Source organism: Coregonus clupeaformis, chromosome 14 (assembly GCF_020615455.1).
Source record: "Coregonus clupeaformis isolate EN_2021a chromosome 14, ASM2061545v1, whole genome shotgun sequence".
In the NCBI taxonomy this organism is placed as follows: Eukaryota; Metazoa; Chordata; class Actinopteri; order Salmoniformes; family Salmonidae; genus Coregonus; species Coregonus clupeaformis.
Window position 1 is genome coordinate 397932 of NC_059205.1, and position 141762 is coordinate 539693.

A 141762-nucleotide genomic window follows, 5' to 3' on the forward strand; every position below is an offset into this window, starting at 1 on the left:
GTTCTTATCTAGTTCTCTCCCTCCTAGTTCTCTCACTTCTTCTCTCTCTAGTTCTCTTCTCTCTAGTTTCTCTCTCTAGTTCTCTCCTCTCCTAGTCCTAGTCTCTCTCTCTCTAGTTCTCTAAGTTTCTCTCTCTAGTTCTCTCTTCTCTCTATTTCTCTCCTCTCTCTAGTTCTCTCCAGTTTTCTCCTCTCTCTAGTTCTCTCCTCTCTCTAGTTCTCTCCTCTCTCTAGTTCGCTCTAGTTCTCTCCCTCTCTCTAGTTCTCTCCTCTCTAGTTCTCTCTAGTTTCTCTCCCCTCTCTAATTCTCTTTAGTTTTCTCCTCTCTCTAGTTCTCTCACCTCTCTCTCTAGTTCGATCTAGTTCTCTACTCTCTCTAGTTCTCTCACTCTCTGGATTCTCTCTAGTTTTCTTCCCCCTCTCGAATTCTCTTTAGTTCTCTTACGTCTCTCTGGTTCTCTCACTCTCTCTCTGGTTCTCTACTCTCTCTAGTTCTCTCTCTAGTTCTCTCCCTCTCTCTAGTTCTCTCACCTCTCTCTAGTTCTCTCACTCTCTCTTTCTCTCTGCTTTTCTCTAGTTCTCTCTCCTCTCTCTGGTTCTCTCTCTCTCTAATTGTCTCTCCTCTCTAGTTCTCTCCTCTCTCTAGTTATCTCTCTAGTTCTCTCCTCTCTCTAGCTCTCTCTCTCTCTATTCTCTCCTCTCTCTAATTATCTCTCCTCTCTGTAGTTCTCTCTCTAGTTCTCTCCTCTCTCCTGTTCTCTCACTGGTTCTCTCTAGTTCTCTCCTCTCTGTAGTTCTCTCTGTTCTCTCCCTCTCTAGCTCTCTCACTGGTTCTCTCTCTGGTTCTCTCCTCTCTCTGCTCTCTCCTGTTTCTCTCTCTAGTTCTCTCCTCTCTCTACTTCTCTCTAGTTCTCTCCTCTCTAGTTCTCTCTCCTCTCTCTTGTTCTCTCTCTATTTTCTCTCCTCTCCTAGTTCTCTCACTAGTTATCTATCTAGTTATCTCCTCTCTCTAGTTCTCTCCAGTTTCTCTCCTCTCTCTCTAGTCTCTCTCCTCTCTCTAGTTCTCTCTCCTCTCTCTAGTTCGCTCTGGTTCTCTCTCTCTCTCTGGTTCTCTCCTCTCTAGTTCTCTCTAGTTCTTCTCTGTCTAGTTTCTCTCACCTCTCTCTATTCTCTCTCTCTAGTTCTCTCTGCTTATCTCTGGTTCATGTTTCTCTCTGGTTCTCTCTCTTAATGCTCTCTGGTTCTTTTGCCTACTTCTCTAGTTTTCTCCTCTCTCTAGTTTCGCTCCTCTCACTCTAGTTCTCTGTCTGGTTCTCCTCTCTCTAGTTCTCTCACTAGTTATCTCGCTTAGTTCTCTCCCTCTCTAGCTCTCTCCTAGTTCTCTCTCTAGTTCTCTCTCTCTCTAGCTCTCCACTAGTTTTATCTCTAGTTCTCTCCTCTCTCTACTTCTCTCTAGTTCTCTCCTCTCTAGTTCTCTCTCCTCTCCCTAGTTCTCTCACTAGTTCTCTCTCTGGGTCTCGCCTCTCTCTACTTCTCTCTAGTTCTCTCCTCTGTAGTTTCTCTCTCTAATTCTCTCCTCTCCCTAGTTCTCTCTCCTGGTTCTCTCCTCTCTCTGTTCTCTCAGTTTCTCTCCTCTCTCTAGTTCTCTCCTCTCTCTGGTTTCTCTACCCCCTTGTCTAGTTCTCTCCTCTCTCTAGTTCTCTCCTGAGTTCTCTCTAGTTTTCTCCCCCTCTCTAGTTCTCTCTATCTCTCTCTAGTTCTCTCACCTCTCTCTTTTCTCCTCTCTCTAGTTCTCTCTCTAGTTCTCTCCTCTCTCTGCTTTTCTCTGGTTCTCACTAATCTCTACTGGTTCTCTCTCTCTCTAATTGCCCGCTCTTTCTATATCTTTTTCTCTCTTCCCTCTCTCTAGTTTATCTCTCTGGTTCTCTCCTCTCTCTAGTTTCTCTCTTCCTCTCTCTGGTTTCTCTCCTCTCTCTAATTTCCTCTCTTAGTTCTTCCTCTCTAGTTTCTCTCCTCTCTCCTGTTCTCTCACTGTTCTCTCTAGTTATCTCCTCTCTCTAGTTCTCTCCTATTCTCTCTCTAGTTCTCTCTCTCTCTGTTCTCTCCTAGTTCTCTCTCTGTTCTCTCTCTCTAGTTCTCTATCTAGTTCTCTCCTCTCTCTAGCCTCTCTCTGGTTTTCTCTCTAGTTTCTCTCCTCTCTCTACTTCTCTCTAGTTTCTCTCCTCTCTAGTTCTCTCTCTGTTTTCTCTCCTCCCCTAGTCCTCTCTCTGGTTCTGTCTCTCTTTTCTCTCCTCTCCCTAGTTCTCTCCTAGTTCTCTCTCTAGTTCTCTCCTCTCCCTAGTTCTCTCCTCCTTCTCTCTCTGTTCTCTCCTCTCTCTAGTTCTCTCTCTAGTTCTCTCCTCTCCCTAGTTCTCTCTCTGGTTCTCTCCTCTCTCTAGTTCTCTCAGTGTTCTCTCTCTCTAGTTCTCTCCTCTCTCTAGTTCTCTCTCCTCTCTCTCTCAGGTTCGCTCTAGTTCTCTCCACTCTCTAGTTCTCTCCTCTCTAGTTTCTCTCTGGTTTCTCCCTCTCTCTAATTCTCTTCAGTTCTTCCTCTCTCTCTCTCTGGTTTTCTCTCATCTCTCTAGTGGTCTGCCTCTCTCTGGTTTCTCTCTACTTCTCTCCTCTCTCTAGTTCTCTCCTCTCTCTTCTCTCCCACTCTCTCTAGTTCTCTCCTCTCTCTAGTTCCTCTCTACTTCTCTCCTCTCTCTAGTTCTCTCCTCTCTCTAGTTCTCTCACTCTCTCTAGTTCTCCCTCTCTCTAGTTTCTCTCTAGTTTCTCTCTCTCTCTAGTTCTCTCCCCTCTCTAGTTCTCCTTTATCCTTCCCACTCATCTCCCTAGTCTCTCTCTCTCTAGTTGTCTCTCCTCTCTAGTTCTCTCCCTCTCTATTTCTCTCTAGCTCTCCTCTCTCTAGTTCTCTCTCTCTCTCTAGTTTCTCTCCTCTCTCTAATTATTCTCTCCTCTCTGTAGTTCTCTCTCTCGTTCTCTCCTCTCTCCTGTTCTCTCTCTAGTTCTCTCTAGTTCTCTCCTCTTTGCTTCAGTTCTCTCTCTATTTCTCTCCTCTCTCTAGTCTCTCTCTCTAGTTATCTCTCTAGTTCTCTCCTCTCTCTAGTTCTCTCTCCTCTCTCTAGTTCTCTCCTCTCTCTACTTATCTCTCCTCTCTGTGTTCTCTCTCTGGTTCTCTCTCTCTCTGTTCTCTCACTAGTTCTCTCTAGTTTCTCTCCTCTTTGTAGTTCTCTATCTATTTCTCTCCTCTCTCTAGTCTCTCTCACTAGTTCTCTCTCTAGTTCTCTCCTCTCTCTAGCTCTCTCACTAGTTCTCTCTCTAGTTTCTCTCCTCTCTCTACTTCTCTCTAGTTCTCTCCTCTCTAGTTCCCCCTCTCTCTAGTTTTCTCTATTCTCCTCTCCCTAGTTCTCTGCTAGTTATCTCTCTAGTTATCTCCTCTCTCTAGTTCTCTCCGTTTCTCTCCTCTCCTCGGTCTCTCTCCTCTCTCTAGTTCTCTCTCTCCTCTCTCTAGTTCGCTCTAGTTCTCTCCTCTCTCTAGTTCTCTCCTCTCTAGTTCTCTCTAGTTCTCTCCCCTGTCTAGTTCTCCTTGTCTCTCTCTCTGGTTCTCTCCTCTCTAGTTTCTCCCTCTATCTATCTAGTTTCTCCTCTCTCTAGTTCTCTCTATTTCTCTCTAGTTCTCTTCTCTCTATTCCTCTTTTCCTCCTCTAGTTCTCTCTCTCTCTATTCTCTCCTCCTATTTCTCTCCTCTCTCTGTTTCTCTCAGTTCTCTCCTCTCTCTAGTTCTCTCTCCTCTCTCTAGTTCTCTCCTCTCTCTAATTATCTCTCCTCCTCTAGTTCTCTCTCTAGTTCTCCTCTCTCCTGTTCTCTCACTGGTTCTCTCTATTCTCCTCCTTGTAGTTTCTCTATCTATTTCTCTCCTCTCTCTAGCTCTCTCACTAGTTCTCTCTCTAGTTCTCTCCTCTCTCTAGCTCTCTCACATTCTCTCTCTAGTTCTCTCCTCTCTCTACTTCTCTTAGTTCTCTCCTCTCTAGTTCTCTCTCCTCTCTCTGGTTTCTCTCTCTATTTCTCTCTCTCTGTTCTCTTCTAGTTTATCTCTCTAGTCTGGTCTCATCTCTATTCTCTCTAGTTCTCTCTTCTCTATTCTCTTCTAGGCTCTGGTTCTCCTCTCTCTAGTTCTCTCACTCTCTGGTTCTCTCTAGTTTTCTCCCCCTCTCTAGTTCTCCTAGTTTCTCTCCTCTCTCTAGTTCTCTCCTCCCTCTTCTCTCCTCTCTCTAGTTCTCTCTAGTTCCCCTCTCTCTAGTTCTCTCCTCTCTCTATTCTCTCCTCTCTCTAGTTCTCTGCTCTCTCTAGTTCTCTCTCATTCTCTCTAGTTCTCTCTCTCTCTATTTGTCTCTCCTCTCTAGTTCCTCTCTCTCTCTCGTTATCTCTCTAGTTTCTCTCCTCTCTCTAGTTCTCTCTCCTCTCTCTAGTTCTCTCCTCTCTCTAAGTATTCTCTCCTCTCTGTAGTTTCTCTCTCTATCTCTCTCTCTCTCCTGTTTCTCTCACTAGTTCTCTCTAGTTTCTCTCCTCTTTGTAGTTCTCTATCTATTTCTCTCCTCTCTCTGGCTCTCTCACTGGTTTCTCTCTGTTCTCTCTCTCTCTAGCTCTCTCACTAGTTCTCTCTCTAGTTCTCTCCTCTCTCTCTACTTCTCTCTAGTTCTTTCCTCTCTGTTCTCTCTCCTCTCTCTTTTTCTCTCTCTATTTCTCTCCTCTCCCTAGTTCTCTCACTAGTTATATCTCTAGTTATCTCTCTCTCTCCTGGTTCTCTCCAGTTCTCTCCTCTCTCTGGGTCTCTCTCCTCTCTCTGGTTCTCTCTCCTCTCTCTAGTTCGCTGTAGTTTCTCTCTGGTTCTGTCTCCTCTCTCTAGTTCTCTCTCTCTCTAATTGTCCTCCTCTCTAGTTCTCTCTCTTTTCTCTCTCTCTACTTCTCTCCTCTTCTGTAGTTCTCTCCTCTCTCTAGTTCTCGCTCCTCTCCTCTAGTTCTCTGTCTAGTTCTCCTCTCTCTGGTTCTCTCTCTCACAGTTCTTGTCTAGTTTCTCTCCTCTCTCTAGTTCTCTTTGCTGTTTCTCTCTCTACTCTCACTAGTTCTCATCTAGTTCTCTCCTCTCTCTAGCTCTCCTCAGTTTTTGTCTCTAGTTCTCTCCTCTTCTACCTCTCTAGTTCTCTCCTCTCTCGTTTCTCTCTCCTCTCCCTAGTTCTCTCTCTGTTCTCTCTCTAGGTCTCTCCCTCTCTCTCTAGTTCTCTCCTCTCTATTCTCTCTCTAATTCTCTCCTCTCCTAGTTCTCTCTCTAGTTCTCTCCACTCTCTCTAGTTTCTCTCCAGTTCTCTCCTCTCTCTAGTTCTCTCTACTCTCTCTAGTTCTCTCCTCTCTCTAGTTCGCTCTAGTTCTCTCCTCTCTCTAGTTTCTCTCCTCTCTAGTTCTCTCTAGTTCTCTCCCCTCTAGTTCTCCTCTCTGATCTCTAGTTCTCTCTCTTCTCTCTGGTCTCTCTATTTCTAGTTCTCTCTCTAGTTCTCTCTTTTCTCTCCTCTCTCTAGTTTCTCTCTTTTCTATTCTCTCCCCTCCTCGTTCTCTCCTAGTTCTTCTCTCTAGTTTCTCCTTTCTCTCTAGCTCTCTTTCTCTCTAGTTCTCTCCTCTCTCTAGTTCTTCCTCTCTGGTTCTCTCTCTGTTCTCTCCTCTCTCTAGTTCTCTCTCTGGTTCTCTTCTGTTCTCTCTCTGTTCTCTCTCTCTCTAGCTCTCTACTAGTTCTCTCTCTCTCTAGCTCTCTCTGGTTTCTCTCTGGTTCTCTCCTCTCTCTACTTCTCTCTAGTTCTCTCCTCTCTAGTTCTCTCTCTGTTCTCTCCTCCCCTATTCTCTAGTTCTGTCTCTACTTTTCTCTCTCTCTCTGGTTCTTCTCTCTAGTTCTCTATCTAGTTCTCTCCTCTCCCTAGTTTCTCATTCTTCTCTCTCTGGTTCTCTCCTCTCTCTGTTTTCTCTAGTTCCTTCTCCTAGTTTCTCTCTAGTTTCTCTTCTAGTTTCTGTTTTTTTCTCCTCTACTCTAGTTCTCTCCTCTCTCTAGTTCTCCCTCTCTCTAGTTCTCTCTCTCTCTAGTTCTCTCCCCTCTCTAGTTCTCTTCCTCTCTTCTAGTTTCCTCCCAGTCTCTCTAGTTCTCTCTCTCTCTAGTTCTCTCTTCTCTCTCTCTCTAGTTCTCTCCTACTCTCCTGGTTTCTTCCTCTCTCTCGTTTCTCTCTGATCTCTCCCTCTCGCTCTGCACTACTACTCTCTCTAGTTCTCTCCTCTCTCTATGTCTCTCTCTCTGGTTCTCTTCTTTTCTCTCTCCTATTCTCTCTCATTCTCTCTAGTTTTCTCTCTCTGTTCTCTCTCTAGTTTCTCTCTGTCTCTCACTCTCTGGTTCTCTATTCTCTCCCTCTCTGCTCTCTCACCGTCTCTCTAGTCCCTCAGTTTCTCTACTCTCTATCTCCTTCCTTTCTCTCCCAGTCTCTCTCTCCTATTCTCTCCTCTTTCTCTCTCTGTTCTCTCTCCTCTGTTTTCTCTTCTCTCTTCTAGTTTCTTTCTCCCTGTCTCCCTCTCTATTCTCTCTGCTCTCTTGGTTCTCTCTAGTTTATCTCCTCTCTCTAGTTCTCTCTCCTCTCTCTAGTTTGTCTCGCTTCTCCTCTCTGTTCTCTCCTCTTCTCTCGTTCTCTCCTCTCTCTGGTTCCCTCTGTCTCTCTCCTCTCTCTACTTTCTCTTCTCACTCATCTCTCTGGTTCTTTCTCTCTCTCTATCTCTCTATTCCTCTCTAGTTCTCTCCTCTCTCTAGTTCTCTCTCTAGTTCTCTCCTCTCTCTGTTCTCTCTCTCCTCTCTGTTCTCTCCTCTCTCTAGTTTATCTTCTCTCTCTCTCTCTTCTGTTCTCTCTCTAGTTCTCTCTCTCTCCTATTCTCTCTCTAGTTCTCTCTGGTTCTCTCCTCTCTGTAGTTCTCTCTCTAGTTCTTCTCTCCTCTCTCTAGTTTCTCTCTGACTCTCTGCCCTCTCTTACTCCCTCTCTAGTTCTCTCACTCTCTCTCTTCTCCACTTTCTCTCTCTGGTTCTCTCCCTCTACTCTATTCTCTCCTCCCTAGTCCTCCTCTCTTGTTCTCTCTCTATTTCTCTCCTCTCCCTGTTCTCTCACTAGTTCTCTCTCTGGTTCTCTCCTCTCTCTGGTTTCTCTCACTTCTTCTCTCTCTAGTTCTCTTCCTCTCTCTGTTTCTCTCTAGGTCCCCTCTCCCTAGTTCTCTCTATTCTCTGTTCTCTCCGGTTTCTCCTCTCTCTGTTCTTTCTATTCTCTCTTCTCTCTAGTTTTCTCTCTCTCTAGTTCTATCTCTATTCTCCTCTCTCTAGTTCGCTCTAGTTCTCTCCTCTCTCTGGTTCTCTCTCTCTCTAGTTCTCTCTAGTTTTTCTCTCTCTCTAGTTCTCTTTAGTTTCTCCTCTCTCTAGTTCTCTCCCTCTCTCTGGGCCCTATTCTCTCTCTCTCTAGTTTCTTCTCTAGTTCTCTCTAGTTTTCTCCCCTCTCTAATTCTCTTTTTTAGTTCCTCTCTCTCTAGTTCTCTCACCTCTCTCTAGTTTTTCTTATTCTCCCTAGTTTTATATCTAGTTCTCTCCATTCTCTCTCTATTCTCTAGTTCTCTCTACTCTCTCTAGTTCTCTCTCTCTCTCTAGTTCTCTCTCCCTAGCTCCTCTCTAGTTCTTCTCTTTCTAGTTTTCTCTCTCTCTAGTTCTCTCCAGTTCTCTCCCTCTCTCTAATTATCTCTCTCTCTCTGAGTTCTCTCTCTTGTTCTCTCTCTAGTTCTCTCTCTTTCTCTCCTCTCTGTAGTTCTCTCTCTAGTTCTCTCCTCTCTCTAGCTCTCTCAATAGTTCTCTCTCTAGTTCTCTCCTCTCTCTGGCCTCTCTCACTAGTTCTCTCTCTAGTTCTCTCCTCTCTCTCTGCTTCTCTCTAGTTCTCTCCTCTCTAGTTCTCTCTCCTCTCTCTTATTCTCTCTCTCTTTCTCTCCTCTCCCTAGTTCTCTCACTAGTTATCTCTCTAGTTATCTCCTCTCTCTAGTTCTCTCCAGTTCTCTCCTTCTCTAGCTCTCTCCTCTCTCTGGTTCTCTCTCCTCTCTCTAGTTCGCTCTAGTTCTCTTCTTCAGTTCTCGTCTCTCTAGTTCTCTCTCCTCTAGTTCTCTCCCTCTCTCTAGTTCTCTCCTCTCTCTAGTTCTCTAGTTGTTTCTCTGTTCTGGTTCTCTCTCTGGTTCTCTCTCTCTCTAATTGTCCTCTCTGGTTCTCTCTCTTGTTCTCTCTCTCTTCCTCTCTCTGTTTCTCTTCTCTCTAGTTCTCGCTTCTCATAGTTCTCTGTCTAGTTCTCTCCTCTCTCTGGTTCTCTCACTAGTTATCTCGCTAGTTCTCTCCCCTCTCTAGCCTCTCACTAGTTCTCTATCTGGTTCTCTCCCCTCTCTAGCTCTCTCACTAGTTTTATCTCTAGTTCTCTCCTCTCTCTACTTCTCTCTAGTTCTCTCCTCTCTAGTTCTCTCTCACTCTCCTGTTCTCTCATGGTTTCTCTCTCTAGGTTTCGCCTCTCTCTACTTCTCTCTAGTTCTCTCCTCTCTAGTTCTCTCTCTATTTCTCTCCTCTCCCTAGTTCTCTCTCTAGTTCTCTCCTCTCTCTCGTTCTCTCCAGTTCTCTCCTCTCTCTAGTTCTCTCCTCTCTCTGGTTCTCTCACCTCTCTCTGGTTCGCTCTAGTTCTCTCCTCTCTCTAGTTCTCTCCATCTCTCTACCCACTCTCTCTAGTTCTCTCCTCTCTCTAGTTCGCTCTAGTTCTCTCTCTCTCTCTGCTTTTCTCTAGTTCTCACTCATCTCTCTAGTTCTCTCTCTCTCTAATTGTCTCTCCTCTCTAGTTCTCTCTCTTGTTCTCTCTCTAGTTCTCTCCTCTCTCTAGTTTCTCTCTAGTTCTCTCCTCTCTCTAGTTCTCTCTCCTCTCTCTGGTTCTCTCTCTCTCTAAGTATATCTCCTCTCTCTTGTTTCTCTCTCTAGTTCTCTCCTCTCTCCTATTCTCTCACTAGTCTTCTCTCTAGTTCTCTCTCTCTCTCTAGTTCTCTCTCTAGTTCTCTCTCTGTTTCTCTCCTCTCTCTGGTTCTCTCTCTAGTTCTCTCTCTAGTTCTCCCCTAGTTCTCTTCTCTAGTTCTCTATCTAGTTCTCTCCTCTCTCTAGCTCTCTCACTAGTTTTATCTCTAGTTCTCTCTCTCTCTCTACTTCTCTCTAGTTTCTCTCCTCTCTAGTTCTCTCTCTGTTCTCTCCTCCCCTAGTCCTCTCTCTAGTTCTGTCTCTATTTTCTCTCCTCTCCCTAGTTCTCTCATAGTTCTCTCTCTAGTTCTCTCTCTCCCAGTTCTCTACTTCTTCTCTCTCTAGTTCTCCCTCTCTCTAGTTCTCTCTCTAGTTCTCTCTCTCCTGCTCTCCTTTTCCCTTTCCCCTCTAGTTCTCTTTTTCTCCTCTCTCTAGTCTCCCCTCTCTAGTTCTCTCTCCTCTCTCTAGTTCGCTCTAGTTCTCTCTCTCTCTCTAGTTTCTCTCCTCTCTAGTTCTCTCTAGTTTTCTCCCCCCTCTCTAATTCTCTTTAGTTTTCTCCTCTCTCTAGTTCTCTCACCTCTCTCTAGGTTCTCTACTCTCTCTAGTTCTCTCCTCTCTACCTTAGTTTCTCCCCTCTCTCTAATCTCTTTTCCGTCTCTCTAGTTCTCTCCACCTCTCTCTAGTCTCCCTCTCTCTAGTTCTCTCTCTAGTCCCTCTCTCTAGTTCTCTCTCTCTAGTTCTCTCCTCTCTCTAGTTCTCTCTACATTTCTCTAGTTCTCACTCACTCTCTAGTTCTCTCTCTCTCAATGTCTCTCTCTCTGGTTCTCTCCTCTCTCTAGTTATCTCTCTAGTTCTCTCCTCTCTCTAGTTCTCTCTCCTCTCTCTAGTTCTCTCCTCTCTCTAATTATCTCTCCTCTCTGTAGTTCTCTCTCTAGTTCTCTCCTCTCTCTGTTCTCTCACTAGTTCTCTCTAGTTCTCTCCTCTCTGTGGTTCTCTATCTAGTTCTCTCCTCTCTCTAGCTCTCTCGCTGTTCTCTCTCTAGTTCCTCCTCTCTCTAGCTCTCTCACTAGTTCTCTCTCTAGTTCTCTCCTCTCTCTACTTCTCTCTAGTTCTCTCTCTCTCTAGTTCTCTCTCCCTCTCTTGTTCTCTCTCTATTTCTCTCCTCTCCCTAGTTCTCTCACTAGTTATCTCTCTAGTTATCTCCTCTCTCTAGTTCTCTCCCAGTTCTCTCCTCTCTCTAGGTCTCTCTCCTCTCTCTAGTTCTCTCTCTCCTCTCTCTAGTTCGCTCTAGTTCTCTCCTCTCTCTAGTTCTCTCCTCTCTAGTTCTCTCTAGTTCTCTCCTCTGCTCTAGTTCTCTCACCTCTCTCTAGTTCTCTCCTCTCTCTAGTTCTCTCTACTTAGTCTCTAGTTCTGTCTCTCTCTCTCTAGTTCTCTCTCTCTCTAATTGTCTCTCTCTCTCTAGTTCTCTTTCTTTTCTCTCTCTACTTCTCTCCTCTCTCTAGTTTTCTCCTCTCTCTAGTTCTCCTCCTCTCACTAGTTCTCTGCTGTTCTCTCCTCTCTAGTTCTCTCACTGGTTATCTCGCTAGTTCTCTCCCTCTCTGCTCTCTCACTAGTTTTCTCTATCTAGTTCTCTCCTCTCTCTAGCTCTCTCCCTGGGTCTCTCTCTAGTTCTCTCCTCTCTCTAGTTCTCTCTAGTTCTCTCCTCTCTAGTTCTCTCTCCTCTCTCTAGTTCTCTCACTAGTTCTCTCTCTAGTCTCGCCCTCTCTACTCTCTCTAGTTCTCTCCTCTCGCATAGTTTCTCTCTCTATTTCTCTCCTCTCTCCCTAGTTCTCTCTCTAGTTCTACTCCTCTCTCTAGTTCTCTCCAGTTCTCTCCTCTCTCTCGTTCTCTCCTCTCTCTAGTTTCTCTCACCTCTCTCTAGATTGATTTCGCTCTAGTTCTCTCCTCTCTCTAGTTTCTCTCCTTTCTCTTTATTCTCTTCTCTCTAGTTCTCTCTCTCTCTAGTTCTCTCTCTCTCTCTAGTTCTCTCTCTAGTTCTCTCCTCTCTCTGCTTTTCTCTGTTCTCACTCATTCTCTCTAGTTCTCTCTCTCTCTAATTGTCTCTCCTCTCTGGTTCTCTCTCTTGTTCTCTCTCTAGTCTCTCCTCTCTCTAGTTATCTCTCTAGTTCTCTCCTCTCTCTAGTTCTCTCCCTCCTCTCTCTAGTTCTCTCCTCTCTCTAATTATCTCTCCTCTCTGTAGTTCTCTCTCTAGTTCTCTCCTCTCTCCTGTTCTCTCCTAGTTCTCTCTAGTTTCTCCCTCTCTAGTTCTCTCTCTAGTTTCTCTCTCTAGTTTCTCTCCTCTCTCTAGTTCTCTCTCTAGTTCTCTCTCTAGTTCTCTCCCCCTCTAGTTCTCTATCTAGTTCTCTCCTCTCTCTAGCTCTCTCACTAGTTTTCTCTCTAGTTCTCTCCTCTCTCTCTCACTTCTCTCTCTAGTTCTCTCTCTCTCTAGTTCTCTCTCTTGTTCTCTCCTCCCTACCTCTCTCTAGTTCTGTCTCTATTTCTCTCCTCTCCCTAGTTCTCTCACATTCTCTCTCTAGTTCTCTCCTCCCTATTTCTCTCCCTAGTTCTCTCTCTAGTTCTCTCATCTCTCTCTAGTTCCCCCAGTCTCTCCTCTCTCTGGTTCTCTCCTCTCCACTCTCTCCTCTCTCTGACTCTAGTTCTCTCCTCTCTCTATTCTCTCCCTCAGTTCTCTCGTTCTCTCCCTTCTCTCTAGTTCTCTCCTCTCTCTGTTTTCTCTCTCTCTCTAGTTCTCTCTCTCCTCTCTAGTTCTCTCTCTCTCTAGTTCTCTCTCCTCTCTCTCGTTCCCCCATCTCTCAGTTCTCTCTCTCTCTAGTTCTCTCCCTCTCTAGTTCTCTCCTTTCTCTCTATTCCCTTTTCTCTCTAGTTCTCTCCTCTCTCTGGTTTTCTCTCTCTAGTTCTCTCTCTCTCTCTGGTTCTCTCTCTAGTTCTCTCTCTCTATCTTCCTCTCTCTCTACTCTCTCTATTTTCTCTCTCTCTAGTTTCTCTCCTCTAGTTTCTCTCTGTTCTCTCCCTCTCTGTCTCTCTCTAGTTCTCTCCCTCTCTCTAGTTCTCTCCCCTCTCTAGTTCTCTCTCTAGTTCTCTCTCTGTTCTCTCCCTCTCTTTCTCTCACTAGTCTCTCTCTAGTTCTCTCCTCTTTTATCCTCTCTCTCTAATTTCTCTCTCTAGCTCTCTCCCTAGTTCTCTCTCTAGTTCTCTCCTCTCTCTAGTTCTCTCTCCCTCTCTCTAGTTCTCTCCTCTCTCTCTTTTTCTCCTCTCCTCTCTCTAGTTCTCTCTCCTCTCTCTTGTTCTCTCTAGTTCTCTCTGCCTCTCTCTAGTTCTCTCCTCTCTGTAGTTCTCTCTCTAGTTCTCTCCTCTCTCTACCCCTCTAGTTCCTCTCTCTAGTTCTCTCCTCTCTCTAGTTCTCTCTCTGTTCTCTCTTCTCTCTAGTTCTCTCCTCTCTCTGTTCTCTCTGTTCTCTCCTCTCTAGTTCTATCTCTCTAGTTCTCTCTCTCTCTAGTTCTCTCCTCTCTAGTTCTCTCTCTAGTTTTCTCCTCTCGTTCTTCTCTAATTCTCTTTAGTTCTCTCCTCTCTCTAGTTCTCTCACTCTCTCTTGTTTCTCTCCTCTCTCTAGTTCTCTCTCTCTAGTTCTCTCCTCTCTATAGTTCTCTCCTCTCTCTAGTTATCTCTCTAGTTCTCTCCTCTCTCTAGTTCTCTCACCTCTCTCTAGTTCTCTCCTCTCTCTAGTTCTCTCTCTAGTTCTCTCCTCTCTCTAGTTCTCTCCTCTCTCTAGTTCTCTCTACTTTTCTCTCCTTCTCACTCATCTCTCTAGTTCTCTCTCTCTCTAATTGTCTCTCCTCTCTAGTTCTCTCCTCTCTCTAGTTATCTCTCTAGTTCTCTCCTCTCTCTAGTTCTCTCTCCTCTCTCTAGTTCTCTCCTCTCTCTAGTTATCTCTCTAGTTCTCTCCTCTCTCTAGTTCTCTCTCTAATTATCTCTCCTCTCTGTAGTTCTCTCTCTAGTTCTCTCCTCTCTCCTGTTCTCTCACTAGTTCTCTCTAGTTCTCTCCTCTCTGTAGTTCTCTATCTAGTTCTCTCTCTCTCTAGCTCTCTCTCTAGTTCTCTCTCTAGTTCTCTCCTCTCTCTAGCTCTCTCTAGTGTTCTCTCTCTAGTTCTCTCCTCTCTCTACTTCTCTCTAGTTCTCTCCTCTCTACTTCTCTCTCCTCTCTCTAGTTCTCTCTCTATTTCTCTCCTCTCCCTAGTCTTTCTTTTCTCTAATACTGTCTATTTGTCTGTGACTTATATAGTAAGATAGAAAAAAAAGCCATTTTGAAAATGACTGCCTCTCTGTCTCTAGTTCTCGCTTCTCTCTCTACTAAATTGGGAGTTAGTTATCAGTATATTTGGCCAGGCCATGTTGCAGAGAGTGGGGGAAGGGTGGGAAGTGGTCAGGGCAAAGGAACAAAGACCTGGGGAAGAGCTACTAAAAGCAGCAAGGGAGGGGGTTAGAAACCAAGAGCCCTGAATCATAAAAGACTTAGCTGTTACACTACATTTTAATTTAATTTTTTAATTTATTTAAATGTTTAATAGTTTAATTTCATTTAATTTAACATTTTAGTCTAAGATCATTCTTTAAAAAATATATTAATACATCTATTTCATGTTAACTATAACTAAAGTTTAAAAGTTTAAATACATCTAGAACTAAAGTTTAAATGTCACAAATAAGCAGTTTTTCATTTATTGATCACTTTTTTTCATATCAAAATGAAACCAAATGACACATTTTCACATAAGGTATAAGACTTTAAAATCAGCATGTTACGTTTTTTTTTTACGTAGGCTACGCAACATTTACTACTAAGTCTGTGCGTAATGACCTTTTGTGAATCCAGTCCCAGAGCATGTTTGTAGTGTGACGGGTTTCGGTGAGTGGGTAGGTGGGGTTTTGTGCGAGGACTTCTGTTACGTCTTTATGTTCTACCCTATCAAAGTCCTAGACGGGACATGGTATTCGCATATCACCCAGCATCCATTGAAATTCTCTAAGGCAGAGCTTAGAACATTAGAACACACAAGGTAGTCATTAAATAATACAATATTCTCCCGACCAGTTTTAAATGTATATACAATATTATGTGACAATCTTTGAAGGGTGGTTTTTGAACCTCTGAAGGCCTGTTTGAGCCCTGTTTAACACTATCCATGAACAAAAACATCAGGGGGGTTGTGCCCTATATATAAGGGCTTCTCCTAACTCACAATTGTGCTTGCTTCGGCAGCACATATACTAAAATTGGAACGATACAGAGAAGATTAGCATGGCCCCTGCGCAAGGATGACACGCAAATTCGTGAAGCGTTCCTTATTTTGCCCCTATATATATGTATTTCCCCCTATTATTACCCATAAAACATATATTTTTTATATCAAATCAAATTTTATTTTATTTGCCACATGCGCAGAATACAACAAGCGTAGACCTTACAGTGAAATGCTTACTTACAAGCCATTAACCAACAATATAGTTTTAAGAAAAATAAGTGTTAAGTAAAAATTAGATAAGTAAAAAATAAAACAGACTACAACTCTTTGTTTTGACTGAGGATGTCTGTGTGCATCTTTCCTTTATCTCTTTACTGCTGTCTCTCTCCTTTCTCTACTGCTGTCTCCTTACTCTACTAGGCTACTGTGTCCTTTCCAGTTGTCTTTTTGTGTATGGGTGGTCCTGGGGATCGAACCCACTACCTTGGCGTTACAAGCGCCATGCTCTACCAGCTGAGCTACAGAGGACCTCTCTCTAGTTCTCTCCTCTCTCTAGCTCTCTCACTAGTTCTCTCTCTCTAGCTCTCTCCTCTCTATAGTTCTCTCTCTAGTTCTCTCGCTAGTTCTCTCCTCTCTCTAGCTCTCTCACTAGTTTTATCTCTAGTTCTCTCCTCTCTCTACTTCTCTCTAGTTCTCTCCTCTCTAGTTCTCTCTCTATTTCTCTCCTCTCCCTAGTTCTCTCACTAGTTCTCTCACTAGTTCTCTCTCTAGTTCTCTCCTCTCTCTACTTCTCTCTAGTTCTCTCCTCTCTAGTTCTCTCTCTAGTTCTCACCTCTCCCTAGTTCTCTCTCTAGTTCTCTCCTCTCTCTAGTTCTCTCCAGTTATCTCCTCTCTCTAGTTCTCTCCTCTCTCTAGTTCTCTCTCCTCTCTCTAGTTCGCTCTAGTTCTCTCCTCTCTCTAGTTCTCTCCTCTCTAGTTCTCTCTAGTTTTCTCCCCCCTCTCTAATTCTCTTTAGTTCTTTCCTCTCTCTAGTTCTCTCACCTCTCTCTAGTTCTCTCATCTCTCTAGTTCTCTCTCTAGTTCTCTCCTCTCTCTACTTCTCTCTAGTTCTCTCTAGTTCTCTCTCTAGTTCTCTCCTCTCCCTAGTTCTCTCTCTAGTTCTCTCCTCTCTCTAGTTCTCTCTCCTCTCTCTAGTTCGCTCTAGTTCTCTCCTCTCTCTAGTTCTCTCCTCTCTAGTTCTCTCTAGTTTTCTCCCCCCTCTCTAATTCTCTTTAGTTCTTTCCTCTCTCTAGTTCTCTCACCTCTCTCTAGTTCTCTCATCTCTCTAGTTCTCTCTCTAGTTCTCTCCTCTCTAGTTCTCTCTCTATTTCTCTCCTCTCCCTACTTCTCTCACTAGTTATCTCTCTAGTTCTCTCCTCTCTCTAGTTCTCTCCTCTCTCTAGTTCTCTCCTCTCTAGTTCTCTCTAGTTCTCTCCTCTGTCTAGTTCTCTCACCTCTCTCTAGTTCTCTCATCTCTCTAGTTCTCTCTCTAGTTCTCTCCTCTCTCTAGTTCTCTCTCTAGTTCTCTCCTCTCTCTAGTTCTCTCCTCTCTCTAGTTCTCTCTACTTATCTCTAGTTCTCTCTCCTCTCTCTAGTTCTCTCTAGTTCTCTCTCATGTTCTCTCTCTAGTTCTCTCCTCTCTCTAGTTCTCTCCTCTCTCTAGTTCTGTCCAGTTCTCTCCTCTCTCTAGTTCTCTCTCTAGTTCTCTCTCTAGTTCTCTCCTCTCTCTAGTTCTCTAGTTCTCTCTCTAGTTCTCTCCTCTCTCTAGTTCTCTCTCTAGTTCTCTCCTCTCTAGTTCTCTCTCTAGTTCTCTCTCTAGTTCTCTCCTCTCTAGTTCTCTCTCCCATCTCTCTCCCCTCTCTAGTTCTCTCTCTAGTTCTCTCCTCTCTCTAGATCTCTCTCTAGTTCTCTCCTCTCTCTAGTTCTCTCTCCTCTCTATAGTTCGCTCTAGTTCTCTCCTCTCTCTAGTTCTATCCTCTCTAGTTCTCTCTAGTTTTCTTCCCTCTCTCTAGTTCTCTCTAGTTCTCTCCTCTCTCTAGTTCTCTCTAGTTCTCTCCTCTCTCTAGTTCTCTCTCCTTTCTCTAGTTATTTCCTCTCTCTAGTTTTCTCCCCTCTCTAGTTATTTCCTTTCTCTAGTTCTCTCTCCTCTCTCTAGTTCTCTCTCCTCTCTCTAGTTCTCTCTCCTTTCTTTAGTTCTCTATCCTCTCTCTTGTTCTCTCCTCTCTCTAGTTCTCTCTTCTCTCTAACACTGTGTTTCTACTTCCAGTGTGTCTTTCTTTTCTCTAATACTGTCTGTTTGTCTGTGACTTATATAGTAAGATAGAAAAAAAAGCCATTTTGAAAATGACTGCCTCTCTGTCTCTAGTTCTCGCTTCTCTCTCTACTAAATTGGGAGTTAGTTATAAGTATCTTTGGCCAGGCCATGTTGCAGAGAGTGGGGGAAGGGTGGGAAGTGGTCAGGGCAAGGGAACAAAGACCTGGGGAGGAGCAACTAAAAGCAGCAAGGGAGGGGGTTAGAAACCAAGAGCCCTGAATCATACACTACATTTTAATTTAATTTTTTTATTTATTTAAATTTTTAATAATTTAATTTAATTTAATTTAACATTTTAGTCTAAGATCATTCTTTAAAAAATATATTAATACATCTATTTCATGTTAACTATAACTAAAGTTTAAAAGTTTAAATACATCTAGAACTAAAGTTTAAATGTCACAAATAAGCAGTTTTTCATTTATTGATCACTTTTTTTCATATCAAAATGAAACCAAATGACACATTTTCACATAAGGTATAAGATTTTAAAATCAGCATGTTACGTTTTTTTTACGTAGGCTACGCAACATTTACCACTAAGTCTGTGCGTAATGACCTTTTGTGAATCCAGTCCCAGAGCATGTTTGTAGTGTGACGGGTTTCGGTGAGTGGGTAGGTGGGGTTTTGTGCGAGGACTTCTGTTACGTCTTTATGTTCTACCCTATCAAAGTCCTAGACGGGACATGGTATTCGCATATCACCCAGCATGAATTGAAACTCTCTAAGGCAGAGCTTAGAACATTAGAACACACAAGGTAGTCATTAAATAATACAATATTCTCCCGACCAGTTTTAAATGTATATAAAATATTATGAGACAATCTTTTAAGGGTGGTTTTTGAACCTCTGAAGGCCTGTTTGAGCCCTGTTTAACACTAACCATGAACAAAAACATCAGGGGGGTTTTTCCCTATATATAAGGGCCTCTCCTATATTTAAATTGTGCTTGCTTCGGCAGCACATATACTAAAATTGGAACGATACAGAGAAGATTAGCATGGCCCCTGCGCAAGGATGACACGCAAATTCGTGAAGCGTTCCTTATTTTGCCCCTGTATAAATATATATTTATTTCCCCCTAGTATTACCCATAAAACATATATTTTTTTATATCAAATCAAATTTTATTTTATTTGCCACATGCGCAGAATACAACAAGCGTAGACCTTACAGTGAAATGCTTACTTACAAGCCATTAACCAACAATATAGTTTTAAGAAAAATAAGTGTTAAGTAAAAATTAGATAAGTAAAAAATAAAACAGACTACAACTAATGGCCACAACCACACAACTACTGACAACAACTCTTTGTTTTGACTGAGGATGTCTGTGTGCATCTTTCCTTTATCTCTTTACTGCTGTCTCTCTCCTTTCTCTACTTCTGTCTCCTTTCTCTACTAGGCTACTGTGTCCTTTCCAGTTGTCTTTCTCTCTACTACTGTTTCTCTCTCTCTATTTCTCTCTCCTCTCTCTGGTTGGCTCTCCTCTCTACTACTATGTCTTTCTCTCTCTAGTTCTCTCCTCTCTCTAGTTCTCTCTCCTTTCTCTAGTTATTTCCTCTCTCTAGTTTTCTCCCCTCTCTAGTTCTTTCCCCTCTCTTGTTCTTTCCTTTATCTAGTTCTCTCTCCTCTCTCTAGTTCTCTCTCCTTTCTCTAGTTCTCTATCCTCTCTCTTGTTCTCTCCTCTCTCTAGTTCTCTCTTCTCTCTAACACTGTGTTTCTACTTCCAGTGTGTCTTTCTTTTCTCTAATACTGTCTGTTTGTCTGTGACTTATATAGTAAGATAGAAAAAAAAGCCATTTTGAAAATGACTGCCTCTCTGTCTGTAGTTTTAGCTTCTCTCTCTACTAAATTGGGAGTTAGTTATAAGTATCTTTGGCCGGGATTAGAATCAACGACCTTTCGGTTACTGGCACAACGCTCTTAACCACTAAGCAACCTGCCGCCCAGGTTGCTTAGTGGTTAAAATGTAGTGTAACAGCTAAGTCATAAAAGACTTAGCCGTTACACTACATTATAGTCTAAGATCATTCTTTAAAAAATATATTAATACATCTATTTCATGTTAACTATAACTAAAGTTTAAAAGTTTAAATACATCTAGAACTAAAGTTTAAATGTCACAAATAAGCAGTTTTTCATTTATTGATCACTTTTTTTCATATCAAAATGAAACCAAATGACACATTTTCACATAAGGTATAAGATTTTAAAATCAGCATGTAACGTTTTTTTTTTAACGTAGGCTACGCAACATTTACTACTAAGTCTGTGCGTAATGACCTTTTGTGAATCCAGTCACAGAGCATGTTTGTAGTGTGACGGGTTTCGGTGAGTGGGTAGGTGGGGTTTTGTACGAGGACTTCTGTTACGTCGTTATGTTCTACCCTATCAAAGTCCTAGACGGGACATGGTATTCGAATATCACCCAGCATGCATTGAAACTCTCTAAGGCAGAGCTTAGAACATTAGAACACACAAGGTAGTCATTAAATAATACAATATTCTCCCGACCAGTTTTAAATGTATATACAATATTATGAGACAATCTTTTAAGGGTGGTTTTTGAACCTCTGAAGGCCTGTTTGAGCCCTGTTTAACACTAACCATGAACAGAAACATCAGGGGGGTTGTTCCCTATATATTAGGTCCCCTACTATACTCATGTTGTGCTTGTTTCGGCAGCACATATACTAAAATTGGAACGATACAGAGAAGATTAGCATGGCCCCTGCGCAAGGATGACACGCAAATTCGTGAAGCGTTCCTTATTTTCCCCTGTATAAATATATATGTATTTCCCCCTAGTATTACCCATAAAACATATATTTTTTATATCAAATCAAATTTTATTTTATTTGCCACATGCGCAGAATACAACAAGTGTAGACCTTACAGTGAAATGCTTACTTACAAGCCATTAACCAACAATATAGTTTTAAGAAAAATAAGTGTTATGTAATAATTTGCCATTTAGCAGACGCTTTTATCCAAAGCGACTTACAGTCATGTGTGCATACATTTTTGTGTATGGGTGGTCCCGGGGATCGAACCCACTACCCTGGCGTTACGTGCTCTACCAGCTGAGCTACAGAGGACCAAGTACAAATTAGATAAGTAAAAAATAAAACAGACTACAACCACACAACTACTGACAACAACTCTGTTTTGACTGAGGATGTCTGTGTGCATCTTTCCTTTATCTCTTTACTGCTGTCTCTCTCCTTTCTCTACTGCTGTCTCCTTACTCTACTAGGCTACTGTGTCCTTTCCAGTTGTCAAATCAAATCAAATTTGATTGGTCACATGCGCCGAATACAACAGGTGCAGACATTACAGTGAAATGCTTAATTACAGCCCTTAACCCACAGTGCATTTATTTTAAACAAAAAAAGTAAAAATAAAACAACAACAAAAAAAGTGTTGAGAAAAAAAAGAGCAGAAGTAAAATAAAGTGACAGTAGGGAGGCTATATATACAAGGGGGTACCGTTGCACCGTTGCAGAGTCAATGTGCGGGGGCACCGGCTAGTTGAGGTAGTAGAGGTAATATGTACATAAAAGCAGGGGGTTAGAAACCAAGAGCCCTGAATCATGTTTTGTTGTTTGTTTTTTAGCAGACGCTCTTATCCAGAGCGACTTACAGGAGCAATTAGGGTTAAGTGCCTTGCTCAAGGGCACATCGACAGATTTTTCACCTAGTCGGCTCGGGATTAGAACCAACAACCTTTCGGTTACTGACACAACGCTCTTAACCACTAAGCAACCTGCCGCCCAGGTCGCTTAATGTTTAAAATGTAGTGTAACAGCTAAGTCAAAAAAGACTTAGCCGTTACACTACATTATAGTCTAAGATCATTCTTTAAAAAATATATTAATATATCTATTTCATGTTAACTATAACTAAAGTTTAAAAGTTTAAATACATCTAGAACTAAAGTTTAAATGTCACAAATAAGCAGTTTTTCATTTATTGATCACTTTTTTTCATATCAAAATGAAACCAAATGACATATTTTCACATAAGGTATAAGACTTTAAAATCAGCATGTAACGTTTTTTTTTTACGTAGGCTTCGGCAGCACATATACTAAAATTGGAACGATACAGAGAAGATTAGCATGGCCCCTGCGCAAGGATGACACGCAAATTCATGAAGCGTTCCTTATTTTGCCCCTATATAAATATATATGTATTTCCCCTTAGTATTACCCATAAAACATATTTTTTTTTATATCAAATCAAATTTTATTTTATTTGCCACATGCGCAGAATACAACAAGTGTAGACCTTACAGTGAAATGCTTACTTACAAGCCATTAACCAACAATATAGTTTTAAGAAAAATAAGTGTTAAGTAATAATATGCCATTTAGCAGACGCTTTTATCCAAAGCGACTTACAGTCATGTGTGCATACATTTTTGTGTATGGGTGGTCCCGGGGATCGAACCCACTACACTGGCATTTCAAGCGCCGTGCTCTACCAGCTGAGCTACAGAGGACCAAGTAAAAATTAGATAAGTAAAAAATAAAACAGACTACAACTACTGGCCACAACCACACAACTACTGACAACAACTCTTTGTTTTGACTGAGGATGTCTGTGTGCATCTTTCCTTTATCTCTTTACTGCTGTCTCTCTCCTTTCTCTACTGCTGTCTCCTTACTCTACTAGGCTACTGTGTCCTTTCCAGTTGTCTTTGTCTCTACTACTGTTTCTCTCTATCTATTTCTCTCTCCTCTCTCTGGTTAGCTCTCCTCTCTCTAGTTCTCTCTCTTCTCTAGATTACTATTTTTCTTTCTACATATATATATAATCTCTCTCCTCTCTTATAATATGTTTCTCTCTCTCTTTCTCTCTCTCTAGTTCTCTCTCCTATTTCTATGTTCTCTCCCTTTCTCTCTCTAGTTCTCTCCTCTCTCTCACTCTAATTCTCTCTCCTCTCTGGTTGGCTCTCCTCTCCACTACTATGTCTCTCTCTCTCTCTCTCTCTCTCTCTCTCTCTAGTTCTCTCTCTATATATTATTGTGTTTATCTCTATATATATAATCTCTCTCCTCTCTTATAATATGTTTCTCTCTCTTTCTCTCTCTCTTTCTCTCTCTCTAGTTCTCTCCTCTCTCTAGTTCTCTACTATCCCTAGTTCTCTCTCTAGTTCTCTCTCTAGCTCTCCTCTCTCTAGTTCTCTCTCCTCTCTCTAGTTCTTTCTCCTCTCTCTAGTTCGCTCTAGTTCTCTCCTCTCTCTAGTTCTCTCCTCTCTCTAGTTCTCTATCCTCTCTCTAGTTCTCTCTCCTTTCTCTAGTTCTCTATCCTCTCTCTTGTTCTCTCCTCTCTCTAGTTCTCTCTTCTCTCTAACACTGTGTTTCTACTTCCAGTGTGTCTTTCTTTTCTCTAATACTGTCTGTTTGTCTGTGACTTATATAGTAAGATAGAAAAAAAAGCTATTTTGAAAATGACTGCCTCTCTGTCTCTAGTTCTCGCTTCTCTCTCTACTAAATTGGGAGTTAGTTATAAGTATATTTGGCCAGGCCATGTTGCAGAGAGTGGGGGAAGGGTGGGAAGTGGTCAGGGCAAGGGAACAAAGACCTGGGGAGGAGCTACTAAAAGCAGCAAGTGAGGGGGTTAGAAACCAAGAGCCCTGAATCATAAAAGACTTAGCTGTTACACTACATTTTAATTTAATTTTTTAATTTATTTAAATTTGTAATAGTTTAATTTCATTTAATTTAACATTTTAGTCTAAGATCATTCTTTAAAAAATATATTAATACATATATTTCATGTTAACTATGACTAAAGTTTAAAAGTTTAAATACATCTAGAACTAAAGTTTAAATGTCACAAATAAGCAGTTTTTCATTTATTGATCACTTTTTTTCATATCAAAATGAAACCAAATGACACATTTTCACATGAGGTATAAGATTTTTTAAATCAGCATGTTACGTTTTTTTTTACGTAGGTTACGCAACATTTACTACTAAGTCTGTGCGTAATGACCTTTTGTGAATCCAGTCCCAGAGCATGTTTGTAGTGTGACGGGTTTCGGTGACTGGGTAGGTGGGGTTTTGTGCGAGGACTTCTGTTACGTCGTTATGTTCTACCCTATCAAAGTCCTAGACGGGACATGGTATTCGCATATCACCCAGCATGCATTGAAACTCTCTAAGGCAGAGCTTAGAACATTAGAACACACAAGGTAGTCATTAAATAATACAATATTCTCCCGACCAGTTTTAAAAGTATATACAATATTATGAGACAATCTTTTAAGGGTGGTTTTGAACCTCTGAAGGCCTGTTTGAGCCCTGTTTAACACTAACCATGAACAAAAACATAAGGGGGGTTGTGCCCTATATATAAGGGCCTCTTCTGTGCTTGCTTCGGCAGCACATATACTAAAATTGGAACGATACAGAGAAGATTAGCATGGCCCCTGCGCAAGGATGACACGCAAATTCGTGAAGCGTTCCTTATTTTGCCCCTATATAAATATATATATTTTTCCCCCTAGTATTACCCATAAAACATATATTTTTTATATCAAATTTTATTTTATTGCCACATGCGCAGAATACAACAAGTGTAGACCTTACAGTGAAATGCTTACTTACAAGCCATTAACCAACAATATAGTTTAAAGAAAAATAAGTGTTAAGTAAAAATTAGATAAGTACAAAATAAAACAGACTACAACTACTGGCCACAACCACACAACTACTGACAACAACTCTTTGTTTTGACTGAGGATGTCTGTGTGCATCTTTCCTTTATCTCTTTACTGCTGTCTCTCTCCTTTCTCTACTGCTGTCTCCTTACTCTACTAGGCTACTGTGTCCTTTCCAGTTGTCTTTCTCTCTACTACTGTTTCTCTCTCTCTATTTCTCTCTCCTCTCTCTGGTTGGCTCTCCTCTCTACTACTATGTCTTTCTCTCTCTAGTTCTCTCTACTCTCTACTCTCTAGTTCTCACTCTTCTCTCTAGTTCTCTCTCTCTATAACCTCCCGAGTGGCGCAGTGGTCTAAGGCACTGCATCGCAATGCTAGCTGTGCCACTAGAGATCCTGATTCGAATCCAGGCTCTGTCGTAGCTGTCCGTGACCGGGAGACCCATGGGGCGGCGCACAATTGGCCCAGGGTAGGGGAGGGAATGGCCGGCAGGGATATAGCTCAGTTGGTAGAGCATGGTGTTTGAAACTCCAGGGTTGTGGGTTTGATTCCCACGGGGGGCCAGTATGAAAAATAAAAACGGAGGATGTGAGTGTTCTCTTTACTGCGGTCTCTCTCCTTTCTCTACTGCTGTCTCCTTACTCTATTAGGCTACTGTGTCCTTTCCAGTTGTGTTTCTCTCTCCTCTCTCTGGTTGGCTCTTCTCTAGATTACTATTTTTCTTTCTATATATATATAATCTCTCTCCACTCTTATAATATGTTTCTCTTTTTCTTTCTCTCTCTCTTTCTCTCTCTAGTTCTCTCTCCTATTTCTATGTTCTCTCCCTTTCTCTCTCTAGTTCTCTCCTCTCTCTCTAGTTCTCTCTACTCTCTCTAGTTCTCTCTCTTCTCTCTAGTTCTCTCTCTATGTTATTATGTTTCTCAATATATATATATAATCTCTCTCCTCTCTTATAATATGTTTCTCTCTCTTCCTCTCTCTCTTTCTCTCTCTCTAGTTCTCTCTCCTATCTCTATGTTCTCTCCCTTTCTCTCTCTAGTTCTCTCTCTTCTACCTCTAGTTCTCTCTCTAGTTCTCTCCTCTCTCTAGTTATCTCCTCTCTATAGATCTCTCTCCTCTCTCTAGTTCTCTCCTCTCTCTAGTTCTCTCTCCTCTCTCTAGTTTTCTCTCCTCTCTCTAGTTCTCTCCTGTCTCTAGTTCTCTCTAGTTCTCTTTCATCTATCTAGTTCTCTCCTCTCTCTAGTTCTCTCTCCTCTCTCTAGTTCTCTCTCTCTCTCTAACTGTCTCTCCTCTCTAGTTCTCTCTCCTCTCTCTCTAGTTCTCTCCTCTCTCTAGTTCTCTCTAGTTCTCTCCTCTCTCTAGTTCTCTCTCTCTCTCTAATTGTCTCTCCTCTCTAGTTCTCTCTCCTCTCTCTCTCTAGTTCTCTCTAGTTATCTCCTCTCTCTAGTTCTCTCTCTCTCTCTCTCTCTCTCTCTAATTGTCTCTCCTCTCTAGTTCTCTCTCCTCTCTCTCTCTAGTTCTCTCTAGTTCTCTCCTCTCTCTAGTTCTCTCCTCTCTAGTGCCCTCTAGTTCTCTCCTCTCTCTAGTTCTCTCTAGTTCTCTCTCCTCTCTCTAGTTCGCTCTAGTTCTCTCCTCTCTCTAGTTCTCTCCTCTCTAGTTCTCTCTAGTTTTCTCCCCTCTAGTTCTCACTACTAGAGAGTCCTCTAGTAGTGAGACATTGTGACACACTAGGCAGTGTAGAGATGCTCAATTGACTGAAGTTCTCCTTACTGCCACTAGATGGGAGTGTTGCATCAATAATGTCAATGGAATTGTAAAACATGTTTTAGGGGTAATATGGGGGAAATTAATAACAAAAAGAAATTATGCGATATTGGGGGGCTGTTTTCCTCCCAATCATTTTTTTTAAATATATTTTTTCCTTAAAAGAGGGAGCAAGAGGTGCGAAAAATAAGGAACGCTTCACGAATTTGCGTTTCATCTGCAACAAAAATACTGTTTGTTCTCAGTAGTGGAAGAGTGGGAAAAGAGGGGATTTTGCCAAATAAGGAGAAATTGGGAGGGGGGAAATGAGCACCCCTTTAAATGTAAACAATGCATACCTATGTAGCCATGGGACCTATGTAGCCATGGGACCTATTCAGATTTAGGAAATGTTCTCCTTTCCAACTCATAAGCGCCTGAGCAACAGCTCAAACGGCAAAGCTGCACCCCCACTTTCAAAATAGGGGTGCAAACGTATGTTTTTGCACCCCCACTTTTTTAAAACCAGAAAATGATCATGGTCCATTGGATAATTTGTCATTTTCAATGATTAGTAATACTTTGAGCTAGTCTGTATTAAAACAGATATGTCCATTTTATATACGATACAATAATTAACAGATTGCATTTTTCACTCCCGTCCCCCGTCGCCTCAAGATGAATGGTTTTGACCACTAAAGTTTTTGCTTTGCTCGCGCACACACAGGTTTGGTTCAATGCCGTTAAAAAGCATTAGTTGCATCACTGATGTTTAAAATGAAAAGGCACCTGCAAAATAAATGTTTAAATCTATTTTGTTGTGTTGTTGTTTCATTTGCCTCATCGTTTCATGTCTGATGGTGTTGGTCCAGTGAATGGTTTCTGTTGGGACAAAAACAGCCTATAGCCTAACACATTTAAATAAAAAAAAACTATTCCTTGTGTTTCGATGTGCAGCATTACAAAACTTTCTAGCCTATTGTTTTATTGGTTTTTACTTTCCTAAAATAATAATTGACCACCTCATGGTTCAGCTGTCGGAGATTTGAGCGCTAAATGCAGCAGGGCATTGCATGCGTAGGCCTACAGGCTTAGGATTCCACTGTATCATATGTAAAAAAAATATATATATATAAAGGAAGAGAAGCTTAGGCCTAGCCCCAGAGAGAGAGATAGAGATATGCAGGTAGCATGTTAAGAAACCGACATGCATTTCATTATCCTTGTCAGATAGGCTAGCCTACGGCTACTTCGTACATTTTCTATCCGAATATTTTTTACAAAGATAAGCATTATATTGCACGATTATAGGAGTAACTCTGGTAGGCCTAAAACATTATTTCTCACTGCAAGTTCAACTGTCAGTTGGTGCGACGGTGCGCACTGCCTTCATATCATTGTTCTGCAGTATAATAGGTTTATAGCCACACCAAACCAAACCTTCACAAACGTTTTGTAAACTTTAATAATAATAATAATAATAATAATATGCCATTTAGCAGACGCTTTTATCCAAAGCGACTTACAGTCATGCGTGCATACATTTTTTGTGTATGGGTGGTCCCGGGGATCGAACCCACTACCTTTATTAGGGTAATATCAAAAGTAAGTCAAGACAATTTTTATAGGGAAAATACGAGCAGGATATTATATTGCGGCAAACACAACATTGCAGTTGGAACTTAATTTGGCGAAAGAAAATGGCTCCGAATGAAACGAAACACTTGCAAACTGGTTTAAGACCCCCTAGAGAGTAAGCCTGGGGGCTAACATATGGAATCGTTTTAAGATGGTCATACCAAGGATCATTTTGCTATTTGAGTTTACATTTTTTGATGAAACATTGAATTTGGCCTTACTGCTATTAGCCAATAGAAACACTTTGAATAACAGATTCATACATGGAAAAACAGATAGTCCAAAAAAATATATCAAAAGGAAGTTTGTTTTGAAGTCTGTCCTATATCTGAAAGATATAAGAAAGATCAGGAAATTATTGTAAAAAATGTTTACACATATTTACCCCCCTTTTTTTCAAGAATGCCTGAATTGCTTCGCCTTGCTTTTCTAGTTGGCTGGATGCAAGTTTCACCATACAATGATCATATCTACAGGAGTGCACGTTTCACCATGGCACAGACCGTGGCGATACGTTGGCACATGAGAATTATTCGAATATGGCAAATATTAGTACATTCTTGCATTCTATCCATGCTGGCTTTCGTGGGCTATCATAGACATGAAACCGATAGGTGTGAGGTTTTTTTATGTGATGTCATTATGTCCAGCTATCAACACAAAATAGTTCAATGGAAACGAACCATAGCAGGGAATTGTCGCATCATTTTTCTATGCAAACTTTCTAAATGTCAACAAAAAAATCACTGTACAAGTTAATGGAAACACAGCTACTGATCAGCTAGGTAGAAATAAGATTTTAAACATTTTGATGCTATATTTATAATTTATCTAAAATATATGCAACAAATGTTCCACCAACAGGTTTCTGTGCCATCACACAACCAATAAGCAAAGCATGCAGACTTTGGGCTCTTCAACATCATAGTTTGCATTTTCAACAACACAATCAAATAGACAACACCAATCTCTACAAACAGAAAATAGGCCTACATCCTGGCTGATATGCCGCCCTAGGTTTCACCCAAAACATTGCCGCCCTCCTCCTATCCCCGCAAAGTAGAATAGTAGCCTAGGCTATATGTTGCCCGCAATGTACTTTTGTGAATGCCTATCCATGTGGTAGCCTGCCGTTTCTAAAACAGGCAGCTAGTTGCATTGGCTTAATAGTTCTGATACCTGACAAAGACTGAAGACTCATAATTTTGGCTGTTCAAGCCCTGAATATCAGATACCATAGGCGGCGCATCCTAAAGAAGATTGAAATGAATTTGCCTAAATTATATAATTCCTCCTATCTTTACATAAATAAATAAAATAATTCAAAATACTTCACCAGAGGAGGATTAGCTTCTTTAAAAAAATAGCTGTGGATTGTTTCAAATCACAAGAGTGTAGGCTTATGCCTATTTTGGAAGCCTGTAATTTGAGCAGCAGGCATGGCAATTATTGCGTTGTGGCTGTCAGTGAAAAGCATCAACAAATATGTGTGAAGGTAAAATGTGTCTTGAGTATAATTTGAAAACGTTGAGACAAGAAGCAGGGGAGCGGTTAAGAGCGTTGGGCCAGTAACCGAAAGGTCGCTGGTTCAAATCCCCGAGCCGATGGTGAAAAATTAGCTGTACATTTGTTTAAATCTCTGCCCCATGGCAAAATGAGTAGAATTTCATGGGGGACTCAGTCGGGTTCTTAACTTACTGTTGAGAGTTAGAATAGTAGAATACACAAGGTACAAGTTGGAAATTTGGTTGTGCATAGGGCTGTTGCAGTGACCGTTGAGACACGGTCATTTCCTTTTATGCACTCTGGACATGCATTGGTAGTAGGCTACCCAACTCACTAACGACTATCAGGTCGCAAATGGCCTCGTACTCTGGCCTCTATTGTCCCTCTAACCACTCTGACATCAATGCAAATGCAATCGAAAATCACATCAAACACATCATCAAAACAGCATTGTGCTTTTAAAACTCACCTCACTGTGATTGATCAATTTGAAGAAAGAAGTTCAACAACAGGTTGAAACTGAGTGGAAAACATGGTCGATGTGGATGTTGTTTCAAAGCCTAACACAATGAAATGGACAGCGCTTTCTAAGGTGATGATTAATTCCAAAAACCCATATGCATATTAGAGTTCATGCATACGCATAGGCCTATATATTAGTCCAATAATGATCGTGCCGTTATACAATATATAGCCTACCGCATATTACCCACAGCAGTAAAAAAAAAAAAAAAAACTGATGGTCTAGCCTGTACTCCAAAATTAAACAAATTGTAGTAAGGGCCTTTGAGTGTGGACTGTATTATTATGCATACTGGATGGACTGGTTACCTTAGCCTACGCTCCAAACTTTATATCAATGAGTCTGGGAGAGAACTTATAGGCCTAGTCGATGCTGTTGGTTCATTGATTAAGTAGGGCGGCTACAGAGTTAGCCTGCAATTATAGTGAATTTGCATTTGATTTTGAATAGCCTAGTACAGTGGTCACCAACCTTTTCTGAGTCAAGATCACTTTTTGAGTCAAAATGCAAAGCCAATTTTTTTTTTTTACATTACTGAAAAAACATAAGCCTATGCAACATTAACCAATTAAAAACAGTTATGTAGCAATGAGGTTTGTGTAGGAAGCTATTGGCCCAATACATTATCACTACACTTGAATTGCCCTGCCAATGTTGTTCTTCTCAGACCATTTTGAAATGATTTTTCAACTTGTTAGGTATATGATCACACTGGTAATAGATCATTTGTTGTATTACTTGTGAGGCACAGCTGAGTGAACATAATAATTAGCTTTTCTTTTACTGAACTGATGGCCTTCATCTGATGGTCAGTCTGAGGGGAGGGAGGGAACAGCGCGGTGAGGCTGCCTCTCACCCAACTCACCGTCCCTCCTCTCTCCCTCCCTCCCTCTGCTGAGAAAAGGGGACACAGTCTTCCAGCTGATGGCGAAACTTAAGTCGCACTGCATTATTTCTGCCTCATGCACCAATTCATGTTGTTACTCCAATGACAAGAGAAAGTGAAATATTTTCATAGTTAATAGGCTGACACATCATCCATATTTGTCTCCGTCTGAAAATCGTCCCACTCCTAAAAAGTAGGCTATAAAAATAGCTCAAGATGAAAGTGCAAGTCTCTCCTTTTAGGAGTGGGACGATTTTCAGACGGAGACAAATATGGATGATCGATATTTATTTCTAGGCAATGTATTAAACTATAGCCTAATCATATTTAGGAATTACATTTCCTTGGAAAGATAACTGCCCCGTGCTTCTCTGCCCATGCATTGATCTCGCAGGTATGGCAACTGAACTTGAAGCAGCAAGAATAATGACCGAGGACACTTGCACTTTCTCTTGAGCTATGTTTTGTATATAGAATATAGCCTACCTTTTAAAAGGAAGATTTGCAGGCAGAGACAAATACATGTGTAATCAATATTAATTGAAAATGAATAGGCGCAACGCTCGCTCGACTTTTCCTTTTCAATGACGATGACATATTTTGATTGCACCTCGACTCACGTTGGTTGAACGCCCTCCACTTCTTTCCATTATCAACATTTATTTACAGACGTTGTAGTAAACTATAGTCTAATCATGTTTAAGTCGTGGCATGGACTCTACAAGGTGTCGAAAGCGTTCCACAGGTTAGCTGGCCCATGTTGACTCCAATGCTTCCCACAGTTGTGTCAAGTTGGCTGGATGTCCTTCGGGTGCTGGACCATTCTTGATACACACGGGAAACTGTTGAGCGTGAAAAACCCAGCAGCGTTGCAGTTCTTGACACAAACTGGTGCACCTGGAACCTACTGCCATACCTCGTTCAAAGGCACTTAAATATTTGTTCTCACCCTCTGAATGGCACACATACACAATCCATGTCTCAATTGTCTCAAGGCTAAATTTCATGACCGCTACAGCCCTATTTGTGCATCAGCAATTTTTATATTCTTATGTAAGTCTTTTGCATGACAATAACCAGCTGACAAAATCTATTGACCGCCACAGCCCTAGTTGTGCATCAGCAATTTTTCAATTTTTATGTCAGTCACTGACAGTCACTTAATTAGCCATATCAGCGAACAATTTTTTGATTGGAAAGTTAGTCTAGCCAGCTATCTGAACTTGTAGTAATCATGGCCGAATACTGACCAGGCACGCAGGGCACATGCCCAGGGGCTCTGACCTCCAGGGGGCCCCCATTGATTTTGTTAGTCACTCTCACTCAGATATCATTAACATGGCGTAAGTTATGGCAAAATGTGTAGAATTGCAGGAAAATACCTTTAAAACTGAAAAAATCTCTCCTACCCATGGCAAAATGGGTAGAATTTCAGGAAATTAGCCGTGAAACTGCACATTTTTTCTTTCTGCCCCATGGCAAAATGTGTAGAATTGCAGGAAATGTACTTTAAAACATACACTTTTCTCTCTGCCAGCCCGTCTGGTGTTCAACCTTCCCAAGTTCTCTCATGTCACCCCGCTCCTCCGCACACTCCACTGGCTTCCAGTTGAAGCTCGCATCTACTACAAAACCATGGTGCTTGCCTACGGAGCTGTGAGGGGAACGGCACCTCCTTACCTTCAGGCTCTGATCAGACCCTACACCCAAATGAGGGCACTACGTTCATCCACCTCTGGCCTGCTAGCTCCCCTACCTCTACGGAAGCACAGTTCCCGCTCAGCCCAGTCAAAGCTATTCACTGCTCTGGCACCCCAATGGTGGAACAAGCTCCCCCACGACACCAGGACAGCGGAATCACTGACCACCTTCCGGAGACACTTGAAACCCTACCTCTTTAAGGAATACCTGGAATAGTATAACAGTAATCCTTCTAACCCCCCCATTAAAAAAAGAAAAAAATATATTAGGTGGTTGTCCCACTGGCTATCCTAAGTTGAATGCACCTATATGTAAGTTGCTCTGGATAAGAGCGTCTGCTAAATGACTTAAATGTAAATGTAAATATTGCTGTCCATCAATGATTCCCAACCAAATTTACTGAGCTTGAGCAATTTTGACAAAACAAAGGATGTACTGTATGTTGCCCTAAGAGTTGTGGGAAGTTGGTAGAATCGTATTCAAGAAGATGTACAGATGTAATGGCTGCCAACTGTGCTTTCACCAAGCATTTTCTCTGGGTTGTGAAGACATAAGCAATCAATACATCCTCATTTTATATTTACAATTAATTTAGAAAATGTTCTATGACTTTCTTTCCCTTTTGAAAATGTGGAGTTGGTTGTGTAGACCGGTTAAACTTTTAAAAAAATCCCTTTTTAGATTTAATGTGAAGACCGTGCAAGGGGTATTTTGACTTTCACTAGCGACTGTAAGTAACAAAGTCCACTTACTTTAGGCAGTGATGCACACACTAAAGGAGTCCATAGTTAAGGTGTCCAGAGGTGCTAATCCAAGGATGGAGAAGTCCAATGGTGAAAGGGAGCAGCACAGAGATATATCTGGTGATCAGAATCATAGTTCCCGGGCTACATGGCAACCAATCAGAGGTCAGTTTGCCAAGGTCAGGGAGGTGAGAGAGTTCTACAGCCTGACACCTTGGCACTGGAAGAAGGAGAGAGTATCAGTGTAGGCTGCAGAAATTGATATGTGTTGGGGAACCACATGGGGTTTTCCACAGCTGCCCCAAAATGTATTGTGGAATTGTGCATTTTTTATTAAACAAATCCTCGCTGTGATGATTAGCTGGCTATCTCGTGTGTCACTGCCCCTTCAAGTCCAGTGTTGGAGCATCTCGCTGCCCCTTCAGCATAACTGGAGTGACGCAGACAGGCACACAGAGGAAGGGCTGAGCTGAAACCAGGAGATGAGTCCAAAACAAGGTCGGAGGAGGTTCCACGACAAGATCAGGCCCTAATTGTGGAGGCCAGGAGGGCCCCATTGGCAGAGGCAGGGAAGGAGAACAGGTACTGTGTCGGCAGCTCTCCAACAGAGGCAGGAAGCTGCGTGGAACCTGGAACAGGAAGCAGTGTGGACCCAGGGAGCAGTGTCGAGGACCCGGGGGTGGCGAGCTGCGTAGACCCAGGGACAGGGAGCGGCATGGCACCCGGTACGGGACTCTGGACAGGGAGCACACAAGCTGGCGAGGAGCCCAGGACAGGATGCTGGACAGGAGAACAGGGTCCTCATTTATAAACGTTACAAAATATACTCTAAAACATGCCTGCGCCATTTTTCACGCAAAAGTTGGCATTTATGAAACTCAACTTGGCGTGAGAATGTCCTTAGCTCCATGCAAACTTCAGACCATGCAAACGCACATTTTCTAGTGGTTTAAGTATTGTATTGCAAGCAGGCAAGTTAGTATCTTGTGCAAATGGGGGATGAATAAGGGGGGGATATGAATACAAAAAAAACGAAAACATAATAGGATGCAGCCATTTAGTAATAAGAGCGAAAATCTATATGTTTATTTTGGAAATTTCATTTTCATAACCATTGCAGAATAAATACCTTAATTTATTTTGGCTGTGATGGGTTCATATTCCCGAAGTAGCCATACAACAAATTACCATGAACATCTCTCATTTAATTGGGCCTATAGTAGCCAAGTAACTAGATAGGCTATGTATTTCAAGTTTTGCTGTATGCAATCCCATAAACGGGTTAGCTGATGGGGCCGTGTGTTGTTATGATTCTGGACGGTCAGATAGCTAGCAACAAGGACAAGAAGCTGCCATGTGGGGAATCGTAGGTGGCTCGTTTCAGTTCGTTGTATCTTGTTATTGATACCATGTCTTGTTTCGAAGGTGTTTTGACTCATGTCATGTCTATGCTAATATGGCAAAAATTCACTAGCTAGCTAACCAACAACTGTAACAATGTATTTGAGAGACAACAAGTGCTCATTGTGCAAATGTATTTATATTTTAAAGAACATTTGAAGAGGATATAGTTTACCTGTTGTCAACAATCCTTTGATTCTATGCCAACCCTATCTGTTTTTTTCCACGGTTGCGCATGCATCGGGTTTGTTGCTAAACAACCTACCCGTCTATAGGCAGTGCGGTTTACAATATAGCCTACAGTCAAATTTAACAGGTGAACATGCAGACAGTCGGTCTTTCACTACATATATATATATTTTGTGATATCCAATTGGTAGTTACAGTCTTGTCCCATCGCTGCAACTCCCCTACGGACTCGGAGAGGCGAAGGTCGAGAGCCATGCGTCCTCCGAAACACGACCCTGCCAAGCCGCACTGCTTCTTGACACACTGCTCGCTTAACTCGGAAGCCAGCCGCACCAATGTGTCGGAGGAAACACTGTCCAGCTGGTGACCGAAGTCAGCTTGCAGGTGCCCGGCCCGCCACAAGGAGTCACTAGAGCGCAATGGGACAAGGAAATCCCGGCCGGCCAAACCCTCCCCTAACCCAGACGATGCTGGGCCAATTGTGCACCGCCTCATGGGTCTCCCAGTCACAGCCGGCTGTGACACAGCCTGGGAACGAACCTGGTTGATGTTTTACTTTTAAGTATGTATGCTACTACTGTATGTAGCCCACTGGCGTACCGGACACCCCCGCAGCCTCAGCAAGGTGTGGGGCCCACAAGCTCTGGGGGCCCATGCGCCTGTTATCAATGTCTTTTTTTAAAAATGTAATAAATCATTTTGACAGTAACCCTCCAAAAAGTAATTCATAAACCTTTTTAATTTCCATATGTACTAGGAAGCTAAGTGTTTGTGTCTTGGGCTTCAGGAATGCGACTCAAAAAGTGTCTCGGTGAACAAAAGCCGTGATTAAGGCTTTGATGGTGCCAGTGTAATGATTGGAGCTTACTCAGGTGTTCAAAAGCGCATATCAGACCGAGAGCCTAATGCGTCTTAGGGAGTTCTTTGAGTTTTAGTTTAGAAAACAGTCTCTCCGCAGAAGCGACAGTTACAGGGATGGTTAAAAACAGCTTGATTGCCATAGCAACATCAGGGAAACAGAAGGGAGTGGCGTTTCAAATACAGCAGTTCTGCAACATCTTAACATGAGCCTCTCATTCTCAAAGAGATGAACTGTATAGGAAGCTCTGGTGACAGGTCGTCTAGATACTGGACAGCCAATAAATTGGCAGATGCAAACAGATTATCATCTTTAGTGGCTACTGGTGAACCGGCGTTTGAGTTGTGTGGTTGCAATATCAACAGTCCGTTATCTCTGGTATATCTTGGCATGCATCATTCAAGACTAAGTTTAAATTGTGTGCAGCGCAATGGACATATACTGCACAATATCTCAGAAGCCCAGGGGAGTCTCAAGTTGGATTTAATTTAATTGACCTTGATTGCAGTCCATTTGTGTAAGTTCAACAATAAATAGTGGCAAAATGTATAATATAATGCACAATGTCTCAGAAAAGACTGTCTGGGTTGGCAGTACTCAGTATAGAAAACAGTCAGGCCCACATCCTGGACCTACAGGCCGTGGTGAAAACATTTGCACACAAAAAAGGAGGACTTCAGGAGACCAGGGGGAGTCTCTGATGTTGGATTACATTTTATTTAATACAATTTACATTGAATATTGCAGACCATTTGTGTAGGCTATTAGCCAGACAAAATCTGACTGAGTAGTACCTGAATTTATGCTCAAGCAGACTACCTTTTTCCTCATTGTTAGGCTATTTGATGCGTAATTTTTATAAAAAGTTTATAAATAAAATAAAATAGCAGCTAAATACTGTAAATAGCTATAGATAGTAGGCTACACTGCATAATGAAACAAAGTAAGCTAGTGTTTTGAGGGTGGACTGACTGTATTTTTTGGCATTACTAGACCGGTTTTATGCACAACAACTTTCTATCCAAGCTGGGAGAGAGCGTGAGGACGGCTCAGTCATGCGGGTTCATGTACAATCTGCAATGTTTGAATTTCCAACTGTAATTACTGAACAAGTAATTACATTATTGTCGCCAACCAGCAGTCTAAAAATGGCAGCATTGCGACACCGTGTATAGCTTCGTGAAATGTTAGTCTTAACATGAGAAAATGACGACTAATTAGATCTACCAATAAACATTAAGATCCATTAGCTAAAGCAAAGTTATGCAAACACATTTGCGTCCTCGGAACTGAAGGCTTACAGTGCGCAACAAAACCACTGTTACACTGTACAACTTTTATACTGTTATACTGAAACATAAATAAAGTAACTGTAAACTGTTCTCTGAAAACTTGAGTGTGCATAACTATTCACCCCCCCCCCCCAAAGTCAATACTTTGTAGAGCCACCTTTTGCAGTAATTACAGTTGCAAGTCTCTTGGGGTATGTCTCTATAAGCTTGGCACATCTAGCCACTGGGATTTTTGCCCATTCTTCAAGGCAAAACTGCTTCAGCTCCTTCAAGTTGGATGGGTTCCGCTGGTGTACAGCAATCATTAAGTCATACCACAGATTCTCAATTTGATTGAGGTCTGGGCTTTGACTAGGCCATTCCAAGACATTTAAATCTTTCCCCTTAAACCACTCGAGTGTTGCTTTAGCAGTATGCTGGAAGGTGAACCTCCATCCCAGTCTCAAATCTCTGGAAGACTGAAACAGGTTTCCCTCAAGAATTTCCCTGTATTTAGCGCCATCCATCATTCCTTCAATTCTGACCAGTTTCCCAGTCCCTGCCGATGAAAAACATCCCCACAGCATGATGCTGCCACCATCATGCTTCACTGTGGGGATGGTGTTCTCGGGGTGATGAGAGGTGTTGTGTTTTGCACCAGGCATTTTCCTTGATGGCCAAAAAGCTCAATTTTAGTCTCATCTGACCAGAGTACCTTCTTCCATATATTTGGGGAGTCTCCCACATGCCTTTTGGCGAACACCAAACGTGTTTGCTTATTTTTTTCTCTCTTCCGTAAAGCCCACCTCTGTGGAGTGTATGGCTTAAAGTGGTCCTATGGACAGATACTCCAATCTCCGCTGTGGAGCTTTGCAGCTCCTTCAGGGTTATCTTTGGTCTCTGATTAATGCCTGGTCCATGAGTTTTGGTGGGCGGCCCTCTCTTGGCAGGTTTGTTGTGGTGCCATGTTCTTTCAATTTTCTAATAATGGATTTAATGGTGCTCCATGGGATGTTCAACGTTTCGGATATTTTTTATAACCCAACCCTGATCTGTACTTCTCCTCAACTTTGTCCCTGACCTGTTTGGAGAGCTCCTTGGTCTTCATGGTGCCGCTTGCTTGGTGGTGCCCCTTGCTTAGTGGTGTTGCAGACTCTGGGGCTTTTCAGAACAGGTTTATATATACTGAGATCATGTGACACTTAGATTGCACAAAGGTGGACTTTATTTAACTAATTATATGACTTCTGAAGGTAATTGGTTGCACCAGATCTTATTTAGGGGCTTCATATTAAAGCTCCACTTTTCTATTATTTATTGTTTAGAATTTTTTGAAACAAGTAATTTTTTTCATTTCACTTCACCAATTTGGACTATTTTGTGTATGTCCATTACATGAAATTCAAATAAAAATCCATTTAAATTACAGGTTGTAATGCAACAAAATAGGAAAAACGCCAAGGGGGATGAATACTTTTGCAAGGCACTGTATCTGTACGGTCCCTCAGTTGAGCAGTGCATTTCAAACACATATTCAACCACAAAGACCAGGGAGGTTTTCCAATGCCTCGCAAAGAAGGGCACCTATTGATATATGGGTACAAATAAAAAAATCAGACATTGAATATCCCTTTGAGCATGGTGAAGTTAGTAATTACACTTTGGATGGTGTATCAATACACCCAGTCACTACAAATATACAGGCGTCCTTCCTAACTCAGTTACCGGAGAGGAAGGAAACCGCTCAGGGATTTCACCATGAGGCCAATGGTGACTTTAAAACAGTTACGTTGTTGAATGGCTGTGATAAGAGATAACTGAGGATGGATCAACAACATTGTAGTTACTCCACAATACTCACCTAATTGACTGAGTGAAAAGAAGAAAGCCTGTACAGAATAAAAAATATTACAAAACATGCATCCTGTTTGCAACAACACACTAAAGTAATACTGCAAAAAATGTGGCAAAGCAATTCACTTTATGTCCTGAATACAAGGTGTTATGTTTGGGGCAAATCCAATACAACACATCCAATACAACACTCTCCATATTTTCAAGCATAGTGGTGGCTGCATCATGTTATGGGTATGCTTGTAATCGTTAAGGACTGGGGAGTTTTTCAGGATAAAAAATAAATGGAATGGAGCTAAGCACAGGCAAAATCCTAGAGGCAAACCTGGTTCAGTCTGCTTTCCACCAGACACTGGGAGATGAATTCACCTTTCAGCAGGACAATAACCTAAAACACAAGGCCAAATCTACACTGGAGTTGCTTACCAAGAAGACAACGAATGTTTCTGAGTGGCTGAGTTACAGTTTTGACTTATTTCAACTTGAATTTAAATTTCAATAAATGTGCAAACTTTTCTAAAAACATGTCCTCACTTTGTCATTATGGGGTATTAAAAAAATATTTAATCAGTTTTTAATTCAGGCTGTAACACAACAAAATGTGGAATAAGTGAAAGGGTATTAATACTTTCTGAAGGCACTGTAAGTAACCTTATCCACAAAGGCAATAATGTCACCATAATGATAACTTCACAATAGACCAAAATAACTCCCCATTGAAACCAATGTATAAAAATAAAAATAACTTTTATGTTTCCGAAATGGTTCAGATCTTACCTCAAACCTGGATCCATTGTCTATGGTTTTGAGAACCACCTTTTTTTCCCTCAATGTTAATTAACCATATTTTCTTCAATGTTAAAATAAAATGTCTTAACCTGTTAATTCTTCATCTTATTATGCAATTTAAGCCTTTCGGCTATCACACCCAGGGATAGGATAGGAAGTAGAAATGACATGCAATTCCCAATTATAAATATAGTTTAAAACAATTCCCTCTCATCTTGTGTCTTTTGATCAATCCATGTGGACAGTTTGGCTACTTTTTATTAGAGGACAATCTGGTGTATTCTTGCTAAGAGAGAGCAGCACTGATGTTTGACATAATAATGCACACGAACTCATTCATTCCCTGCCATCCACATGTATGTGCCTTTGAATGAAGGATTTCAGGTCGCTAAGCCTACATGTGAGATGTATAAATGTAATGTAATAATGTAATGTATGTAGGCCTATGTGTAACTACAACATGAAAGGTTACAGTCAAGTAATGAAAATGGCTTTAAAGCCTAAGTCCATACAATCAAAGACATCACTGATACAGTGCAGAGCATACGAAAAAGCAAGAAAGGAAAGGATGTTATTCACCCAACAATTGCAAAGGACAATATCAAACAGTGGATTATGAAAGATAATGTGTTGAACATTGCCTCCATATCTACACTGAGGCGAAAATAAATACATTGTGCAACACTGAGCTACCAGCAGTCTGGCAATATCAGTCTAGGTTTCAAAACCGCATCCTTATGCGCAAAATATGCGCAGCTGTGAGAGCGCAAAATAAATAGTTCGGTACACAGATCCCAGACAAAAAGTTCGCATGCTGGGCTGGACAGTACACCACCCCGAGTACCTAGATAGCTAACGTTACGAGGATTGGGGTAGGCCAAATACACCTAAATTGGGCTTCATCGCATCTTGGGAAGAAGGTGCCTTCAACCAAATAAGTTTTGATAGACAAACGGCGAGATAATTTGCTCATAATGGCCTCAGAAGAGCTTTATGAGGTGAGTTAGCTAGCTGCTATCCACTGCTAGCTAGCGTTATCTGAAATGTTTTTTTGGTTCATGTAGCTAGCTAGCTACTTAGCCAGCTAGTTACCTGGCTTGAAAGCAACCTAACATTAGCTTCATTAAAATGTAAGGCCAGGACGCGTTGCCTACTAGAGTACTACTGTAGGTCGAAGTTGGGCCACCTTACGATAGCCTATCATATTTATTAGCATGAGGATCTGCTGTGTTATTTGCTAGCTAGATCTGTGTGCTGTTGTGATTAGATACGGGCAGCGATAGCCACGGCACGGGGTCTGTTGTCTTCTTGGCTAGTTTTAACTTAGTGAGTTAGCTAGTCAGCTTTTGTACTTTCCACTGTCTGTTATAAGTTGAACCCAGAATATTTTGCCTCACTTCTCCAGGTGTATAACTAACAATGATTCACAAACAATTGTGGCCAGTTTGTTTTTTTAACACGTCAATCCAACATTTTAGGCGTATGCTTTCAGATATAATATTAAAGTACTATTCTATATGTAATTATGTGAATGCTTTCCAATCTCTAGTTAATAGTATGCTAACTATTATAGGTAGCCAAGTCTACCCCTATCCTATCTAGACCGTATGAGATAATGGTGTAAAGTTACATTGAACATTTTAGTTTCAAACTCAACATACTCATTGGCTTTCTATGAAGATCAAGTTTGCCATTTACTGGTAGTTAAATTGCCTTCATTGGAAATCTTACTCACAGAGCTCTCACATTAGAAACAGCTAGACAGATAACATAGGCCTACAAATAGCTACAGCGATCATTCATATATATATATATATATATTACTGTTCAAAAGTTTGGGGTCACTTAGACATTTCGTTGTTTTTGAAAGAAAAACAATTTTTTTGTCCATTAAAATAACATCAAATTGATCAGAAATACAGTGTAGACATTGTTAATGTTGTAAATGGCTATTGTAGCTGGAAACGGCTGATTTTTAATGGAATATCTATATAGGCGTACAGAGGCACATTATCAGCAACCATCAGTCATGTGTTCAAATGGCACGTTGTGTTTGCTAATCCAATCATTTTAAAAGGCTAATTGATCTTTAGAAAACCCTTTTGCAATTATGTTAGCACAGCTGAAAACTGTTGTGCTGATTAAAGAAGCCTTCTTGAGACTACTTGAGTATCTGGAGCATCAGTAATTGTGGGTTAGATTACAGGCTCAAAATGGCCAGAAACAAAGAACTGAAACTCGTCAGTCTATTATTTTTCTGAGAAATGAAGGCTATTCCATGCGAGAAATTGACAAGAAACTGAAGATCTCGTACAACGCTGCGTACTACTCCCTTCACAGAACAGCGCAAACTGCCTCTAACCAGAATAGAAAGAGGAGTGGGAGGCCCCGGTGCACAACTGAGCAAGAGGACAAATACATTAGTGTCTAGTTTGAGAAACAGACGCCTCACAGGTTCTCAACTGGCAGCTTCATGAAATAGTACCCGCAAAACACCAGTCTCAACGTCAACAGTGAAGAGGCGACTCCGGGATGCTGACCTTCTAGGCAGAGTTGCAAAGAAAAAGCCATATCTCAGACTGGCCAATAAAAAGGAAAGATTAAGATGGGCAAAAGAACACAGACACTGGACTTTTTCTTTGCAACTCTGCCTAGAAGGTCAGCATCCCGGAGTTGCCTCTTCACTGTTGACGTTGAGACTGGTGTTTTGTGGGTACTATTTAATGAAGCTGCCAGCTACAATAGCCATTTACAACATTAACAATGTCTAAACTGTATTTCTGATACATTTGATGTTTTTTTAATGGACCCAAAAAATGCTAGTGTAGTGTATGTGTATGTGTGTGTGTTATATATATATATATATATATATGTGGTCCTCTGTAGCTCAGCTGGCAGAGCACGGCGCTTGTAACGTCAAGATGGTGGGTTCGATCCCCGGGACCACCCATACACAAAAATGTATGCACGCATGACTGTAAGTCGCTTTGGATAAAAGCGTCTGCTAAATGGCATATATATATATATATATTAATGTGCCTTTAAAAGTAATTTCCTCTCAATCTTAAATAAACATGCCCCATTCAAAAAATACAGAACTAAGAACAGATATAGCCCCTGGTTCTCCTCAGACTTGACTGCCCTTGACCAGCACAAAAACATCCTGTGGCGTACTGCATTAGCATCAAATAGCCCCCGCGATATGCAACTTTTCAGGGAAGTTAGGAACCAATATACACAAGCAGTTAGGAAAGCAAAGGCTAACTTTTTCAAACAGAAATTTGCTTCCTGTAGCACGAACTCCAAAAAGTTTTGGGACACTGTAAAGTCCATGGAAAATAAGAGCACTTCCTCCCAGCTGCCCACTGCACTGAGGCTAGGAAACACTATCACCACCGATAAATCTACAATAATCGAGAATTTCAACAAGCATTTTGCTACGGCTGGCCATGCTTTCCACCTGGCTACCACTACCCTGGCCACCAGCTCTGCACCCTCCGCTGCAACTTGCCCATGCCCCCCCGCTTCTCCTTCACACAAATCCAGACAGCTGATGTTCTGAAAGAGCTGCAAAATCTGGACCCCTACAAATCTTCTGGGCTAGACAATCTGGACCCTTTCTTTCTAAAACTAGCCGCCGAAATTGTCGCAACCCCTATTACTAGCCTGTTCAACCTCTCTTTCGTAACGTCTGAGATCCCCAGAGATTGGAAAGCTGCCGCGGTCATCCCCCCTCTTCAAAGGGGGTGACACTCTAGATCCAAACTGTTACAGACCCATATCCATCCTGCCCTTCAAAAGTTTTTGAAAGCCAAGTCAACAAACAGATCACCGACCATTTAGAATCCCACCGTACCTTCTCCGCTATGCAATCCGGTTTCGAGCTGGTCATGGGTGCACTTCAGCCACGCTCAAGGTCCTAAACGATATTATAACCGCGATCGATAATAGACAGTACTGTGCAGCCGTTTTCATTGACCTGGCCAAGGCTTTCGACTCTGTCAACCACCGCATTCTTATTGGCAGACTAAATAGCCTTGGTTTCTCAAATGACTGCCTCGCCTGGTTCACCAACTACTTCTCAGATAGAGTTCAATGTGTCAAATCGGAGGGCCTGTTGTCTGGACCTATGGTAGTCTCTATGGGGGTGCCACAGGGTTCAATTCTTGGGCCGACTCTTTTCTCCGTGTATATCAATGACGTCGCTCTTGCTGCTGGTGACTCTCAGATCCACCTCTACGCAGACGACACCATTTTGTATACATCTGGCCCTTCATTGGACACTGTGTTAACAAACCTCCAAACGAGCTTCAATGCCATACAACACTCCTTCAGTAGCCTCCAACTGCTCTTAAACACTAGTAAAACTAAATGCATGCTCTTCAACCGAACGCTGCTTGCACCCGCCCACCCGACTAGAATCACTACTCTCGACGGGTCTGACCTAGAGTATGTGGACAACTACAAATATCTAGGTGTCTGGTTAGACTGTAAACTCTCCAGACTCACATTAAGAATCTCCAATCCAAAGTTAAATCTAGAATCGGTTTCCTATTTCGCAACAAAGCCTCCTTCACTCATGCTGCCAAACATGCCCTCGTAAAACTGACTATCCTACTGATCCTTGACTTCGGCGATGTCATTTACAAAATAGCCTCCAACACTCTACTCAGCAAATTGGATGTAGTCTATCACAGTGCCATCCGTTTTTGTCTCCAAAGCCCCATATAATAGCCACCACTGTGACCTGTACGCTCTTGTTGGCTGGTCCTCACTACATATTCGTCGCCAAACCCACTGGCTCCAGGCCATCTATAAATCACTGCTAGGCAAATCCCCGCCTTATCTTAGCTCATTGGTCACCATAGCAACACCCACCCGTAGTCTGCGCTCCAGCAGGTATATCTCACTGGTCATCCCCAAAGCCAACACCTCCTTTGGCCGCAATTCCTTCCAGTTCTCTGCTGCCAATGACTGGAACAAATTGCAAAAATCTCTGAAGCTGGAGACACTTATCTCCCTCACTAACTTTAAGCATCAGTTGTCAGAGCACCTTACCGATCACTGCACCTGTACACAGCCCATCTGAAATTAGCCCGCCCAACTACCTCATCCCTATATTGTTATTTATTTTGCTCATTTGTACCCCAGTATCTCTATTTGCACATCATCTCTTGCACATCTATCATTCCAGTGTTAATACTAATTGTAATTATTTTGCACTATAGCCTATTTATTGCCTTACCTCCATAACTTGCTACATTTGCACACACTGTATATATATGTATTTCTGTTGTATTTTTGACTTTGTTTTGTTTTACCCCATATGTAACTCTGTGTTGTTGTTTTTATCGCACTGCTTTGCTTTATCTTGGCCAGGTCGCAGTTGTATATGAGAACTTGTTCTCAACTGGTTTACCTGGTTAAATAAAGGTGAAATAAAATAAATATATATATATATTCCAACAGTCTTGAAGGAGTTCCCACATATGCTGAGCACTTGTTGGCTGCTTTTCCTTCACTCTGCAGTCCAACTCATCCCAAACCATCTCAATTGGGTTAAGGTTGGGTGATTGTGGATGCCAGGTCATCTGATGCAGCACTCCATCACTCTCCTTCTTGGTAAAATAGCCCTTACACAGCCTGGAGGTGTGTTGGGTCATTGTCCTGTTGAAAAACAAATGATAGTCCCACTAAGCCCAAACCAGATGGGATGGCGTATCGCTGCAGAATGCTGTAGTAGCCATGCTGGTTAAGTGTGCCTTGAATTCTAAATAAATCACTAGACAGTGTCACCAGCAAAGCACCCCCACACCATAACACCTCCTCCTCCATGCTTTACTGTGGGAAATACACATGCAGAGATCATCCGTTTACCCACACCGCGTTTCACAAAGACACAGCGGTTGGAACCAAAAATCTCAAATTTGGACTCCAGACCAAAGGACACATTTCCACCGGTCTAATGTCCATTGCTCGTGTTTCTTGGCCCAAGCAGATCTCTTCTTATTATTGGTGTCCTTTAGTAGTGGTTTCTTTGCAGCAATTTGACCATGAAGGCCTGATTCACACAGTCCCCTATGAACAGTTGATGTTGAGATGTGTCTGTTACTTGAACTCTATAAAGCATTTATTTGGGCTGCAATTTCTGAGGCTGGTAACTCTGATTAACTTTCCTCTGCAGCAGAGGTAACTCTGGGTCTTCCATTCCTGTAGTGGTCCTCATGAGAGCCAGTTTCATTATAGCGCTTGATGGTTTTTGCGAACTGCACTTGAAGAAACTTTCAAAGTTCTTGAAATGTTCCGTATTGACTGACCTTCATGTCTTAAAGTAATGATGGACTGTCGTTTCTCTTTGCTTATTTGAGCTGTTCTTGCCATAATATGGACTTGGTCTATTACCAAATAGGGCTATCTTCTGTATACCCCCCCCCTACCTTGTCACAACACAACTGATTTGGCTCAAACGCATTAAGAAGGAAAGAAATTCCACAAATTAACTTTTAAGAAGGCTCACCTGTTAATTGAAATGCATTCCAAGTGACTACCTCATGAAGTTGGTTGAGAGAATGCCAAAAGTGTGCAAAGCTGTCATCAAGGCAAAGGGTGGCTACTTTGAAGAATCTCAAATATAAAATATATTTTGATTTGTTGAACACTTTTTTTGGTTACTACATGATTCCATATGTGTTATTTCATAGTTTTGATGTCTTCACTATGATTTTACATTGTAGAAAATAGTAAAAATTAAGAAAAACCCTGGAATGAGTAGGTGTGTCCAAACTTTTGACTGGTACTATATATATACAGTGGGGAGAACAAGGACTTGATACACTGCCGATTTTGCAGGTTTTCCTACTTACAAAGCACGTAGAGGTCTGTAATTTTTATCATAGGTATACTTCAACTGTGAGAGACGGAATCTAAAACAAAATTCCAGAAAATCACATCGTATGATTTTTAAGTAATTAATTTGCATTTTATTGCATAACATTATTTGATACATCAGAAAAGCAGAACTTAATATTTGGTACAGAAACCTTTGTTTGCAATTACAGAGATCATACGTTTCCTGTAGGTCTTGACCAGGTTTGCACACACTGCAGAAGGGATTTTGGCCCACTCCTCCATACAGACCTTCTCCAGATCCTTCAGGTTTCGGGGCTGTCGCTGGGCAATACGGACTTTCAGCTCCCTCCAAAGATTTTCTATTTGGTTCAGGTCTGGAGACTGGCTAGGCCACTCCAGGACCTTGAGATGCTTCTTACGGGGCCACTCCTTAGTTGCCCTGGCTGTGTGTTTCGGGTCGTTGTCATGCTGGAAGACCCAGCCACGACCCATCTTCAATGCTCTTACTGAGGGAAGGAGGTTGTTGGCCAAGATCTCGCGATACATGGTCCCATCCATCCTCCCCTCAATACGGTGCAGTCGTCCTGTCCCCTTTGCAGAAAAGCATCCCCAAAGAATGATGTTTCCACCTCCATGCTTCACGGTTGGGATGGTGTTCTTGGGGTTGTACTCATCCTTCTTCTTCCTCCAAACACGGCGAGTGGAGTTTAGACCAAAAAGCTCTATTTTTGTCTCATCAGACCACATGACCTTCTCCCATTCCTCCTCTGGATCATCCAGATGGTCATTGGCAAACTTCAGACAGGCCTGGACATGCGCTGGCTTGAGCAGGGGGACCTTGCGTGCGCTGCAGGATTTTATTCCATGACGGCGTAGTGTGTTACTAATGGTTTTCTTTGAGACTGTGGTCCCAGCTCTCTTCAGGTCATTGACCAGGTCCTGTCGTGTAGTTCTGGGCTGATCCCTCACCTTCCTCATGATCATTGATGCCCCACGAGGTGAGATCTTGCATGGAGCCCCAGACCGAGGGTGATTGACCGTCATCTTGAACTTCTTCCATTTTCTAATAATTGCGCCAACAGTTGTTGCCTTCTCACCAAGCTGCTTGCCTATTGTCCTGTAGCCCATCCCAGCCTTGTGCAGGTCTACAATTTTATCCCTGATGTCCTTACACAGCTCTCTGGTCTTGGCCATTGTGGAGAGGTTAGAGTCTGTTTGATTGAGTGTGTGGACAGGTGTCTTTTTATACAGGTAACGCGTTCAAACAGGTGCAGTTAATACAGGTAATGAGTGGAGAACAGGAGGGCTTCTTAAAGAAAAACTAACAGGTCTGTGAGTGCTGGAATTCTTACTGGTTGGTAGGTGATCAAATACTTATGTCATGCAATAAAATACAAATTAATTACTTAATCATACAATGTGATTTTTGTTTTAGATTCCGTCTCTCACAGTTGAAGTGTACCTATGATAAAAATTACAGACCTCTACATGCAAAATCGGCAGTGTATCAAATACTTGTTCTCCCCACTGTATGTATATACAATTTGAAATCAAAGCTGATAGGAGGGAAATCATGAAGTAGGCTAATACAATAAACAGGCCCAATCAGCCATGAAGTCATCTATTCACACTACTGCCTGTTGGTAGAGTAACTGCCTTTCTGAACCTGGTGGTTCTACTCGATACATCTCTGGAATATCACAGTTGATTTGATCATATGTCTGATTGTTTCTCACATGTAGCCCAGTGTTAACCAGGAGCGGTATGGTGTTGATATCATAGCAACCAGGAGTGGTATGGTGTTGATATCATAGTAACCAGGAGCGGTATGGTGTTGATATCATAGTAACCAGGAGTGGTATGGTGTTGATATCGTGTGTATCTAAAGAGCAAAAGGAGAGTGCATTGCGGCTCGTGAAATGATTGACGCGTGAATTGGATAAGCTTTTATTTTCGGAGCAAGTTTGGCCGTGTGTCAAGTGTTTGCAGACGGAAGGAATATCTTATTGAAGAGTCTGTGAGTGTAAAATGTTGCAACTGTGGCGGGGATCATATTTCTGAATTCCCAGAGTGCCCTGTTAGGGTGAAAAAGGTTTAGGTGTCAAGGATCATGGCTGGACAGCAAATCTCCTATGTGGAGAGAGTTGAAGGGCAAGAGGAAGAAGATCTGCCGGTGGATGCACCGCAACCAGTTGCAAATGTTATACGTCAATCAATGGATCTGGATAATCTTATTGCGAAGGTGGATTTTGTAGCATTTTATAGCCACAGTTATTATTTGTACTGCACAAGTGTCCAAGAAGCTGGACATCATTATATCTGCAGCCCGAGAAGTTTTTGGGCCTCCCAAGACTTAATGGCAGAAGCACTGCAAGGGCTACTGTCACCGGGAAATGTCCCGCCATCACAGGATCCTTCTGAGCCTGTGTAGGGACCTGATTAAAACAGAAAAGCAGGCTGATTTAGTTTAATTAACATTTTAGTTATTGATAGTTGGTATGGAGTTATTTTGTATCCCGCATTTTTTTCCTTTTCGGATCTTTATTATCTACCTGTACAGTAGGTGGCGGAATGCAAATATAATTGTTTGCGAACGCCATTTATACCGACGAAACATTTGCCCAGTGTAGGCGATAGCCTAGACGTTTCAGTCTCAATAATCATGACTTAGTGACCGCCCCACGTCCAGTCACTGCCACTGACAACTATCTTGTTTAATTCTGTCACAGGTTGAGAGAATTGTGGACAAACGGAAGAACAAAAAGGGAAAGATGGAGTACCTGGTCCGCTGGAGGGGATACGGCTATGAGGGGGACACCTGGGAGCCCGAGTCGCACCTCTCCGCCTGCATGGAGTTCATCCACCATTTTAATCAGTCACACGGCGAAAAACAGAAAGACGGCACTTTACTGCGCTCCACTCAGAGCTCTCCCAGCACGGCCCACAGCCACGGTTCGAGCAACAACGCCCGCAAGCAGATCTGCAGGCCTCAGCCACACAGTGGCAATAGTGGAGCAGGAAGCCATGCTCTAGTGAGACCCGCCTCTTCGCCCACCACAGCAGCTACGGCCGTCTCGAAACGGCCGCAGCAACAACAGTTGCCACCACTTGACTCTAGCCTGGCAGATGCCAAAACGGACACACGGCAGCTTAACTTGAGCCAAAAGTACAGCGATTCTACCACCTGTGCTGTTTCTAGTCCAAGCTTCACAAGTGGGCCTGTGGCTTCTCCAGTGGGCACGGCGCGTCGGAGCATGGACCTGGCCAAGTCCGGGATCAAAATCCTGGTGCCCAAAAGCCCCATGAGCAGCTGGGTGGACTCTGAGGAGTCGCCCAGCGAGGCGGCCCACAGTCTGGAGCAGGGGGGTCAGGAGCAGGACTCTGTCCCCCCAGAGGTGGCCCTGTTGGAGAAGCCTCTGGGGGTGCTGCTGGGGCCCGGGGAAGAAAGGGCGCGCATGGGGACCCGGCCCAGGACTCAAAGCCAAATCCCATTGATCCCTCAGCAAGTCCCCATAACACCCGCATCCATACGCACCCTCAATGGGAAAGGTAAGGCTTTTTGAATAGACTGCAATATCTGTGTTGTGCCGTTTACTGAACCGAAGGTCTTGTAGTTGTACATTCAAAAGTCATAAACACTCCATTGTTGGGTTGCCTCTGATTGGACCCGTTTTATAATTGGAAGACCAGATGCTGCTGGAAGTTGTGTTGGAGTACGTATGAAGGTACAACTTCTCGTTCTGGTCTAAGTAGACCACAATGCCCGAGGGGAGTGATTGGGGACACTGCCACGCAAATCTTTACTTTAGGCCAATTCCATTTCACCTCAGTGTTCACTCATTCATGATCAATTAACTCAAATTTGGTGCACTGTTAATCTATTGTTTTAGTAGAACAGAAGGGAAGCCCAGAAAAGCACCGGGACCTACTCATGACATTTTACATTTACGTCATTTAGCAGACGCTCTTATCCAGAGCGACTTACAGTTAGTGAGTGCATACATTTTCATACTGGTCCCCCTGTGGGAAACGAACCCACAACCCTGGCGTTGCAAGCGCCATGCTCTACCGACTGAGCTACAGGGGACTACATGCAGTACCAAATATTTAATTTAGCTGATTATTAAAACAGACAATATTAAGAAAGGCAGAGTCACCAAATGCTTCCCATTTCCATCCCCCTGTATCTTTGTGTTTTTTTTTTTTTTTTTTACCACCAGGTACATCGACACTCATGGAGGCTCTGGCAGCCAACGGGACGGCTAACCTGCAGCAGAGTGCCGTGGTGCGAGTCACCGCCGTCTCCGGAGTGGCGGGGAAACGACGCTTCGAAGAGCAGCGCTCGGTCTTCGACAAGCGCCTTCGGTTCAGTGTCCGGCAGACGGAGAGCGCCTATCGTTACAGGGACCTCGTCGTCAAGAAGCAGGACGGCTTCACCCACATCCTGCTCTCCACCAAGACCTCGGAGAACAACTCACTCAACCCCGACGTGAGTCGTACGCCTGCCTTGTCTTTCTGCCTGTCTGTCTGTCTCTTTGCCCTAACAAAACAATCGTTATTATAGCATGACAGTTGGCGCTACAGGCCAAAATTAGTAGTATTTTATAGTTTTGTTATGCCAACATTTCCAAACTGTTGGTAGTCAAATATAATTGAGCAAAATATCTGAAAAGAAAGTAAAATACTGGTCCTTCAAACATATATTGGGATGGTTTCCTGGACACAGATTAAGTCCTAGACTAAATCAATTATTTCCAGTGATCATTCTCCATCGAAAGGGCTTCTTAGTCCAAGACTAGGCTTCATCTGTGTCCGGGAAACTGGCCCATAATAATAGAAAATATTTTTGAATACCTCTCCCTCTCTTGGCTGCCTCAGGTGATGAAGGAGATGCAGAGTGCCATGACCACGGCGGCAGCAGACGACAGTAAGCTGGTCCTGCTGAGCGCCGTGGGCAGCTTCTTCTGCTTCGGCCTGGACTTCATCCACTTCATCAGGCGGCTCACCGACGACCGCAAGAAGGAGAGCATCAAGATGGCCGAGACCATTAGGTAGGTCGGAACGCTTACCTCTGTGTCTATTTTTTATGTGGATGATTATCAAGGTTGGAAGGGACACACAGATGGCTCAACTTCCTCCTTTCTCGATTGTCCAAAAATCTGTCCTCATCCTTACCTTCATCTGCACTGATTTTAGAGAAAACTAAATGGTGGAGGCTCATCATTAGTCTGGCTTTCATCTCTGGTCAGTTCTTTCAGATCAGTGCAACTGACAGATTTGTAGACAGTTGTCTCAAATCATCGGTTATTTTGAACTGGTGGAACAGATGAGTAGAATGCTAGCTGTGTGTTGTAGAATGCTAGCTGTGTGTTGTAGAATGCCAGCTGTGTGTTGTAGAATGCTAGCTGTGTGTTGTAGAATGCTAGCTGGGTGTTGTAGAATGCTAGCTGTGTGTTGTAGAATGCTAGCTGTGTGTTGTAGAATGCTAGCTGTGTGTTGTAGAATGCTAGCTGTGTGTTGTAGAATGCTAGCTGTGTGTTGTAGAATGCTAGCTGTGTGTTGTAGAACGCCAGCTGTGTGTTGTAGTGTCAAGCGTTGTAATACTGCCACAGAAGACGGTGATGCAGACCCAGTCTGTCATTTCCCATCCTTAGGACATTCGTGAACACCTTCATCCAATTCAAGAAGCCCATCGTCGTAGCTGTGAACGGGTCAGCGGTGGGCCTCGGAGCCTCCATCCTCCCGCTGTGTGACGTGGTCTGGGCCAACGAGAAAGCCTGGTTCCAGACGCCCTACACCACCTACGGACAGACACCCGACGCCTGCGCCTCCATCACCTTCCCTCGCATCATGGGCGTGGCCTCGGTGAGTTCACACAGTGTTGGCTGAAAACCCTCCACATTCTCAGAGGGGGAGTGGTCTAGCATTGCAATACAGATATTGTGTGGGGAACTGGTTTTAAGTGTAGCACTCCCTGGGCCGGTTTCCCGGAGATGGGGAATCACCATTTTACCTACTTTTTACTCCAGGACTAGGCTTTTAATCTGTGTCTGGATTTGGTCAGTGAAAAACAGATATGACAGTGATTTAGCGGCGGTCTAGCGGTCTCTAGATGTACTGCTGCGATCATGGGTTTGAATCAAGCGTCCGTGCTTCACAACGGGTCAATGAAGGTCAGGTTTTGATTTGACTATGTTCATTTTTCCCCACTAATGCCGGGTGTACACTACACAACTTTTAAAAATCCTGACATCGCTGAACCTCTCACATTAAACGATCTGGCACAGACTACAAGATTCCTCACTCGGTCGTGACGATTCTTGGTACCACCACGCTGTCTCGTGAAAACAGTGACGTGATTCGATTGTTAACGTAGCTACAACGAACTGTGGCTCAAAGCCGTCTCATAAACATTATCGTTATCGGTCACATTCACGCTTGCCATACAGAGTTGAAGTATCTAGAATTTTTTTTTTTGAATTGAATAACATTGCTCGTGAACTTCAGAGCTGTAACGATTTGACGCTTTGGTTAAAGGCAAGTACAGACACATATAATAATATAATAATATGCCATTTAACAGACGCTTTTATCCAAAGCGACTTACAGTCATGCGTGCATACATTTTTGTGTATGGGTGGTCCCGGGGATCGAACCCACTACCTTGGCGTTACAAGCGCCGTGCTCTACCAGCTGAGCTACAGAGGACCACATACATACTAGTAGTACTTGGGGTGAACCGCTGCGGTGATTGCTCGCCATCCAATAGCATAGACAGTGAGACAGACCGGCCCATCAGCTCCGACTTTGTTTACATAAGACGACACGTTACCGCATTTCTTTAACTTGAGAAATACTGCACCAAAACACCTTGTCAAATTGCATAACTAAAACATCCTCTGCAAAAAACTTAAAACATTTATTACAGATTTCTTTCTTTATCTTAGATTCATTCTGGGGATTTTGAGGAAGTGACAGGTTTCCGCGTCTACACTGTCTCATGAGGGACAAACATTAACCAAACTCGGAATCGGTCAGGAAACACGCCTCCAAGACTGAAATCTCGTTTTTTTTTCTCTAATGAGCAATAGAAAAACACACGTGCCAATCGTCGTGTTCAGTGGCTCTTTAACCTATAACCTATAATCTTTAACCTCTCTCCCTCTTCTCCCAGGCCAATGAGATGCTGCTGAGTGGGAGGAAGCTGACGGCCCAGGAGGCCTGCGCTAAAGGCCTCGTGTCCCAGGTGCTGTGGCCCGGGACTTTCACTCAGGAGGTGATGGTTCGCATTAGGGAGCTAGTCTCTTGTAATTCAGTTGTAAGTCATCCTTTTTAATTTGATTTAGACGTTTTTTTTTTTATATTTCTACAGTCACGGTACGCACCTCCCCGCCCCTCCCTCTTTTGTCTTTTGTTGTCACGTTTTTGTCTCTCATCAAAAAACGTAAACATTACCCCACTGACACTCATAAACGCACACTACATCCACCAACAGCGGCCGCTTGAATTGTTAACTGTTCAATATCTCCCAACCCGAAACAGAACCAAGAGTGTGTTTTTACAATAATATGCTTTTAGCAATACATTGAATTGAGATCAAGCCGCAATATCTGGATGTCGCAAGACTTTCTCATGAATCGTCTGTGCAGACATTGTTGACATAAGAGTGACCTCTTGTCCCACAATTAATGGTTAAGCAAAATCTATGCCAATATCCTTCCATATCCATAAGTCATTTTCCTTTCCTTTTCCCACCGGGGTGGGGTGGGGGGGGGCCTCTGCTGCACTGTAGGTCCTGCGGGAGTCCAAAGCACTGGTGCGAAATGCAAACCGGGCTGCCCTGGAGCAGGCCAACGAACGCGAGTGTGAGGCGCTGAAGAGAGTGTGGGGCTCCTCGCAGGGGATGGACTCCATCCTCCAATACCTGCAGAAGAAGATTGATGAGTTTTAAGGAAAGCTTTGCCCCCTTCAGTGGGGGAACCAGACAAACAGCACTGGGAGTGCAACGGGTTCAACCCACCATCCCTCTTGTGTGTGTGATGAATTGTATGTGTGTTTGTGCATTGAGAAGGGGGCCAGCTAAAAATAACATTTTGTAGACGTTGCTGCTGGACCTTTAAATCTTCCTAGCATCCTGGTGACCATGTGTTGACCCTTTACCCAATAACCCCGGCCTTCAACCTTTTACCCAATAACCCCGGCCTTCGACCCTTTACCCAATAACCCCGGCCTTCAACCTTTTACCCAATAACCCCGGCCTTCACCCTTTACCCAATAACCCCGGCCTTCGACCCTTTACCCAATAACCCCGGCCTTCGACCTTTTACCCAATAACCCCGGCCTTCGACCCTTTACCCAATAACCCCGGCCTTCGACCCTTTACCCAATAACCCGACCTTCGACCTTTTACCCAATAACCCCGGCCTTCGACCCTTTACCCAATAACCCCGGCCTTCGACCCTTTACCCAATAACCCCGGCCTTCGACCCTTTACCCAATAACCCCGGCCTTCGACCCTTTACCCAATAACCCCGGCCTTCGACCCTTTACCCAATAACCCCGGCCTTCGACCTTTTACCCAATAACCCCGGCCTTCGACCTTTTACCCAATAACCCCGGCCTTCGACCCTTTACCCAATAACCCCGGCCTTCGACCCTTTACCCAATAACCCCGGCCTTCGACCCTTTACCCCAATAACCCCGGCCTTCGACCCTTTACCCAATAACCCCGGCCTTCGACCCTTTACCCAATAACCCCGGCCTTGACCCTTTACCCAATAACCCCGGCCTTCGACCCTTTACCCAATAACCCCGGCCTTCGACCTTTTACCCAATAACCCCGGCCTTCGACCTTTTACCCAATAACCCCGGCCTTCGACCCTTTACCCAATAACCCCGGCCTTCGACCCTTTACCCAATAACCCCGGCCTTCGACCCTTTACCCAATAACCCCGGCCTTCGACCCTTTACCCAATAACCCCGGCCTTCGACCCTTTACCCCAGTGTTTCCCAACCCTGGTCCTCCAGTACCCCCAACAGTACACATTTTTATTGTAACTCTGGACAAACACACCTGATTAAACTTGTCAACTAACCATCAACATTTACATTTACATTTTAGTCATTTAGCAGACGCTCTTATCCAGAGCGACTTACAGGAGCAATTAGGGTTAAGTGCCTTGCTTAAGGGCACATCGACGGATTTTTCACCTAGTCGGCTCGGGGATTAGAACCAGCGACCTTTCGGTTACTGGCACAACGCTCTTACCCACTAAGCTACCTGCCGCCCTCAATGAGTTGAATGAGGTGCGTTTGTCCGGGGCAACAACATAAATGTGTACCGTTGGGGGTAATGGAGGACCAGGGTTGAGAAACAATGCTCTACCCAATAACCCCCGGGCTTCCGAAATACCATTCCACATTACAGGTTCAACCTAAATGTGGCCTAGATTGAAAGGGATGGAGGGATTGGAGGAGGTGAAGACTGATGAATACACACAGTGTCTTGCACAGTGGGGGTGTCCGTCCTACTCAGCTCAGGACTGATTTGAGTTGGATGTTCTATCAACATGGGAATCAGCATTTTATTTATGACACAACGAAAGTGCACATTGAAAACTTTGACAAAACCCAGGCGACTTCCATTGTGGAGCTTGCAATAAGATGAACTCTTAAACTACGTTGGAACTAAGTCTTGGGGAAAACAGCGCAGCCCAATGGATTGGAGGCTTATTGGATTCTCCACATTGCCGCCTGTAAAGCTTTCCATTCATAACATGACTTATTGCTATTTGAATTGAATAAAGGCCGGGATTAAATTAAAGGTGCGTTGTCGATAAGTGTACTGCACTTGACTTTAAAAGGTAATTTACGCTTGAGCCGTCATCTGTAGTGTTCACCATGAATGCCATCTTCGAACGTCAGGGAAATTGCCTTTTAAAAGACTAATTGTCAACAGTGCAGTGCCTTATGACAGCGCGCCTTTGATTGAATCCAGGACAGAGTCTGTTATATTAACTTTTAAACAGCTCTTGCCTGTATTTTTTACTTTTTGTCTAATTGATATCTTCTGTAGATATTTCACCCAGGTCATCTTTTTGTTTGTTTGTCTTATTTGACTTTGGGGACTGTATATTCCACCAAACAGTTTATGGTAAACAGATTTTTGTTTTGTTTTAAGTTAATTCAATATTCTGCAGCTCTTGAATTATTCCACCCATGAAAAATACACGCGAGGGAGAGACAATTACAAGATTCTGATGCAATGTTTATGAACGCAGTTGTGACGAGGCTTGGGTGCACGGTTCAAGGCTAAGTTGTGATGAGGCTTGGATACACGGTTCAAGGCTCAGTTGTGATGAGGCTTGGATACACGGTTCAAGGCTCAGTTGTGATGAGGCTAGGGTTCAAGGCTCAGTTGTGACGAGGCTAGGGTTCAAGGCTCAGTTGTGATGAGGCTAGGGTTCAAGGCTCAGTTGTGATGAGGCTAGGGTTCAAGGCTCAGTTGTGATGAGGGTACACGGTTCAAGGCTCAGTTGTGATGAGGCTAGGGTGCACGGTTCAAGGCTCAGTTGTGATGAGGGTACACGGTTCAAGGCTCAGTTGTGATGAGGCTAGGGTGCACGGTTCAAGGCTCAGTTGTGATGAGGGTACACGGTTCAAGGCTCAGTTGTGATGAGGGTGCACGGTTCAAGGCTCTAGCTAAAAGCTTTACACCATTTTCTATGACTTCACAAAATGTGTGTTCTGATCTGAAGCGATTATCAGTGAGAATAGCCTTTTAATCTCACCTCTCAGTACCATGGATATAGGACGTTTGCAGCTTCAGCATATCTCACCCTGTTTAGTTTTTTTTGTTGTTGCATTGGGCAGCGGTTACTTCTAGAATGCTGTGTAGGCCTATGTTACATTAGTCAAAGCCCTGAAAAAATATGTACAGCTTTGAGTTTGTAAAACAAAAAAAACGTTATTCACCTACAGTTTGTATTTGTCTTTTATATATGAATTCTGACTTGGCCAATGTTCTGTGGCCTTTCACCAGTCATTTGGCCATATTCCGTGTTTCAGATTCAGATTTGACATCACCCCAATATCTGATCTACTGCTGCCTATTTCCATAAACACAATGGAAAATGTAATTATTTATATTGTCTATAAGTATTTAAATATTTAAAGCAGAGATGGTTTGGACAAAAGTAGTGTCTGAGTCATTGCTCATTGGTTTGTATCAGTTGATATTTTTTATTTTATTGAATTGTGAAGTATCTGCTCGGGGTAGTCTACTCATGGACATGGTATGATTTTATTGACGACTTTCGTCTCTAGTCTATTACAGCCCCACTTCACGATCTTCGTCAGAATTCAGTTTTGGCCTTCATACATGGATGTATCAAATCGTTAACACCACTGCACCTGTCGTCGTGTTTTTTGTTGTTTGTTGCATTTTGTCTTTTTTTCTAGAAGGGGTATAAGTCAATCTGCCCCTAAGTATTTCGGTTGAGATTTTCTGTAAGCAATGGGGGGGCATTTTCCACAAGGTGAAGAGGTATTGTGTATCGATAAGGCGATGCTCTTTGTAAAACATGCCCTTGTTGTTTAGTTTTCCCAAGTTGTGCCTGAGAAGCATGTCATATCTCGTTGTTTAACATTTACATGTTTCATTAAACATTTGTCGTATCACTGAAGGCTTTTAGAAATATTAGCAGCCTCCTTCAACACTTGGACCATAGCTTAGTTACTGTAATGTACACCTAAGGCCAACCATACTTCACCTGCTCAACCCATGTTTCAAGCATTTTCTCTCATAAAAAAAAATAACGGATTTATATTTTCAAAAAAATCTAAATTTGTCTTGTTGGCACAGCATGATTACAAGAGGCTTGTCTAGTCACACAATTCACTCATTCTGTTGAAGGATTCCAAGAAGCGTTGTTGAAATTGACCCATTTTTGTACAGCAGCGAAAGCGTTTACTAAGTCTGAATCGCATAGCCCTCACCCTTCTGAAGAACAGTATGTACTGTGTGAACTGCCTTGACTGAAATCCTGGTACAGTATTTTTGCATACATGGGACCTATTTTGTAGTTGAATTTATATAAATACAAATACTGTACAATCTGAAAGTTTTTTTTTTTTTTTTTTATAGATTACTGAAATATATAATCGCTGTGAAACTGGCAGAACATGTTAGTAATATTGTGTTGGTTAGGGTATACAGTGCCTTCAGAAAGTATTCAGACCCCTTTACTTTTTCCACATTTTATTACATTACAGCCTTATTCTAAAATTGATTGAATAAATTGTTTCCCTCAATCTACACACAATACCCCATAATGACAATGCGAAAACAGGTTTTTAGATTTCTTTTGCAAATTTATTAAAAAATAAAAAAGAGGGAAAAAAAGTATTTGAACTCCTGCTGATTTTGTACGTTTGCCCACTGACAAAGACATGATCAGTCTATAATGTATGGTAGGTTTATTTGAACAGTGAGAGACAGAATAACAACAACAAAATCCAGAAAAACGCATGTCAAAAATGTTATAAATTGATTTGCATTTTAATGAGGGAAATAAGTAGTTGACCCCTTTGCAAAACATGACTTAGTACTTGGTGGCAAAACCCTTGTTGGCAATCGCAGAGGTCAGACGTTTCTTGTAGTTGGCCACCAGGTTTGCAAGAGGGATTTTGTCCCACTCCTCTTTGCAGATCTTCTCCAAGTCATTAAGGTTTCGAGGCTGACGTTTGGCAACTCGAACCTTCAGCTCCCTCCACAGATTTTCTATGGGATTAAGGTCTGGAGACTGGCTAGGCCACTCCAGGACCTTAATGTGCTTCTTCTTGAGCCACTCCTTTGTTGCCTTGGCCGTGTGTTTTGGGTCATTGTCATGCTGGAATACCCATCCACGACCCATTTTCAATGCCCTGGCTGAGGGAAGGAGGTTCTCACCCAAGATTTGACGGTACATGACGCCGTCCATCGTCCCTTTGATCCCTTTGATGCGGTGAAGTTGTACTGTCCCCTTAGCAGAAAAACACCCCCAAAGCATAATGTTTCCACCTCCATGTTTGACGGTGGGGATGGTGTTCTTGGGGTCATAGGCAGCATTCCTCCTCCTCCAAACACGGCGAGTTGAGTTGATGCCAAAGAGCTCAATTTTGGTCTCATCTGACCACAACACTTTCACCCAGTTCTCCTCTGAATCATTCAGATGTTCATTGGCAAACTTCAGACGGGCCTGTATATGTGCTTTCTTGAGCAGGGGGACCTTGCGGGCGCTGCAGGATTTCAGTCCTTCACAGCGTAGTGTGTTACCAATTGGTTTCTTGGTGACTATGGTCCCAGCTGCCTTGAGATCATTGACAAGATCCTCCCGTGTAGTTCTGGGCTGATTCCTCACCGTTCTTATCATTGCAACTCCACGAGGTGAGATCTTGCATTGAGCCCCAGGCCGAGGGAGATTTACAGTTATTTTGTGTTTCTTCCATTTGCGAATAATCGCACCAACTGTTGTCACCTTCTCACCAAGCTGCTTGGCGATGGTCTTGTAGCCCATTCCAGCTTTGTGTAAGTCTACAATCTTGTCCCTGACATCCTTGGAGAGCTCTTTGGTCTTGGCCATGGTGGAGAATTTGGAATCTGATTGATTGCTTCTGTGGACTGGTGTCTTTTATACAGGTAACAGGTAACAATCGTTCTGATTGAGAGGGGGTCAAATACTTCTTTCCCTCATTAAAATGCAAATCAATTTAAATAACATTTTTGACATGTGTTTTTCTGGATTTTGTTGTTGTTATTCTGTCTCTCACTGTTCAAATAAACCTACCATTAAAATTATAGACTGATCATGTCTTTGTCAAATATCAAATACTTTTCCCTCACTGTACCTTATTTATTACAAATTAAAAACAGAAATACCTTATTTACATAAGTATTCAGACCCTATGCTATGAGACTCGAAATTGAGATCAGGTGCATCCTGTTTCCATTGATCATCCTTGAGATGTTTCTACAACTTGATTGCAGTCCACCTGTGGTAAATGCAATTGATTGGACATGATTTGGAAAGGCACACACCTGTCTATATAAGGTCACACAGTTGACAGTGCATGTCAGAGCAAAAACCAAGCCATGAGGTCGAAGGAATTGTCTGTAGTGCTCCGAGACAGGATTGTGTCGAGGCACAGATCTGGGGAAGGGTCCCAAAATATTTCTGCAGCATTGAAGGTCCCCAAGAACAAAGTGGCCTCCATCATTCTTAAATGGAAGAAGTTTGGAACCGCCAAGACTCTTCCTAGAGCTGGCCTCCTGGCCAAACTGAGCAATCGGGAGAAGGGCCTTTGTCAGGGAGGTGACCAAGAACCTGATGGTCACTCTGATAGAGCTCCAGAGTTCCTATGTGGAGATGGGAGAACCTTCCAGAAGGACAACCATCTCTGCAGCACTCCACCAATCAGGCCTTTATGGTAGAGTGACCAGACGAAAGCCACTCCTCAGTAAAAGGCACATGACAGCCCGCTTGGAGTTTGCCAAAAGGCACCTAAAGACGCTCAGACCATGAGAAACAAGATTCTCTGGTCTGATGAAACCAAGATTGCACTCTTTGGCCTGAATTCCAAGCGTCACGTCTGGAGGAAACCTGCCACCATCCTTATGGTGAAGCATGGTGGTGGCAGCATCATGCTGTGGGGATGTTTTTCAGTAGCAGGGACTGGGAGACTATTCAGGATCAAGGCAAAGATGAACGGAGCAAAGTACAGAGAGATCCTTGATGAAAACCTGCTCCAGAGCGCTCAGGACCTCAGACTGGGGTGAAGGACAAGTCTCTGAATGTCCTTGAGTGGCCCAGCCAGAGCCCGGACTTGAACCCGATCGAACATCTCTGGAGAGACCTGAAGATAGCTGTGCAGCGACGCTAACCATCCCAACAGGTACCTGGCGCCGACGAAGACCTCGCGACTAGCTCTTCGGAAACTTTGCAGTATTTTTTTTTTTTTTATGTATTATATTTTACATGATTAGCTCAGAAAGTGTTTTGTATCATTACACTACTGGGCAAAAGTTTTAGAACAGCTACTCATTCAAGGGTTTTTCTTTATTTGTACTATTTTCTACATTCTAGAATAATAGTGAAGACATCAAAACTATGAAATAACACATTTGGAATCATGTAGTAACCAAAAAAGTGTTAAACAAATCAAAATATATTTTATATTTGATTCTTCAAATTGCCACCCTTTGCCTTGATGACAGCTTTGCACACTCTTGGCATTCTCTCAACCAGTTTCATGAGGTAGTCACCTGGAATGCATTTCAATTAACAAGTGTGCCTTCTTAAAAGTTAATTTGTGGAATTTATTTCCTTCTTAATGCATTTGAGCCAATCAGTTGTGTTGTGACAAGATAGGGGGGTATACAGAAGATAGCTCTATTTGGTAAAAGACCAAGTCCATATTATGGCAAGAACAGCTCAAATAAGCAAAGAGAAACGACAGTCCATCATTACTTTAAGACATTAAGGTCAGTCAATACAGAACATTTCAAGAACTTTGAACGTTTCTTCAAGTGCAGTTGTAAAAACCATCAAGCGCTATGATGAAACTGGCTCTCATGAGGACCGCCACAGGAATGGAAGACCCAGAGTTACCTCTGCTGTAGAGGATAAGTTCATTAGAGTTACTAGCCTCAGAAATTGCAGCCCAAATAAATGCTTCACAGAGTTCAAGTAACAGACACATCTCAACATCAACTGTTCAAAGGAGACTGTGTGAATCAGGCCTTCATGGTCGAATTGCTGCAAAGAAACCACTACTAAAGGACACCAAAAAGCAGAAGAGACCATCAGACTGTTAAATAGCCATCACTAGCACATTAGAGGCTGCTGCTGCCTATTGAAATCACTGGCCACTTTAAATGTAATAATGTTTACATATCTTGCACTACTCATCTCATGTATTGTATTCTATAATTTCTACTGTATCTTAGTCCATGCCGCTCTGTCATTGCTTGTCCATATATGTATATATTCTTAAATTCCATTCCATTCCTTACTAGTTTTGTGTGTATTGGGTATATGTTGTGAAATTGTTAGATATTACTGCACTGTCGGAGCTAGAAGCACAAGCATTTCGCTACACCCGCTATAACATCTGCTAAACACGTGTATGTGACAAATACAATGTGATTTGAACTTGACAGAGCTTGAGAGGATCTGCAGAGAAGAATGGGAGAAACTCCCCAAATACAGGTGTGCCAAGCTTGTTGCGTCATACCCAAGAAGAGGATGGAATCTCTGCCAAATGTGCTTCAACAAAGTATTGAATAAATGGTCTGAATACTTATGTAAATGTGATATTTCTGTTTTCTAACAACCTGTTTTTGCTTTGTCATTATGGGGTATTGTGTGTAGATTTGAGGGGAAAAAACAATGTAATCAATTTTAGAATAAGGCTGTAATGTAACAAAATGTGGAAAAAGTCAAGGGTCTGAATACTTCCCGAATGCACTGTATGTAGTGTCACGAACCGGCTCAAGTTCGTAAAACAAAAAGGGAGACACGTGGAGACAAGGAATACCAAAAGTATATATTTATTAGCTAAAGTAAACTAAATCAAATAACAATGGTGTGTGTAATCAGTAAGGTAAGTGAGTGTTTTGCATAAATGTAATAATGCAAAGTGTTGAGAGGTGCCAAAGCAAACAACCAAAAAGCCACAAAGATACCACAACAAAAATCAGTCAAAGTATCTGCCTGGAGAGAGTCTCCCCAATGAATGTGGAAGAGGTCCATTTATCCTGGGACACACCCGGGCCCAGGTGTTTCCCATGTAGCTGACGACCCTCCCAACTCCGCCCACCGGCATCCTAATAAGGAAAACGAGCAAAGAGAGAGAATTCGGCAGACAGAGTGGGAGGGACGTCACACCCCCCCATAAAACCGGGGACCAACAAGGACCCCGGAACAACGTACCAGCCTCTGCGTCCCCAAACTGACAAATTGTACATGTTCACACCTCCACTTGCCCCAACCATCATCCTCCTCCCCAGACCTCAGCAACCTTTACACAGGAAGCAACGTTTAAGAGGAAAGAGGAAGAGAAGACTAGGAGGGAACAGACAGGAAAGATAGAACATGACAAAACCAAACAATGGTCAGTCACATAAACAAAATCAGGAACAAGGCGCCCGAGAGAGCGCATCAGCAATCACGTTATCCGTCCCCCAGATGTGCCGCACATTAACGATGCCGGATTGATTGATTTCCAAATTTAGTATACGTTTTTTCAAGATGAGTGATGGGAAGAGAATTGTCCAGCCCATTGTGTATCTCATTACACCCCATATTCACAGTGATTTAGATACGCATACACTATTCAGCGCTTTGTTTGTTTTTCTTAGGAACTGAAATTGAGCAAACAGTGTAGAATTTCAGCAACCAGGAAATGAGAGTGATTTCTACATTGGCCACGACCCGATTTCCACTAGGTAACACAGCCAAAGTCAAAACAGCTTTCCCATTTTGACAACAGATGCCGAAATCAATAGGCGAATATCACAGCCAATCACAACACTGGCGGGTAAATAATACTGTGAAACACTATCACTGCAGATACATACTGAACAAAAATATAAAACGCAACTTGCAACAATTTCTAATATTTTACTGAGTTACAGTTCATATGAGGAATTCAGTCAATTGAAATAAATTCATTAGGCCCTAATCTATGGATTTCACATGACTGGGAATACAGATATGCATCTGTTGGTCACAGATAACTTTTAATAAATGGGCCTCACAATGGGCCTCAGGATCTCATCACAGTATCTCTATGCATTAAAAACGGCCATCGATAAAATGCAATTGTGTTCGTTGTCCGTAGTTTATGCCTGCCCATACCATGACCCCACCGCCACCATGGAGCACTCTGTTCACAACATTGACATCAGCAAACCGCTCACCCACATGACGCCATACACATGGTCTGCGGTTGTGAGGCCGGTTGGAAGTACTGCCAAATTCTCTAAAACGATGTTGGAGTCAGCTTATTTACATTTACATTAACGTCATTTAGCAGATGCTCTTATCCACAAATAGGTGCATTCACCTTATAGCCAGTGGGATAACCACTTTACAATGTAACCGTTTTTTTTTTTTTTTTTTGGGGGGGGGGGTGTAGAAGGATTACTTTATCCTATCCCAAGTATTCCTTAAAGAGGTGGGGTTTCAAATGTCTCCGGAAGGTGGTGAGTGACTCCGCTGTCCTGGCGTCGTGAGGGAGCTTGTTCCACCATTGGGGTGCCAGAGCAGCGAACAGTTTTGACTGGGCTGAGCGGGAACTATGCTTCCGCAGAGGTAGGGAGCCAGCAGGCCAGAGGTGGATGAACGCAGTGCCCTCGTTTGGGTGTAGGGACTGATCAGAGCCTGAAGGTACGGAGGTGCCGTTCCCCTCACAGCTCCGTAGGCAAGCACCATGGTCTTGTAGCAGATGCGAGCTTCAACTGGGAGCCAGTGGAGTGTGCGGAGGAGCGGGGTGACGTGAGAGAACTTGGGAAGGTTGAACACCAGACGGGCTGCGGCATTCTGGATGAGTTGTAGGGGTTTAATGGCACAGGCAGGGAGCCAAGCCAACAGCGAGTTGCAGTAATCAAGACGGGAGATGACAAGTGCCTGGATTAGGACCTGTGCCGCTTCCTGTGTAAGGCAGGGTCGTACTCTCCGAATGTTGTAGAGCATGAACCCAGGCGGTAGAGAATTGAACATTCAATTCTCTGGCAACAGCTCTGGTGGACATTCCTGCAGTCAGCATACCAATTGCAAGCTCCCTCAAAACTCGAGACATCTGTGGCAGTGTTGTGACAAAACGGAATATTTTAGAGTTACCTTTTATTGTCCCCAGCACAAGTTGCACCTGTGCAATGAACATGCTGTTTAATCAGCGTATTGATATGCCACACCTGTCAGGTGGATGGATTATCTTGACAAAGGAGAAATGCTCACTACAAGTGATGTAAACAAATTTGTGCACAACATTTTTGAGAAATAAGCTTTTTGTGTGCATGGAACATTTCTGGGATCTTTTATTTCAGCTAATGAATCTTGGGACCAACAATTTACATCTTGCGTTTGTTTTTGTTCAGTGTATTATGGACCTTTTCTTAAATTACAATGCCATTTTTTTTTTTTACAAATTAATTGCAATTCGATTTAATCCCTTGAAATAACTGGATGAAATTCACCCTAGTGTTGGTCTTGTTTCCTGAAATGTATAAAAACAACAGAGTAACTTACTATGAGCACTTCAGTTGGACTCAATTATTTTATTCAAGATGACACCGACAAAAATAAAGATTTAGCAAATTAGTAGATTTCTTTACAAAAATCACAATTGAGAAGCAGTAACTTTTGTGAACAGTTTTGTACCTTTTTTTTTTTTTTAAACATTATTCTCCTAAAACCAAGCTGAAAAAATTGTGTGTCAAATGAACAAAAACCTTTGGCATGTGGTCATCATGGGGGGCATCTATCGTGGGAGCCAGTGCCCATGTGGCATGTGGTCATCACGGGGGGCATCTATCGTGGGAGCCAGTGCCCATGTGGCATGTGGTCATCATCGGGGGCATCTATCGTGGGAGCCAGTGCCCATGTGGCATGTGGTCATCACGGGGGGCATCTATCGTGGGAGCCAGTGCCCATGTGCAACCAGTAGTCCTGGTTCTGGAAGAAGACGAGGTTGTAGAAGTTTTCGCCTCCCTTGTGAAACCCGTGTTCTGTGTCTCCCCAGGCGACGGGACTGTCCATGAAGCCGTGCACAGTCAGTGACAGCCAGGACGTGAATTTGGGCTCGTCAAAGTACCGCCTGGGTTTAAGAAAAGACCACAGTAAATTAGTATATATTTAAGACTGGATATTTTAAATCTAATTTATTCCAAAAAGGAGAGCAATATTTTTGGCAATACAGTTGACAAGCTCAATTCAGAGTCCTCAGCTTTTATCGAGTCGCATTTCACTGTAGACCGTGCACTCTGCAGGCTCTCTGTAGGAGGCTGTATATGATGACTTGGGTCTTTGGTAAATGCCTTCACTAAACCAGATAATGAAGATGGTTGAACGAAGTGTTTTTAGGAGTCAACGGTATAAAGATGCACTCTCACTGCACTATCAACTTTTGGTGTTCAAAAGGACTGATACAGTCAGATATGTTGCAGAAGGTGAACTTACCTCAGTTCCTGCAGCAGAGAGTAGATGTCTTCGGGCAGCAGCAGGCCGGACACTGTGCAATGCAGGGCTTGGCTCACCAGTGTTTGTGGCTCTGGACAGACGTACGTCGAAAGGAAGCTGGCTGCTGTATTGTCACTAAATAATGAACAACGACGAACATCATCATCACTAGCTTTCTGCAATAGTGTGTGTTATGAGAGAGAGATTAGCCACACGGGAGAAGTGAATGATACCATGACAGATTTCCCCCTCTCTCTCACACAAGTACCCAGTGACACGTACAGTGCCTTCAGAAAGTATTCGTACCCCTTGACTTGTTCCACATGTAGTATTGCTTTTTTCTCCTCACCCATAATGACAAAGTGAAAATGTTTTTAGAAATTGAAAATTTATTGAAAATGAAATACAAAAATCTCATTTACCTAAGAATTCCCACCCCTGAGTCAATACTTTGTAGAAGCACCTTTGGCAGCGATTGATGTGAGTCTTGCTGGGTAAGTCTCAGAGCTTTCCACACCTGGATTGTGCAACATTTGCCTATTATTCTTTTACAAATTATAAAATCGGTTGATCATTGCTAGACAACCATTTTCAGGTCTTGCTATAGATTTTCAAGTAGATTTAAGTCAAAACTGTAACTCTGCCACTCAGGAACATTCACCGTCTTCTTGGTAACCAACTGCAGTGTAGATTTGGCCTTGTGTTTAACCTCATTGTCATGCTGAAAGGTGAATTCATCTCCCAGTGTCTGGTGGAAAGCAGACAACCAGGTTTTCCTCTAGGATTTTGCCTGTGCTTAGCTCCATTCCGTTAATTTTTTATCCTGAAAAACTCCCCAGTCCTTAACGATTACAAGCATACATGATGCAGCCACCACTATGCTTGAAAATATGGAGAGTGGTTCTCAGTAATGTGCTGTATTTGCCCCAAACATGACACTTTGTATTCAGGACAAAAAGTTAATTTCTGGCCTCCCGAGTGTCGCAGCGGTCTAAGGCACTGCATCGCAGTGCATGAGGCGTCACTCCAGACCCGGGTTTGATCAAAAGCTGTGTCACAGCCGGCCGTGACCGGGAGACGCATGAGGCTGCGCACAATTGGCCCAGCGTCGTTCGGGTTAGGGGAGGGTTTGGCCGGCCGGGATGCCCTTGTCCCATCGTGCTCTAGCGACTCCTTGTGGCGGGCCGGGCGCCTGCAAGCTGACTCCCTCCGACACATTTGTGCGGCTGGCTTCCGGGTTAAGCGAGCAGTGTGTCAAGAAGCAGTGCGGCTTGGCAGGGTCGTGTTTCGGAGGACGCATGGCTTTCGACCTTCGCCTCTCCCGAGTCCGTACGGGAGTTGCAGCGATGGGACAAGACTGTAACTACCAATTGGATTTCACAAAATTGAGGAGAAAAAGGGGTAAAAGTACAACCTTTTTTTAAAAAAAAGTGTATTTATTTCCCCAATTTTTGTAGTATTAGTTTAGTGCCTTGTTGCAAACACGATGCATGTTTTGTAATATTTTTATTCTGTACAGGATTCCTTCTTTTCACTCTGTCAATTAGGTTAGTATTGTGGAGTAACTACAACGTTGTTGATCCATCCTCAGTTTTCTCCTAACACAGCCATTAAAATAGAACTGTTTTAAAGTCACCATTGGCCTCATGGTGAAATCCCTGAGCGGTTTCCTTCCTCTCCGGCAACTGAGTTAGGAAGGACGCCTGTATCTTTGTAGTGACTGGGTATATTGATTCACCATCCATAGTGTAATTAATAACTTCACTATGCTCAAAGGGATATTCAATGTCTGCTTTTTTTTTTACCCATCTACCAATAGGTGCCCTTATTTGCGAGGCATTGGAAAACCTCCCTGGTCTTTGTGGTTGAATCTGTGTTTGAAATTCAGTGTCCGACTGAGGGACCTTACAGATAATTGTATGTGTGGGGTACAGAGATGAGGTAGTCATTCAAAAATCATGAAAAACACTATTATTGCACACAGTGAGTCCGTGCAACTCATTATGCGACTTGTAAAGCACATTTTTACTCCTAAACTTATTTAGGCTTGCCAATACTAATTCAAAGAACATATTTCCTCTTTGACATTATGGGGTATTGTGTGTAGGCCAGTGACAAAAAAATCTAAATGTAAACCATTTTAAATTCAGGCTGTAACAACAAAATGTGGAAAAGTCAAAAAGGTGTGAATACTTTCTGGAGGCACTGTATTTAGATATCCATTCGTACTGTATGGCTGTGAACGTACCAACTGACACCGGCACTCACTGCTCCAAGCCACTCCAGGAAGCTGTGGGGGTCACAAGACTGCTGGTCCCCGCGCAAGTCCAAGGCGTGCAGGGATGGACACGGCAGATCCTTCAGGGTGTGGCTACTGACCACTGGTTTGTGCTCTTTCCACTGGTAACGTGACAGGAGAGTCTGCAGCACTCTATCCCCATCCGCCCCTGGGTTCGACACAGACGCAATTTTAGAAATGATTTGAAGGAAAACATTGGTCAGCTTCAGGGTCGTTTTTAAAAGAGCATACTGTAGCAAACGAAAACGAGAGTTTCTTATTGGACAAGTTCAGGTGGTCCCTCTCCGTTTCGGGTCCGTTTTCTACCATTTAGTCTAGTGAAAACAACCCCGGAATTGGAGAGACTAGACATTGCATGCCTCAGACTTGGACTCAACCGCGCAGACACAAAGGTTCTCCTACCTGAACTGTGTCGTGCCAGCAGGAAGTCGCTTTTCAGAGGCACCCTTTCTCTAAGGCTGGAGAGAACCCGCTGGTAGCGTTTCCCTTCCGTAGCCATGGATTTGTCCGTCAGGTCAATGGTCACGACTGCAGAACATCATCATTGTTATTAATCCAACCAGTTTAGATTTCATTTCGAACATGACAACAAAAAATTGCGAGTAAGAAACCAGGTGAAATGTCAATGAAATGTCAATACATAATGTGAAAAGATACATGATCCTTTCTCACCATATCTCATGGGCCGTCTGTGATTGTACTGTGAAGGCTTTCCCTCCAGACCCAGCTGTTCATACGTGTCCTTATCCACGGAGAGGATCAGCTGACCTTGGATTCAGACAGAGCAGAGGTTTATTTACTGACCAGTCAATGTGACATGGGGCCTCCTTTCTTGTAGTGCATTGTGCTAGTAATGAAAGTCAAAACACAACCAGTGGAGTTAATTTAATAGAGCTAGCATTGACTCCACTGACCGATGATGTGACAGCCTGGCAGAGGAGCTCTGGGTTGTATTCATTAGTGCACACTGTAGCAAAACGTTTTGCAACCACCAAAAAAAATGAACATTTCTTATTGGACAAATTTAGGTTAGTCCCTCCCAGTTTCGGCCCCTTTGCTTCCTAGTGAATACACCCCCTGGCAAATTAGCTTTTCCATTGGTTATATTGCCCAGGACAACATGACCACAATTTTGTGATGTCTTCTGGTCCCAATATTATACATTCTAGCCTATTTTGGACCATGGCCACTACTCTACACACAGGCTTAAAGTTGCCAGTGGTCTTTATTAAGATTACAGCAATAGGACTACAGTGTGAGTCATGTCCTGTAATAATCTGAGAATCGGTAGAGCACAGTGGTCAGGGAACTCACTGCTAGGGAGAAGTGCAATGGTGTTATCCTGGTCAATGCTCGTCTTGTAGGAAAGAGCGTAGAGAGCACCTGGGAAAACAAATAGGTATCCTTTAAGCCAGCATGAAAGTAACACTTTTTACTGTGAGTAAATTGTTCCATTTACCGATAGATAATATAATAGTGTATACAATAGTGTTCTCATTCTATGCACTTACCATTCCACACAACATTCTCCAAGAAGTCTTTATCCAAAAACTCATAGACTGGTAAATTCTTCACTAGAAAATACTTGCTGAAATTGTTTATGACACTGGCCAGTCGGGAAGGAAGGGCACCGCATTCCGGTATTACCACCGACACCTGAGAGGATTAATGAGTTACCTCATGTTTTTAGTTCACATCACATGTATCTATTGTATCACACATTACATGGGTCATTTAACTAATTCACAGGCTGGCTAGCTAGCAACCGGTGTTGTTTAGATTTAACACGTAGGTCAAACAAGTGGCAAAGAAAACGAAGTGGCAGCAGGTTCCGCGCAGATAATCTAAACCATCTAGCTACTACAGAAGCATAAAGTTGCTTACCTTGTGGTTAAAATAATGTTTTGACACGTGAGTGTCGTGTCTGGACTTTTCATGCTCAAAGTTCGATTTCTCGCAAACAAGTAAACTTCTTGGACACTTGTCTAGCTCCGGGTACATTTTATTACACTTGTGTTTATTACACGTTTAAACCAACGACATTTAGCTACGCACACACTTGTGAATCAAACTTGTGAAATACAGTATGTTCCTCTCTGAACGTGAAAACTACTTCCGGCTAGAGCAAGCGCGCATGCTTGTCACGTGTTTAAAGTAGCCAATCGCGTGTTTAAAGTAGCCAATCACGTGTTTAAAGTAGCCAATAGCGACCATAGCAAAACAGTAGAAAAAATCCAAACTTGAGTTTCGAAACCTGTACAGTCTTTGTCCAAACCATCAAAGATGCCTTGGGCGCGTTCAGCAGGACGCAACGTTTTGGAACGTTCAGATAGAAATATGGTATGTCGAACAAACATACCTCTCTGACATATAGTATAAGGAATCACATTATCTCTATTGATGGCATTTCTATCTGCAACGTTCGAGAATGTTTGGCAACCAAACGTGGCCCTGGCCTGTCAACAGAAATGTGCATCTGATGAGATGTTCCAGACGTACGTTCTGTAGTGGTCAAGGAATTACATTTCATGAGAGCAACATTTATTTTGAAACATCAGTTTTTAGTTTTACACATGGTATATACACCGTCCAAACGAAATGCTTACTTGCAGGTTCCTTCTCGACAATGCAACAACAATAAGAAATAATAAAAGATAAGAATACGAACATAAAGTAAATGGCTCAGTAGAATATAATAAACATTTTAGCATAAGTATAATACAGGAAGGCACAATTTATAGTGAAATATTTACACATGTTTAAATTGTGCAGTATTAGCAATAGTAAATAAGAGTCTGGTGTGCGTGCGTGTGTGTGTGTGCATGTGTTCTAAGGTGCGGAGACTAGGTGCAGTTGAAGTTACACACATTTGTTTAAAAGCAACGTGATGGTAATAAAAAATACACATAAAAAAAAATACCAATCAATGTTTCCACATTCATAAAATATGAAGCAGCTTCAATTACACTGAGCAAAAATATAAACAGTGTTGGTCCCATGTTTCATGAGCTGAAAAAGATCCCAGAAATGTTCCCTATGCACAAAAAGCTTTTTCTCTCAAATTTGGTGCACAAATTGGTTTACATCCCTGTTAGTGAGCGTTTCTCCTTTGCCAAGATAATCCATCCACCTGACAGGTGTGGCATATCAAGAAGCTGATTACACAGCATGATCATTACACAGGTGCACCTTGTGCTGGGGACAATAAAAGGCCACTAAAATATGCTGTTCTGTCACACAACACAATGCCACAGATCTCTCAAGTGTTGAGGCAGCGTGCAATTGGCATGCAGACTGCAGGAATGTCCACCAGAGCTGTTGCCAAATAATTGAATGTTAATTTCTCTACCATAAGCCGCCTCCAACGTCGTTTTAGAGAATTTGGCAATGCGTCCAACCGTCCTCACAGCCGCAGACCACATGTATGGCGTCGTGTTGGAGAGCGGTTTGCTGATGTCAACGTTGCGAACACAACTGCATTTTATCGATGTGAATTTGAATGCACAAAAATACCTGAGGCCCATTTTTTTAAAGGTATCTGTGACCAACAGATGCATATCTGTATTCCCAGTCATGTGAAATCCATAGATTAGGGCCTAATGAATTTATTTCAATTGACTTATTTCCTCATATGAACTGTAACTCAGTAAAATCAATGAAATTGTTGCATGTTGCGTTTATATTTTTGTTCAGTATAGTTGAAATGACCAAAGAGCAGCAGGAAATCTTACAGATTGCACCTTTAGGGAAGACCCTCGTGAGTCCTACATGATTTCCACCGCCTGGTATGATTAGTACTGGAAACTAGTACTGTATAATGGTGAAGCCACGAGCAGTCATTTATGGCAGACATTTCCAGATACACAAGATGTACTTGTGAATCACAGGAGGTTGGTGGCACCTTAATTGGGGAGGACGGGCTCATGGTAATGGCTGGAGCGGTGTAAGTGGAAAGGTATCAACATGGACGCCATTCAATTTCTCTCCATTCCAGCCATTATTATGAGCAATCCTCCCCTCAGCAGCCTCCACTGCTTGTGATGGATAGGGAAAATGTATCTGGTAGGAGAGGAGGTTCACATTCATTATGTGCCTTACCTGAATATCTTTAGACTCCCAAGTCATGTTAAATGTATTATTAAAGGGGCAATCAGCAATTGCTGCATCAATTTTGACTTAGTGTTGCCATTGATTCTTGAATATAATTTATAAATGCCTAATTAGCTTAGTTCAACAGTCTTACCCAACATATACACTTGTTTAATTCCCATTGTTTGTAAACAATGTAATTATAAACAAACACTGTATAACTTCAAAACATGGTTAAAACTTTCATTTTGATTTCATGAATGGTCAGTCCTTGCATCCATAGCCCTGTCTATGAATTTGAGAGTGGTTATATTTCTCCAGCCCCATCCCTCAGCTGTTTATCTCAAAAATGTGATGGGGTGGCACATTGGTGTTGTTTGAATCGCAGATTGCCCCTTTAAGCTTTAGTTATTTTATACAAAGCTAATAATACATTTTCTATTAATTGATATCTACTTAAATTTAAGCAACTTGGCCAGATTGTTCTCACGTTTATCACCTGTTCAGTCGTGAATTCGTTTTTCTCTAATCTGAGCTTCAACAAAAGCTGTTTGGAAAAAGCTTTTCTGCACAAGTTAAATGTCTGCATTATACATACACAAACTGTGTCGTCTGTGATTGTCAAGGCTTGACTCAACAAGCAGAGCATGAATTTATAAGAATCTGTGGCTTGGACACCAGAACTAGTAACATGTAAACAGCGATAGTAAATAATGTGACATGATTAAATAGTTTTTAAACAAAAATTGCACCCAGCAAAACACTAAAACCACATACTGCATATATTACTGTTTAATTAAGATGCTGCCGTTATTGCAACAAAAGGGTATTACATATCACTACAAGCCATTACAAATACATATAAATGATAACATGAGTTTTAAAAGAGTACTATTACATTTTACATTTACATTTTAGTCATTTAGCAGACGCTCTTATCCAGAGCGACTTACAGGAGCAATTATACAGGTCATACATTTCAATACATCAGAGAGAAGTGTTGGCTGGTGTAAGTGCTAGGTGACTTTCTGTGACTATAAAGCCTTTCCTCAGTGCTGTTACCATAGCAAAACATGACTAACTGTCCAGAATCTGTTCCTAGACAGTGACCCAATCTTCAAGACATCCTATGATAACAACAATCACGACACGACTATAAACTCAGAAGTCCCTGTGCACTCCAGTTTCCTCCACAATGGTCCTCTGAGTAGTGTACATCTGGCCAATGGACACCTGCAATAGAAAGAGAACGATCAATCAGTGTCTACATGAGAATGCGCAGATGTTTTCTGACTTTTTGTAGCCTGTAGTTGGTTGTATGGACTGGAGTAGATGTATTTGTAGAAGGGCCGCACTCAAAAATGAGATTTTCAAAGTTATTTTATTTAGAGGCAACAAGAGCAAGAACACTTGGCCGTTGGGCCATCGTCAGGTACAGAAATGTGTTTATACTCATTGAGCCCTTGTGAGACCATTTTCTCTGAATATTGATTAGCTACTATTTCACAATCCACAACTGATGTACAAAGTCTTAATGAATATTTGAATAGGCTATTCTACTAACAATTAATATCCCTAATATGAACATCTAATCAACACTACTGAAAAGTTATTCACCTGTCTCTTGATGACAGCAAGGTTCTCTCTGGCCTGGTTGAGCAGCATATCCAGAGTTTTTGGGTTGTCAACATGGAGATTCTCCCTGAAGCTGTCCTTTACTCTGCGCAGGGCATACGTTCTGAAAAAAGGCAGGAGCACAAAGTAAATACATCATAAATCTGCAGGAGAAAAATTTAATATATGTTGCATTACTTGCAATTCAATAACCATTTCAGACTGTAATAAAACCCAAACAATTGTTTTAATGAAAGCCTACTGTATGCTTGCCTTGCAGGCTTGTTTTTGTGCAGTATAAAATCATGCGACTCACACCTACGTTTGATTGTAGCCTCGAGGGCGCTAGCGGGCATTGTTATTGTTGTTCCTGTCTTGACTTACGCAAGTGGAAAATATAGGAAAAACTGCGACCACTAGCGGTTTATCGAGGTTAGTTTGATTCACATAGCTAAATCCTGATCCTGTCAGGCCAAACATTAGGTAGTTAGTTAGCTATCATATCATTGGTGTCAGATCTTTGCAAAGCCCAAAGTGTTTTGTTAGAATATTTCACTACTTTCGCCAGCGTGAGCTAGCTAGCAACGTTACACCTCATCAAAAAACCCTAGTTAGCTATCTCCCTGTAACGTTACAGCACAACACAATTAGAAAAGTTGATATCAATAAAAAAAAAGGTGGTACTAGAAATTCACGTTAAGAAGTTGTGCTTTCCACAACTTCTAGCATTGGAAACGTTACTGGCTAGCAATATGATTGAGTGTAGTCTGGCCCAGGAGTGTGAAGGTGAACGGAAAGGCTGGAGCAACGAACAGCCCTTGCTGTCTCTGCCGGGCCGGTTCCCCTCTCCACTGGGGTTCTCTGCCTCTAACCCTGTTGCAGGGGCTGAGTCACTGGCTTGCTGGTGCTCTTTCATGCCGTCCCTGGGGGGGAGTGCGTCACTTGAGTGGGTTGAGTTACTGACGTGATCTTCCTGTCTGGGTTGGCGCCCCCCTTGGTTTGTGCTGTGGTGGAGACCTCTGTGGGCTATACTCGGCCTTGTCTCAGGATTGTAAGTTGGTGGTTGGGGATATCCCTCTAGTGGTGCGGGGGGCTGTGCTTTGGCGGAGTGGGTGGGGTTATATCCTTCCTGTTTGGCCCTGTCCGGGGTTTCTTCGGATGGGGCCACAGTGTCTCGGACCGCTCCTGTCTCAGCCTCCAGTATTTATGCTGCAGTAGTTTATGTGTCGGGGGCTGGGGTTAGTTGGTTATACCTGGAGTACTTCTCCTGTCTTATCCAGTGTCCTGTGTGAATTTAAGTATGCTCTCTCTAATTCTCTCGTTCTCTCTTTCTCTCTGAGAACCTGAGCCCTAGGACCATACGTCAGGACTACCGGGCATGATGACACCTTGCTGTCCCCAGTCCGCCTGGCCTTGCTGCTATTCCAGTTTCAACTGTTCTGCCTGCGGCTACGAAACCCCTACCTGTCCCAGACCTGCTGTTTTCAACTCTAAATGATCGGCTATGAAAAGCCAACTGAGATTTATTCCTGATTATTATTTGACCATGCTTGTCACTTATGAACATTTTTGAACATCTTGGCATGGTTCTGTTATAATCTCCACCCGGCACAGCCAGAAGAGGACTGGCCACCCCTCATAGCCTGGTTCCTCTCTAGGTTTCTTCCTAGGTTTTGCCTTTCTAGGGAGTTTTTCCTAGCCACCGTGCTTCTACACCTGCATTACTAGCTGTTTGGGGTTTTAGGCTGGGTTTCTGTACAGCACTTCGAGATATTAGCTGATGTAAGAAGGGCTATATAAAATAAAATTGATTGATTGATTGATTGAATGGAAACACGGTTAGTTACTGGCTAACGACGTTGTGAAAGACGTGGAAATTGAAAGACATTTCGAACTTACTGTAGCTAGCTCAACATTAGATTGAACACATAACGTCATATGATTCCAGCCAGTGTAGGTACATTACATCTCTTACCTGTAATTGTAAGAGGGGAATTTTTTGCTCTCTTTTATAAGCATTCTGTACAAGGAGATCACCTGAGTTCTGCTGCATGCCGCCATGTTGGTTGACGTAAACACACACAAAAACTCAATTGTATTTACTTGACTCCTCGCATCCTCTCTCCTCGCTTCCTTCTCAAAACCTATTGGATAAGAAAGTCAGATGTCCCGCCCCTCTGACCTTCTCCTCCAATGGGTTTTGAGAAGGAGACGAGGAGTGAGGACGCGAGGAGGACGATATTGACGTCTTCCCAAGGAAATGCAGTTGAGCATTTTTTCCATGTGAAGACAGCAAGAATAACGAGTTCACGGTCCTTCAAAATAAAAGTAATGTCATGTAAACTGTTATGAAGGGAAAACTGTGATGAATTAATGCAAAATATGCACGGTCTATTATCAACATATCTTATAATAGTTATTAAACGAAATATGTATTTCTGAAAGTAATAATGTGATATCAGAGGAGGCTGGTCATTGGAGAAAGGCAAGGACCATCCTCTATCTAATCAAATCAAATTGTATTGGTCGCGTACACGGTTTAGCAGGTGTTATGGCCGGTGCAGCGAAATGCTTATGTTCCTATCAAACAATGCAGTAAATGTCAACAAGCACACAATAATCAAACATTTAAAAATAATAAAACACGTAGTACAGAAGTAGATAAATAGTATGTAAACATTATTAACGTGACCAGTGTTTAGTGACTATGTACAGCAGTCCCTAAGGTGCAGGGTAGAGTACCCGGTGGTATCCGGCTAGGGTGCAGGGCATTCGGGCAGGGTACTGGGCAGGGGCTAGCTAGTGGTGGCTGTTTATCAGTCTGATGGCCTGGGGATAAAAGCTGTTTATCAGTCTGATGGCCTGGGGATAAAAGCTGTTTATCAGTCTCTCGGCCCCAGTTTTGATCAAAATCAAATCAAATCAAATTTTATTGGTCACATGCGCCGAATACAACAGGTGCAGACATTACAGTGAAATGCTTACTTACAGCCCTTAACCAACAGTGCATTTATTTTAAACAAAAAAGTAAGAATAAAAACAACAACAAAAAAGTGTTGAGAAAAAAAGAGCAGAAGTAAAATAAAGTGACAGTAGGGAGGCTATATATACAGTAAAATAATTTTGATGCACCTGTACTGTCTCCACCTTCTCTTCCATTCCCAACTCCTGTTGAATTCGGCACATATGACCAATAAAATTTGATATGATTTTAGATGGTAGTGAGATGAACAGGCCGTGGCTTGGCTGGCTGAGGTCCTTGATGATCTTCTTGGCCTTCCTGTGATACCGGGTGCTGTAGATGTCATGGAGGGCAGGCAGTGTGCCCCCGATGGTGAGTTGGGCCGACCGCACCACCCTCTGGAGAGCCCTGCGGTTGCTGGCGATGCAATTGGCGTACCATGCAGTGTTACAGCCCGACAGGATGCTCTCAAAAGAGAAAGGAATGAGTTTGTCTGCCACCAATTAAAAATCATAAATCGCTTAAAATGACTACTATAAATCGCAAAATGTATCAGTTTCACTTAAGGTGAAGAGGGTTGACAACTATGCCGCATAACATTCAAGATAGTTGGGAACAGATTTCCCAATACCATGGCATCGGGTTTATGAACTAATATAAAAAACAAATTGCTGCAGCAATTCGTTCTTTTCAATTTAAGCTATTCAATACAATTCTCGCTTCAAAAAGAATGCTCAGTATATTGGGGTATTCAACAGTCAGACCGGTGCAGACTCTGCCATGTGGAAACAGAATCAATAGAGCATCTCTTTTGATACTGTCCATCGTGGCTTGTATTTGGAGTCAGGTCCAGTAATGGTTGTTATGCCATAATATCAGGGTGCAGCTGGACCTGCAAACTGAATTGCTGGGGGATTTGAAGGACCACAGTCAGTCAATAGGAAATATCATTGTGCATTTAAAAAAAATGTTTGGGCAATTTCGGCAGAAATGTTGCAGATGGGGAGGTTCAAGTCCCTAGTGAGAATAGTATTGATAGAATGGCAGGACACCCCCACACCGTAACACCTCCTCCTCCATGCTTTACGGTGGGGAATAAACATGCGGAGATCATCCGTTCAGCACTCCATCACTCTCCTTCTTGGTAAAATAGCCCTTACACAGCCTGGAGGTGTGTTGGGTCATTGTCCTGTTGAAAAACAAATGATAGTCCCACTAAGCCCAAACCAGATGGGATGGCGTATCGCTGTAGAATGCTGTAGTAGCCATGCTGGTTAAGTGTGCCTTGAATTCTAAATAAATCACAGACAGTGTCACCAGCAAAGCACCCCCACACCATAACACCTCCTCCTCCATGCTTTACGGTGGGAAATACACATGCGGAGATCATCCGTTCACCCACACCGCGTCTCACAAAGACACGCCGGTTGGAACCAAAAATCTCAAATTTGGACTCCAGACCAAAGGACACATTTCCACCGGTCTAATTACATTTTACATTTACATTTACGTCATTTAGCAGACGCTCTTATCCAGAGCGACTTACATATATATATATTTTTTTTATACTGGCCCCCGTGGGTATGTCCATTCCTCGTGTTTCTTGGCCCAAGCAAGTCTCTTCTTCTTCATTTATTTGGGCTGCAATTTCTGAGGCTGGTAACTCTAATGAACTTATCCTCTGCACCAGAGGTAACTCTGGGTCTTCCATGCCTGTGGCGGCCCTCATGAGAGCCAGTTTCATCATAGCACTTGATGGTTTTTGCGACTGCACTTGGAAGAAACTTTCAAAGCCTCATGAAGCTGGTTGAGGGAATGCCAAGAGTGTGCAAAAGCTGTTATCAAGGCAAAGGGTGGCTATTTGAAGAATCTCAAATATAAAATATATTTTGATTTGTTTAACACTTTTTTGGTTACTACATGATTCCATTTGTGTTATTTAATAGTTTTGATGTCTTCACTATTATTCTACAATGTACACAATAGTAAAAATAAAGAAAATCCTGGAATGAGTAGGTGTGTCCAAACTTTTGACTGGTAATGTATATACATATACAGTGCCTTCGAAAAGTATTCTGACCCCTTGACTTTTTCCACATTTTGTTAGGTTATAGCCTTATTCTAAAATTGATTAAATCGTTTTTTTCCCCTTCATCAATCTACATACAATACCCCATAATGAGAAAGCAAAAACAGGTTTTTAGATTTCTTTGCTAATTTATTAAAAATAAAACACAGAAATATTACATTTACATAAGTATTCAGACCCTTTACTCTGCACTTTGTTGAAGCACCTTTGGCAGCGATTACAGCCTTGAGTCTTCTTGGGTATGACGCTACAAGCTTGGCACACCTGTATTTGGGGAGTTTCTCCCATTCTTCTCTGCAGATCCTCTCAAGCTCTGTCAGGTTGGATGGGGAGCATTGCTGCACAGCTATTTTCAGGTCTCTCCAGAGATGTTCAAACAGGTTCAAGTCCGGGCTCTGTCTGGGCCACTCAAGGACATTCAGAGACTTGTCCCTAAGCCACTCCTGCGTTGTCTTGGCTGTGTGCTTAGGGTCGTTTAGGGTCGTTGTCCTGTTGGAAGGTGAAACTTCGCCCCAGTCTGAGGTCCTGAGCGCTCTGGAGCAGGTTTTCATTAAGGATCTCTCTGTACTTTGCTCCATTCATCTTTGCCTCAAACCTGACTAGTCTCCCAGTCCCCGCCGCTGAAAAACATCCCCACAGCATGATGCTGCCACCACCATGCTTCACCGTAGGGATGGTGCCAGGTTTCCTCCAGACGTGACGCTTGGTATTCAGGTCAAAGAGTTCAATCTTGGTTTCATCAGACCAGAGACTCTTGTTTCTCATGGTCTGAGAGTCCTTTAGGTGCCTTTAGGCAAACTCCAAGTGGGCTGTCATGTGCCTTTTACTGAGGAGTGGCTTCCGTCTGGCCACTTTACCATAAAGGCCTGATTGGTGGAGTGCTACAGAGATGGTTGTCTTTCTGGATGGTTCTCCCATCTTCACAGAGGAACTCTAGAGCTCTGTCAGAGTGACCATCGGGTTCTTGGTCACCTCCCTGACCAAGGCCCTTCTCCCCCGATTGCTAAGTTTGGCCGGGCGGCCAGCTCTAGGAAGAGTATTGGTGGTTCCAAACTTCTTCCATTTAAGAATTATGGAGTCCAATGTGTTCTTGGGGACCTTCAATGCTGCAGAAATGATTTGGTACCCTTCCCCAGATCTGTGCCACGACACAATCCTGTCTCAGAGCTCTACGGTCAATTCCTTTGACCTCATGGCTTGGTTTTTGCTCTGACATGCACTATCAACTGTGGGACCTTATATAGACAGTTGTGTGCCTTTCCAAATCATGTCCAATCAATTGAATTTACCACTGGTGGACTCCAATCAAGTTGTAGAAACATCTCAAGGATGATCAATGGAAACAGGATGCACCTGATCTCAATTTCGAGTCTCATAGCAAAGGGTCTGAAGACTTATGTAAATAAGGTGTTTCAGTTTTTTTATTAATTTTTTATTAGCAAAAATGTAATATAAACCTGTTTTCGATTTGTCATTATGGGGTATTGTGTGTAGATTGCTGAGGATGTTTTTGTATTTAATCCATTTTAGAATGAGGCTGTAACGTAACAAAATGTGGAAAAAATCAAGGGGTCTGAATACTTTCTGAAGGCACTGTACATTTAAAAAAAAGATAGTGCATCTGTAGAAGTTCATGAGGGTCTTAGGAGGGGTTCAGACTCAGGGCCCTGAGCTTAGTGATGAGCTTGGAGGGTACTATGGTGTTGAAGGCTGAGCTGTAGTCGATGAACAGCCTTCTTACATAGGTATTCCTTTTGTCCAGGTAGGATAGGGCAGTGTGGAGTGCAATGGGGATTGCATCGTCCGTGGATCTGTTGGGGCGGTATGCAAATTGTAGTGGTGTCAGGTAAGATGGAGGTTATATTTTTTTTAAATGATGTTCATATTAATATTATTGTACCAGGATCAAGTGTCATTGAGATAAATCTATCTCCGTGCCAAGGAAAACCTGGATAGATAAAAGAAACACATGATTTGGCTTCCTTCTAGTCCAATGTTGTTGCAATCATTCACCTTCTCATATTTATGAAACACATACCATTGGTATAAAGGACTATGAACCATGTGCATAGCCTGGGTAGCCGCTAGTGAGCGCTATGGGACCCCACTATCGTCTGGGCTTGTGCCTAGCCCGTAATACACTAGTGTCCCCCTGCGACCGGTTCGTACATAAACCATCCTCCATTCAGGCTGCAAAGGCATCACTTTCATCCCTAAATAACTTTAATGGCGTGCAGACCCCCCCCCCCCCAAAAAAAATGTCTTAATAAAACACTTTTTTTCACAACCATGCTAGAGTTGCTAATGCTACTTCCTGATGTTGCACCCTGCGTTCAACCAGGGGTAATGCCACATTCCTGTGCTAGTCCGAACTAGGAAACTGACATTTCCGACTAATTTTCTTTCTTCTTCTTTGAGGTTTATTGGCAGACTAAACTCATAAGGTGTATTGCCGCCACCTACTGTATGATGTACTAAAAAAAATATATCCCAAAAAACAAAAGCTGTTTTGGATGACGAAATTCATACTAATTAACAAAAACACTAACCAAAATTCACTCTACTACCCTGAATTTCAAACCAAAAACAACTGTAGTCCTTCAATTGGATTTAAATGTCTACATGTCCGACTTGCTAACTTGTTGTAGTTATATGCGTTCCACAAACCTACAACCTGATTGGTTGAACGTGGTGCGCAACATCAGTAAATTGTCAAAAAATATGAAATATTGTGTTTTATTAAGACATACTTTTTTTTACCTGTTTTTTTCTTCTTCTGGCGGCACGCTATTAAAGCTAGTGGAGGATGTTTTATGTACGAACTGGTCTCCGGGGACACAGTGTATTACTGGCTGGGCACATTAAGCCCAGAAGAGATCCATAGCACTAGCGACTGAGTGTCCAGTGTAGGCATAGGAGATTACCTGTTGGCTGTCATTTTTTTGTTGAAGGGAATACAAAAAAATTGTTGGACAGAATTTTGATATAATATTAAACAGCTACTACCCCCCGTGATGGTTGTGAAGCAGGTTCAGTTTCACTTTTTTGAGCCATCTCAGTATCCTTAAACACATGACGATGCCGGAAGTGTGTAGAAACAGACGAGCTTCTTACACGAGTTGGGACTCACATTGGAGTGAAATACTAAATTGAAATGTCCATGGCCCAGATTGTACCAGGACAGTTTGATGATGCGGATGAATCAAACAGGTGAGTCGTCAAGTATCCTTTATTTGTAGCCCTTTACTGCTAGTTGTACTTACAGCCTTGTTTGTTGTTGCTAGCATGCGGCATCGTCATTAACGTTAGCTACCAACTACTGACACCACGGGCAAATAGCTAGCTATAGCGAAGTATTTAGCTATTTCATTGTTTGAACAACTTATTGGATAAGTACAAAAAAAAGCGTGTTGAATTTGTATTTCACAACATGAGTTTTGACATAAAATGATCTAGCTAGCTACTTTAACCAACTAACGTTAGCTAGTAGTTACTAGCGTTGTGCCCATGTCCTGTGCCTACTCAAGTGTTAGCTAGTAGCCCAAAAGCCGGCAGATGTGATATTGAGTCGTGTTATTTTACCGTTCAAAGGTGTTGTACACTCGTATCCCCCAGCTTATACACTCGTATCCCCCGTGGACCGGTTCGTACATAAAACATTCTCCATGCAGGTTACAAAGGCGTTGATTTCCCATCTAACTCAATTTAATGGCGAGAAGGGCTGAAAGTAACGGAGAAAAGATGCATACTTTCCTTATGAAACACCATTTTCCACCACCATGCGCCAGAAGATCGCCATCTGCCGGCGTTTTGACTGGCTAGCCAGTATATAACGTTAGCTATAAAACAAGGTAGCCCATGTCTCTTTTCTTTCATTTAGCATGGCAAATCTAGCAGAGGTTATTAAAGGAACGTATGTAATGACTCAAGACAAACAGCACACTGCATGTTATTTATTGCCCCCCCTCTCCCTTTGTTCATGTAGCTAGCTAGCTAAGACAATTGTTTGTTTTGTTTCTGTCAGTGTCTCAATGTACAGAGCCTGACTACTAGCTCTGTTTCTTTTCAGTAGTGTTGCCAATACCCAACCAGCTGAGGAGATGCTTGCATTAGAGGGCCAGATCGGTGGAGTTAGCCTGGACACACTATATCATGATTCGTGCGAATATGATGAGGAGGAGGATGATGATGATGATGATGATGATGATGATTGGGACTGGAATGAGACGGGAGACTTGACAAAACGCTACATGGCTAATAGAACAGGAATGAATCACCAGGTAAGTTCAGAACAGCTTGTGCTAATGACTTGTTTTATGATTTATCAGCTAATCAATCATTATTTCAAAATGTACATGTACTAGTGGAGTTTGCTCCCATAGCAGGAGCCAATATTGGGTATATGAGAAGATGAAGCAAACTGATGTCATCTCTTTGTTTTTTTGCAGGCAAATAAACAAAATCCTAGTAACAAATCACAGAAACTGTCAACCCCCACTGACAAGGCTCTGAGGAAGTTTGAACACAAAATTAATTTAGGTGAGTTCAAGTAGAATTTTTAGTTCTGAGTGATGAACCGAAATGTTGGCTATAGTTTTCGTTTTTTAAACAACTAATTGACGACTGTTCAATTATTTTAATTCCAGTTCGTTCTGTTTTTTCCTGAGCTCAATGCACACATTGCACAGTTTCTCTAGAGATAAATCAGATCCAGCCTGAACTGTGCGATGTTGTAAGGAGTTGTAGTTTCCAACAGGCCAATATTCTACATAGTTTAGCACATAAAACGTGGTAATTAACTACAAATGACCATAATCCATTGCACATCTACTTGTACGGTCTGTGTTTCTTTTACGCCTGCTACGGAAGAGACAAGCATGCACGATTGTGAGGGGATATAGAGAGCAGCTGTTGCTTTGTGAGGTGCCTCTACCTGAAATGATGAAAGTGATTGATAGTTGGTGTTCAGCAGTCATAAAAGTCTACCTTATTTACTTTGAACTACAAAATAGTGATTTTCGTCAGACAGCATAGGCAGCAGCTCTATAGAGATGAGATGATGACTTGGAATGAAATAATAATGTCATCAAATGAAACAAATAATATACACAACTGAAATATTTTATTCAAGTAATGTGGATAAATGATGGTTAATACAGTCATGGGACTTTTTATTAATTGTTTTGTTCTGTGTTACAGCATTCAACCCCGAAAATCGATGAAAACTGTGATAATTTTTTGATAATCGAACCGAAACCGAACTGACCTCAAAGCACCATTCACTCAGCACTAAGTATTTTAGCTGTGTAGATGGATAATCCAATGAAGAAAGGCACATGGGTGGCCTGGGTGGTCTAGCAGTTAGTTCCGCCGTCTACAGCACACGTTTGTCAGTGTAGAATCCGCTCTTTGTGACACTCCATACATCTTTCCCACAATCTCCCGTCTGTACATTAGAAAATATACAAACCCCCCCCCCTTTGTTTAAGAATGTGAGAATTAACTGTATAGCGCGCTGAAGGTGTTCTTTTGTTTTACTGTAGATAAGCTCAACTATGCTGACTCTGTGATCAACAAAGTGACCGTGATGCAGAAACAACGAGATGCTGACACGTACGTCACCTGTCACCGAACATGACATTCAACATGACATCGCACTGCTTGGAATAAAGAGTACTTTTATTCTGTTATAGTTTAAAAAATAATTTTGTTGGCTGTTGTGGTTACTTCCGCTAGGTTTCGAGTGAAAGACAAGTCGGATCGGGCTACAGTTGAGCAGGTGTGCTTTTTATTCCCGTTGGAGTTTTGTGGTGTGTGAATGTGTGTGTGTATGTATGTATATATATATATATTAGTACCAGTCAAAAGTTTGGACACACCTACTCATTCAAGGATTTTTCTTTATTTTTACTATTTTTTTTACATTGTAGAATAATAGTGAAGAAATCAACTATGAAAGAACACATATGGAATCATGTAGTAACCAAAGAAGTGTTAAACAAATCAAAATATATTTTCTATTTGAGATTCTTCAGATAGCCACCCTTTGCCTTGAAAAATGTATGCACTCACTAAAAACTGTAAGTCGCTCTGGATAAGAGCGTCTGTTAAATGACTAAAATTTAAAAATTTAATGACAGCATTGCACACTCTTGGCATTCTCTCAACCAGCTTCACCTGGAATGTATCTATATCTGTATCTATAGTATTAGTATTAAATCAGAGATGAAAATGACATGATAATGTTATTTTATATGGCGATGGCATTCTGTTTGGATTTCATACCTGATTTCAGTGTACGGATAAGTCTGAGTAACAGAAAATCAACAGTGAATTGAGTTCCTTGTTTGTTTGAAAGGTGTTGGACCCACGGACGCGAATGATTCTGTTTAAGATGCTCAGCAGGGGTGTCATTTCAGAGATCAATGGATGTATCAGCACAGGCAAAGAGGCAAGTTGATCCCACAACGTCACGAGGCAAACGTATCCACCACTGTGGAACATTTTGGGGTCAACTTATCGTCCTACGAATGGCATATTCAGTTTCATTATTTCAAAGTGCTTTATACCAACAGGCAAATGTTTACCATGCGACCACTGCCAATGGTGAGAGCAGAGCCATCAAGATCTACAAGACCTCCATCTTACTGTTCAAGGACCGTGACAAATATGTTAGTGGAGAATTCAGGTGAACAGCATTTCCTGGCTTGTCTAAGATGGTGTTACAAAACCAAGACCTAAAAGTAACCGTATCTCAGAAGGGGTCAATGTGGAACAAACTATTTGGTGCAGACCATTGTTGCTAAGTCTGTTGTGTACCGTAGGAATGGGCATTTGAAAGATTCTGTGTTGGAGTACTCGCATGATAAATATTTGAGTACTCCCAAGGTAACGTTTTAAAATGTGAAACAGGGCTGAAAGCAAAATGTTTGCGGTATGCTATCGGTTGTTTTAAATTACTTTTATTTGTATTTATTTTACTGCACTTGACCTACTCTACAAACAATAAACACATTTGTTTATTTTGTCAGTGCTTAGAAATGTAACCTGCTAAATAATTGCAATTGTAAATTGAGTACTTATTATTAATTGAATACAAACCTTGAATCGAGTACTCATGCCCATCCCTACTGTACAGTAGTTTAAAGCTGATGAAGTCTGCCGTCTGCCCTCCAGGTTCCGCCACGGCTACTGTAAAGGAAACCCCAGGAAGATGGTGCGAACCTGGGCCGAGAAGGAGATGAGGAACCTCATCAGGTGAGCGTCCCCAAGATGAGCCATGGAAAAAAAGTAACATTGGTTATGCTTTATTTCATCGCCTGGTTTGTGGTATTTACATGGTATTTAGCCCTTTTACACTTGTACCCGTGTACTGATAGAAAATTGCAGATTGGAACGCAGTGGCTGTACAGTAACACGCTATACATGTCAGAGCTCAGTGGCTGTACAGTAACATGCTATACATGTCAGAGCTCAGTGGCTGTACAGTAACATGCTATACATGTCAGAGCTCAGTGGCTGGACAGTAACATGCTATACATGTCAGAGCTCTGGTTCTGGACAGTAACATGCTATACATGACGTCAGAGCTCAGTGGTTGGACAGTAACATGCTATACATGACGTCAGAGCTCTGGTTCTGGACAGTAACATGCTATACATGACGTCAGAGCTCAGTGGCTGGACAGTAACATGCTATACATGACGTCAGAGCTCAGTGGCTGGACAGTAACATGCTATACATGACGTCAGAGCTCAGTGGCTGTACAGTAACACGCTATACATGACGTCAGAGCTCAGTGGCTGTACAGTAACACGCTATACATGACGTCAGAGCTCAGTGGCTGGACAGTAACATGCTATACATGTCAGAGCTCAGTGGCTGGACAGTAACATGCTATACATGTCAGAGCTCTGGTTCTGTACAGTAACATGCTATACATGTCAGAGCTCTGGTTCTGTACAGTAACATGCTATACATGTCAGAGCTCAGTGGCTGGACAGTAACATGCTATACATGTCAGAGCTCAGTGGCTGGACAGTAACATGCTATACATGTCAGAGCTCTGGTTCTGTACAGTAACATGCTATACATGACGTCAGAGCTCAGTGGCTGTACAGTAACATGCTATACATGACGTCAGAGCTCAGTGGCTGTACAGTAACATGCTATACATGACGTCAGAGCTCAGTGGCTGGACAGTAACATGCTATACATGACGTCAGAGCTCAGTGGCTGGACAGTAACATGCTATATAAGACTGTGCTTCACAGCTCTGCATGGGTTTTGACTGACAGATGTTCTGAACTTGAGGACCGCATCCCTCCTGCTATAATTTGGCAACTTTTGCAAATGTTTTGTTGTCTGAGGTGAGGAAAATGCTGTAAATTAAGAGGACATGGTTTATTTTGAAAGATGAGACGTTGAGGATTATAATAAATACCGCTTCGATGTCATACAAGCAAGCCAAACACCCGTGAGTCCAAATGTGCACTTTACATTTCCATATCATAAACCTCATGTCATATACAGTGTCAAGGTTTTATGATCACTGTTGTTATAACAAGTTACAAGATGACATGGCGTCATACCTTGGGTGGCTCTGAACAGAATAAGCCTATATACGTCTATTGTGAAGAAAATTCACTGCAGAACACGCACCTGAATGCACTCATGACTCCTTTCTATGGACACCAAAATTACCAGCTGTTTCTCTGAATTGCTTTGTGAAAGCCTAACACTGTAAGATCATATTTTATAACTTAGCTAGTCTTGTTGGCAATAGAAAAACAAGCTTTCAAATGATGCCCACCTGACCCAGATTGTGATTTATAATGGGCTGTATTGGATTGCGGAAACAACAACAGTAACTGTGTGATGGCGGGGACGCAGGGTTGTGTTCCAAACTAAACAACTACAAGTCTGCTTACTATAGTTCCTCAACGGCACAGCTAGGAGAGCTCAAAAAAGCACCTTACAGTTGAGGACTTCATTGAGTCATAAAAGTGCATTGAAATTACACTGAACAAAAATATATAAATGCATCAATTTTACTGAGTTACAGTTCATATAAGGAAATCGGTCAATTTTAAGTAAATTCATTAGGCCCTAATCTATGGGTTTCATATTACTGTGAATACAGATATACGTCGGTTGGTCATAGAAATTTGAGAGCAATAATTGTTTTGTGTTAATGGACATTTCTGGGATCTTTTATTTCAGAGCATGAAACGTGGGATCAACACTTTTTTTACATGTTGCTTTTATATTTTTGTTCAGTATACTTAGGAACTGTGCACACTTTGGAGAGATGTGTGGCCACTTGGAGTCATCAGTTAGTCCTCTCACTCAAACCCTTGTTATTTTCTTGTCTTATGTTGCACCTACAACACATTTTCCAGGAATATTCTCATGTTACTGAATGTATCCAGAGTATTTTCACATTTCGCTATCAACAACTGCGGCAAAGTACAGTAAATGTAAAATGCACATAAAATCAAGTGTAATGTTTGGATTCAGTCTTGTCAGGTGAACTGTTGTTCTCAAATTAGGTCAAATCTTTCCATAATCTCCAAACTGTTCCCTTTCAGTTGCTACCATGCTTATGCATATACTTTTCATATTTATTCTGTAAGAAACTTTTCAATTTAATGTAAATGGTTAAGAACCTATACCAGATGCCTTCTGGTACTTACTTCAAATAATTCAACATCATTGGTAACTACCTGGTACCAAATGGTACAAGCCTACGCTTGTGTCAATGAATCCCCTTTGACCCTAAATGTACAACAAAAAGGTTTTGAAAACTGACTGATAAAGGGAGAAACGCTGGTTTTCCTTTTCACTTGCAACACTCTGCACGAATGAATACGACCCTGCGTTTCAGCTTGTCTCTCCCTACTGCGTGTCTCCAGGTTACAGACGGCAGGCATCCCAAGTCCGGAGCCAATCATGCTGCGTAGCCACGTGCTCCTCATGAGTTTCATCGGCAGGGATGACATGTATGTATGATCTGGCTTCGTTTCTGTTTTAACCGGTCAATATTATATACCGTTTCTGTTTTAACCTGTCAATATTATATACCGTTTCTGTTTTAACCTGTCAATATTATATACTGTTTCTGTTTTAACCTTTCAATAATATATACCGTTTCTGTTTTAACCTGTCAATATTATATACCGTTTCTGTTTTAACCTGTCAATATTATATACCGTTTCTGTTTTAACCTGTTAATATTATATACCGTTTCTGTTTTAACCTTTCAATAATATATACCGTTTCTGTTTTAACCTGTCAATATTATATACCGTTTCTGTTTTAACCTGTCAATATTATATACCGTTTCTGTTTTAACCTGTCAATATTATATACCGGTTTGTATGTCTGGCTTAAAGGTTGTGTAAGTTCTGGTTTTATCTAGCCTGTATGTGTGTAGTGAGCTGCGGTCCAAATCAATTCTCTCAACGGACAATAAACAATTCAATTATTCAACCGTACTCATTGCTAATTGTGATGAATCGAGAGTAAATTGGTTCAATAAGGGTTTGTTCTGGAACTTCTGGTAAATTATGGCTTATGTTTTTTGCAGTTTTTCTATAGTTAACAATGTCAACGTTGAACATTGTGGTTTTTGCTGCTGTATTGTGTTATAGCAGTGTGTGTGTGGTGTTTGAGATACATTCTGCGCAGGTCTGCACACAATCTACGTTTACTATAGCAAATTGATCAATTGGATGCTTCTCCGGGCTTTGAAGATCCGTTTTAATTTGTATCCTCTGGTCCCAGACCTGCTCCTCTTTTGAAGAACGCTTCCCTGTCCGAGTCCAAAGCGCGTGAGCTGTACCTTCAGGTGATACAGAACATGAGGGTTATGTACCAGGAGGCCCGGCTGGTCCATTCGGACCTCAGTGAGTTCAACATGCTGTAAGTTCCCTCCTGTTATCTGACGTGTGTGTGTGTGTGTGAACTAAGCTTATAAGTCGTTCCTTAGTTATATTCATAAGGCGTTTCTTAGTTATATTCATAAGGCGTTTCTAAGTTATATTCTTCGAGAATCAATGGGTTTGTATCATACATTGAAATGACCATTCAAATTGAACAACAGGAAATATGACTGATTATGCCTTTTTAAGTAAAAACCCTTCCATTGGTACAGGTATGGAAGTGCTGTTCGCTGCAAGTGCAGTTTTGACAGATACTGGTGTTGACTAAATTGATGCATTCAATTGTATTAATTTTAATATACACTACCAGTCAGAAGTTTGGACACACCTACTCATTCAAGGGTTTTTCTTTATTTGTACTATTTTCTACATTGTAGAATAATAGTGAAGACATCAAAACTATGAAATAACACATATGGAATCATGTAGTAACCAAAAAAGTGTTAAACAAATTAAAATATATTTGAGATTCTTCAAATAGCCACCCTTTGTCTTGATGACAGCTTTGCACACTCTTGGCATTCTCTCAACCAGCTTCATGAGGTAGTCACCTGGAATGCATTTCAATTAACAGGTGTGCCTTGTTAAAAGTTAATTTGTGGAATTTCTTTCCTCCTTAATGCGTTTGAGCCAATCAGTTGTGTTGTGGCAAGGTAGGGGGGTATACAGAAGATAGCCCTATTTGGTAAAAGACCAAGTCCATATTATGGCAAGAACAGCTCAAATAAGCAAAGAGAAACAACAGTACATCATTACTTTAAGACATGAAGGTCAGTCAATACAGAAATATTTCAAGAACTTTGAAAGTTTCATCAAGCGCAGTTGCAAAAACCATCAAGCGCTATGATGAAACTGTCTCTCATGAGGACCGCCACAGGAATGGAAGACCCAGAGTTACCTCTGCTGCCCAAACAGTTTGAGCTTCTACTTCTAAAAATCCACCTTTCCAGAAATAAGTCTCTCACTGTTGCCGCTTGCTACAGACCCCCCTCAGCCCCCAGCTGTGCCCTGGACACCATATGTGAATTGATTGCCCCCCATTTATCCTCAGAGTTTGTACTGCTTGGTGACCTAAATTGGGATATGCTTAATACCCCAGCCATCCTACAATCCAAGCTAGATGCCCTCAACCTCACGCAAATTATCAACGAACCTACCAGGTACAACCCTAAATCCGTAAACATGGGTACCCTCATAGATATCATCCTGACTAACATACCCTCTAAATACACCTCAGCTGTCTTCAACCAGGATCTCAGCGATCACTGCCTTATTGCCTGCGCCCGTAACGGGTCCGCGGTCAAACGACCACCCCTCATCACTGTCAAACGCTCCCTAAAACACTTTAGCGAGCATGCCTTCCTAATTGACCTGGCCCAGGTATCCTGGATGGATATAGATCTCATTCCGTCAGTAGAGGATGCCTGGTTGTTCCTTAAAAGTAATTTCCTCTCAATCTTAAATAAACATGCCCCATTCAAAAATACAGAACTAAGAACCGATATAGCCCCTGGTTCTCCTCAGACTTGACTGCCCTTGACCAGCACAAAAACATCCTGTGGCGTACAGCATTAGCATTAAATAGCCCCCGCGATATGCAACTTTTCAGGGAAGTTAGGAACCAATATACACAAGCAGTTAGGAAAGCAAAGGCTAACTTTTTCAAACAGAAATTTGCATCCTGTAGCACTAACTCCAAAAAGTTTTGGGACACTGTAAAGTCCATGGAGAATAAGAGCACTTCCTCCCAGCTGCCCACTGCACTGAGGCTAGGGAAACACTATCACCACCGATAAATCTACAATAATCGAGAATTTCAACAAGCATTTTGCTACAGCTGGCCATGCTTTCCATCTGGCTACCACTAACCTGGCCACCAACTCTGCACCCTCTGCTGCAACTTGCCCATGCCCCCCCGCTTCTCCTTCACACAAATTCAGACAGCTGATGTTTTGAAAGCGCTGCAAAATCTGGACCCCTACAAATCAGCTGGGCTAGACAATCTGGACCCTTTCTTTCTAAAACTAGCCGCCGAAATTGTCGCAACCCCTATTACTAGTCTGTTCAACCTCTCTTTCATAACGTCTGAGATCCCCAGAGATTGGAAAGCTGCCGCGGTCATCCCCCTCTTCAAAGGGGGTGACACTCTAGATCCAAACTGCTACAGACCTATATCCATCCTGCCCTGCCTTTCGAAAGTATTTGAAAGCCAAGTTAACAAACAGATCACCGACCATTTCGAATACCACCGTACCTTCTCCGCTATGCAATCCGGTTTCCAAGCTGGTCACGGGTGCACTTCAGCCACGCTCAAGGTCATAAACGATATTATAACCGCGATCGATAATAGACAGTACTGTGCAGCCGTCTTCATCGACCTGGCCAAGGCTTTCGACTCTGTCAACCACCGCATTCTTATTGGCAGACTAAATAGCCTTGGTTTCTCAAATGACTGCCTCGCCTGGTTCACCAACTACTTCTCAGATAGAGTTCAGTGTGTCAAATCGGAGGGCCTGTTGTCTAGACCTATGGCTGTCTCTATGGGGGGTGCCACAGGGTTCAATTCTTGGGCCGACACTTTTCTCCGTGTATATCAATGATGTCGCTCTTGCTGCTGGTGACTCTCAGATCCACCTCTACGCAGACGACACCATTTTGTATACATCTGGCCCTTCATTGGACACTGTGTTAACAAACCTCCAAACGAGCTTCAATGCCATACAACAATCCTTCAGTAGCCTCCAACTGCTCTTAAACACTAGTAAAACTAAATGCATGCTTTTCAATCGAACGCTGCTGGCACCCGCCCACCCGACTAGAATCACCACTCTCGACGGGTCTGACCTAGAGTATGTGGACAACTACAAATACCTAGGTGTCTGGTTAGACTGTAAACTCAACTTCCAGACTCACATAAAGAATCTCCAATCCAAAGTTAAATCTAGAATCGGCTTCCTATTTCACAACAAAGCCTCCTTCACTCATGCTGCCAAACATGCCCTCGTAAAACTGACTATCCTACCAATCCTTGACTTCGGCGATGTCATTTACAAAATAGCCTCCAACACTCTACTCAGCAAATTGGATGTAGTCTATCACAGTGCCATCCGTTTTGTCTCCAAAGCCCCATACACTACCCACCACTGTGACCTGTACGCTCTTGTTGGCTGGTCCTCACTACATGTTCGTCAGTCAAACCCACTGGCTCCAGGCCATCTATAAATCACTGCTAGGCAAATCCCCGCCTTATCTTAGCTCATTGGTCACCATAGCAGCACCCACCCGTAGTCTGCGCTCCAGCAGGTATATCTCACTGGTCATTCCCAAAGCCAACACCTCCTTTGGCCGCCATTCCTTCCAGTTCTCTGCTGCCAATGACTGGAACGAATTGCAAAAATCTCTGAAGCTGGAGACTCTTATCTCCATCAATAACTTTAAGCATCAGTTGTCAGAGCACCTTACCGATCACTGCACCTGTACACAGCCCATCTGAAATTAGCCCACCCAACTACCTCATCCCTATATTGTTATTTATTTTGCTCTTTTGCACCCCAGTATCTCTATTTGCACATAATCTCTTGCACATCTAGCATTCCAGTGTTAATACTATTGTAATTATTCTGCACTATAGCCTATTTATTGCCTTACCTCCATAACTTGCTACATTTGCACACACTGTATATATATTTTCTGTTGTATTTTTTGACTTTATGTTTTTTTACCCCATATGTAACTCTGTGTTGTTTTTATTGCACTGCTTTGCTTTATCTTGGCCAGGTCGCAGTTGTAAATGAGAACCTGTTCTCAACTGGTTTACCTGGTTAAATAAAGGTGAAATAAAATAAAAAAATAAAGAGGATAAGTTCATTAGAGTTACCAGCCTCAGAAATTGCAGCCCAAATAAATGCTTCACAGAGTTCAAGTAACAGACACATCTCAACATCAACTGTTCAGAGGGGACTGAGTGAATCAGGCCTTCACGGTCTAATTGCTGCAAAGAAACCACTACTAAAGGAAACCAAGAAGAAGAGACCTGCTTGGGCCAAGAAACACGAGCAATGGACATTAGACCGGTGGAAATATGTCCTTTGGTCTGGAGTCCAAATTGGAGATTTTTGTTTCCAACCGCCGTGTCTTTGAGACGCGGTGTGGGTGAACGGATGATCTCCGCATGTGTAGTTCCCACCGTAAAGCATGGAGGAGGTGGTGTTATGGTGTGGGGGTGCTTTGCTGGTGACACTGTCTGATTTATTTAGAATTCAAGGCACACTTAACCAGCATGGCTACCACAGCATTCTGCAGCGATACGCCATCCCATCTGGTTTGGGCTTAGTGGGACTATCATTTGTTTTTCAACAGGACAATGACCCAACACACCTCCAGGCTGTGTAAGGGCTATTTACCAAGAAGGAGAGTGATGGAGTGCTGCATCAGATGACCTGGCCTCCACAATCCCCGACCTCAACCCAATTGAGATGGTTTGGGATGAGTCGGACGGCAGAGTGAAGGAAAAGCAGCCAACAAGTGCTCAGCATATGTGGGAACTCCTTCAAGGCTGTTGGAAAAGCATTCCAGGTGAAGCTGGTTGAGAGAATGCCAAGAGTGTGCAAAGCTGTCATCACGGCAAATGGTGGCTATTTAAAGAATCTCAAATATAACATTATATTTTGATTTGTTTAACACTTTTTTTGGTTACTACATGATTCCATATGTGTTATTTCGTAGTTTTGATGTCTTCACTATTATTCTACAATGTAGAAAATAGTTTTTTAAAAATAAAGAAAAACCCTTGAATGAGTAGGTGTGTCCAAACTTTTGACTGGTACTGTATATATTATATATATTTTTATTTTATTGCTTATCTTTCAAGGTACAACGACGGTGACGCCTACATCATCGACGTGTCCCAGTCTGTGGAGCACGACCACCCCCACGCTCTGGAGTTCCTGCGCAAAGACTGTACCAATGTCAATGGTACGTGTGGCCCGTGTTCTCATAGTCGCAGCGAAGGAGTTCTGATATAGGATCAGTTTAGCCTTTTACATCATAATACGTATGGGGGAGACCTGGTCCTAGATCAGCACTCCTACTCTGAGACTAATCACTGAGCTCTGTGACGTTGTCAACTAACTACAGCGTTAATGCTGATAATAGAGCATTGCATTTCTATAGCATAGATTATTTTATTATTTGACAAAGCATCCTTTAGCCATATCATTATAATATTTTAAAAGGTTTTGCAACAAGGCATGTATGAAAAATTCTCTTTGTGTAATATCAACTGTAGCTACATTTGATCTGAGACTGCCGTTTTTACCCCAACTCCGACCTGACATGCGCATAATATGTCAAACATAAAGCTTAACGCGGACGTAGGTTATAGACAACAGGCAGTGCATATATGCTAGGATTGTCGGTTTCTGTGAAGTATGAGGCTCTGGGTTTGAATGAAAGGCCAGATGAGATCTGGTTCTGTGTCCCTCAGACTTCTTCCTGAAGCGCGGCGTCGCGGCGATGACGTTGCGCGAGCTCTTTGAGTTTGTCACCGATCCCTCCATCACCAGCAGCAACATCAACCTCTACTTGGAAAAGGTAGGAACACATTTCATTAGATGTGAAGTTTGTTTATGTACACGATTGAATCATAACCTTGTGCCGTTTTTTTTTTTGTTTGTCAAGTCAAAAGTTGCACTGTGGGCGCGTGCTTTCTGCGCGCGCTCAGTACTCGGAGAGCGTGGCCATTTTGATATGCCTTTGTGCATGCGTAACGGACGTCTTCTCGTTGTAGGCAATGGACATTACTTCTGAGAGGACGGCAGAGGAGAGGTCCAATCAGGATAGTGTGAATGAGGAGGTAAAGGATGAGATCTAATAATCATCAAGGTGAGAACGTTTTTAGGCTCCTCCATGACATTCTAACTCTCTCTCTCTGTTTTGGTTTATGGTTGAACTGTGACAGGTGTTTAAGAATGCGTACATCCCGCGGACACTTACAGAAGTGAGCCACTACGAACGTGACGTGGATGCCATGGCAAACATGAAAGACGACGAGTCCTCACGCAACATGCAGAATGACAACGTGAGTTGACTAAAACCTCGGTGTAACCGCTCAAATACACCATTCTGATACCAAAGTAGACGACTTTGTCAACCCCTAACTCATGGGTTCACTTTTACGTATGCACAATTACACAGGGTTCTCGAGTTCCTGATATTTATTGTTACTTTTTCAGTAGCAATGTGATTGGTCAACCCTACACTGTGTGACTGTTAATCTGGCTCTTCTGAGTTAATGGCTGTGATCTCTTTCTGATATAGATCCTCTACCAGACAGTGACGGGCCTGAAGAAGGATCTGTCTGGAGTTCAGACGGTAAGTCATAAAAACACCACCACTTTCCCTTCAGACGGTAAGTCATAAAAACACCACCACATTCCCTTCAGACGGTAAGTCATAAACACCACCACTTTCCCTTCAGACGGTAAGTCATAAACACCACCACTTTCCCTTCAGACGGTAAGTCATAAACACCACCACTTTCCCTTCAGACGGTAAGTCATAAACACCACCACTTTCCCTTCAGACGGTAAGTCATAAACACCACCACTTTCCCTTCAGACGGTAAGTCATAAACACCACCACTTTCCCTTCAGACGGTAAGTCATAAACACCACCACTTTCCCTTCAGACGGTAAGTCATAAACACCACCACTTTCCCTTCAGACGGTAAGTCACACTCAACGCCACCATTTTCCCTTGTGACTTGGCAGCAAAGGTTACGTGTCAATTAAAGAGGTTGGTAATTTTTAGAGTTATGGCTTTCTGTAGCGACTGTCAACTGAAATAGACAGATTTTAATAATGGCTTCTATTGAGAATAAAGTAATGTGTGGTTTGGGAATATTTTACCATTACCGTGCATGAGTTGAGGAATGGTAAGTTTGATTGTTTATTGCTTTTTGATTGTTGACTGTTAATTTGTCCCTCCTTTTGTAGGTACCTGCCCTGCTGCAGGACTGTGATGTGGAGGAGAGCTCAAGTTCAGAGGATGAGGATGAGGAAGAAGATGAAGATGAGCGCAAACAGGAGTCTGTGGGAGAAGACTCCCAGATTGACAAGAAGGTACGTTCTATTAGGGCTGTGAAGGTGAATTAGTTTGTCAAGTAATCTTGCAATATTTAACTGCAATCAGCAGATTTATTTTATTGCATTGGCGGGATTAATTTAATTTAGGATTAAATGCACCAACAAAAAAAGGTAATTACAAAATTGACCACCAGAGGGAGGGAGCAACTTGTGGTTATTGTAACCCTGTAACTGTGCCCACTACTTTTAGGTTATAACATGGCCTATTCAAAACTACACTAAATCTGGAACATATTCTGCATTTATCATGCAAATATCCCAAACTATTTTGATTTCTTCCAGTCTGAACTTAAGTCACCTAAAATTACATATAAATGTTTGAATCTAATATTCTATACCCAAACCGGTTTCTGTTTGAATCTAATATTCTATACCCAAACCGGTTTCTGCATTTTAGGAGAAGAAGAAATTGGCCAAGGAGGCCCAGAGGGAAAAGAGGAAAAACAAAACACCGAAACACGTGAAGAAGAGAAAGGAGAGGGTTTCAAAGATGAAGAAAGGCAAATAGGTGGACCCAGTAATCAGGAATACTCCAGACACACACCAGTCCTGAACCTAAACATGAACTTTTATCCCAGTGGCTCTATGAACTGATGTAAACCTCAGTGCTCAACACACAGGCTTTCAGCAACACTGTAGTGAAACTGGTGAACAGAGGTGCAGTATTAGGCCACACTAACAAACAGTGACAAAACATGACATGTTTCTATATAAGAAGTATGTGGAAAAAATATTGTTGACAATGTCAGGTGTCATGCACAATGCTTTAGCGTTTTTATGATCGTTATATAAAAGCAGTTCAATTAAAATGTACAAATAATAATAATACATACAAGTCTAAATGAAGTTGTACGTTACCTTGAAACATTTTACTAAAGAGGTTTCAAGGCTCTGCTATGTACAGTTACTGCAACAGCTTGCAGGGCAGGTGCTCCTGATGGCCTGTGCTAAAGTTAGTCATTTGTAAACCAAAATAACCAAATGAAAATTGTGGCTTGCAGCCAGTCCTCACATTTATAGGTATGAATTAAACAACATTATTTACCTCATGTTTGTAGTGTACATTTATTTAACATTAAATGTTTAATTTTACTTTACTGACTTTATTGTCCCCATAGTGAAATGTATTTATTCTGGAAACCAATTACCTGCATTTGAATCCAAGACGTGCAATGTGCCCAGTTGTTATACAGTAGCTTGACATTACATAATGGCATTTTGTCACGTTAACAACTTTATATTAGCAGAAATGATGATGGAACACTGAAATAAATTACAAAATTATTTGTAGTGGCCACACTTTTGTGAATAGAACATTCTACATGCTATAAGCACACAAAGTGACGGTTACATTCATTTCTATAAACATTTTATTTCAGGTGCTATTACCACTTGCCTATTCTGATGTAAATTCTTACCATACAGGGATTGAGTGTCATGGTGCATCTTATCTACATCCTTCCTCTCAGGCCCCGTATACACTCAGTTTGTACAACTTGTTTGACACAATGTTTGTGATACCAGTTTTTCTACACAATATTTACTTAACCATTGTGCGGCGTCTCCACAACGCTGACCTGATTTGATGGATAAATGACTATTAGGTAAATGAATAGACTACTGTGCTGTGGATGGCATTGCAGAGACCTTAAGGATTACACCAAACCTCTCGAGACCCAGACCCATCATATCAAAAAGAAATGGTGGATAGAATAGGAGACTCCCCTATGATGACACCGGGCTTCTGGAACAGCTCCACTATGTACACCCCTTGTTCCCTGTATTTTCTATTTGGACATTTTGGCGCAGTTGGTAAGGTGTACGAAAACCCTGTGTGACCCCATCACCTCAAAGTCCTTGTGGTATTTCACCTGCAAGTTTACACACTATCAGTTTATTCTGAGGAAAGATAACTTTTAACCAAGGTTAATTGAATTTGGGAAATGTATCATTTGAAACTATTTCAACATGAAACAGTCCGATTATCTAAATATGCACTTTATTTCAGTTTTTTTTTTTTTAAGGGAACGCTGTCTAAGCATTTGTTTATGATTTCCCTATGCAGACAAAAGTAAAGCTCTTTAAAACTTCTGAGTCAACCTTATTGATTAAATGGTCTGTTCGTCAGAAGCCAGCACCTGAGGCTAAAATATGTTTCTTGACACTGTTACATGAAGCTCTGTCTCCATAGAGTACCACAGTATGAGTCATAATACCCATAAAACCTAGCGGTCAAACCCAAAAATGATTCCAATCATTTTATCCATAGGGGATTTTAAGGGCTGTGTTTCGTGTAGGCTTATTACCCTGACGTGACGTTTTGATAACTGTAAATCTCTCTAGGACAAGGTGACTTATCAATATAGTCGCCTGTATTTACCCCCCCAAAATGAAATGCTAATTAGCTGCCAATGTGGCTATCATAAAGAACTACAAATGCCATGATGATCTGGACAAGACTGCTGAATCGAGGCAAAAGTAAGAATCTCTGGATGAACTGTTACCTAAATTTAGTAATGAATAAATTGGCTACATTTCCTTAAATTGACAATTCTGTGAACTGTCTTGTGCAAGTTTTAAATTGACACAATACCTGTTAGCAAAGGTGTCAGCTAGAGATGATGTGCAGGAACTTGCAGAGATTTGTAGTCTTGCTGATGTCACCTCGTCTGAGAGAGATTTACACGGTTATCAAAACCTCATGCCAGGGTAAGCCTACACAAAACACAGCCCTTAAGTTTTTCTAAAATTCCCTATGGGAAAAATAAATGCTGGAAAAACAATTGGAACCATTTCCCTGTTTGACCACTAGTTTTTTTTTTTTTTTTTTTTTTTTTGGGGGGTCAAATTGAAATTTCAAACAGTGCATCAATGTACTAAATGGGTCTCATCCATGTAAATAAATAAAACAATTTCCTTATCTCAAACAAGTTATATTCAGTACATGTGTGATTTAAAATGACATAGCAAAAAAGAAGTCAAAACATATTTGAGGTACAAAAAACAGACATTTCTTTGTTGGTGCACTGAACACTCCTCACGTGACAGTCCAGAGGAGGCAGGATGGCATGCTTTGGGTGGAGCTAGTCCCTTCTCCCAGGTCCTCTCCTGTTAAGATCTAACAGAACTGGACAGGTGGAAGCAATATGGCCCAACCATATGGTATGTGGATTTTTCATTATATATTGCCTTCATCTATCCAGGCCTTTTAGATCACATTGAAGGTGATAGTAGCCAGGAAAAGGGGCTAGATTAGGCAATAAACTGTGTACACACGACTTAAACTGGGGTCGGTCAAACGTTTTGACACACCCTGCAATGTTGCATTGTGGGGGATTTTAAAAAATAAAATAATTCAAGATGGCGGTCCATGGGGGAGTCAGCTCTTGGCCTGCTTCCTTTTCAGCACCAGCTCAGCCAAACGGATCATACACTCCTCCTGAAAAAGAGTAGGGGAAAAGGTTATAGGTCCATCATCATCCAAAATTAAATCATGTTTACCATCTCAGCTATTCATGAGAATTTAAGTTTGGTTATTTCCATGTTATTCTACCTACCTACAGCTAACTTGCCACTCATCGAAATTGCTTCAGGAAACCTTATACATAAGCGGACACAAATAAATGGACTTCTCCTTGGACAGTTGTGGGACTGAGGAGGCAGGCGGGGTCCTCCTCGGCTGCGGGGTCAAAGTCCCTCGGTCCTCGTCCCCCGCCCCAGTCCCTCGGTCCTCGTCCCCAGTCCCTCTGTCCTCGTCCCCAGTCCCTCTGTCCTCGTCCCCTGTCCCCCGCCCCCAGTCTTTTTGCCTCCTCCTGACACCACCTGCTGGATGCTGGAGTCTTCTTCATCCCCTCTGCCGTGGCTGCTGCCGGAGGCTGGGGTTGCGGGTCTTCACGCTGGGTCATGAGGCTGTCAGGTACGGCTCCGGCCCCAGCTTTGGAGCCCTTTCCTGGGAGAGCGCTGCTGCCCTGGGCCTTGAGCTCGGAGAGCTTCACCAGCCCCGCATCAGAGAGAGGTACAAGTTTTAGATGCTGTCTCTCTGCTGATGAATACAGTGAGGGAAAAAAGTATTTGATCCCCTGCTGATTTTGTACGTTTGACCACTGACAAAGAAATGATCAGTCTATAATTTTAATCGTAGGTTTATTTGAACAGTGAGAGACAGAATAACAACAAAGAAATCCAGAAAAACGTATGTCAAAAATATTATAAATTGATTTGCATTTTAATGAGGGAAATAAGTATTTGACCCCCTCCCAGGTGTCTTTTATACAGGTAACGAGCTGAGATTAGGAGCACACTCTTAAAGGGAGTGCTCCTAATATCAGCTTGTTACCTGTATAAAAGACACCTGTCCACAGAAGCAATCAATCAATCAGATTCCAAACTCTCCACCATGGCCAAGACCAAAGAGCTCTCCAAGGATGTCAAGGACAAGATTGTAGACCTACACAAGGCTGGAATGGGCTACAAGACCATCGCCAAGCAGCTTGGTGAGAAGGTGACAACAGTAGGTTTGATTATTCGCATATGAAAGAAACACAAAATAACTGTCAATCTCCCTCGGCCTTTGGCGCCATGCAAAATCTCATCTCGTGGAGTTGCAATGATCATGAGAACGGTGAGGAATCAGCCCAGAACTACACGGGAGGATCTTGTCAATGATCTCAAGGCAGCTGGGACCATAGTCACCAAGAAAACAATTGGTAACACACTACGCCGTGAAGGACTGAAATCCTGCAGCGCCCGCAAGGTCCCTCTGCTCAAGAAAGCACATATACATGCCCGTCTGAAGTTTGCCAATGAACATCTGAATGATTCAGAGGAGAACTGGGTGAAAGTGTTGTGGTCAGATGAGACCAAAATTGAGGTCTTTGGCATCAACTCAACTCGCCGTGTTTGGAGGAGGAATGCTGCCTATGACCCCAAGAACACCATCCCCACCATCAAACATGGAGGTGGAAACATTATGCTTTGGGGGTGTTTTTCTGCTAAGGGGACAGGACAACTTCACCGCATCAAAGGGACGATGGACAGGGCCATGTACTGTCAAATCTTGGGTGAGAACCTCCTTCCCTCAGCCAGGGCATTGAAAATGGGTCGTGGATGGGTATTCCAGCATGACAATGACCCAAAACACACGGCCAAGGCAACAAAGGAGTGGCTCAATAAGAAGCACATTAAGGTCCTGGAGTGGCCTAGCCAGTCTCCAGACCTTAATCCCATAGAAAATATGTGGAGGGAGCTGAAGGTTCGAGTTGCCAAACGTCAGGCTCGAAACCTTAATGACTTGGAGAAGATCTGCAAACAGGAGTTGGACAAAATCCCTCCTGAGATGTGTGCAAACCTGGTGGCCAACTACAAGAAACGTCTGACCTCTGATTGCCAAAAAGGGTTTTGCCACCAAGTACTAAGTCATGTTTTGCAGAGGGGTCAAATACTTATTTCCCTAATTAAAATGCAAATCAATTTATAACATTTTTGACATGCGTTTTTCTGGATTTTGTTGTTGTTAGTCTGTCTCTCACTGTTCAAATAAACCTACCATTAAAATTATAGACTGATCATGTCTTTGTCAGTGGGTAAATGTACAAAATCAGCAGGGGATCAAATACTTTTTTCCCTCACTGTAAAGTATTCCATTCAAAAGGGGACATTTTTCTAACACAACAAAAACAATGGTGCAGTTGTCAAATATAATCTATCAATTAAAATTACTTGACACAGCACTCATTTCCGAACAAGTTTGAACTGGAATGGCTATATTCCAATCAATCAATCAATCAATTTTATTTTATATAGCCCTTCATACATCAGCTAATATCTCGAAGTGCTGTACAGAAACCCAGCCTAAAACCCCAAACAGCTAGTAATGCAGGTGTAGAAGCACGGTGGCTAGGAAAAACTCCCTAGAAAGGCCAAAACCTAGGAAGAAACCTAGAGAGGAACCAGGCTATGAGGGGTGGCCAGTCCTCTTCTGGCTGTGCCGGGTGGAGATTATAACAGAACCATGCCAAGATGTTCAAAAATGTTCATAAGTGACAAGCATGGTCAAATAATAATCAGGAATAAATCTCAGTTGGCTTTTCATAGCCGATCATTAAGAGTTGAAAACAGCAGGTCTGGGACAGGTAGGGGTTCCATAACCGCAGGCAGAACAGTTGAAACTGGAATAGCAGCAAGGCCAGGCGGACTGGGGACAGCAAGGAGTCACCACGGCCGGTAGTCCCGACGTATGGTCCTAGGGCTCAGGTCTCTCAGTTGGCTTTTCATAGCCGATCATTAAGAGTTGAAAACAGCAGGTCTGGGACAGGTAGGGGTTTCGTAACCGCAGGCAGAACAGTTGAAACTGGAATAGCAGCAAGGCCAGGCGGACTGGGGACAGCAAGGTGTCAGCATGCCCGGTAGTCCTGACGTATGGTCCTAGGGCTCAGGTTCTCAGAGAGAAAGAGAGAACGAGAGAATTAGAGAGAGCATACTTAAATTCACACAGGACACTGGATAAGACAGGAGAAGTACTCCAAACATCATCCTAGTCTTCTCATGGACTTCAAACATGACATTTAAATACAAATGGCGCTTCAGTATTGGGAGTAATATCATGGATTCAGCTGTATTACATTTTCATCTCTTATTAAACTTTGCATGATTGTAGAATAAATAAAACATTTGCCATGATAAGGCAAAAACTGAAAAATAAAGTGGTCCTTTGCAGTAAGTCCCACAAGTTAAAGTAAAAAGAAACTGATGTGTTGGTTTGACCGTCTTTAACTTGTTTGACTTTTGCAGTAACCTGCAAAGGATCACAATGTTTGGAATTTTTCTTAGACGAGAGCAAGCTACTAGTCTATTACATTTCTAAACACAAAATGTTAATTTTGCCATATATTTGTCTAAGACTGACAAAACATCCACATTCCCTCCGTCTGAGTCCAGAGTTTTCCATGCACCACCCGTTCCCAATGTATACTCACATTGGTCACCCAATCTTCCTAGTTCGTGGGCGATCTTCTCCCAGCGTCCAGGTGTTCCCCCCCAGGGAACTTGGCCCTACTCCTTGTCAGAAGAGTGATGTCCTCTCCGGTGCCTGAGGAAACGACAAACAAGACTAGATCAAAGACAAGGCCATTGTGGCTTACGGTGGTCTAGGGCTGCAAAATTCCATAAACGTTCCCAAAATTCTCAGGTTTTTCCGCAAATCCCTGTTGGGGGAAAAAAAGCGGGAATTTGAGGGATTTTTGGTGAACATAACACAATAATGACCATCCAAAATCGATTCCATCTCGCTTGTTGCCTCAAATTCATGCAATTTGCCTTACTTGATCCTAGAATAGGTTCTATTAGACAGATCAAACTCTGGTAACTGTCAAACTATACCTACAAATGGCAAATCAAACTTGAACTTTATAATCCATTTTGGTTGAATTAAAAGAGCAGAGCTTTACTAATGTCGTGGAACAAACCTTTTCACAGCGGGAAAATATTGTGGACCCACCTTCTTCTTCTGAGACGTCTTATCCTCGAGCCAGTCATCCATCTGGTCTTCGATATCCTCGATGGACATTCCCTGTCTGCGACCGTGAGGGAAGGCTCATAAACAGGGAACTCAAACTTCGGCTTCTTCACTTTGGATCGTTTCTCTTCTTGGGGATGACAAGTGAGGAACGTGATAAGACAAGAGCACAAAACACACGGCTGGGGAAAATGCAACCGATGTATCCTAGTTACTGAATTATTTCAGGAAAAAGATTTCTCTCTAAATAAAACGTATTATGATTTGCTATTTTTGTTTGATACATCTAACCTTTATTTATCCAAGCAGATTAATAAAATAAAGGTTAATAAAATAAAATAAATCTTACTTTTAAATAAAGACCAGGCGAAAGTGAACAGTCAGTCATAATTAGTCATCCTTACTTATTGTTGTAGCTTCCTGTTCACTAGGTTCTGTATATGTTGGTCAACATACCACAGCTAAGGGCCGTTCTTAGGCTGTGAAGCTAAGAGAAAGTGGTTTGGGTAAATGAGTTGGACTACCTGTATGACATGGGGGGAGGGACTTGACAAGAGAGATACAGCCAGGTGCTCAGCTTGAGTGGCAGGATATCCTGCCAATGAGGTTGTGACCTGAAAGGAAAAAGGACATATTAGTACCGGTGACCATGCTGAAGTGTACATACAACACACATGAATAGGCTTCATGCTAAACAAACAAAGGAGCAATATTCCAATGTGTTTTCCATTACACTTTCACACGCAACTAGCACTTGATGTCTACAATATACGGTTCCGCTGTTTGAGAGGTTAGGCGCGGAGGGGAAGATTTTGCCGTTCTCTTTCACAGCTAAAAAGCAGTGCTGTATTATTATTCAATATGATATTTACTTGTGAAATTAGCAATGTCTTGTGACACTCGCCTCTCTTTTTCCTGTCCGACAAACCGCGATTCTTCAGCACTTGTCTTCCTCCTCCTTTTCTTCTTCTCTTTTTTTCTTACTGGTCAGAAGTTCATCCTAGTAGGAGAAGCACCATATGGAATGAAGAGGTCAAGCAGGTTATTAGTAGCCTATGGCCTCCACTTTGCTCACACACACAAAAAAAAGTCTACTTGGTTCAATGGAACCAGTTCACTGCAAATCACTTTTTTTTTTTTATGTATTTTTATTTAACCAGGTAGGCCTGTTGAGAAGTTCTCATTTACAACTGTGACCTGGCCAAGATAAAGCAAAGCAGTGCGGAAAAAACAACAACACAGAGTTACATATGGAGTAAACAAAAACATACAGTCAATAACACAATATAATATCTATATACAGTGTGTGCAAATGTAGTAAGTTATGGAGGTGAGGCAATAAATAGGCCATAGTGCAAAATAATTACAATTATAATTTAGTATTAACACTGGAGTGATAGATGTGCAGAAGATGATGTGCAAATAGAGATACTGGGGTGCAAAATAGCAAAATAAATAACAATGTAAATAACAATATGGGGATGAGGTAGTTGGGTGGGCTAATTACAGATGGGCTGTGTACAGGTGCAGTGATCGGTAAGCTGCTCTGACAACTGATGCTTAAAGTTATTGAGGGAGATAAGAGTCTCCAGCTTCAGAGATTTTTGCAGTTCGTTCCAGTCATTTGCAGCAGAGAACTGGAAGGAATGGCGGCCAAAGGAGGTGTTGGCTTTGGGGATGACCAGTGAGATATACCTGCTGGAGCGCAGACTACGGGTGGGTGTTGCTATGGTGACCAGTGAGATATACCTGATGGAGCGCAGACTACGGGTGGGTGTTGCTATGGTGACCAGTGAGATATACCTGCTGGAGCGCAGACTAGGGGTGGGTGTTGCTACATTTATTATATGACAGATAAAGAGAAATATGACATCTCTTACATATTCAGTTTGAATAATTCAAGAAGTTCCATTTTGGACTATTTAAATTGAGCATTGTTAAATGGCAGTAATTGGTTATTATAAAAACCTGAATATGCAGCGGCTGAGAAACCCTTTCCTAAATGGCAGCTGTGTATTTCTACTTTCCTACACAGAAAAAAGCTTTTTAAACCCACTTTTTCAGCACTTGGGGGGAACTAAGTTAATAGAATTGAAGCCGTGGAATGGATAACAGACAACTTGAATAACAGCTTGGCAGTAAAAAAAAAAAAAAAAACTGAGAGAAGGGTGAAAGGTCATGCACGGTCCCCTCACCAGCTGCTTCTCCAGGTAGACGGACCAGACGACTGCGTAGTGGCACACGGGGAGGGTGAGGAAGAGCAGGAAGCCCAGCTCCCCGTTGCTCATCTTAGCTCACAAGCCTGTAGTAGATCACTGGATGCCTCCAGTCCGGTAGCCCGTTGACCAGAACGAAAGGGTGGTTTTGAGGATTTCCCCGATGGCAAATTTTAGGGGTGGTTCACACTACCGTGCCGACCCAAACCATACTGTGATGGATTTTTTTCTAGCAGTTCCAGCAACTATAGTCAGCAGCAGTACAGCTTGGCTCAGCCCGGCAGTGTGACAAGGGTATTAGTTTTAAGTGCTTTCCTCATTTTTTGTCCCAACTGCTGCGGCGGGTAACATAGGAAATACATACAAAAATCATACTCCGGGGAATAACATGGGGAGAATATAGTATACCTAATAACGACAGAATACTGTAATGTTCTCTCCACAAAATTGTGTATGATAATGTCAATGTGACAGACTCCTCCCACCTTCACAAGGAAGTAGTGGGGGGGGGTGGGGGGGTAAAACTGACCTCTGTCTCCTCTTCACCTTTCAGTACTTCATAGATGCCCACCAACTAAAGATGATCAGAAAGGCAATAGACAAAAATGGCAATCAATACTTCAACTAATCAGTTAATTGAAGATTGCAGTGTATGAAAATTACTATACCTCACATTACATTTACTGCATATAAACAGTGTTCCACTTAAACGTTACCTTTTCTAATAACGCTGGGATTTCTCTGTACAGGTGCAGCTCAATAAATTAGAATATTGTGGAAAAGTTAAGTAATTTCAATAATTCAATTGACAAAGTGAAACTCATATACACTGCTCAAAAAAATAAAGGGAACACTTAAACAACACAATGTTAACTCCAAGTCAATCACACTTCTGTGAAATCAAACTGTCCACTTAGGAAGCAACACTGATTGACCATACATTTCACATGCTGTTGTGAAAATGGAATAGACAACAGGTGGAAAGTATAGGCAATTAGCAAGACGCCCCCAATAAAGAAGTGGTTCTGCAGGTGGTGACCACAGACCACTTCTCAGTTCCTATGCTTCCTAGCTGATGTTTTGGTCACTTTTGAATGCTGGCGGTGCTTTCACTCTAGTGGTAGCATGAGACGGAGTCTACAACCCACACAAGTGGCTCAGGTAGTGCAGCTCATCCAGGATGGCACATCAATGCGAGCTGTGGCAAGAAGGTTTGCTGTGTCTGTCAGCGTTGTGTCCAGAGCATGGAGGCGCTACCAGGAGACAGGCCAGTACATCAGGAGACGTGGAGGAGGCCGTAGGAGGGCAACAACCCAGCAGCAGGACCGCTACCTCCGCCTTTGTGCAAGGTGGAGCAGATGGAGCACTGCCAGAGCCCTGCAAAATGACCTCCAGCAGGCCACAAATGTGCATGTGTCTGCTCAAACGGTCAGAAACAGACTCCATGTGGGTGGTATGAGGGCCCGACGTCCACAGGTGGGGGTTGTGCTTACAGCCCAACACCGTGCAGGACGTTTGGCATTTGCCAGAGAACACCAAGATTGGCAAATTCGCCACTGGCGCCCTGTGCTCTTCACAGATGAAAGCAGGTTCACACTGAGCACGTGACAGACGTGACAGAGTCTGGAGACGCCGTGGAGAACGTTCTGCTGCCTGCAACATCCTCCAGCATGACTGGTTTGGCGGTGGATCAGTCATGGTGTGGGGTGGCATTTCTTTGGGGGGCCGCACAGCCCTCCATGTGCTCGCCAGAGGTAGCCTGACTGCCATTAGGTACAGAGATGAGATCCTCAGACCCCTTGTGAGACCATATGCTGGTGCGGTTGGCCCTGGGTTCCTCCTAATGCAAGACAATGCTAGACCTCATGTGGCTGGAGTGTGTCAGCAGTTCCTGCAAGAGGAAGGCATTGATGCTATGGACTGGCCTGCCCGTTCCCCAGACCTGAATCCAATTGAGGTCATCTGGGACATCATGTCTCGCTCCATCCACCAACGCCACGTTGCACCACAGACTGTCCAGGAGTTGGCGGATGCTTTAGTCCAGGTCTGGGAGGAGATCCCTCAGGAGACCATCCGCCACCTCATCAGGAGCATGCCCAGGCGTTGTAGGGAGGTCATACAGGCACGTGGAGGCCACACACACTACTGAGCCTGTACCTGTACTAAGTTCATCCATATGGTGGCTAACCCTCCTCCTGGACAGCTGACGGGCATGCAGGCTTTGCAGCCCTACTTCAACACACCTCATTCAGCTAATCAAGGTCCTGATTCGCAGCTGAATCAGATTTGTTAGTGCAGTGCTCCAGACCTGTACACTTTGTCTGGTGAAGCCACAGCGTCCTATAGCGAGTGTTCCTTGCACGATGAAGAACTAGCTAACGGTATTTAACTACCTACCTTATCTTGCATCAGTTCCTCACTAGAATGGAGGGATGAATGGACAATTGAAGGGGTTATAATAAAAAAAAGAAGGGACGGACACGTCATGGTTTGCTCGTCTCCAGGTAGTCTGGGTACACGTAACTAGTTTACTAACTAGTAAAAAAAAAAAAAATACAACAGGCCTCGTCATTGGAACAGATCCCTATTTAGGATTTTAGCTAGTGCTAGTCAGTCAACGTTTACAGGTTACAAAAACAATTAGATATGACTTACCTGCCCAAGAGACAGGAATTTGTAAAAGTTTTGTTGAATTTCCTCCACCAGATCGTAGAGCTCAAGGTCTGAATCCCAGGAACGAGAAGTCTTGGGTAGGCAATAAGAATACTGACGGCAGCAATAAACGAGAGGCCCCATGAAGCTGAGGTCATTATCAGGCTTTGACAATGTTGGCGGTAATATCGTACCGCGAACATTTTAAAATCCTGCTGAGATACACCAAACGTGGCTACTACTCTTACCACATTTCCCACAATCCTCTGTTCATCACCTCTTCCGGTTTCCACACACGTCACACCGATTTGTAGATGTTTCAAGCCTTCAACATAAAAGCACCAGTTGATGCGCATGATATCCCCTGAGTCCGATTTCAATCCAGCGTGTCCCTCATTTCAACCCAATTTTAATAATAGGCTATTTTCTCAGGAACCAATTTTAATAATAGGCTATTTTCTCAGGAACCATATGGTCTGTCCACTAGAGCTCATGGACAACATCGGAAACAGATATAAATAATCTGAAAAGTAATAATGAAATGATAAATTCCCCAAATGTTCGATATTTTCAGTACGTGTTAATTAACATAGTTTCTGAAAAAATCGTGGAACTTTGTTAAATAACCAGGAAGTTTGCAATCCCAGAGAAAGTCATATAAAACAAAACCAATTTTGGAACGTGAACTTCTGTGATTCTGTTATACTGATCTCGGTGACTTGTGCAAAACAGAGGGACATTTAAGTAATGACAAGTTTAATGGATTTTATTTTATTTGTATCTCCTCAAGATATCCACTTTGGAGTAAACCTTGAGTAGGTTGTTATGAAAAATGAAATATACAGGAAGACACATTTCTGATGTGTCTGTTTGGAAAAGGCCATTCATTCTTCTGATTGAAAAACATACTCCACCACAGGAGGCTGGTGACACCTTATTTGGGGAGGACGGGCTCATGGTAATGGCTGAAGCGGAATCAATGGAATGGTATCAAATACATCAAACACATGGTTGCTCCATTCCAGCCATTATTATGAGATGCCTCCCCTCAGCAGCCTCCACTGTACTCCAAACTAAAGAAGGGACCATTAGTAACATTTGGGCAGGTCACTCTTGCTACAAAGCAACACAAATTAATAAATGAAATACCCCCACATTCAGACTATATCATTTTTTGATTGTATGTGCTTAGCACCACCAAAGAAAAATACTTCCATCCATTGAGACCAGGGTCTCTTTCACAAGGGAGCCCTGCATATACAATTTATAAGAGAAATCAAATACAACACAAAACCAGTAAAACACAGCACAACACAAATATTCAAGAAAAAAACATGACATTCCTCAATAAGACGGCCGCCAATCGATATTTTAAATTGCCCGAGCGGCACCAGAACATCCAATTGTAATGTATTTTGTAGTTGGTTCCAGCAACGAGGTGCTTTAAAACTAAAAGCGGATTTACCTAGTTCGGTGGAGACCCGAGGAACATGAAGAGTTAACCAACCTTGTGAACAGGTTTGGTATCCCATGTTTTGATATTTTAACAGAAAAGTTGGGTAAGTCGGAAACTCGTGTAGTAGAGCTTTGTAAACAAAAAGGGAACAGTGGAGTGATCTAGGGGACAATCACCTGATGCATTAAAAAAAGTCACGACCGGCCTTTTGAAAACCGCTAATTTGTCGGTAAAACTTCCTGTCAACTTAACTAAATACGCTAGATGAGGTGGGATATTTTTTTTGGGGGGTAGATTAAATAGATTACCCAACAATTGCGGTGGAAAAACCACCATGTCTCATTAAACTTTGAGTCACGCAAATATGTTGTAGCCTACTACCGGGACATGGAAAAGCAATGCAGTTTACAGGCAGATGGAATAAGTTATGAACTTCATAACTTATGGTGGTTTAAGTGCACGGTGATGAGCTTCATGCAAATGTCCAATGATGCTGGTGACTTGATGGCTGCCAATTATAACAATCAAAAAAGGATATTGATTTTATCCATATCTCATCATATAACCTACCTTGTCCACTTTATCAGCGGACTGTTGTCTATAGAGAATGCGCCAAAACCAGATTGGGCAAGTAATACCATTTATCGCAAGAGTTTGTGACAAAACCATCCGTAGAGTTGAAAATGCAATGGAGACATTTATTTGGTACATGAAAACTTAAGCGTAAAAGTGCTTTTATTTGCACTACACCATCACGTACAGCATTTTAAGTTTGATGGAAACACCTCCGGTGAGAAAATGCGCATATTCTTTCTATTCGCATGAAAATCCATCACCAATTGGATGGAAACCTAGATAGTGACTTTGAAATTGATGCAATTTTAGGACCTGTGCAGTGCTATAGCATTTTCCACACACCGTGCACTTGTAAGGTTTCTCCCCTGTGTGAACCCTCATATGTGCGGTTAGGTTTTCCTTCCGGCCAAAACATTTCTCACATTCGTTGCACTGGTATGGTTTCTCTCCTGTGTGAATCCTTGTATGGGTATTCAGGTGTCCCTTATGAAGGAAGCATTTACCACATTCTTTGCATTGATATCGTTTCTCTCCTGTGTGAGTCTTATGCATTTTCAGATTAGAATATATGTGAATCACCATATGTCTGTCCAGGTTATGCTTACTGGGGAAACATTTCTCACATTCTTTGCACTGATACAATTTATCCTGTGTGTGAATCTTCATATGTGTATTTAGCTGTCCACTATGAATGAAGCATTTGCCACATTGTTTGCATTGATATCGCCTCTCCCCTGTGTGAACCAACATATGTTGTTTCAGATGAGACTCAACGGAGAAGCGTTTACTACAAACATCACAATAATATATTTCTGTAGTGTGAGTTTGCAGGTGGTCGATCATACAATCTGTGGACTCAAAGTCTTCTCCACACACGCCACACAGGCAGTCGTCGTTCTTTGTGTGTGCTTGTCGCACGTGATGGATGAAATGCTCCATGAAAACAAAAGTATTTCCACACACCTTGCAAGAAAAAGGAACAGAATGGCTTTGAATGGGGGATTTAAAATGGGGCAACTGTGTGGCTGTCTTGTCATCAATACTGGTATGGGAACTTTGTCCTTGTTTTACCCACGTTCTGTTTGATTTGAGTAGTGTAGATCCCGGCAGCAGTTCTCCACGTTCCATCCCATTGTCACTGGCTTCACTCTGAGCTGCAGAACAGCCAGGATTTACTACAGATAGAGGATGAGAGCCACTAGTTGGTTCTGTTACTCCGTAGTTCTGTCCATCAGGTTCTGTTACTCCGTAGTTCTGTCCATCAGGTTCTGTTACTCCGTAGTTCTGTCCATCAGCTTCTGTTTTGATCTCTTCCGTTGTGTTGGTGGGTATAGAGTCCCTCTCCCTGTTCTCCACCGTTTGAGTTTGGTAAAGATGTGAGAGCTGAGGTGGGCCCTGATCACTGCAGTCACTTTTCACACAGGCAGTGGTGAATGTGGACTCTTTGGTGTCAGCCTCCAGCCCTTGAAGCTGCTCTTCCCCCCGACTGGTCCTGAACTCCTCGTGTTCCTCTTTAATCTGTGTGGCCTCTGGGTCCTCCTGCCCCAGACTTGGGCTCCACTCCTGCTCACAGTGTTCCTGCTCAGGCGGAACCTCCTCTTCAGATACAAGGAGAGTGAATTGCTGGGGGTCTGAAAAGAAAACAAACGGGAAATATTGCTGTATAATTTCATATTTAAAATGTAATGAGTGTATCATACAGTTCCCTATCCCCTACAGCAGAAATGCCCTACTGCTATCACTACAGTCTGCAGCTAGCTGTCAGATGTATCACAACTAGCTAGTTAGTTGTGTAGCCAACGCTATGTATTAACCTTAAATGACTGACAGGGGGCGCTGTTTTGAAGCCACCGTGCAGCCATTTCGGTTCATTTGAGTCATTTAGCAGTAGTGAGTGCATACATTTGTATACTTTTTTGGTACTCCTCCATTGTAAAAAAAAAGATTTTGGAAGCTATAGAAATGGATTTTATTAAATGTCTAAATTCGTTTTTTGACACGTGTATTCTATTAACAACTTTAATACATACATTACAATTATATTCAAGTACCACAAGAGCAGAAATGCACATTTTTTTCCACTGAAAGACGATGCCCAGAGCTTACCCCATGACGTTGCACAAAGATTGAAGTCAACAAGTCATTGTTTTAGTCAAAGTATGATATAGCTGGGTTTGAAGTGGGAAATCCGAGTGGAGACTTCGTGTTTTTTTTTTCTCTCGTGTCAATGTCGTGTTTCCCCTATGACAGGGTTCTTCAATTCCGGTCCTGGAGGGCCGAAACACCTCTGTTTTTCATCCTCTCCTTCTAATCAGGGGCTAATTCAGACCTGGGACACCAGGTGAGTGCAATTAACTACCAGGTAGAAATAAAAAACAGAAGTGTTTTGGCCCTCCAGGACCGGAATTGAAGAACCCTGCCCTATGATATGACGTGCTAATACTTTTCAGTCTACGTTTCTTTTCAGGACTGGGTTTTATTTTAATGTTACCACCCACCAGCATGGCATTGTTTATTAACATGGGCATGGACTCTACGTCTATGTCGAAAGCGTTCTACCGGGTTGCTGGCCCATGTTGACTCCAATGCTTCCCACAGTAGTGCCAAGTTGGCTGGATGTCCTTTGGGGGGGTGGTGGGGGGGGTGGGGGGGTGGTGCTATAATTGCGTGATATGATTGCATTTTGCAACCCTGCTCCCGCCGTCGCCCCAAGATGAATGGTTTTGACCACTAAAGTCTTTCTTCACTACACGCTTCACTGCTTTGATTAGTGCAGCTAAACCACAAGGTGTCTACCCTATAATGAACATGTACCGCAAAATAAAATGAAAGGAACTTGTTTATCTATTTTGTTGTGATGTTACATTTGTATTGGCGTTTTGTGTCTGATGCGCTCTGGGTGTTGTTACATCTCATTTGCGACATGCATCATGACCAAAGTCATTGTAGCCTATAATTTCACCTCTCCGGTGAGAACCATGAGCACGGGCTGACTTGGCTTTGCTGTACTTGGCTTTGTAGCTCACCTACAAAAAGGTTGCGCCGTCAATTACAATGTAGAAAAACGCACGTCTCTAATGGAAGATGCCAAAACTTTGGAGTTAACAATAGATGGTGAAGTCGAAGATACTGCTTTCAAATCAAATCAAATTTGATCTGTCACATGCGCCGATTACTACAGGTGTAGACTTTACCGTGAAATGCTTACTTACAAGCCCTTTCCCAACAATGCAGGGTTAAAAAGTATTAAAAGTGGGTAGAAAATAAACAAGGAAATAGTAACAATAAAATAACAATAATGAGACTACATACAAGGAGTACCGGTGCTGGTCTGTGGCGAAGAGTTCCCTAAATGCTTATGACAAATCCAGCTCCAGAACCAGCTGGCTCACCTTTTGAATATGATGTAGTAAAAAACAACAATAACAGCAACAACAGATAACATTAGCTAGCTATAAGGTTAGCATTCTAGCTAGATAAGGTTAGCATTCTAGCTAGATAAGGTTAGCATTCTAGCTAGATAAGGTTAGCATTCTAGCTAGATAAGGTTAGCATTCTAGCTAGATAAGGTTAGCATTCTAGCTAGATAAGGTTAGCATTCTAGCTAGATAAGGTTAGCATTCTAGCTAGATAAGGTTAGCATTCTAGCTAGCTACACTAACAGCTGTCAGTTTCCTATGTGTTGATGTTTCTCCACTCCACGTGGAAATCACCATGACATTATTTCCCACCCCCAATTCGTGAATATGTATATAACTAGCCTGCGTCATTTTTCGGAGGTAAAACCTAAACAAGCGTTATCGCTCTAGAGCAGGAATTAGGTCGAAATAGGGGCAGCATTGCCCTCTGGTGGGCGCCTTTAAAGGCTCGCACCGAATGTGGATCTGACGTCTGCCGATCGTTCAGCGCGCTGTGTTTTGGCGACCACCGGCTGTAGGCATTTTTCACACGATTCAACATGTAAAACTCGGTTCGCAAGTTATGTTAAAAGGAGCTACGTACTCTCGACCAGCAAATGCTATGTGTGTGTCTGTGCCCTAATTGAACTGAACATGAAAATGTTATTTAAAAATATATAACCTATTCCTTAAAATATATTTTTTGAGTAGTAATGTTACTGTCCCCACTACAACAAATAAATACATGTAATTTTGTCATTTTATTGAAATACTGTAGAATTCCATTCATTCCTATGGAGGACTACTCCTTCTGGGATAATGGCAGCGGTCATGGCTAGAAGGGATCCAGCTTTTGTCAAATTAATGTCAACCGTTGAATTCTTTAGCATTTTTGCTAACCTTAACCTAAGTCTCCTAACCTGCGACGAAAAAAGTCAAATCGGACGTTAAATTGACAAAAGCTGGATCCCTTCTAGCCATGACCCTTCAAAGCCCGCGATTGGTCATTACATAGCATCAACAATCCAGGGTTTATACGCATCGTTGGGTGTAGCTAGCTAACGTTAGCTTACCTAGGCAGTGTGCCCTATTTAAATTGTTATGTTATCACATTTAGTTAACTGTCCCATTGATTCCATACAGACCTGCTCTATGAAACTTTGGCTTGGTTAACAAATCAAGCAGTCGTCGCAGACGTTCGTTCTCTTCCTGATAATCTGTTATTGTTCTCTCTACTGCCACGGATATCTCTGCAGCAGCTGCTGTTAATCGTTCAGTCAGATACGCGTTGAACAACTGTAGTTTAGACATTTTGGTCGAAATAAAAGTCGATAAATATGTAATATTCCGTTCAAGTTGTGCATGTAGCCTACATTTCGCAAGGTGCAAAATTTCCCACAATCCTGTGTTTGTCTTCTTCTTCGTGTGATTTTCCGGCAGACTAGAAGCTGTGCTGCGTGTTGCTGCGTCTCGTTGGTCGGAGTGCGGATTAAACATTTGATCACAAAAAAAGGGAGAGGGGGGAAATCTTAAATTGCACCAACATCTAACACTGCACCTATACACTATCCCCCAAAACCCACCACCCCATCTTCCCACTACTTTGGAACCCCTTTTCTCAAAACTCCCTGTAGATGTTCTGCACTAAAATATTTTATTCCCTAGTTAATATAATAATAAAAATAATATGCCATTTAGCAGACGCTTTTATCCAAAGCGACTTACAGTCATGCGTGCATACATGTTTTTTTTTTGTGTATGGGGTGGTCCCGAGGATCAAACCCACTACCTTGGCGTTACAAGCGCCGTGCTCTACCAGCTGAGCTACAGAGTTTCAAACAGGATGATTGATTTGAAATGGGGTTTCTAAGTACAATCTGGCATGATTTGGAAAGGCACACAACGGTCTATATAAGGTCCTACAGTTGACAGTGCATATCAGAGCAAAAACCAAGCCATGAGGTCGAAGGAATTGTCCGTAGAGCTCTGAGACAGGATTGTGTCACAGAGGCACAGATCTATGGAAGGGTACCAAAAGATTTCTGCAGAATTGAAGGTCCCCAAGAACACAGGGAGGTGACCAAGAACCCGATGGTCACTCTGACAGAGCTCCAGAATTCCTCTGTGGAGATGGGAGAACCTTCCAGAAGGACAACCATCTCTGCAGCACTCCACCAATCAGGCCTTTATGGTAGAGTGGCCAGAAGGAAGCCACTCCTCAGTAAAAGGCACATGTCAGCCTGCTTGTAGTTTGCCAAAAGGCACCTAAAGGACTCACCTCAGACTGGGGTGAAGGTTTACCTTCCAAAAGGACAACGAACCTTAGCACACTGCTAAGACAATGCAAATGTAAGAGTGGCTTCGGGACACGTCTCTGAATGTCCTTGAGTGGCCCACCCAGAGCCAGGACTTGAACCCGATCCACCATCTCTGGAGAGACCTGAAAATACCTGTGCAGCGACGCTCCCCATTCAACCTGACAGAGCTTGAGAGGATCTGCAGAGAATAATGGGAGAAACTCCCCAAATACAGGTGTGCCAAGCTTGTAGCGTCATACCCAAGAAGACTCGAGGCTGTAATCGCTGCCAAAGGTGCTTCAACAAAGTACCAAGTAAAGGGTCTGAAATTTGTATTTTTAATCAGTTAATTTGTAGAATACAGTTTGAAATGTTAACGACTCATATTTTTTCAGTCCTTGAATCAGTTCATTTTTAAAACACCAATAATAACACCACCAATTAGGACATCCCCATCAATTAACTCTTCTTCAACCAGAGCTTTGGAAATCCCCTCCTCCTTGCACAGAAACTGTACCTGAGGTAACACACCCCGTCTTTCACAGACTGTATGATTTGGTCTCTACAAGGTACTAGAGACATCTTCAACCCTTAACAAAGAGTCTCAAGGTGTATGGCCCCTCGGTGGGTTCAGAGATATATCTATGTGTTTAAGACCTACTGGAGTTGGCAGTGAGCAGTAGTCCCGACATCATTGAGGTAACTAGATGACTCGTGCTGTAGCCGAACTGGAGAGGACCTTGACCAGAGTTGAAGCGATGAGAGGAGACCTTCCCCCCAAAAGCTAAGTACTTCTCCATTCAACATATACCCCGCCTCTCCATTTACCTTTGATTTTCAATGACCTGATCACGCTTTGTTGATTTCCCCATTGGGTTGTGGATTTATCTACTATTATTCATTATTGTTTTTTGCCATTACTGTATTCCTGCTTTTGGACACCCCTTCCACCTTCCCCCCTATTTCACGCACTGTATGATTTGGTCTCTAGAAAGGTACGACAGACATATTCAACTCTAAACGGACGGGAACCAGAGTTTAGACAGAGGTGGCCTTAACAAAAGTTAAGTACTTCTCCATTCCATTACGATTTTTTAAAATCATGTTTGGAGAGAGTCAGGTACTTTTAAAATATACGGCCTATGGTTGAGGTCTATTGTATTTTGCTCTATGGCGCTTTAGCACAACAGCGCCATCTGCTGACAGAATATTTGTATTCCACTCAGTACAATATGACCCAGGAGAGGCCTACTGCAAGCACTAGATTCGAGCCTTCAGAGCGTGCCTGCCGTGGGAGGACAACAGAACATTCTGAATGGACATTAAAACAGAACTTTACCTTTTGGAATGCCCAATCGGGATGTTTATAAATTGTTAAAATAAATAATTGTGTGGAAGGCCCTACAGTCTGCTCCTCAGTAAAAAAAATAAAAAATCAAGATAGGGATTCTACTGGACCGGTGGTTTGGCTCCCGTTACATTTTCATTTTATATCATTGTGATTAACAGCAGCCTACTAGTTAGCAACATAACATTGTTGACACATTGTGACAGCTGGAATAATGTGGTTGAAGCTGGACTAGTGCAGGGCTCTCCAACCCTGTTCCAGGAGAGCTACTGTCCTGTAGGTTTTCACTCCAACCCTAATCTAGCGCACCTGATTCTAATAATTACCTGGTTAATCAGGTTAGTTACAACTGAGGTTGGATCAAAAACCTACAGGAGGGTAGCTCTCCGGGAACAGGGTTGGAGATCCTTGGACCAGTGGACCTAGTGCTTAGATCAGGGTTCTTCAATTCCGGTCCTGGAGGGCCGAAACACTTCTGTTTTTTATTTCTACCTGGTAGTTAATTGCACTCACCTGGTGTCCCAGGTCTGAATTAGCCCCTGATTAGAAGGAGAGGATGAAAAACAGAGGTGTTTCGGCCCTCCAGGACCGGAATTGAAGAACCCTGGCTTAGATCAATGCATTTGGAATCTATCACTACAAAGTCACTACAAAGGTGCAGTTCCCAGAAGTGGAGCTGTCACTTAATGCAATGGATGGGACGCCTTATTGCATATAGATCTAATTAAATTCTAATTGTTGAAGTTAATTTGTTCATAAATGTACGACATCAAATTATCCGATTTGGATGAGTTGGCTGCAATGTGGCAGCAGTACTTCAGTCAATTTCAGCAAAGGATTAGTGTTTCTGAAAAACAACTAAACCATAAAACACCAAGACAAACAACAATATGGACTGTATAATTTCAGATTAATGATCATTACGTGAACATCAACAGCCAATACGGATATACTAACAATACATAGACGGTAAGTAGACAAATGCTTAAATGTTGATGTGCAGTCAAAATAAATAAATGGCGTACCCATACATACTATTATACACAGACATAACTTAAACTTTCAAACACTCAATTGCTACTGTACTTTAGTGCTACTGGGTCAAATGTATGCATTCTACAAATTCTGTATCATAAAAAAATATATATTTTGAAATACAATGGATTTAGCTGCCAAATATGTCTGCTCACTTAGTCTCCATTAGTCTGACAAGTGGGCAGAAAATAGGTACATTAAGACATTCTAAGAACAGGGTCAGAAATGTACAAGTCTTTAGTACATATATGAAGTGGTGAAAGAGGGAACACAATACAAGTAATTCACCCTTCAATGTTCTAGCTATTATGTGTCACTCTCCACTAAGGTGTGTTTATGCAACACTGAAATGAGGGGGAATTCGCAATACCTGAGGTCATGAATTCCCTAAAGGCATTGTAGGTGCTATGAAAAGGGGAGCCTTAGCGTCACAGCACACGTGTTTGCCTCTGGGTACTTTTTCTTCTGCTGCCCAGCGAGACTGCCTCTCGCTGTGTGGAGGAACTCGATGGTCGGGGTTTCCTCAAACCCCAGGGTTGACACCACCGGTAGCAAACTCCAACGCCATCGTCACTGTTAGAGGAGGACGTTCTCCATCTGAGGAGTACACAGTGAAACATTTAAAAATACACATTTAAATCACAAACGGAATAATAGTGTCAATGTAAGTAGTCCAGGTGGCCATTTGATTAATTGTTCAGCAGTCTTACGGCTTGGGGTTAGAAGCTGTTAAGAAGCCTTTTTAGGTGACTTTAAACAGGTCCTTCAGGTCCCTGGCAGTTCTAAACAGGTCCTTCAGGTCCCTGGCAGTTCTAAACAGGTCCTTAAGGTCCCTGGCAGTTCTAAACAGGTCCCTAAGGTCCCTGGCAGTTCTAAACAGGTCCCTAAGGTCCCTGGCAGTTCTAAACAGGTCCTTCAGGTCCCTGGCAGTTCTAAACAGGTCCTTCAGGTCCCTGGCAGTTCTAAACAGGTCCTTCAGGTCCCTGGCAGTTCTAAATAGGTCCTTCAGGTCCCTGGCAGTTCTAAACAGGTCCTTCAGGTCCCTGGCAGTTCTAAACAGGTCCTTCAGGTCCCTGGCAGTTCTAAACAGGTCCTTCAGGTCCCTGGCAATTCTAAACAGGTCCCTAAGGTCCCTGGCAGTTCTAAACAGGTCCTTCAGGTCCCTGGCAGTTCTAAACAGGTCCTTCAGGTCCCTGGCAGTTCTAAACAGGTCCCTAAGGTCCCTGGCAGTGGGAGGCTTTATGAGGTCCACAAAAAGTGCTCGGAAGCTGTCCGGGTGGTTCCCCAATGCCTCCAGCAGCCCAAGAGAGTTGAGACCATATTTGAACCTGTTAGGGTTTAGAGACCGTATGTGTGTGTATATAAAAATAAGTGTTAAGGACAATATAGTGATGTGTATTGATTAAGGGAGGTGGACCGATAAAAACAATATTTATGTTAGAGGAGGTAATGACAAGTACTTCACATAGATTTATAACAGAGTTGGCCACCTGCATGCTCCGTTGGACAAATTGTTGAGCCACCAATTCAACCACACCATCCCTGTCCATAATTGTCTTGACAACGATCATTTTCAGCCTCAGTAGGCACAGCCAGTCAGTTCATCCAATTTGTTCTTCACCTCTGATAGGTCCTCTGCTTTTTTGATCTATAATTTTTTTTTTATATGACAGGCAATCGAGAATTTTAAACACAGAAAAAGAAACCATACATGTAAAAAAGGATTATCTATTATTTCCTTTCGCTGTTAGGGAGGATATACAACTTACATTTTCCCAAACGTGCTTTCAGAGTAGTGTGGTTCACCCCCTCCAGTCAGAGTAGTGTGGTTCACCCCCTCCAGTCTGAGTAGTGTGGTTCACCCCCTCCAGTCAGAGTAGTGTGGTTCACCCCCTCCAGTCTGAGTAGTGTGGTTCACCCCCTCCAGTCAGAGTAGTGTGGTTCACCCCCTCCAGTCAGAGTAGTGTGGTTCACCCCCTCCAGTCAGAGTAGTGTGGTTCACCCCCTCCAGTCAGAGTAGTGTGGTTCACCCCCTCCAGTCAGAGTAGTGTGGTTCACCCCCTCCAGTCTGAGTAGTGTGGTTCACCCCCTCCAGTCAGAGTAGTGTGGTTCACCCCCTCCAGTCAGAGTAGTGTGGTTCACCCCCTCCAGTCAGAGTAGTGTGGTTCACCCCCTCCAGTCAGAGTAGTGTGGTTCACCCCTCCAGTCAGAGTAGTGTGGTTCACCCCCTCCAGTCAGAGTAGTGTGGTTCACCCCCTCCAGTCAGAGTAGTGTGGTTCACCCCCTCCAGTCAGAGTAGTGTGGTTCACCCCCTCCAGTCTGAGTAGTGTGGTTCACCCCCTCCAGTCTGAGTGGAGGAGCAGGCTTCCCACACACTGCTGCGAAGAGTCGCTCAGAGAAGACGTGTGGCCCAGCTCCTCCATGGACCACACACACACTGAACATTTTCCCCAATGGTTCCATACAGGGCCTCATGTGATGCTAAAAATACCATTTCAAATGTGTGCCAACTTTATTATCCCTATGATCTCTCGCCCTGGACAAAGCACCTGAAAAAGCCTCTTCACAAATAGTTTGGGCTTAAATTCTGTATTGTACATGAAAATCAGACCTGAACACAGGTAACGAGAAGGACATCAAGGGACAGCAGTTTCACTCCTTCGGGACCCTCGAAGACCCCCTTGTTCAACTGCCCCCTCCACCTTGGACTCAACGTCCACAAAGGCAACGTCCATCTTAGCCCCGTTTTTTGCGTTGAAACGCATGCAGGCTACTGTTTAGGACGTTGCCTCTGTGGACGTTTATCATGTTGGTGATGGGGCAGTTGTCCTGGTACGCTCGGCTCCAGAGCGTACGGAAAACGGCACGTGGGGAGGGGGTTGATTCTAAGGGAAAATACTCTGATATTTAGTTTATAAACAAATGGTCTTAAAACAACTCTGTCTCCTGATCCGATGATGAAGGTGAGGGAGAAGGTGAGGGGTGATAAGAAGGAACGTTTGGTGAGGAAGGAGGTCAGTGGAGAGGAGGCTGGTGAGAAGAGAGGACAGGTAAAAGGTGAGAAAAGAGCACAGGTGAGAGGTGTTGAGAGGGGACAGGTGAGAGATGAGGCGATAGGATTGCCTGTAATTGGACAGAAACAACCACACACAAAAGTTATAACTATCAAGTAGTTAAACTGTAGTCCGATACAAACATCAAATGTATTATTATTAAGTAGTGTCGTGCTAGTCACCACATCCTCCACAGACAGTGTTGTGGACTCCCGACTGTCATGCTCCTCCAATGACCCGTTAACCGTGCTCTTCAGGGCTGAGAAGCCCGCTGCCGCCTGGGGGGGTAAAAACCTCGCTCGAGGCATCATCCTCCCCCACAAAATCAAACATAATCTATATAACAAAATACCAACATTAACAATTGTAATTCAGCCTGAAATTTACATTTATAGTACTGAGTTTATCAACAATTGATTGAATGACTTACCTGAATGGACTCAGAGAGCCGGAATCTCCTAATCCGCTCACTCCCATCCGGGTATTTGATCTTAAAGGGCCACCCTCTGCCTTCTTTCTTGTATAATATTTTTTGGTACATTTACCCCTTTTTCGTGATTTCCAATTGGTAGTTACAGTCTGGACTCGGGAGAGGCGAAGGTGGAGAGCCATGCGTCATCCGAAACACGACCCTGCCAAGCCGCACTGCTTCTTGACACACTGCTCGCTTAACCCGGAAGCCAGCCGCACCAATGTGTCGGAGGAAACACCGTCCAGCTGGCAACCGAAATCAGCTTGCAGGCGCCCATGCCCGCCACAAGGAGTCACTAGAGCGCAATGGGACAAGGAATTCCCAGCCGGCAAAACCCTCCCCTAACCCGGACGATGCTGGGCCAGTTGTGCGCCGCCTCATGGGTCTCCCGGTTACAGACCAGGGATCGAACCCGGGTCTGTAGTGACGCTTCAAGCGCTGCGATGCAGTGCCTTAGACCACTCCGCCACTCGGGAGGCCCCTTCTCTCCTTTATTGACTACAATATGCATTACTGTTAGTGTTAAGTGATAAATATATTTATACCACAGCATTGATGAATTCTAGAATGGCCGTTAAAACCAGTTCAGAAAGAAAATGGCACATAGAAATACGTTTAACCATTTATTAAGCAATGAATAATGCAAGTCTTGGCGAAATAGGCTCTGCTCCTTCGGGGGTAGCTTTACTGCACAAGCAAAGTATCAATATAAAATTAGCCTACAGGCAGTGAGTGTGGTAAGCTATACCAATGCCCCCGGCAGGAACACCGAACCTAACAAGTGGAGGCTGTGGTGGTGGTGGTGGGAGTAAGAACCCAGTGCATAGTAGCAGTAGCAGCAAGAAGCAGGTGGTGGGAGTAAGAACCCAGTACATAGTAGCAGTAGCAGTAGCAGCAAGCAGCAGAAGAACTTCTGCTGATAAATGTGTGCTTTAGTATTATTTCCTTTGGCAACTGTGGTATAAGAGGGATTAACGACCTCCTTTCTATACATTACCTTGGAAAAAAGAACTCTGCATAGGGACTCGGCTCCGCCTTGTCCCGCTGCGTCGTCCATTATTTCCAAGGTAATGTACAGAACGTTGCCGTTTATCCCTTACATAATACACAGATGATATCAACTTGGTGAAATCCCTCACCTTCCTCCGCCTGCTCTCCCACTCCTCAAAACGATGACCTTTCATCTCCTGTGGCTAAAATAAGTATTTAATTAATCTGTTATGAAAAGTGTTTCCTATTGGAATGTCGATGATGTGTGATTTGAACAGATTTACTAAGTTATATTATATACATACTTTCTCCTGGTCTGCAGCCAGAGAGAGATGGTAGGCCTCGTCTTGAAGACGCCGTAACTCCCGCAGTAATAAACAAAGCCATTCGGATTGTTAAATTACAAGAAGAAACCTATAACTAATATTATACTTTGTAATTTGATCATAAAAGTGGAAAAGGTAATTTAATATTCCAAACCTCTAGTGTCACTGAAGCGTGTGGTGAGGTTGTCTCCTCCCTAGTTTATTTTAACATAAAAATACAAGAAAACACTAGTTACTCAAATACTTTATTATTTTTGTATACACAGGGAAATCCAGTTTCTTTTCAAATTAATTCATTACCTCTGGAATTTATCACGTGACATAATAAAGCTCAATCTACCTCCCCCTTCCTAACCAGTGGCGATTTTAGCATGTAAATCTTGGTGGGTCAAACTCAAAATGTTTTCTAGATGCATGCCAGCAAAACCACTACACTACACAACACTAAACAATACATTAATTGCACTATAACGGTGACAAACAATGCCCACAAACTGTTAGGGCCTACATAAAGCTGTCCCAACAGCAGAGTCCCAACAGCATTCCCAACACCTTACCACTGCTACACCTGGCTATCAGCGGAGCCTTGTTTGGCAGTGAAACAGTTAATTCAGCCTCATTTACTGCCTTTCAAAAACATTTGGTTTCTACTGTCAATTGAGATGTACAAACTATGGCATAACTGGACGACGAGCAGATAAGAGGCAATCCGTAATTTCGATTAAAACATTATTGAGCGAGCTAGAATGGACGTAGTCAATATAACTATTTGTTCAGCACTTTGAAATGTACAGCGACAGAATTCAGAACATGGGCCGTTCTTACAGTGTTCTCCCTGTACACCAAGTCAGAACCGTAGGATAAATAAAGGGGGCATATAAGCAGACAATGAAAGCTCTTACAATATTCGATGATTACATTTCTCTAAAACAGGCTATAGGCTACATGTGCACCACCAAGTCAGAACAGTAGGCGAAATTAAGAGGGGGGAAAAGGGACTAAATGATTAGGGTGAGGCACATGGGCTACTAACAGCTTACTATCAATCAATTTTCAATCAATTTTATTTTATATAGCCCTTCTTACATCAGCTAATATCTCGAAGTGCTGTACAGAAACCCAGCCTAAAACCCCAAACAGCTAGTAATGCAGGTGTAGAAGCACGGTGGCTAGGAAAAACTCCCTAGAAAGGCCAAAACCTAGGAAGAAACCTAGAGAGGAACCAGGCTATGAGGGGTGGCCAGTCCTCTTCTGGCTGTGCCGGGTGGAGATTATAACAGAACCATGCCAAGATGTTCAAAAATGTTCATAAGTGACAAGCATGGTCAAATAATAATCAGGAATAAATCTCAGTTGGCTTTTCATAGCCGATCATTAAGAGTTGAAAACAGCAGGTCTGGGACAGGTAGGGGTTCCATAACCGCAGGCAGAACAGTTGAAACTGGAATAGCAGCAAGGCCAGGCGGACTGGGGACAGCAAGGAGTCACCACGGCCGGTAGTCCCGACGTATGGTCCTAGGGCTCAGGTCTCTCAGTTGGCTTTTCATAGCCGATCATTAAGAGTTGAAAACAGCAGGTCTGGGACAGGTAGGGGTTTCGTAACCGCAGGCAGAACAGTTGAAACTGGAATAGCAGCAAGGCCAGGCGGACTGGGGACAGCAAGGTGTCAGCATGCCCGGTAGTCCTGACGTATGGTCCTAGGGCTCAGGTTCTCAGAGAGAAAGAGAGAACGAGAGAATTAGAGAGAGCATACTTAAATTCACACAGGACACTGGATAAGACAGGAGAAGTACTCCAGGTATAACCAACTAACCCCAGCCCCCCGACACATAAACTACTGCAGCATAAATACTGGAGGCTGAGACAGGAGCGGTCCGGAGACACTGTGGCCCCATCCGAAGAAACCCCGGACAGGGCCAAACAGGAAGGATATAACCCCACCCACTCTGCCAAAGCACAGCCCCCGCACCACCAGAGGGATATCCTCAACCACCAACTTACAATCCTGAGACAAGGCCGAGTATAGCCCACAGAGGTCTCCACCACAGCACAAACCAAGGGGGGGCGCCAACCCAGACAGGAAGATCACGTCAGTAACTCAACCCACTCAAGTGACGCACCCCTCCTAGGGGACGGCATGAAAGAGCACCAGCAAGCCAGTGACTCAGCCCCTGTAACAGGGTTAGAGGCAGAGAACCCCAGTGGAGAGAGGGGAACCGGCCTGGCAGAGACAGCAAGGGCTGTTCGTTGCTCCAGAGCCTTTCCGTTCACCTTCACACTCCTGGGCCAGACTACACTCAAACATATGACCTACTGAAGAGATAAGTCTTCAGTAAAGACTTAAAGGTTGAGACCGAGTCTGCGTCTCTCACATGGGTAGGCAAACTGTTCCATAAAAATGGAGATCTATAGGAGAAAGCCCTGCCTCCCGCTGTTTGCTTAGAAATTCTAGGGACAATTAGGAGGCCTGCGTCTTGTGACCGTAGCGTACGTATTGGTATGTACGGCAGGACCAACTCGGAAAGATAGGTAGGAGCAAGCCCATGTAACGCTTTATAGGTTAACAGTAAAACCTTGAAATCAGCCCTTGCCTTAACAGGAAGCCAGTGTAGGGAAGCTAGCACTGGAGTAATATGATCAAATTTCTTGGTTCTAGTCAGGATTCTAGCAGCCGTATTTAGCACTAACTGAAGTTTATTTAGTGCTTTATCCGGGTAGCCGGAAAGTAGAGCATTGCAGTAGTCTAACCTAGAAGTAACAAATGCATGGATAAATTTTTCTGCATCATTTTTGGACAGAAAATTTCTGATTTTTGCAATGTTACGTAGATGGAAAAAAGCTGTCCTTGAAACAGTCTTGATATGTTCGTCAAAAGAGAGATCAGGGTCAAGAGTAACGCCGAGGTCCTTCACAGTTTTATTTGAGACGACTTTACAACCATCAAGATGAATTGTCAGATTTAACAGAAGATCTCTTTGTTTCTTGGGACCTAGAACAAGCATCTCTGTTTTGTCCGAGTTTAAAAGTAGAAAGTTTTCAGCCATCCACTTTTCAGCCATACTACACAACATACACTTAGTATTACTTTCTTAGCTACAGTATACATATCTCCCTGGCATATTACATTTATGCAGCAGCATACAATCAATTTTTTGGACTCACTTTGTTGTGCTGTGCTCACTTGAACAGGAAGGTGGCGCGGCGGTCCTTCGTGGGCAAATTTTGTCATCAAACTTTGTTATCAAAGTCTGACATTCTCTGGATTTATGGTGCTTTCAAGACAACTGGGAACTCGAGAAAAAAAAAACTAGGTCGAATCATGACGTCAGTGATCTTCAGGTCGGAGCTCTAGAAAGAGGCCCGAATTCCCGATTTGGAATTCCGAGTTGGATGACCGTTCAAAACATATTTTTTCTGAGTTCCCAGTTGTCCTGGACAGACTGAAGTCTGAGATTTCCCAGTTCCGAGTTTCCAGTTGTTTTGAACGCGGCAGAAGTCATGCTGGATTGACAGCATGGCCAATGTTGAATGATTATCCTTTTAAGCTCGGAAAAGAGACCCTTAAACCCAGACTTGGGACCACACAGCCACTCCACTTGTCACGGTTTCGGCCGAGGCGGCTCCTCCTCCTTGTTCGGGCAGGTTTCGCCGGTCGTCGTCTCCGGAGTTCTAGCTGCCACCGCTCGATGTTTCGTGTTTGTTTGGTTTTGTCTGTTAGTCACACCTGTTTTGTGTTAGGTCTCGTTTAGCACCCTATTTAGTTTCCTTGTTGTTAGGTTGTGTTGTGTGTGATTGTTCGTGTCGTCGTTGCGCTACCTGTTACGGTACGCAATTTTTCCGTAGTTTCCTCCTTGTGTTTAGGAGAGATTTACGCACCTTTGTGTGCGCTTGCATTACGCCTGTGTGCGTCTTTTTGCCTCCGGGCTGGCTCACATCAACAGCATAATCCCAGAAACCCTAGACCCACTCCAATTTGCATACCGCCCCAACAGATCCACAGATGATGCAATCTCTATCGCACTCCACACTGCCCTTTCCCACCTGGACAAGAGGAACACCTACGTGAGAATGCTATTCATTGACTACAGCTCAGCATTCAACACCATAGTGCCCTCTAAGCTCATCACTAAGCTAAGGATCCTGGGACTAAACACCTCCCTCTGCAACTGGATCCTGGACTTCCTGACGGGCCGCCCCCAGGTGGTAAGGGTAGGTAACAACACATCTGCCACACTGATCCTCAACACGGGGGCCCCTCAGGGGTGCGTGCTCAGTCCCCCTCCTGTACTCTCTGTTCACCCATGACTGCATGGCCAGGCACGACTCCAACACCATCATTAAGTTTGCCGACGACACAACAGTGGTAGGCCTGATCACCGACAACGATGAGACAGCCTATAGGGAGGAGGTCAGAGATCTGGCCGTGTGGTGCCAGGACAACAACCTCTCCCTCAACGTGACCAAGACAAAGGAGATGATTGTGGACTACAGGAAAAAAAAGAGGACTGAGCACGCCCCCATTCTCATCGACGGGGCTGTAGTGGAACAGGTTGAGAGCTTCAAGTTCCTTGGTGTCCACATCACCAACGAACTATCATGGTCCAAGCACACCAAGACAGTCGTGAAGAGGGCACGACAAAGCCTATTCCCCCTCAGGAGACTAAAAGATTTGGCATGGGTCCTCAGATCCTCAAAAAATTCTACAGCTGCACCATCGAGAGCATCCTGACTGGTTGCATCACCGCCTGGTATGGCAACTGCTTGGCCTCTGACCGCAAGGCACTACAGAGGGTAGTGCGTACGGCCCAGTACATCACTGGGGCAAAGCTCCCTGCCATCCAAGACCTCTATACCAGGCGGTGTCAGAGGAAGGCCCTCAAAATTGTCAAAGACTCCAGCCACCCTAGTCATAGACTGTTCTCTCTGCTACCGCACGGCAAGCGGTACCGGAGTGCCAAGTCTAGGTCCAAAAGACTTCTCAACAGCTTCTACCCACAAGCCATAAGACTCCTGAACAGCTAATCATGGCTACCCGGACTATTTGCACTGCCCCCCACCCCATCCTTTTTACGCTGCTGCTACTCTGTTAAGTATTTATGCATAGTCACTTTAACTCTACCCACATGTACATATTACCTCAACTACCTCAACTAGTCGGTGCCCCCCGCACATTGACTCTGCACCGTTACCCCCCTGTATATATAGCCTCCCTACTGTCACTTTATTTTACTTCTGCTCTTTGTTTTTCTCAACACTTTTTTTTTTTGTTGTTGTTTTATTCTTACTTTTTTTGTTTAAAATAAACGCACTGTTGGTTAAGGGCTGTAAGTAAGCATTTCACTGTAATGTCTGCACTTGTTGTATTCGGCGCATGTGACCAATAAAATTTGATTTGATTTGATTTGATTTGATTTGATTTGTGGATTATTTTGTGCTAAGTAAAGTCTTGTTGGACTTACCCTCTGCTGCCTGCGCCTGATTCCACACCACACCTATACACAGCAACGTGACAGAATCACACACCCTAGATGGAATCAGCAGGAGCACCCGTCGACCCCATGGAGGAGCGTCTCCTTGGACACGAGCACCGGATCAACCGTATCGGGCACGCCTTGGAGGGCGTCATGGACACCCTTCGTCGATGGGAGACCAGCGGGGTTCCCATAGCCCAGGGGTGTCAAACTCATTCCATGGAGGGCCTAGTGTCTGCAGGTTTTGGGTTTTTCCTTTCAATTAAGACCTAGACAATCAGGTGAGGGGAGTTCTTTACTAATTACTGACCTTAATTAATCAATCAAATACTAGGGAGGAGTGAAAACCCGCAGACACTCGGCCCTCTGTGGAATGAGTTTGACACGTGTGCCATAGCCCCACCTATCGCACCATCACCTTCACCACCGGACAACCAGCCCGTCCATCGACCGGAACTAACATTTGACCAGCTGGTGGACATGGCCATCCGACTGGACAACCTGCTGGCGACCCGCGGACGTCCCAGGTGGGGGCCCCCCATTCCACCCTCCAGCGCCTCCGAGCAGTGTCCGATGGAGCTTGGAGGTGCTGGCGCTAGAGGGAGAGGAGGTAGGAGCCCGAGGGGGGCAGTCTCCTGCACCAAGTGTGGGCGCGGAGGGCACACCGCGGCTAGGTGCTGGGGAGGGTCCCCTGGTGAGGGAGAGAGCCGGTCGTACAGTGGGGGAGTCCACCCAGGTGAGTAGGCGCCCTACTTACCCAGAGCTTTCTGTCGTGCACATTACCTTACCTGTTTGTTTCCCACAGGTTGCACCTCGGTCCCAGCATAAGGCGCTAGTCAATTCAGGCGCAGCTGGGAATTTTGTAGACCGGAGATTCTGTATTAAGTTAGGGATTCCCCTCCTTCCAGTCGACAAACCCTTTCCTGTACATGCCCTAGATAGTCGTCCGTTAGGATCTGGGTTGATTGGGAGGTCACAGCGCCACTTAGGATGAGGACGCAGGGGGGTCATGAGGAGACGATTCAACTCTATCTGATCGACTCTCCTGCGTATCCGGTGGTACTGGGGCTTCCCTGGTTGATGACCCATGATCCTACTATTTCGTGGCGAGAGAAAGCTCTTAAAGGGTGGTCTGCTCAGTGTGAGGGGTTATGTCTGGGTGTTTCCGTAGGGGCGACCTCGGTGGAGAGTCCGAACCAGATGCCAGCACTGCACATTCCTCCTGAGTATGAGGATTTGGCGCTCGTGTTCAGTAAGACCAGAGCGGCACAGTTGCCCACCTCATAGACAAGGGGATTGTGCGATAGACCTCAGACAGGAGCAGCGCTTCCGCGGAGCCATGTGTATCCTTTGTCACAGGAGGAGAAAAAGGCAATGGAGACTTACATTGCCGAGTCTCTGAGACAAGGATACATACGGGCCTCCACTTCTCCCGCGTCCTCGAGCTTCTTTTTTGTGAAGAAAAAGGATGGAGGTTTGCGTCCGTGTATTGATTACCGCGGTCTCAATCAGGTGACGGTGAAGTACAGCTATCCACTTCCTCTGATTGGGACTATGACGGAGTCCTTACACGGGGCAAGGTTCTTCACAAAATTGGATCTCAGGAGCGCATATAACTTGGTGCGCATTAGGGAGGGCGATGAGTGGAAGACAGCATTTAGTACTACATCCGGCCATTACGAGTATCTCGTCATGCCATATGGAGTTAATGAATGCTCCATCAGTCTTCCAATCGTTTGTAGACGAACTTTTCCGGGACATGCAGGCGCAGGGAGTAGTGGTGTACATAGATGATATTCTTGTGTACAGTGCTACTCGGGCCGAGCATGTAGCCCTGGTGCGCAGGGTATTGAGGAGACTGTTGGAGCATGACCTGTATGTCAAAGCTGAGAAATGTCTGTTCTTCCAGGAGTCAGTTTCCTTTTTGGGTTACCAGTTGTCTGCGTCGGGGGTGAGAATGGAGGTGGACCGAGTGTCCGCCGTGCGTAATTGGCAAACCCCAACTACGGTTAAAGAGGTGCAGCGGTTCTTGGGTTTTGCGAATTACTACCGGAGGTTTATCCGGGGGTTTTGGACAGGTGGCAGCTCCCATAACGTCTCTGCTGAAGGGGGGTCCGGTGCGCTTGCAGTGGTCAGCTGAGGCGGACAGGGCCTTTGGGAGACTGAAGGACCTGTTTACCTCGGCCCCGGTGTTGGCGCACCCGGATCCCACTTTACCCTTCCAAGTTGAGGTGGACGCGTCTGAGGCCGGTATCGGGGCAGTTCTTTCTCAACGATCCGGTACACCACCTAAGCTCCGCCCCTGTGCTTTTTATTCTAAGAAGCTCAGTCCGGCGGAGCGGAATTATGACGTAGGGGACAGGGAGCTGTTAGCCGTAGTACAGGCCCTAAAGGTGTGGAGGCATTGGCTTGAGGGGCTCAGCACCCTTTCCTCATTCTGACCGACCATCGTAACCTGGAGTACATTCGGGCAGCTAGGAGGCTGAATCCTCGCCAGGCTCGATGGACTATGTTTCTCGCCCGGTTTGTGTTCAAGATCACTTACATCCCTGGGTCCCAGAACGGGAAGGCAGATGCTCTGTCCCGTCGGTATGACACGGAGGAGAGGTGCGTGGAGTCCATTCCCATACTACCGGAGTCTTGTCTGGTGGCACCGGTGGTGTGGGAGGTCGATGCGGAGATCGAGCGGGCGTTACGCACCGAGCCTAGTCCTCCCCAGTGTCCGGTGGGTCGGGTGTACGTCCCGCTCGAGGTCCGGGATCGGCTGATTTATTGGGCTCACACGTCCCCCTCCTCTGGACATCCGGGTATTGGCCGGACGGTGCACTGCCTTAGTACGAAGTACTGGTGGCCAACGTTAGCCAGGGATGTGAGGGTTTATGTCTCCTCCTGCTCAGTATGTGCCCAGTGTAAGGCGCCCAGACACTTGCCCAGGGGTAAATTACAGCCCCTGCCTGTTCCACAACGACCCTGGTCTCACCTCTCGGTGGATTTTGTTACCGATCTTCCCTCCTCCCAGGGGAATACCACCATCCTGGTCGTTGTGGATCGGTTCTCGAAGGCCTGTCGTCTCCTTCCCCTGCCGGGTCTTCCCTACGGCCCTACAGACCGCTGAGGCTCTATTTACTCACGTCTTCCGGCATTACGGGGTGCCCGAGGATATAGTGTCCGATCGAGGCCCCCAGTTTACCTCCAGAGTCTGGAGAGCATTTATGGAACGTTTGGGGGTCTCGGTGAGCCTTACCTCGGGTTACCACCCGGAGAGTAATGGGCAGGTTGAACGAGTCAACCAGGATGTGGGTAGGTTTCTGAGGTCATATTGTCAGGGCCGGCCGGAGGAGTGGGCGAGATATGTGCCCTGGGCCGAGATGGCACAGAACTCTCTCCGCCACTCCTCCACCCAACTAACCCCTTTTCAGTGTGTATTAGGGTACCAGTCGGTTCTGGCACCATGGCATGAGAGCCAGATCGAGGCCCCCGCTGTGGATGAGTGGGTGCGGCGCTCGGAGGAGACGTGGGACGCTGCACACGTCCATCTGCAGCGTGCCATACGTCGACAGAAGACGAGCGCCCGACCTACACCGCAGTGAGGGGCCAGTGTACGCACCTGGAGATCGAGTCTGGCTCTCAACCAGAAACCTGCCCCTCCGCCTGCCCTGCCGGAAGCTGGGTCGGCGGTTTGTGGGGCCTTTTAAAGTCCTGAGGAGATTGAACGAGGTGTGTTACAGGTTAGAACTACCTATTGATTACAAGAATATTAACCCCTCGTTCCATGTGTCTCTCCTCAGGCCGGTGGTAGCTGGTCCACTCCAGGACTTTGAGATTGAGGAGACTCCTCCGCCCCGTTGGACATCGAGGGGGCTCCGGCGTACATGGTTCGGACCATCCTGGATTCGAGACGCCGGATGGGGGTCTCCAATATCTCGTGGAGTGGGAGAGTGCGGTCCGGAGGAGCGGTGCTGGGTGCCAAGGAGGGACATTCTGGATTCGTCCCTGATGACCGAATTCCATCGTGGTCATCCTGCGCGCCCTGCTCCGCGTCCCCCTGGTCGTCCCCGAGGCCGGAGGCGGCGCGCGTACTGTCACGGTTTCGGCCGAGGCGGCTCCTCCTCCTTGTTCGGGCAGGTTTCGCCGGTCGTCGTCTCCGGAGTTCTAGCTGCCACCGCTCGATGTTTCGTGTTTGTTTGGTTTTGTCTGTTAGTCACACCTGTTTTGTGTTAGGTCTCGTTTAGCACCCTATTTAGTTTCCTTGTTGTTAGGTTGTGTTGTGTGTGATTGTTCATGTCGTCGTTGCGCTACCTGTTACGGTACGCTATTTTTCCGTAGTTTCCTCCTTGTGTTTAGGAGAGATTTACGCACCTTTGTGTGCGCTTGCATTACGCCTGTGTGCGTCTTTTTGCCTCCGGGCTGTTGTGGATTATTTTGTGCTAAGTAAAGTCTTGTTGGACTTACCCTCTGCTGCCTGCGCCTGATTCCACACCACACCTATACACAGCAACGTGACACCACTGAATAGCAGGCTAGTGATTGCTTTGCAACGCTTGCAGTTAGCCACTGATTCCTTCCAAACCACTCATTGTTGAATTTGCGATTTCCAACTTGTTGTGTAATGTTTATGGCCGATGAGCACCGATACGTTTTATCTATAATTTATCTTCATATGACAAGGATTGAAAAGGATTTGCCAGTAGATTGTCGACTTGAGTCATGATGATGACTGCTAGCTAAGATTTTGAAAGTATGATGTTGACATGATCAGTCCAATCAAAGCTACGGTAGATATAACATGATTTGACATCATTTTATCTGTGGACAATGACCTTGAGCCTTCTTGGATGGGCACTTCTAATGTAACTCTATGGCAGCACCCAAGGGGCTTCAATGTTTTAGCTCTCCCCGTAGATTTTGCGGTGACATAGTGTCCCCATGAGTGACAGATCACTGAGGCAATCACGGCACAACTAGAGAACATTACCAACCCCTACCCTCTGTATCCTCCGCTGGCTGCCCCACCACCCCAGAAAGCCCTGAGCTAGGCTGAAACACCTGCATTTTGGAGCTGCCTTACTCAAGAAAGCAAAAAAGAGACCATGTTTGTGTGCGGCTTTATTAACTCAATTATAATATTTGTTTTAACATGGTTTGCAAACTGATATGTGACACATATTAATGCCAAAATAACATGCAAAACAAACAACAACAACAAAAAATATATATGATCTTTTTGGCTAAACAGGTGGGGCTCAAAACATGTTTGGCTGTGCCCCACCTGCCCTGAATGACGGGTTGTCACTGTTCCTAACACACAAGCTATCAAATACCTTCAATCTGAAGTACAGGGCAGACCTACCTAGCCCAGCTGATTTTGAATGCAGCTGGACACATGCTGTCCAGCTGCAGGGGAACCAGCCTCCTCCTCCTGTCTATCTTAAAGGCCTCTACATTTGGATTCATCTGGGGGAACGTTTCCCCCAACACCTTCAAGAAGCTGCTCTCTTCCTGACCATAGGGCACTTTGATCTGCCTCACAGGATACTCTAAAAATACTGATATATATATATATATATATATAATATACACAGGAAAACAGTCCATGATTTTTATCAGTAAAATAACCTTCAATATGTTTAATCACAAGATAGATTCACACCTAGCTTACTTATTACAAAGCAAGCACTGTGCACTGCACTGCACTGTGTGTGTGTCCTCATGTACTGCATGGCTGTAGGGCAAATGTACCTATCCTGTTCAGCAGCTGGATGCTAGGGTCAGCGATCAGGCAAACCCTCATATTTATCAACCGGCTTCTCCCTGTTTGCCGCCTTTGGACTCCAGCATTATTCCGTCTCCTGAATGATTGAAATCTGAGAGGTGCAAACGCTATAAAAGTTACAATAATGACACTCGGCATAATCGAATCCGCCCATTCTCGCGCACCCCACGGTAGCTGCTGCTATCGTTAGCTAGCTACCTAGTTAGTTCAGTCCAGTCCAATGACACTTCATGTTCAAGCGGTATTTGAAGGAAAAGTCAACGAAATCATTCACAACATGTAGTAGCTGTATGGACTCTGCTGTCCTAGCTTCAGGGGGAAGCTGGTTCCACCATTGGGGTAACAGGACAGAGAAGAGCTTGGACTGGGCTGAGCGGGAGCTGCCCTCCCGTAGGGGTGGGAGGGCCAAGAGACCTGAGGTGGCAGAACGGAGTGCTCAGGTTGGGGTGTAGGGTTTGAGCATAGCCTGAAGGTAGGGAGGGGCAGTTCCACTTGCTGACACCCCTAATAATTCGAAAGATTGCTCAGAAATCATTGAAGCACTTTGTCCTCCACCAGACCTTTGTCCCTCCTTTAGCTGGCCATAAAGCGAGGACCGCTCAGGATCCGCTGTAGGTTTCGGATGTTAAAGGCCTCATGGATTTCGATGTGCCTTCTGTACAGTGTCCAGGCTACGGAGTTGTACAGAAAGGTGGATATGCACACTGCCTTGTAAACTCCGTTCCTGGTGGGTATTGTCAGGTTTCTGTTTCTGGAATACCCTAGACTTGAGTTGACCAAGGGCCCAAAGACCCTACATACTAGTTGTATACAACAGTGGTTCCCAACACAGGGGTACTTGGCCTATCCACAGGGGGTACTTGGCCTATCCACAGGGGGTACTTGGCCTATCCACAGGGGGTACTTGGCCTATCCACAGGGGGTACTTGAGAAGACTCATGAGACCATAGGCTTACTGGTAAAATGCACATGAGGGGGTACTTCAGGGGTACTCCGAGCAGAACAAAATACAGTTGGTGGTACAGTAACCTGAAAAGGTTAGTAACCACTGGTATACAACATTCTGACATCCAATGGAAACCCACAAGCGTGACCAGTGTTGCCAACTTAGCGACTTTGTCGCTATATTTAGTACATACCTCTCCAGCGACTTTTATTTGTAAAAGAGCCTAGCAACAAATTAATCTAATTTTCAGGCTGCCTTGGAGTTTTTCCACTGAGGGTTTTTAAAGCATTTAGTGACTTTTCCCACTGATAAATTCTGCCGCAAACTAGAGTGGAAGAAGCCGTCTGTGCATCAGAACTCGCAGCACCGGTGCACACACATGTGGAGAAGGACACTAGGAGTATCGTTCCCCAACAAGAAACCCAAAATTGACGCTCAAACAGAAGGGGGAACTAACAAGAATCACTAAGGGACAGTTAGAAATTTACAGAATGGTTGTCTGGAGGAATTTTGCATAAAAAAAAAATATATATATCTAGTCCAGAGGAGGGTCATGTAATTGATGACGTTTCAATTGCCCGATGCTACCCCTCATCTCTGATACAATATCAATTGCGCCTATAGGCTATTTAGTGTGGTCTCAATCAAATTATCCATTGCCTACTAAGTGCATGCTCGGGAGAAGCACCTAGCAAAGTTATATTTCTAAGATAGCTGCTGGGATGGTGTAAATAAAACTAGGCTGCATTACACACTGCAATGGCTATTCCAACCCTGAGCCTGCAGGGCTACTGTGGCAGTTCAGGCGGAGAGTCAAAGGTTTCTTCCTAAATACATTTTTGAGTAGGCCTAGTCCAAAACATTCACTATCTGACGTTGACTGGCCTATAACCTATGTTCTGTTCAGTTTGAGAAGGAGAGCGTGAAGATTTACTTTGATAGCTTGCTTCTACTGTAATTGATTTTATTAAAAAACAATGTTTCTTGCCCATGATGTATTTATCAGAGTTGTTGTCCTCACAATAAGCCAGATTCGAATAACTTACATTGTGGTGCTGAAATTTCAAGCAGTCAATCAATCAATCAATCAGAAATAGACAGCTCACGGTGCTGAAAGTAGGCAAATTCAAGTAAGTTTAATTCATTTCAACCGTCTTCAATTTAGACTTTTGTGGGGATCTATTTTCTTACAACTAGATGTGATGCCTAGCTTAGAAAGAATACATTAATGATTAAACATAATAGGTTTGTGCTGTACTGATATAGATTGTTTAACATAACAAGCTGTGATTAATGTGAGGAACCGTTAGGAGGTAGGCTGAGATAGGCTTGTGACTCACACACACACACACTGCCTCTTTGTTAAACTGCTCAAGGACATGTGTACTGCTACAATGAAGAAGAACAAACTATGTCTGAGGTTGCTGACTCGAGACAAGTTGTAAAGATAACAACTAATGCCCGGCAACAGTGAAGCGCCAAGGGGCTGGGACCAGCCTGAGCGCCAACGATAGGTTGGGTAAGTTTAAACCACACCCAGCCTCTATTCTGACAGGCCCAGCAGGGAGCGGGAACTATCTCTGTCAGAGTATTTAAAGAATAACTTATAACAATAGCTCAGTTCTCTGACTGCCCTGCGTGGTGTTTCAGTGAGCCCGTATATACGAACATCATATTTACCATTCAAGTGTTTGCATTAATTAAAATACTAGTCATTCTTAGAAGACGTGTATTGACCTCTTTTTGTTCCTATACCAGATTTGAATTGACGCAACTTGACACTTTGCATACAACAAAAGAGGGCTTTTTGTTGGAGCCTATTTCTTCCTATTTCAGAAATAAGAGGTAGGCCTACCTGTTTGACAGACAACATTAGGCTATAGCAAAGATTTGTCAGTCAATTCCTCAACCCTCCATGCACTCTTTAGATAGCCTACCTCTGTGTCAGTGAAGGGCTGTTAAGTTAAAACCAAGACTCGAATTGAGGGGGTATGAGAGGGTATGCCATAGGCCTACCTTCTTGTTAGCTTAAGATTTAGAAGAAAATAAAATGGATGCGATTATATAAAGTGATCTATAACAGCGCTTTGGTCCGCGATGCTTTATGCTAGAAATAAGCTGTAAAATACCCAGGAAAGACATGACGCCAATGCATATGGGGATATCATTGTTTTGTTTATGGCATTGAGGCTGACTTTTCTTGTGAAGTAATCTAATTCTGTCACTATTGATTAAGCTATTCACTTTCTGTATAATAGATGTTTATACCCAGACAACTTTTAGGGAAACACTTGTGACCTCTCGTTGGGTTAAGCCACAGAAGAAGAGTAGCCAACTGTTAAAGCTTACATTTTTCTGAGTCAGTGGGCCTACTCTGTCTGGGGTGGAAAGGTAGGCCTGACTTTTGAAAGTACCATGCAGATGTAATTATTTGCAATGAAGACAGTGATTTGTCATTGGCGAAATATAAGATGAACACAGGGCTCGCTCTCTGTCCATTTTTAGCCTGTAATTTCGGTAATTTGCGTGGTATTAAAAAAATATTCCCCTAATATGTAGAATTGCATGAAATGTTTATAAAAGGCAACAAAAAAAAATTGGACCTGCAAATACTATAAAGGAGACCTTTCCACCCCTACTCTTGTCCAATATGGTTGGTGGTCTGCGAACTGACAACCTTCTGGCCCGCAGTCCTGTGCGATATCAAAATTCCTGCGTTGCCATGTCATGCTTACAGGATGAAGAACAGTTTCTAAAACTGCATATCTAAAGCTGTGGTCTGTCCAAGAAGTGAGGGTAAACGGTAGACGTGTTCTCTGCTATCCACTCTGTTTTAATGATTATTTTTGGGTATAGGGGAGGGTCACTTGTTTTTTTTTTCAAGCGCTCAGGGAGGATTTAGGTAAAATACACTGCTCAAAAAAATTAAGGGAACACTAAAATAACACATCCTAGATCTGAATGAATGAAATAATCTTATTAAATACTTTTTTCTTTACATAGTTGAATGTGCTGACAACAAAATCACACAAAAATTATCAATGGAAATCAAATTTATCAACCCATGGAGGTCTGGATTTGGAGTCACCCTCAAAATTAAAGGGGAAAACCACACTACAGGCTGATCCAACTTTGATGTAATGTCATTAAAACAAGTCAAAATGAGGCTCAGTAGTGTGTGTGGCCTCCACGTGCCTGTATGACCTCCCTACAACGCCTGGGCATGCTCCTGATGAGGTGGTGGATGGTCTCCTGAGGGATCTCCTCCCAGACCTGGACTAAAGCATCCGCCAACTCCTGGACAGTCTGTGGTGCAACGTGGCGTTGGTGGATGGAGCGAGACATGATGTCCCAGATGTGCTCAATTGGATTCAGGTCTGGGGAACGGGTGGGCCAGTCCATAGCATCAATGCCTTCCTCTTGCAGGAACTGCTGACACACTCCAGCCACATGAGGTCTAGCATTGTCTTGCATTAGGAGGAACCCAGGGCCAACCGCACCAGCATATGCTGGGATGCTGACGGGAGAGGTTGTGTTTATGCTGGGATGCTGACGGGAGAGGTTGTGTTTTCTCTAGCAGGAGGTAAGCTTGGCTTCTTATATGGTGTTGAGTAAAGCTTAAACCATGTATTTAGATTTGTAGGTAGGTATTGTAGTTAGGTATTATAGGTAGTTTACTCAGGTAGTTATTGAAGGTTATTGTAGGTAATTATTGTAGGTAAGGACTTTATTCGGCGGACTCCGGCGAAGCACGAGGCTAGCCTACCCACTACTTGGCCAACAAAGCTAGCTAGCTAGCGGGTAGCTACCGGTAACTTTTAGCAACTGTGGTTAGCTGTTTCCAATGTTATTTCACGCTTAAGAGTACCTGTAATTGAGCCAGCTAGCTGCCACCTTCAGCTGTTTTTCTAACCTCATTATCATTAACGTTAGGTGGTTGGTAGCTGCTGTACTTAATTTCGGCTACTGATTGCAGTCTGCCAGTTTGGCTTTATACATAGCTTGGGCTTTGTCGAGTAAGGCTTAAACTATGTATTTAGATTGTAGTTAGGTACTATAGGTAGGCATCGTGGGCTGTATATTATTAAGTAGTATAGGTAGGCATCGTGGGCTGTTGTGGGTAGCTGTTGTGTAGTTATTGTAGGTTACTTTTGTATTCGGCGGTGCCGGATGTAGCACGAGCTAGCTAGCTAACTCACCTCCTGGATTAGCTGGCGAGTTGCTATTAGCAACGGTTGCAACTAAAAACAATATCCTTTTAGCCAGCTACATTCGTTCGCAGCGACGCCGTTTTTCAAACAAAGTCAACACAGTAGCCATTGCTAGCCAGCCAACACTACCAGCAGGCTGTGGTAGCTAAATACAATATCTTTGTGCTAGCTACCCAACGTTTAATCGTTGCTGCGTTATGAAAGGTAAGCTTGGCTTCTTATATGGTGTTGAGTTAAGCTTAAACCATGTATTTAGATTGTAGGTAGGTATTGTAGTTTGGTATTATAGGTAGCTTACTCAGGTAGTTATTGAAGGTTATTGTAGGTAATTATTGTAGGTAAGGACTGTATTCGGCGGACTCCGGCGAAGCACGAGGCTAGCCTACCCACTACTTGGACCAACAACGCTAGCTAGCTAGCGGGTAGCTACTGGTAACTTTTTTGCAACTATGGTTAATTGTTTCCAATGTTATTTCATGCTTAAGAGTACCTGTGATTGAGCCAGCTAGCTGCTACCATTCAGCTGTTTTTCTAACCTCATCCGAGGCATTAACGTTAGGTGGTTGGTAGCTGCTGTACTTAATTACAGCTACTGATAACAGTCTGCTGTAGTTTACAACAATTCTAATTTCTAAAGTGGAAGTTGGGAGAGTTTTACTCGGGTGGTTCAGTGAAACAATTATAGTTTCTGAGGTGGAAGTTGGGAGAGTTATATATATATTTTTTTTTTTGGTGAGGGAGGCCTGCTCTCTCCTTTCCCTGATGTTTAGTTCATTTCATCCCGATCTCCTCTGCATTATTGTAGCCATCTGCTGCAGCCTGTCAACTATGCCTCTGCCTATCCCTGTTCTCTCCTCTCCGCACAGGCTACACAAACGCCTCACACCGCGTGGCTGCTGCCTCTCTAACCTGGTGGTCCCTGCACGCACCACACACCTGGAGTTCCAGGTCTCAGGCAGCCTCTGGAACTGCCGTTCTGCCGCCAACAAGGCTGACTTCATCCCAGCCTATGCCACCCTCCAGTCCCTCGACTTCCTGGCACTGACGGAAACATGGATTACCACTGAAAACACTGCTACTCCTACTGCTCTCTCCTCGTCTGACCATGTGTTCTCGCATACCCCGAGAGTATCTGGTCAGAGGGGTGGTGGCACAGGAATCCTCATCTCTCCCAAGTGGTCATTCTCAATTTTTCCCCTAACCCATCTGTCTATCTCCTCATTTGAATTCCACGCTGTCACAGTCACTAGCCCATTTAAG

At 43.2% G+C, this 141762-nt stretch overlaps 5 protein-coding genes, 2 long non-coding RNA genes and 5 other non-coding genes across 17 annotated transcripts; 7 read left to right on the forward strand and 5 right to left on the reverse strand.

Moving 5' to 3' along the window:
• The first annotated feature begins 14430 nt into the window (after positions 1–14430).
• Positions 14431–14537, forward strand: LOC121581710. Its single transcript, XR_006003245.1, has one exon. It is a non-coding gene; the product is annotated as a U6 spliceosomal RNA (small nuclear RNA).
• A 3190-nt stretch (positions 14538–17727) lies between these two features.
• LOC121581709 lies at positions 17728–17834 on the forward strand. Its single transcript, XR_006003244.1, has one exon. It is a non-coding gene; the product is annotated as a U6 spliceosomal RNA (small nuclear RNA).
• Positions 17835–19454: 1620 nt separating this feature from the next.
• Positions 19455–19561, forward strand: LOC121581735. The gene has a single exon (XR_006003269.2). It is a non-coding gene; the product is annotated as a U6 spliceosomal RNA (small nuclear RNA).
• Positions 19562–20852: 1291 nt separating this feature from the next.
• Positions 20853–20957, forward strand: LOC121581712. The gene has a single exon (XR_006003247.1). It is a non-coding gene; the product is annotated as a U6 spliceosomal RNA (small nuclear RNA).
• A 2204-nt stretch (positions 20958–23161) lies between these two features.
• Positions 23162–23268, forward strand: LOC121581711. Its single transcript, XR_006003246.2, has one exon. It is a non-coding gene; the product is annotated as a U6 spliceosomal RNA (small nuclear RNA).
• A 16084-nt stretch (positions 23269–39352) lies between these two features.
• On the forward strand, positions 39353–54148 carry LOC121580598 (chromodomain Y-like protein). Of its 2 annotated transcripts, none has more exons than XM_041895566.2 (7): positions 39353–39558; positions 48139–48958; positions 49630–49898; positions 50288–50460; positions 51064–51274; positions 52584–52727; positions 53202–54148. In XM_041895566.2, the coding sequence occupies exons 1-7, from the start codon at positions 39535–39537 to the stop codon at positions 53358–53360; spliced, it is 1800 nt and encodes a 599-aa protein (XP_041751500.2). In that variant the 5' UTR covers positions 39353–39534; the 3' UTR covers positions 53361–54148. The 2 variants fall into 2 exon arrangements, with proteins under 2 accessions (XP_041751500.2, XP_041751501.2); XM_041895567.2 differs by having other exon boundaries at positions 52584–52685.
• Positions 54149–64847: 10699 nt separating this feature from the next.
• Positions 64848–70054, reverse strand: rpp40 (ribonuclease P/MRP 40 subunit). Of its 2 annotated transcripts, none has more exons than XM_045224867.1 (9): positions 69812–70054; positions 69439–69583; positions 69242–69310; positions 68600–68695; positions 68330–68455; positions 67877–68075; positions 65629–65763; positions 65104–65266; positions 64848–65003 (listed from the first exon to the last, which is right to left on the reverse strand). In XM_045224867.1, the coding sequence occupies exons 1-9, from the start codon at positions 69926–69928 to the stop codon at positions 64968–64970; spliced, it is 1086 nt and encodes a 361-aa protein (XP_045080802.1). In that variant the 5' UTR covers positions 69929–70054; the 3' UTR covers positions 64848–64967. The 2 variants fall into 2 exon arrangements, with proteins under 2 accessions (XP_045080802.1, XP_045080803.1); XM_045224868.1 differs by having other exon boundaries at positions 64848–64963; positions 65064–65266.
• Positions 70055–72793: 2739 nt separating this feature from the next.
• Positions 72794–75731, reverse strand: lyrm4 (LYR motif containing 4). Its single transcript, XM_041896908.2, has 3 exons — positions 75606–75731; positions 73634–73754; positions 72794–73249 (listed from the first exon to the last, which is right to left on the reverse strand). Exons 1-3 carry the CDS (start codon positions 75689–75691, stop codon positions 73178–73180), a joined length of 279 nt encoding a protein of 92 aa, XP_041752842.1. The 5' UTR covers positions 75692–75731; the 3' UTR covers positions 72794–73177.
• A 6008-nt stretch (positions 75732–81739) lies between these two features.
• On the forward strand, positions 81740–98055 carry riok1 (RIO kinase 1 (yeast)). 2 transcript variants are annotated; one of them, XM_041895564.2, is made up of 17 exons: positions 81740–81891; positions 82751–82961; positions 83130–83220; positions 84225–84294; positions 84418–84460; positions 85040–85132; positions 85257–85369; positions 85858–85938; positions 88596–88682; positions 89467–89604; positions 94495–94598; positions 95110–95216; positions 95413–95478; positions 95584–95703; positions 95943–95996; positions 96620–96745; positions 97167–98055. In XM_041895564.2, the coding sequence occupies exons 1-17, from the start codon at positions 81836–81838 to the stop codon at positions 97275–97277; spliced, it is 1671 nt and encodes a 556-aa protein (XP_041751498.2). In that variant the 5' UTR covers positions 81740–81835; the 3' UTR covers positions 97278–98055. The 2 variants fall into 2 exon arrangements, with proteins under 2 accessions (XP_041751498.2, XP_041751499.2); XM_041895565.2 differs by having other exon boundaries at positions 82754–82961.
• A 1557-nt stretch (positions 98056–99612) lies between these two features.
• On the reverse strand, positions 99613–104894 carry LOC121581399. Of its 2 annotated transcripts, none has more exons than XR_006003190.2 (4): positions 104807–104894; positions 104265–104409; positions 103744–103856; positions 99613–100208 (listed from the first exon to the last, which is right to left on the reverse strand). It is a non-coding gene; the product is annotated as an uncharacterized LOC121581399 (long non-coding RNA). The 2 variants fall into 2 exon arrangements; XR_006003191.2 differs by lacking the exon at positions 99613–100208 and adding an exon at positions 100541–100758.
• A 295-nt stretch (positions 104895–105189) lies between these two features.
• Positions 105190–109386, reverse strand: LOC121581400. 2 transcript variants are annotated; one of them, XR_006003193.1, is made up of 4 exons: positions 109154–109386; positions 107028–107072; positions 106478–106830; positions 105190–105282 (listed from the first exon to the last, which is right to left on the reverse strand). It is a non-coding gene; the product is annotated as an uncharacterized LOC121581400 (long non-coding RNA). The 2 variants fall into 2 exon arrangements; XR_006003192.1 differs by having other exon boundaries at positions 106478–106833.
• A 1506-nt stretch (positions 109387–110892) lies between these two features.
• On the reverse strand, positions 110893–116007 carry LOC121580596 (zinc finger protein 347). Its single transcript, XM_041895563.2, has 2 exons — positions 115726–116007; positions 110893–112813 (listed from the first exon to the last, which is right to left on the reverse strand). The coding sequence occupies exons 1-2, from the start codon at positions 115889–115891 to the stop codon at positions 111420–111422; spliced, it is 1560 nt and encodes a 519-aa protein (XP_041751497.1). The 5' UTR covers positions 115892–116007; the 3' UTR covers positions 110893–111419.
• Positions 116008–141762: the final 25755 nt, after the last annotated feature.

Bases quoted from the DNA above. Each gene is read 5' to 3' on its own strand.
- rpp40 (XM_045224867.1), bottom strand. From the start codon at position 69,928: ATGTACCCGGAGCTAGACAAGTGTCCAAGAAGTTTACTTGTTTGCGAG. The intron at 69,584-69,811 runs GTAAGCAACTTT...TAATCCTCTCAG, and splicing joins AACATTATTTTAACCACAAG to GTGTCGGTGGTAATACCGGA. The intron at 65,004-65,103 runs ATGGGCACTGGC...ACCACATGCCAC, and splicing joins ACCAGGACTACTGGTTGCAC to ATGGGCACTGGCTCCCACGA.
- LOC121580596 (XM_041895563.2), bottom strand. From the start codon at position 115,891: ATGTCTAAACTACAGTTGTTCAACGCGTATCTGACTGAACGATTAACA. The intron at 112,814-115,725 runs GTCTGTATGGAA...TTTTCTTTTCAG, and splicing joins GCCAAAGTTTCATAGAGCAG to ACCCCCAGCAATTCACTCTC.
- riok1 (XM_041895564.2), top strand. From the start codon at position 81,836: ATGTCCATGGCCCAGATTGTACCAGGACAGTTTGATGATGCGGATGAA. The intron at 84,295-84,417 runs GTACGTCACCTG...TACTTCCGCTAG, and splicing joins AAACAACGAGATGCTGACAC to GTTTCGAGTGAAAGACAAGT. The intron at 95,479-95,583 runs GTAAAGGATGAG...GAACTGTGACAG, and splicing joins AGGATAGTGTGAATGAGGAG to GTGTTTAAGAATGCGTACAT.
- lyrm4 (XM_041896908.2), bottom strand. From the start codon at position 75,691: ATGGCGGCATGCAGCAGAACTCAGGTGATCTCCTTGTACAGAATGCTT. The intron at 73,755-75,605 runs GTAAGAGATGTA...GCCTTTTTTCAG, and splicing joins TTCCCCTCTTACAATTACAG to AACGTATGCCCTGCGCAGAG. The intron at 73,250-73,633 runs GTGAATAACTTT...TTTCTATTGCAG, and splicing joins TTGCTGTCATCAAGAGACAG to GTGTCCATTGGCCAGATGTA.
- LOC121580598 (XM_041895566.2), top strand. From the start codon at position 39,535: ATGGCCTCAGAAGAGCTTTATGAG. The intron at 39,559-48,138 runs GTGAGTTAGCTA...ATTCTGTCACAG, and splicing joins CCTCAGAAGAGCTTTATGAG to GTTGAGAGAATTGTGGACAA. The intron at 50,461-51,063 runs GTAGGTCGGAAC...TCCCATCCTTAG, and splicing joins AAGATGGCCGAGACCATTAG to GACATTCGTGAACACCTTCA.